At 39.4% G+C, this 144,179-nt stretch overlaps 5 protein-coding genes across 7 annotated transcripts in view; 4 read left to right on the forward strand and 1 right to left on the reverse strand.

Moving 5' to 3' along the window:
• The first annotated feature begins 3,246 nt into the window (after positions 1–3,246).
• Positions 3,247–10,321, forward strand: LOC308094200 (interferon-gamma-inducible GTPase 10-like). 2 transcript variants are annotated; one of them, XM_080440700.1, is made up of 2 exons: positions 3,247–4,012; positions 7,479–10,321. In XM_080440700.1, exons 1-2 carry the CDS (start codon positions 3,442–3,444, stop codon positions 8,126–8,128), a joined length of 1,221 nt encoding a protein of 406 aa, XP_080296826.1. In that variant the 5' UTR covers positions 3,247–3,441; the 3' UTR covers positions 8,129–10,321. The 2 variants fall into 2 exon arrangements, with proteins under 2 accessions (XP_080296826.1, XP_080296827.1); XM_080440701.1 differs by having other exon boundaries at positions 7,575–10,321.
• A 23,972-nt stretch (positions 10,322–34,293) lies between these two features.
• LOC308092854 (interferon-inducible GTPase 1-like) lies at positions 34,294–42,935 on the forward strand (the record flags this gene model as incomplete). Its single annotated transcript, XM_080438952.1, has 5 exons — positions 34,294–34,873; positions 38,076–38,528; positions 39,609–39,668; positions 41,190–41,806; positions 42,825–42,935. The coding sequence occupies 5 exons, from the start codon at positions 34,294–34,296 to the stop codon at positions 42,933–42,935; spliced, it is 1,821 nt and encodes a 606-aa protein (XP_080295078.1).
• A 16,727-nt stretch (positions 42,936–59,662) lies between these two features.
• Positions 59,663–65,006, forward strand: LOC308092855 (interferon-inducible GTPase 5-like; the record flags this gene model as incomplete). Its single annotated transcript, XM_080438953.1, has 3 exons — positions 59,663–60,239; positions 63,319–63,701; positions 64,854–65,006. The coding sequence occupies 3 exons, from the start codon at positions 59,663–59,665 to the stop codon at positions 65,004–65,006; spliced, it is 1,113 nt and encodes a 370-aa protein (XP_080295079.1).
• A 9,955-nt stretch (positions 65,007–74,961) lies between these two features.
• LOC308092856 (interferon-gamma-inducible GTPase 10-like) lies at positions 74,962–118,978 on the forward strand (the record flags this gene model as incomplete). The annotated part of the gene is made up of 3 exons (XM_080438954.1): positions 74,962–75,544; positions 117,304–117,728; positions 118,871–118,978. The coding sequence occupies 3 exons, from the start codon at positions 74,962–74,964 to the stop codon at positions 118,976–118,978; spliced, it is 1,116 nt and encodes a 371-aa protein (XP_080295080.1).
• Positions 118,979–133,833: 14,855 nt separating this feature from the next.
• sema4e (semaphorin 4e) overlaps positions 133,834–144,179 on the reverse strand; it is a 32,037-nt gene continuing 21,691 nt past the window's right edge. The window contains exons 11-16 of one of the 2 annotated variants that reach the window (XR_013933953.1): positions 142,351–142,573; positions 139,441–139,577; positions 138,715–138,872; positions 137,778–137,830; positions 134,902–136,362; positions 133,834–134,871 (exon numbers count right to left, since the gene is read on the reverse strand). Coding sequence is in view for 1 of the 2 variants with exons in the window: in XM_080441164.1 (XP_080297290.1) it covers positions 135,695–136,362; positions 137,778–137,830; positions 138,715–138,872; positions 139,441–139,577; positions 142,351–142,573 (1,239 nt within the window). In the remaining variant the exon portion in view is untranslated. Of the gene's footprint in view, positions 136,363–137,777; positions 137,831–138,714; positions 138,873–139,440; positions 139,578–142,350; positions 142,574–144,179 lie in introns of both variants that reach the window. The other variant, XM_080441164.1, reaches the window with a different exon arrangement.

Genomic DNA, 144,179 nt, shown 5'->3' on the forward strand with positions numbered 1-144,179 from the left:
AAACAAACTTTAAATTTAACATTTTAAGTATTTGCTGATCTTAAACATGTATGATTTAAGTTAAGTTATTTATTCTGATAATCAATGTACAAACTGAAAAACTGGTCAACTCTGTTATACAAATTGGGTCAAATAATAAATAGATAAATAACAATAAATGTAATACAATGTAAAACCTTATCTGTTGTCTCCACATCCATTAATTCATTAATTCAAGATGGTTTTCCCAAAACATAACTTTAAAAATAAATGAAATGATTTGAAATGTCATAGTAAGAATGTTTTGACACAACTTCTAAGTAATTTGTTAACTATAAAACATATCTAATGATATTTTTAAAGCAAATATTGTTGACTTTGATGATAGCATAATTTATATGAATAACAGGAATAACACAAAGTTATACATGAACAAAGCACTGCTGTATGTCCTAACTACCAGATAGTAATAGTTGTAGAGTTTATGAACATGACCTGACCTGACCTGACCTTTAGTATAGCAACATGAGCTAAAAACCACATAGACATCCTGCAGAGATAGAGAGAGAGAGAGAGAGAGAGAGAGAGAGAGAGAGAGAGAGAGAGAGAGGGGGGCGGGGAAATTATCTAAAATGAGTTAAGTGGCGAAAGCAAGTCAGATTTTTATATCTTTTCAGTTGACGCATTTAGAGCCGAGTTTGCCGTGTGGCCACAGTTTCGCCTATTGGACTTTCATCATGCCAACTCCATTCATTTATAATATTATTGACCACATTACATGAACGCATGTCTTACCATCTGACGACGAAGGATACAGTGTGGATGAAATCTAGCTGTGTCCAGAACAGATCCATTCCCCATTACGACGTAGGACAGTGATATATTAACCCAAAAGACAAATTTCCCCTCAGTAATCAATAAGCTCTGGTCCATAATCTATCGGATACCAGCGTTTCACTACCAGTATGCCCTGCTGGATTATTTCCAGCATTATCTTTTTACCTCGGTTCTCCTCCAGAGCCAGAGTTCCATCTGCGTACAACTGCACAAGAAAAATAACACCAAATGAAGCAGCTAAAAACACATGCTTGTCATAAAGAAAATCAATTCATGAGAAGAGAAAAGGGGAGACAGACAAAGATGCGAGCTTACATACTGCTACTGGTGTCTCACCATGTATCTACATGCTAGGTAGTGATATGTTTCACCATGGCCCTCATTTATCAAGCTTGTGCAGACCAAAAAACGTGCGTAAGCCGAGATCACCGCAGTTGTCGGCATTTATCATTCTATTGGGACTTCGACGGCACCCTCAATTCTCACGTCTGGTCTGAGGACGTGTAGGATTTGGATACACCCGTTTGTTCCATCGTAGACATGCGGAGCAGCATCGTCTGACCATTTAACAGGCATCTAAACATATGTATTCACTCCAAATGTATAGCTATAAAACTAGTAAACAATACATGTGAAACAGGCATGTGTAAAGGCATACATCGACTATGTGTCATATGAAATAGAATAATTCCAAGTTTAATTCAATTTGAGCAATTAAAAACAATTTAACATATTTACATATATGTTACAAGTTAGATGCTTAATCATTCAGCCATTTAAACAGTGCTGTATTGGCTCTGTGTTAAGACATAATATGAGTGCATACATGGGAGAGGATTTTGGGGACCGTTTCGCTGGAATATTTTCATGGAGACTGAAGTCTTCATATTGTGGGTTTTGGCCACGGGACCGCAACAGGAGATCGGAGATAGGTAACCAGCCCACCACACACCAGCCTTCATCCGATAATGCTTACACATTCATCAATCACTCCATAATCGTTCAAATTATGATGACAGCCCCAGTTTATCTCTCATAAGCGGTCTCGTGGGTGGCAGAAAACATTATCCGACAAAATTAGAGAGCATGCAAAAGCAGAATGAAGCCACCTTTTGTTTATTTTATATAAGTGTTATTTCGGGATGTGGGTGATGGTCACCCTGACCATCATGACACGCAGCTAGAGCGAGCTCCATGCCACCCGTAAGAAGTAAGCAAGTAAGCTTCTTACTGCCTGATCTGCTGAGCTGGAGAATGGGGTTTGATTCCACTTCAGAGCACTAACACTACAATATCAATAAAAACTACGGAAGTGTTTCGGTACACACATTTCAGCTGAGTTTCTTAATCCAGCTCTCAAATGTATCTTTCAGTCCAAACAGGTTTGTGACTGACCGTGTGTTTAACAATTTTTAGAACTACAGAGACCTGCAGAGATGGTGGCTGCAGAGACGCAAGGCATATACGTTGAAGGTTTCACATCTGTCCTTTCTCATCTCATGATCTACAGCCTTCTCTGTGACCACATCCTCTCCTCTCGTGCTATTCTCTACATTACACCAGACAGAGCTATTAGCTGCAGTTTCATGTACCACCAACACGCACAATCATCAACTTTCACATGTCAAAACAAGATAGCAGAGTTTGTTCCCACGGTGCAGGAAAAGACAATATAGGATTGTTGTCTCTGACTATCCATTTGCAATTTGGTGTTGGGGGAATTTCTCACTTGAACTTGAAGTGGGTCAGTGGGTCCCTACTAGAAAAAATACAGAGGTGCTTGTCCGCCTAGTGCCACGAATGGCGCAATGGCCAAATCAAATATGATAATGATATGATCGGCTATAATGAAAATCCCTGAGTGTATATACACATGTAATACCTCCATTTTTAGTAATTGTGGTGTGTGAAATTAATTTCTGATATTGTTGTGACCATTTTGAGTGATTGAGTAAAAACAGACCTGTGTAATAAGTCTAATTCAACTAATTGACATGTAATTCATTTCTGATATTGTTTTGACCATTAAGGATAATTTTGTCATTGAAATATCAATGTCAATGTCATTTTTCAATAACTTGATTACGATTTTGTTCTTTACTGTCACATTGAGAAATTGTGCATGAGAAATATGACAATTATAAACACTAACGTTACCTGAAGGCACCCTGACCTACACAGTAAATAATAAGTAGTGAAGCTTTTGCATCATTTTATAATATGCAATAATACAATATCACGTACCACCTAGTGATCAATTTTAACCGGACAGACGTGATCACTATGTGCTTTTTCCACTGTATTGTTTGTGGAAACCTGTAGAAACAGCCCGAGATGCTTAAGGCTGTAGGGGGTGGAACCATGAAGGACTGCCCCTCCAGTATGTAAGGAGAAGTGAGACTAGTGTCACTCCAAAAACCTAAAGCAAGCCTCAGAGTGGTTTTCTAGCACATCTTGACTTGAAATAATAACATTGACTGACTTCTGACTTCAGTCGGGTTACTCCTGCACCTCCACAAGGGCCAGAAGGAATTATTTGCCTTCCATCTATTCCTTTTCTTTCTTTATTTTTCAATAGTTTCTTCTTCCTTTTCTTTTTTTTTAAAAATTATTATTATTGTCAAGATGGCTGAAAAAGACTTTAGCAAAATGGATGCGGATGAATTAAAAGACATTCAAGACACCCTGGAGAATCAGTCCATGACCTCAGCAGTGGCCAAGATTCAGGATGACTTAACAAAGCTAGACAATGAGCCGCTGAACATCGCTGTCACAGGGGAGTCAGGCTCTGGAAAGTCAACATTCATCAATGCCTTCCGAGGTTTGGGGCATGAAGAGCCCAACTCTGCCCCAACTGGCTCTGTGGAGACCACCTTAGAGCCGAAAGAATATTCCCACCCTAAATACCCAAATGTGAAATTGTGGGATCTCCCTGGTATTGGTACTCCTACATTCAAAGCAGACCAATACCTTAAGGCTGTTCAATTTGAACGCTATGATTTTTTCATCATTGTCGCAGCAGATCGCTTCAGAGAATGTCATGGTCAGCTGATCAGCAAGATTCAGAAAATGAAAAAGAACTTCTACTTTTTACGCAATAAGATTGATGCCAACATTGCGGCTGAGAGAGAAAGCAAGCCAAACACATTCAACGAGGAAAAGACTCTGGAAACCATCCGAAAAGACTGCATCAAAGGTTTGACTGTTTTACTCTTGTCAATTTCCCTTCAATTACACTAGCACAAGTACACTTAGCGTTTTAAATGCTCTTAATATTTCAAATAGCAATTCAAAATATAGTGCTCTTCCACTTTGCAGGTGTAGATGAACACTATTTATGCGAGAATGATTACAAGAGCATAGAGTGATCAAATAATTATATGATCACAACTTGTTGGGCATTATATGTATATTTACCAAAATAAAAACTCACTTTTAGAAGTATAGAAAATGTATTTATTAATCTATTTTTAAGGTGCCACTTTAGCCCTAATTTATACTTTGGCTATTTAAAAATAGCTGATGTAAAAGCTCACAATGGAAAGCAATTGAACTTGTGTGCCCAAAATAGATATGCCAGGGTTAATATATTCATAATAGTTTTCTTTGTTCCATTTAAATATATATATAATCTCCACAGATTACAACTAAACTGACAGGAGTAAAATTAAGGAACATTGTTCTGATCATATTATTATGATTATTATGATTATTATGATTATTATTATTATTATTATTATTATTATTACCCTTATTATTATTATCTGTTTTATTATTATTATTATTATTATTATTATTACCCGTATTATTATTATTATTATTATTATTATTATTATTATTATTATTATTATTATTATATATTTTTCACAATTCTCCTGAATGAGCTTTAACCACTTAAATACTACAGTATATAGCCTACTATATCCTTGGCTTTTACCTCTACCAAATATCTTTGCCAAAAACAGCAAATCCAAAAGATCACATCACGTTGCGATGAGTTGTACATCTGCATTGTGACTGTTTGTCTCTTATAACATGTCATGCCCAATAGGGACACACCAGGATTCAAGAGGTTAAAGTTATCAAAACAAAGAACATATGTTGAAAATGTTTATAAAGAAAACTAAGATCTCATACAATCTCAAATTACGGGCTTTTATAGCCTATTATCCTCTGATATGCGTGCCTTGAAGTTGATCAGGATGGTTCTCAAGATGCACAAAGGACAACACACATGCACAGACATTTGTGTAATTGATAGAAGGATTTCACTGTCACAATTTGTAAAACTGGCAGACACAAGGGAAGGGGGGGGGGGGGGCGGATGGGAGTAGATAAATGGTACATTTATATAGCGCTTTACATAGATTGTGCATTACATTCACACACACATTCAGACACCGGTGGTGGAGGAAACCATGCAAGGCATAATCCTGCTCATCGGGAGCAATCAGGGGTTCAGCGTCTTGCTCAAGGACTTCTTCAACACTAACTCTGGGGGAGCCCGGGATCGAACTGGGAACCTTACGGTTGCCATCCGGCCGCTCTACCCCTGAGCCACTGCCCCAGATGGTGTTGGTTAGAGCAGGCTAAGGCAGTCAGGGAGACAGGCAGACAGGCAGGTAGGCAGACAGACACACACACACACAGTCAGACAGACAGACAGAGCAGGGGACTGAGGTAGCTGAAGCAAGATAATTAATAAAAAATGTAAAATAAAAAAACACGAAGAACAAAAAATAAAATAAAAAATTGCAGCAATCTCAAAACTGTGGAACTAGGATTTACTATTATCTAAATGTAGAAATGCAGGATATTAATATAGCAAAAAGCAATGGTATGGACCAGTGGTTCTCAAACGTTTTAATATCAAGGACCCCCAGTTTGATAAGCATTAGGCCACAGACCATTTGCTACCAATCTATACTATGAAATCCTAACTCTGAGAGTGTACAAATGGAAAGGGTCCATTTGGTTCGATTTGTATTTTGTACACTCTCAGAGTTACAGTCCTGTAACTCCTCAAGGATCCCTTTGTTTTAGCCAATGTGTCATAAATTAGTGATAGTAAGCTATCACTTAATAGGAGTAAGTTGAAATCCTAATTTTTCAATGTGGCATTATTATCATTTATTTTGGTATTTAAATTTTCATTTACTGTAGATTAATTTGTATTATTTTGCCCTACTTTGACTTGCTCTTCCAGATTTAACTATACTGTTGAGTTATGTTTCTGTTTGCCAATTTAGGCTAATTTCCCTGCAAGTATGTATGTAATAATGTTAAAGAAATGCATAATAACGGACATGTTATTTCTAATTACGCCTTGGCATGTCTTTATTAGACTATAATGTAGGAATTATTGTTCATAATTAGGGTATAACCGTGTTTGTTTCTGTCTAATAATAAACATATTATTTCTAATTACATCTTAGACGGTTTTTAATAAGACTGCAATGAAGGAATTATTGTGCACTTGAGGTCGACACCTACATTGCACCGCCAATCTGACTGATATATATGCCCATATATGGAGATCTCTGTATCAGTCAGTCCTTGTCCATATTTGGAGTTCCCTGATGTCAGCAGTATATGTCCATATATGGGTAGGGTACTATACCCCCCTTTTGTGCCCATATATACCCCCTTTTGTGCCCATATATGGAGTGTGTGGACAACACACTCCATATTTAGATGAGTCAGATATGGTGACATGAGCGTGACGAGGAGGTATGTTGTCATAGTGACGTGGCCGTGGTTTGTTTATCCTTCCTTAAGCCAATTTCAATATTGGATAATTAGGGTATAAGAATAGAATAAAATAGAATAGAATAGAATAGAGAAATGTTATTGGCATCAATAAAATACAACAATAATAAAAACGCCAACATGGATCAAATCACCATCTTGGTCCACTCCAAAACAAAGACAGAACAGTGCAAACAAAAACAGGACTAATGAATACTGTACTATTTTAACAATTAAAACAATAATACAAGGGTGGTTAAGTCCTATTAGAATTGAAATAAGTGTTTACTGTCTAATAAAGAACATATTTCTAGTTATTGTCTAAATAGATGCAAAGTACACCTTGTTATGTCTTATTAGCATACTGTAAATTAGAGTACAACCATTTTGAATCATCGGACTGACGTTTATTGAACGATCAGTGATTTGCCGTGACTTTGCTTAGCATGTTTGTCAAGTCAGTGCTGAAGGCACTGCATCAAGTCAAATAAAAAGTAAGCGTGTTTTGTCTTCCGGTTGGCAAGTCATAGGAAACTAAGCGTTTCACTTATGGTCTGTGAAATTGAAAATAGTATTATGTAATATGCTCTTTTTGAAGAACCTAATTTTCACTGTCGCTACACCCAAAATATCAAATAACAAGTGTGAACCCAATTGAAATTTAAAATAAGAATGATACTGACTTAATGCTCTTTTTGTTTTTTTATTGCTTCGTTTTCCCTGCTGCTACACATAAAATATCAAATAACAAATGTGAACCCATCTAATCGTATATCGAGATATGAACTTTTGTCCATATAGCTAAGCCCTAATATAAAGAGGCCCTAAGATGCAATAGAAGTCTTATAAATGCGTTGAGAAATAATACATCAACAGTTAATTTAAAAAATATTTGGTTTCATTTTATTTTCTAGGGCTTGAAGAAATCAATGCAGCAGGTTCTGGTGTCTTTCTGATCTCCTGCCTTAAGCTTGGTCTCTTCGACTTCAACCTGCTTCATGACGCCATAGAAAAGGAGCTCCCTGAGCAGAAGAGACATGTGCTGCTCCTAGCCCTGCCCAACATTACCATGGAGGTCAACCAGAAGAAGAAAACAGCCCTGGAGAAAAACATCTGGAAGGTGGCTTTGCTGTCCAGTGCTGCGGCTGCAGTACCAATCCCATGCCTCTCATTCACTGTGGATGCGGGCATTTTGCTGACGGAGATAAATAAGTATCGTAAGGCTTTCGGCCTTGATGATGAGAGCCTGCAGAAACTTGCAGAGATATCAAACGTGTCAGTGAAGGAGCTGAAGGCTCAAATGAAATACACACCAGACATGAAGTTTAATGCCACAGGGGTTGCAGCACAACTTATTACTTTCTCAACTTTTGCACTTGTGGAAGAATCTGCTGAGTCTCTAGTCAGGCTGATGATCCCCATCATAGGTTCCGTTATAGCAGCGGGGATGTCCTTTGCCACCACACGCTATTTGTTGAACAAATATCTTGAGGAGATAGCAACTGATGCCCACAATATTCTGATGAAGGCAATGCTGGCTGTCAGAGAGGAAAAACAAACGTAGATAGATTGATCTGATAATAATCAACACTTGCAAATGCACAAATAAAGCTTGTTCATGATTGTAACAACATGAACAACAGTAAACGCTATATGATGAAAAGTACATTAATTGTTAGTTTATTCAGAGGAGCTTTAATAACCTTAAAATTCATATTTTCAACTATATTATTAGGTGCATGGTAAGAGTCTGTCACCACATTATCACTTTTTTATATTTAGTTAATCAGGTGGTCTCATTGAAATGAAAACATCTTTTCCAAGAGAGACCTGGGCCAAGACAGCAGTAAAATACAAAGCTTTCAACTAAATGTAATACATAAACACAGGATAATACTTGCAACAGGGGCACACCAATCATACAATTATATGAATCTTACTGAATTCAAAAGTCATTTTATTATGTGTTTCTTTTGCTTATTGTTTTTTATAAAGCATATTTAATTGTATTGTTGCAATATGCTAGAGCACCGAAGTCCTGACGTCACTGCCAGTAGAGGGCGCTTTCCGCAGGTTCATGACTTTACTTTTTGTATTGATATCCTCATTGGGAAATCTTAGATCGCTTCATATAAGAACTGTGTTCCAAAAATAAACACACCACCCTGGCGTTTTTACTCATATGTATATGAAGCATCGACTGAAGGTGTAAATGTACACATTTACCCAAAGAGTAACACAATATAAACACTAGAAACGAGTCAAACAACCCAAAGACTACATTTCCCATGAACGCGGCTGCTGTGGGGACAGTGATTTCAGACCCGGAAGTAGTAGTTCTTAAGACTTTTAAGGCCATTTTCGGCAGAAACAGGCTGTATCTAATATGAATGAATATCATAAACGATGCAGAGCCAACCCCCTGATAAAAACGCCAGGGTGGTGTGTTTATGTTTGGAACAGTTCTTATAGGACGTGATCTAAGATTCCCAAATGGGGAATTCAACACAAAAAATAAAGCCACAAACTTGTGAAACAGCGCCCTCTAGTGGCAGTGACGTCAGACTTCGGTGCTCTACAAATGCCTTGCCTTGCCTTGCCTTGAAGGGAAAAAGAATATCACTTTTTCAGGAGAGGCTTGAGAGCCTTTAACAAGAGATCAACAAGATGCAAAGTTTTGACAAAATGTGATACTGTAACACTGTATGTAATAAGGGGAACTTTAAATCACTTACACTTGTTGTAGCTTAGTAATTTGACAGGTCAAAATAAGTAATGCACAGACTTGAGTGTACAATGAGTGAATATTTTGATTGTGCAGTATGTTGTTGTAAATTAGGTGAATTGGAAAGTGTATAGATTTACTGGTAAAAGTGTAAATCTGTGGCGCAGGAAATCTACATGATTACCAGCATGTACCTCATAGATGTATCAGCAGACTGGGAAATGATTTCAGAGGGAGAAATCTGGTTGTGTCGGGATGGAGGAGTGTTCGTTTTGTTTAACTCAACATCCTGTAATCTTTAAACAGGTGATGACTATTCTGTCCACCACGGCTCACCAACTCAGACTGTGGATGACTACTCAGTGTGGGTATTCACTCACCTGGTGGCTCACTCAGGCATTACATGCCTCATGATCATCAAGGCCTCACTGTCAGCACTTGTACCTTTTTTTCAAGTGATAAAATATAAAAAGTCATAAGACTTCATACATATCCAGTCATAATTCAGTTGAAAGTTAAAACGAGCACTAGCCCTCTCTCCTTAAATACTGCTTGACTATTATGTTGATGTGACAATTATACTATATACTGCACTAATCTATAATATGTCTTTAAACAATTTACAATTTAGGCATTTAGTAGACATTCTTAATCCAGAGTGATTTACAGTAAGCAAGGACAACACAAGATAATACATCAAATGCATAGGAATAGTAATCTAATAATACAGTAATACATAAGTAAACCAATAATCTAATAATAACTAATACATACAGTACATAAACCAAGAACCTATCATCAGCCTGTACATTGAAACTATACAAACTATAGGACTTCAACCATGACCTGGCATCTGTCTACATAACATGCTATCTATGTTACAACATGACCAATATGGTGGAAATCTATTTCATTCAACTTTCGTTTATATCTGGGTTTTATTTTAACAATGACAAAATGTTTATCCCTTTTTCTGTTGATAATCAATAAAACTTTCTCCAAAAAGAAATGTGAGTTCTCATATCTCACAGTAAAAGGCCTCGGACTGAAAGCCTTCAGTTGTTCAGTTCAGAAATAATGTTGTCAGTTATTAGCCATCAGGCCAAAAGGCATCAAGTCTCAGGTCTCCTACCGAACAACGATGGACAAAATGGCCTCACATGTAATAGTATCTAACACAAGACTGCTGTTAATAAAGTATTCATAAACTTAAAGTCTAATGCCTCTCACACACACATGTGTCATCAAAGTTATCAGTCATCAGATCACTGTGCCCACTACACTCTCAATCTGTGACGGGATCACATATTACAATATTTCACCAGGCCACAATAATACAAAGGCAATATACTGTATATCTACTATTTGAAAAAGCCGATCGATTGATTGGCTATTTTCTAAAACATCTTTAGTGATATTGTGATAGTAATCATTGCTATAGAGTGTTTGTTCAGTAACAGGGGTCTCCCCGTCTCTCGAGCTCTTTAATACAAATGAAATACATTTTCAGCTCGGGATACCATTTTTATCCAATCAGGGGAGAGAACTCACACAGGATATAGAATAAACAAGTGAAATTGGAAGTGATAACACAAAGGAATGAGCAGACACAATTAGAACTGGATCACTACAACATTGAAACAGATCAATCCTGATTGGTTGACACTTTTCCACCCGATTGAAAATAAATGTTCTCTTTATTAAAGAGACATGGAGACTCCTGTTACTGAACTGAACAAACAATCTATAGCAATGATTAAAATGAAACTATAGTGCTTTAACCTTTTAACACAAAACGTGTTGTTTTAACCAAGAAATATCACTATAACGGTTCATGACAGTTTGAATACCGCTTGTATGTATTACTGCTGGAGCTGAAGGAGTATCTTGACAGTGTCAAAGCAGAATGATTAGCCTTTTCCCATAATGAAATCTGTATAGGAGAACCATTCTTTTCCCCTATAAAGTTGTTTTCATTTTGTTTCTGTTTTGCAAAGCGACTTTGAGTATTTAGAAAAGCGCTATGTAAATTGTAAGTATCATTATTATTATTATTATCATTATTATTATCAGATACAAGCTATGCTCCAGATCATGAGGCGGTTGGGATGGAGCTGAGTGGGAGTGCTGTTTAGTGAACGATGACTACGGCCACGATGCCGCCCGGATCCTCCAGGCTGACCTGGCCCGGTCCGGTCTGGGCTGTGTGGCCTACGTGGAGGTGGTGCCCTGGCCCGCTCCGGTCTGGACTGTGTGGCCTACGTGGAGGTGATGCCCTGGCCCGGTCTGGTCTGGGCTGTGTGGCCTACGTGGAGGTGATGCCCTGGCCCGCTCCGGTCTGGGCTGTGTGGCCTACGTGGAGGTGATGCCCTGGCCCGGTCCGGTCTGGGCTGTGTGGCCTACGTGGAGGTGGTGCCCTGGCCCGCTCCGGTCTGGACTGTGTGGCCTACGTGGAGGTGATGCCCTGGCCCGGTCTGGTCTGGGCTGTGTGGCCTACGTGGAGGTGGTGCCCTGGGACGGTGACCCGACCGAACTCCAGAGGATCGTCGCTGTGATGAAGGAATCCACGGCTCGCGTTGTCATTGAGTTCATGTACGGGATCAAAGTGGTCCGTCTGCTGGAGGAGGTTGGGTATGATGCGTAATTATAAGGAATCTGGAATGAGAAGTGAAGACATAAAAATACATATTAATTTAATGTCAAGCATTTTCTATTAAGTGAAATGCAATTTCATCATTCTTTTGTAGGTTCATCAATTTGAGAGTTCAGCCATTTTGTATTTTCTTTGACACTTCCTGTTAGTTCACTTTAATCTCAGTACTCTCTGCACAATAAGCAACCAAATAATTACACCATTCACAAAATTGTTTTATTCTTTTGATAGTGTTATATTGCATTGCAATATAATACCATATTGCATTGCAAGTGCGTTTTCCTTATGCTTCAAGCATAAGCAAAATGCATTGTGCAATAAAGCAAGTCATCTGCATCTGAGGAGTGTGCGGTCCCTTCTTTTGAAGGTAATTTCTTTGTATTTTTATGTGTGTGTATATGTATATATATATATATATATATATATATATATATATATATATATATATATATATATATATATATATATATATTATAATGCTTTTTTTGTATTAACCCTTCCATTGTGTTAGGGTCTTTTTTGACCCGTTTTCAAGTTTAAATGTACCCTTTACATTTCTTTATTGGAACGAGGCTTCATGATATCCTCAGAAATAGCCATTTTAACGCAACAAAATTATTTATCATCATTTTAATTAATTTAGATGGTCTCAAAAAAAAAGTGACACTTGTGGTGTTAGGGTCCGAAACGACCCGGCAAAGAAGTGTGGCTCAATTCACCCCCAAATTGTCAATATTCAATGTTTACATGTTTGAGAGTGAGAGAGACTTGTCCCCAATTAGCATTTGCTATCAGGAGTAAAATAAAGTTTGAGTTTATGAAAAATAAATGACTTTTTACCTTCTAAGCCATACATACGGGTCATTTTGGACCCTAACACCACTAGTGTCACTATTTTGAATAATTTTTAAAATTCTTAAAGTTAAAGGTAGGGTAAGTGATATTTTTTGGTTAAAACAAAAAGTATTTTGTTAAAAGGTTAAAGCACTATATTCTGATAGTAATCATTGCTAGTGTTTGTCCAGTAACAGGAGTCTCCCCGTCTCTCCAGCACTTTAATAAACAGAAAATACATTTTCCGGTAGGTGTCAAAATCTCAGCCAATCAGGAGAAAGTACCCATTTCTAAGCTTCATTTTTATAGTGTTCCAGTTCCAATTTTGCCTGCTCATTTCTTAGTGTCATCACTTCCAATTTCCCTTGTTTAATCTATATCCTGATTGAGTTCTCTATCCTGATTGGATAAAATTGGAAATGAAACTGAAACTGAAACGAAAATGCATATTCTGTTTTATAAAGAGCTGGAGAGACAAGGAGACTCCTTTTACTGAACAAACACACTATAGCAATGAGTACTATCAGAATATAGAGCTATTTAACACTTATTTTAACCAAAGAAAATCACTTACCCTACCTTTAAAAAAAGTATTTTTTGTATTTTATTTTTTTGGAATTGTGTTCTAATTATGATTTTTAATTATTCTATTATAGCTAGATAACATCATTATCCATTGCCTTCATTATAGGAAATTTAATGAGTGGATTTTTACATTTTTATAATAAAAAACAAGATGTATTGAAAGATGAAACCCTAGCCCTAACCCAACATAATATTTTAAAAAGTGTTTACATGGATATGAATGCATTACAAGTCAGCTATGAGGTGGGAGAAAAAAAAGAATGAAAATAATTATTTTTTTGAGTATTTTGGGCTGATTTAAATCACGGGTAAAATTTGACCCGCTAACACCACAAGTGGATGCAGTGTTCTAACACAATGCAAGGGTTAATTGCCTACTTTGCCATACAGTGTCACACACAAGTTGTGAAAATAACCGATCTGTCTAGTGCTTGTAGATCGGCTACTTTAACAATTCAGCTTTTTATAATAATAAACTATGCTTAAGGTTTCTGCCCGATAGCAACGATATACAGTATATATACACACATATAGTTGTTAAAACACAGAACACAATCAATAGGTGGTAAGGCAGAATGTGACAGGTCTGCAGTGGATATCAGACGTGGGCTGGATGAAAGCTCACCTACTCCAGACTCCTCGTTTTATGCCTCACCTCAGAGTCCTGAGTCTGGCCATCCGTCGTGGAGATATAGCAGATCTCAAAGACTTCTTGTTTAAGATACATCCTGACAATGACCCTGACAACAGACACGAAAATACCTTTGTGAGTCTAATTTAGTATTGAAGCTGCTGATTCAAACTGACACAGGGTTTTTAAATATTCACAAGGTATTATATTTATTGTTAAGTCTTCATGGTTTCTTCAGGGATATTTGCACCCCTTCCGTCAGAGTGGCTGGATGCTGGTGGATGGGTGTGTACTAAGAGGACAAGAGGATCTAGGAACAGCAGAAACCACCCTGTTGGAAGTGTCTGACCTCAGGCCAAGGCTGTGTATGCTCTGGCCCATGCCCTCCATTAGGCCTGTGACAAACAGCCAAAAAGGGCTAATTTAGTTTTCGAGATACCCCTCCCGGAGGTAGGACCAAACACAACATAGTTTTTCCTCATCTCTAAGGCCTCCCATACATGAAATGGATTGTTGTATAAAAATATTTTACTGCAAAAGTGGTGAAATTGATTGAAAAGTTATACACCCCAAACTAAAAATAAAGCCTGGCCGTCTGGGGGTTGAGGCATATAAACTCATGTAGATTCACAATGGAAGCTCTGATAGGTAAAACTTGGCATACTTGAAGCCAGGACTTCCTTCTACATTCTAGAAAAGACCAAATGTCAATATATGAATGTAACTAGGAGATACAGTCATTTGAACACATACTTACAATAGAAATGTAAATCTAAAGAAATGTGAAATTGTGTAAAAATAGCTTTAATACTCATGGAGCTATGCCACTAAACGTATAATGGTGTCCCAAATGGGGAGAATATGAAACAGTCCCAATGAAATCTACAGTATCACACCGATTAGTTTTATTTTCAATTCACTTATCAAGGGTGGAAAAATATTAACACATTCACTTAGTGAAGAAGTCCCTAAAATGTATGAAATGTCCCAAACTTGAGAAAATGTGAAATTGTTAAAATGTTTATAAAATGAATGAATGAATGAATGAATGAATCTTTATTTGTCACTCTCTCCATGTACTTACATACATACAGACAATGAAATATCGTTCCCCCTCAGTCACTAGCAGTGTAACATAAAACATCAAGCCTATCTAAAAACATAAAAGACCCAGACTAAAAACAGCATACAACCATAAAAACAGCATAAAACAAACATGTAAAAAACCCAATATGTATTGACGTGCAATTCATCTAAAAAAAAAGCTACCAACACAGCACGTCAGTAGGTATGGTAGGTAAAGTGCCATGGTGCAATCCAGCACAGTCTTAGTAAAGTGCTGCTATGCATTTCAAAAGTGCAATATCACATCTGCACATCATGTCCAGTCCAGCACAGCCGCGTCAGTTTAGGTCAGTAGGCCTGGGGGGGGGGGGGGATTGGCAGGGGGCGCAGTTCATTGACAGTCCTTACTGCACTCGGAAAGAAGCTATTTAGCATCCTGCCTGTTCGAGCTTTAATGCTCCTGTATCTCTTCCCAGAGGGTAGGAGGGCAAACAGGCTATGGGAAGGGTGATGGAGGTCCCTTATAATGCTGGTGGCTTTCCGTACACAGCGCTCTGTGTAGAGCTCCAAGGAGGGAACAGAGGCACCAATGATCCTCCCAGCTGTCTTCACCACCCGGTTCAGCCGATGTTTCTCTTCTGCCTTGCAGCTGCCGAACCAGGAGGTGAAGCTGTAAGTCAGGATGGACTCAATGGTGCCCCTGTAGAAGGTGGTGAGGAGAGGAGTAGGAAGGCCTGCCTTTTTAAGCCTCCAGAGGGGGTATAGCCTCTGCTGGGCCTTCTTGATGATGGCCGTGGTGTTAGTAGTGGAGGTCAGGTCGTCTGCCAGATGAACCCCCAGGAACTTGATGTTATTTACCCTTGCCACAGGGGCGCCACCGATGGTCAGCGGTGGGTGATGGCAGATCCTGGATCTCCTGAAGTCGACCACCATCTCCTTTGTTTTGTCCACATTCAGGGAGAGGTTGTGTGAACTGCACCAAGATGTTAATAGTTCCACCTCCTTCCGGTAGGCAGACTCATCGTTCTTGTTAATGAGTCCCACCACGGTTGTATCATCGGCAAACTTGAGGATGTGATTACTGCCAAATTTGGCAGTGCAGTCGTAGGTCAGCAGACTGAACAGCAGGGGGCTCAAGACACAGCCCTGGGGCGATCCTGTGCTCACTGTGATTGTCCTTGATGTTTGGCTGTCGACCCTGACTCTCTGTTGCCTCTGACACAGGAAGTTGAGGATCCAGGTGCAGGTGCCATAGTCCACATTCAGCGACCGCAGCTTTTCCACTAGCTGTTGTGGAATGATGGTGTTAAATGCTGAGCTGAAGTCGATGAAGAGGAGCCTGGCGTAGGTGTTCTCTTTCTCTAGATGCGACAACGTGAGATGGAGTATAGTTGAGACAGCGTCGTCTGTGGAGCGATTGGCTCTATATGCAAACTGTAGTGGATCGAGTTTTGCAGGGAGGCTGCCCTTGATGTGCTGTAAGACAAGCCGCTCAAAACACTTCATCACTACAGGTGTAAGGGCCACAGGTCGGAAGTCATTTAAACCGGCAGGATTTGACTTTTTTGGCACTGGAACGATGGTCGCGCTCTTGAGGCAAGTGGGCACAACTGCCTGGCTGAGCGAGATATTAAAGATGTCTGAGAAAACATCCTTCAACTCCTCTGCACACTCCTTCACCACACGCCCAGGAATGTTGTCCGGTCCCGCCGCCTTGCGTGGGTTGACGCTGGCGAAGGCCCTTTTTACTCCAGCTGCTGAAAGCTGCAGCACCTGCTCACTGGGGCGTGGTGGGGGCATCTGTGCCTCAATGGTGTTATTAACCTCAAAACGTGCATAAAAGTCATTTAGTCTGTCCGGCAATGAGGGGTCTTTTTGGCCAACCTGCTGGGGAGGGGGCTTATAGTCCGAAAGTGTCTTAAAGCCCTGCCACAAACGCCTGGAGTCCTTGGTGTCCGTGAAGTAGCCATTGAGCTTTTGCCCATACAGCCGCTTCGCTTCCCGGATACCCTTAGTGAGATTTTGTCTCGCCAGACTGAATGCAGCAGTGTCCCCAGATTTAAACGCCACATTTCGGGCTCTCAACAGTGCACAGACCTCTCCGGTCAGCCAAGGTTTCTGATTGGCTCTCTTCCTAATGGTCTTAACCACAGTCACATCATCAATACATTTATTTATGTAGCCAATGAATGAATTTCTGTGTATTCCTCCAGGTTGGTGACATTGTCATATGTTGCTGCCTCCTTAAAAATGTCCCACTGTGTATCTCCAAAACAGTCCTGCAGTGCTGGAATTGCCTCCTGTGGCCACGTTCTGACCTCTTTAAGTGCTGCTCTGCTTTGTTTCACCCTAGATCTATATATGGGCGTGAGCATAACAGCTGAGTGATCAGAAGAGCCAATGTTAGGGATGGGGGCTGCTTTGTAGGCATTTCTGATGTTTGTATACACATGATCTAATGTGTTTTTACCCCTAGTTGCACAGTCAACATGCTGGTAAAATTTTGGTAACACAGACTTGAGACTTGCCTGGTTGAAATCCCCTGCTACTACGAAAAAGGCGTCGGGAAGTGCCGTCTGCTGCTCGTTGATGTCATTGTAAAGTTGGCTCATAGCTTCCTTCACATTAGCCTCTGGCGGTACATAGACTGCGACAATAACGACCGCCGTCAGCTCCCGTGGCAGGTAGAACGGTCGGCACTTAACAGTCATAAGCTCTATATGTGGTGAGCAGTGTGTAGATACCACCCTGGCATCCGGACACCATAAGTTGTTTACATAAACAGCCAGACCACCAGACCGCCTCAGCTTACCAGCCGAGGCTAGCACTCTGTCCGTCCTGTGTAGCGTTAGCCCCTCCAGCTGAATTGCGTCATCCGTTATGTCCTGATCGAGCCAGGTCTCCGTATAAACGGTGGCACAGCAGCTCTCGAGAGCCTGATGTAATCCATTTGGCGCTCAAGAGAACGCACATTTGCCAGCAATATTGTGGGGATAGCCGATCTGTGTGGGTTAGCGATTAGCCTAACTCGCACTCCCGCACGTTTGCCCCGCTTCCGCGTCCTCTCACACCGCTTACGGTGTCTCCTAGTCGGAGCCACTGTGGGCAGGACCCCGGGATTCTCTGTGTCGGCTCCACGCAGCAGTCCCAGCTCGCTCCGCACATTTCGCCAGTGTTCGTCGTCACAAGAGCCCTTGTACTCACAAAGGCCACTGTTATAAATGTCCAAGAGAAACTGACGATCATACATATATTTCCCTTCCCTTACTGTCGATGACACGGACGTACATACAGACGTGGACAAAGACACTGCACAGTAACTAGGAGAGGCCGCTGCAGACGCCGAGGTCGATTGCGCCGCCAAAATATATGCAACTTAAACAATGCAGAGAAAAATGCAGGCCTACAGTAGAACTACTAACAATTATTTAGCAAATCTGGCTGAGGAAAGCCAAGCTCCAACCATTTGATGCTCAAAGTTATCCTCATAACGTCAATTCTGTAGAGTTTATATCATGTAACATATTTGGTTACAGTCAAGTTTTACTACTGTACTACTGCTCTATCTGTATCTTATTGCCTATGGGTTTCTTCATAAACTGACAGGTATCATTGCAAATATTTGAAATGTGAAAAGATGAGAAGGACCTTGCTAAATTAAGTAGCTAATTAGCTAGCTGGAGAGAGACCTAGCTTAAAGGAGTAGTTCACCCAAAAAATTACTCAATTACACACAAAACTGTCATTTTGCGGGTGAACTATTTCTTTAAAGTTCCATTTAGTGTAACAGAGCCTGTCCAGTGGCCTACATTTGCAATAGCAGCACCCTGACTTTGTTTCACCAGAATGGAACAGAGCCTTTATTACTATCACTGGCAACAATATGGTTACTGTAGAGCCTAACAGTAACCTTTTTCTAACTTTTGGGTTAGGGTTTTTACAGAATGTAGTGTGATGAACAAACGTTGGATCCAAATTGTTGTATCATCTGTGGTAAACATTTAAACAAAGTAAAGAAGCAAGATCCATAATGTCAAAAATAAAGGTAGTATATCTTATCATGTATCATGTAGATCAAACAATACCTGCACCACCTCATCAAGAAGACAGAGTAGGGTTCTTACAACATTGTTAACATATGGAAAGATTGTTTCATGTGTGGGAAGGCCAGAACAAGACCAGAACATCTGACAGCTATTATTACTGGTACAGGTAAGAGTACCAGAGACAAGGTCCGTCATGCAGCATCAGAAAGGTTGATGAAGTTGTATATCATCGGTTGCTCTCATACCCGTATCTCATTGTGTATGATGCCAGATATCATAAAGCTGCCTTAAAACACAACATCTTTAAACAAAATGCAGCTGCCAGACGAAAATAAAATAAAACTAGAAAAAGTGCTCCTCGGAGCACAGGTCTCCGCCAGGTCAGGTACGTTATTCTGGCCTCCTGGTGGCGCTATAATAGGCCAATGTGAAAAGGGTGCCAACCGTGCCATTTATTCTTGCAATGACACTGCATTCATGATTTGAGGCATTTTGTTCCAAAACAGGCCAATGTGAGAAGGGTGGCATTTCTTCCTCGGCCTAGTGGGAATGTGCGTGTGAAATTTCACGGAAATCCCAAGCTGTGTGTATACTTTGAGGCTTTTTGTTCAAAACGGACCAATCCTGCAAACTTTGGAAGCCAACCTTAGGCAATGAGGATGGGATATGGGAAATCGGACAGATCCGTGTTGATCACATGACTATAGTGATACTGTGTAGCGATTTACATGACGTTTGGATAAAATTTGTAGGACGGAGTAATATAAAAAAATGGGTTTTGCACAAATCGCCCTCCTGGTATCGCGATAACAGGCCCATGTGAAAGATTTGGGGCAGAGGTTCCTTCAGTTGCCAGGATCTTCATTTTGTGTGTTGGCACATCTCATCTTCTACCTCAGACCTCAGTGTCTTCAGTATGTCATCATAAGTCTTAGTTTAGTGTCATCACTTTAATTATTTTAGAGAGAACATTTTTGTCAGTGACTTCAGTGAGCTTAATAAAGGCTTTGTTATAGATACTGGTCTGCTGTTCTTTTTGCGGGACGCAGGGGGTCTGGCTTACATGAGGCTTTGTACCTGTTTTCTCCATACATGGGCATGGTCACTTTGTCCTTAGGCCCCAGCCATAAAAGTCTGTCCCCCTTTCGTCCATACATGGGCATGTTTTGTACCTGTTTTCTCCATACATGGGCAAAAAACAGGTTTTGGTCACTTTGTCCTTAGGCCCCAGCCATAAAAGTCTGTCCCCCTTTCGTCCATACATGGGCATGTTTTGTACCTGTTTTCTCCATACATGGGCAAAAAACAGGTTTTGGTCACTTTGTCCTTAGGCCCCAGCCATAAAAGTCTGTCCCCCTTTCGTCCATACATGGGCATGTTTTGTACCTGTTTTCTCCATACATGGGCAAAAAACAGGTTTTGGTCACTTTGTCCTTAGGCCCCAGCCATAAAAGTCTGTCCCCCTTTCGTCCATACATGGGCATAGACACAGGCTGACACGTCATGTGAAGTCTGGGTCTGGCAGAACCAGGTCCCCTGGTCTTGTTCTTTTATCATCTGGGAGCTGCTATGTTTCGTTTAGAGATGTAGTGTTTAAGGCAGGTTTTATGATATTTGGCATCATACTCAAAGAGATCTGCATACGAGAGCACCCGATGATGTACAACTTCATCAATCCTTCTGATGCTACATGATGGACCTTGTCTCTGGTACTCTTACCTGTACCAGTCATAATGGTTGTCAGATGTTCTGGTCTTGTACTGGCCTTTCCACAAATGAAACAATCTTTTTGTATGTTAAACAATGTTGTATCAACCCTACTCAGTCTTCTTGAGGAGACTGGTGCAGGTATGCTCTCACTATCAACATTTGCAACTGCTCATTATTGTTGGTCTTACTGGAGTAGTTTGCTCTATCATGATACATGATAAGATATACTACCTTTATTTTGAAGGAAAGTTTATCATCTGTATATGGAGACAGGGTTGTATGAACATCATCATCTCTCTGTTGAGCAACATTATTGAAGGCCTTCTGCTGTGTGCTTTTTGACATTATGGATCTTGTTTCTTTCCTTTTTCAAAATGTTTACCACAGATGATACAAAGATTTGGATCCAATGTTTGTACATCACACTCCATTCCGGTCAAATTTAAAAGATACACTTCAGAATTTGCACAGTATCTATGTTTTACGTACACTACTGTCTGTTAGGCTCTATGTAACCATATTGTTGCCAGTGATACTAATTAAGGCTCTATTCCATTCTTGTGAAACAGAGTCAGGGTTCTGCTATTGTCAATGTTCATGTGTCAATGACATGCTCTGTAACACTAACTGAAACTTTAAGCTAGGACTAGGTCACTCTTCAGCTAGCTTATTAAAGGTAGGGTAAGTGATATTTTTTTGTTTTTTTGTTTGTTAAAAGGTTAAAGTACTATATTCTGATAGTAATCATTGCTACAGAGTGTTTGATCGGTCACAGGGCCTCTCCAGCTCTTTAGTAAACAGAATATAGTACATTTTCAGGCAGGTGACAACATTTGAGCCAATCAGGAGAGAGCACTGTAAATGCATTTTCTGTTTAATAAAGAGCTGGAGACATGGGAGACTCCTTATATATGGACAGGACACTCTATAGTAACGAGTACTATCAGAACATAGACCCATTTTGCAATTATTTGAATAATTGCAAATCACTTACCCTACCTTTTTAACTACTTGATTTGGCAAGGTCCTTCTCATCTTTTCACATTCCAAAATATTTGCAATGATTTACCTGTCAGTTTATGAAGAAGCCCATGTAGGCAATAAGATGGTGGAGCCCAATACTGTAGTATAACTTTACTGTAACCAAATATGTTAAATTGTATAAACTCTACATAACTGAATGACTTGCTGTTATGAGGATAACTTTGAGCATCAAATAAAACTAATCGGTGTGATACTGTAGATTATAGATAGTTTCATGTTTTCCCCATTTGGGACACTATATACGTTTAGTGGCATAGCTCCATGAGTATTAAAGCTACTTTTGCACAATTGGTATTGCTGGATTCAGTAGAACCACACCTTTCCAACAAGACATACTATGTCTTGCTATGACAATCCATGTCAGATTCACTACAAAGTAAAGAAAACATTTCTTTAGATTTATATTTCCGCCTATTGTAAGTATGTGTTCAAATGACTATCTCCTAGTTACATTCAGATATTGACATTTGGTCTTTTCTAGAATGTAGAAGGAAGTCCTGGCTTCAAGTATGCCAAAATGTTTCAAACCTATCAGAGCTTCCATTGTGAATCTACATGAGTTTATATGCCTCAACCCCCAGACGGACAGGCTTTATTTTTTGTTTGGGGTGTATAACTTTATATATCAATTTCACCACTTTTGCAGTAAAATATTTGTATACAACAATCCATTTCATGTATGGGAGGCCTTATAGATGAGGAAAAAACATGTTGGGCCCTATTCACGGGGGAATTTGAACAAACCACTAATTAGGGATTTCGGACTAGGCAAGAGGCGTTTCCCCGCAAAATTCGGTATTCTATGGCACCCCCCTCACCCGCCAAACACCTGAGCTACCCGTTACATTATGCATAGGTGTGGTTTGGGCGTTACAATGATAAAACCAATCACCGTGCCAGAAGCCATTGCCTTTAAGAGAAGACTGCGCTAGCCGTCATCCCGATCCAATATATGCTCTAGCCTATCTACCTGTCTGCACTGTTGCCTGGTCTGATTATTATAAGCCACATTGGGCTTGTTTTCCTTCTTTTTTTTTTTTTTATCCAAATACATTTTTATATTAATTTGTAGCCTATTGTGTTCACAATAAGCTTGTCATATTAGTCAGATCCGGAATAGTATATGAAAGCCATTTAAAATATGTATACTATTGGTACACACTGGCTGCTCCCAAATAATTAATTACATCATGTTGCGACAACGCTCCTACGTGGTACACAGACAAACAGTAGCACATGGGTATAATAAATTGGACAGTTTTAGGAAAGGTCTATAGCCTATGTACTCACGTTGGCTGTTATCGTTCTATTTCCACCGTTCTAATGGATTCCAGGGGTGTGTAAACATCTCTGAAGTTGCTCCATAGTTTCCTCTGAAGTGACGCAGTTAAAGTTAACTTACATCCATATTGTCCCCGTTATCTTTCATCATCCACCTTTGTTCAGTAATCCCGAACAGAGCTAAACTTTAAGTTTACATCAATCAAAGCCTCTCAAACCCAGACACATTGCTGCGATGCGTATGTGCGTCGCCTACCCAAAATAACAGACATACAAGCTATCAACGGCGCTGCGTCATGTCGTGTCGACAGCTACAGATCTGTTATTTTGGACAGCATACAATGAGGCGCGCGCGCGCCACGGAGTAGCCTATCACTAAACCAAAAACATTACATTACGTGGTCAACAACATACTAGACATGTAACTTGCTTGGAGCTTAATGCAGTGGTTCTCAACCTGTGGGTCGAGACCACAATGGAGCACCCAACGCCTGGCGAGCTTGTAGATCTGCTATTTTCACAATATTTATCTGTGGAACCGAGTCAAACAAAATGGGGGGGTCCCCAGTTCAAATATGGTTATTTTGGGGGGTCATGAACGTAGCGTTTACGCGGGGAATATAATAATAATATAGGCTAATATATATAATATAGGCTATAATATAATATTCACCCGCACGTCCCGCAGCATGGGTTTAATGAGACAGCAGCCAAAATGAAAATCACACTATGATCCGATCATCTTATAAAAAATGTAAGTGCTTAAGATTTTAGCCCAAACCCAACGGGACCCGACCCGGCCCGTCGGCACCGGCTGAGCCGGGTGTAAGTTTTTTTTACATCCAAATAAATTCACATATTAATTAATTTGTAGCGTAGGCTATTGTGTTCACAATAAGCAACTTGTCATATTAGTCAGATCCCCAAGAGTATATGAAAGCCATTTAAAATAGTTATATATTCCTACACAGCTGATGCCAAATAATTAATCAACAGGGCAGCGCAACGCTAAAGTAGCCTAGGTCAAATCAATCACTGTCTTGTCATGACGCAGCAGTAGAGAGCTCCCTTTAAAGTTTAAACCATAACATGACATAAATAATGGATCTTCAGAACTTTCTTCATGTCTTTTTCACCTCAAAGTAAATGTTGGATTATTTCTTCAAATTAAAGCACAGGCAGCGGCCAGAAGGTAAGATTTCTCCATTGCAAAAATGATTACGGTTATTCTATGAAACATATATTTCATAGAATAACCATAATCATTTTTAAAATGGTTATGGGGCAGTGTATATATTTATATAGCCCTATTTGCTCCAAGCTGTTTTTTAAATAAAATATAGACTGTTAGGGTAGAATGACTCCTGTTCTTAACGAATTACCAAGATTTAATGAGAAATAAGGCTTCTTTAGAAAAATGACTGACGGGCTGGGTCTAATTTGTCAATTATTAGTCGAGCCAGGCTGAAATATTTAGGGGATATGAAAGCTCTAGTTAGTAGTTTGAAGTGCTCATGTGGCCTTAGAGTTGCTTCTTTTTGTTTTCATAGACCTGCGGACTGCGGTTGCTTATTTCTCTCCAAGGCTGGCAACACGGCTCATGGTCCAACGCACAAAGCCATTGTAGTGTCTGTGTGCACTTGACGGGTGATTTTATAAACCAGCGGGTGCTTCTAGAATCCACTATCCCCCGTCCCCAAGCCGTACCCATGTGTGTCTGTAGAATTGCAATGTGGGGGATATAGCAACAACACGCCCACGGGCACACCTCCACGCGCAAATAACGGCGTCGGCATAATGGTGACGGGTAGAGCAGGTGCTAGAATAACCTATTGGGGCGGCGCAGCTCCATTATCAGGTTAAGGGTAGCGTTGCGGCTGGGAAAACTGGCACAGAATAGAGCGGGTTGTGTTTGGTCCTACCTCCGGGAGGGGTACCCCAATTTTTTGGAGCCATTGTCACTAGCCTACATGCCATGTTGCAGTGTGTGCCAGGAAGAGGGCCTTTCAATGCAGTTTGCAGACAATACAGCCATGGCAGGTGTGATATCAATTCACAGTTTGCCTGTTAATGTTGCACTCAAATTTACATTAATAATGAATTTTGTAAATATGTGATGTATATGTGACATACACAAATGTATAGTCACATTTTTGTTTTATTATGTATGTGTTCTTTGTATTTTTAAGAGCCTTGATGTGTATTGGAATGAGCAGGGAACTTATATTTTAGGAACAGACCCATCCCACTTTTCGCCACAAGGTGGCAAATTCACTTGTGAGACAGGTAGTTTTAGGTGGTCAGGTGACTCCTCCTTCAGATGGACCAAGGTGTATGTAAAGAAGGTAGGGTCATCTACGTCATTTTCGCTATCATGCAATTCCAGCAGGCAGATTCGTCGCACCATGGGAGCCAGACTGCAGCCATGAGTTCAGTGGAATGCATTGGAGTTAATGAGAGCCCAGTGGATCAGCTCATGAACAAAATATATTTCTGAATGACTGAGACCTTTGTAAAGTAATTGCTTCTGGAAAGTAAAAGAAGACATATCACACATTGTTTTCTGCTGTGTTGCTTTTAGTACACAATACTGCCAAGCCAGAAACCAGTGTTGCCATGTCCAAGCGACTTTGGGCTTATTTTTCCGTGAAGTTGCTTGTAAACTTTGGTAGTTGCGGGTTGCGGTTTTAAGGGCTTTTTTCTAAAGTGTAGTTGATTATTTGGACTTGGGCTTCACAATTTTAACATTATTTTAACCAGTGGTTCTCAATTATATGTCATGGACCCTCAAATGAATATGTATTTGTCCCTAACCCCCATCTGAAAATGTTTTGTGCCAGGGAGCCCCGTATCAGATTTGTGTTGTTAGTGTTTAAAAAATCCTCAATATTTCACATTTTATTTCAAGATTATTTTTTTAATAGCAGATCTACAAGCTCACAACGCATTGTGAGCTTGTAGATCGGCTATTTTCAATGTATACAGTAAAGGTTTAAAGTGCTCATAATGGCCTAGTGCAAGTCTTCAACAGGGGTCCGCGACCCCTAGGGGGTCCACGAGGTACTGCAGGGGGTCCGCAAAATTGTTGCTTGATTAGACAAACCTGCCATTATACATATCACCTGCATGTTTTCATGTATGGGAGGGACTGATGAGAAAGTTTATATGGGATGCAAAGAAGCCAAGAGTTAAACTCAAACCCCTGCAACAAGACAAAGACAGAGGAGGTCTGGCATTACCTAATTTAATTCATTTGTGCCTCCCATCCGACGCATGTAAGACTCAGAGTTCCTGTTACTGGTGTTTATAATTCTTTGAAAACAACGTAGAACTGACAATACATACAGAAAAGACAAAAAACAAAACATCAGCTTGGGCATTCTGACATTCACAATAATATACATGACTTTCACATTAAGACTCACAACAATTACTGACCACTTTGCCTGCTTGCACAGGAATGGGGGGGGGGGGGGGGGGGGTCGACTTGGATACTTCAGTCTTTCTGCAAAACCTTTGCTTTTCTCTTCTTTACATTCTTTTATTTCACTTTACTTTCTTCTATTTTACTTAAATTTCTTTCTTTCTGTTAAACTCTCTCCTCCTGCTCTCCCACAGTGGAATGAGAATACTGCTTTCTTCTCCAGCACAACAGGTGTCACAAACATACTTGATTACAAAAAACACAGCTGTAACAAGTGACACCTAATTGGAAACCTCCAACACATAGAACACACTTAGAGCGCCCCCAAGAGACATGTCACTAGAAGGACAAATACACAAAATAAAACAATGACCTGATGCCAGCAGTAACATCATTATTATTACGCAGCACAGTTAAAACCAATTTTAATCTGGATGAATAATAAGATGAGCCCTAAATGGAAGCTCATAGAGTCTAATCTGATTGAACCACTCAGCACCTTGATCTTTGCATCCTATAATAAAATACAGACTAAAACACTCAATCATTCTATATGTTTCACATTTAAAATTTGGAAAACGATATGTAAAATAAGTAAAGTTAAAGAACAAGAAATTACCTGTATGAGAGAAATGTCATGTGACTCAGATTTCACTCCAAATAGTATTGATCATGTTTTTATCATTTGCAAGTGAGGAGTTACTTAAAAGAGAAGCTCAAAATTAGAACTCTTGGAGACCTTCACCCTCTCCTAAGATATATAGTATAATCCCATCAAAGACATGATTACAAAAACACAATTGGACAAGTTTATCAAATTTTTCAGGAAAACAAAATTGAAGATCTAGATCACATAAAGGATAAATGGGATAAATAATTGAAAATAACCATACAAGGAAGTGAGTGGAATCAGAGTTTTAAATACATTTTTAGTCATATAAGATCTCCTTTTTGGCAGGAAAGATGAATATAAGGTATTTCCAAACGCCTCTATCGATATCCAAGTACATGTTAAACTCTAGTTGTTGGAGGGGATGTGGGGAGAATAGGGCGGACCATACCCATATTTTCCTTACATGCCCCACAATACAACACTTTTGGTCTAAAGTTTTACAAATCATAGAACAAATATTTGGAAGAGCTGTTCATTTAGAAAATCACAATATACTTTTGGGAACACGTCCCAAAAGTCTACAGAGGGAAGAACTATATCTTTTTTGGATTTTGAGAATTGCAGCCCTCAAACAAATAAATTCAGTGTAACGATAGTTCATGTAGACACGGAAGGCAGAATGTTTATATACTTCATTCACACTCCCCGGACCCCCCCATTCGCTAACAAGCTTATTCAGTTGTACTCCTTTAAGGCATACGTTCAACCCCTTGTCATTCTCATTTGCTACAAGCTAACTCACTCACGCCCTCATACCCACAGTGCATATCAGGCGGTTCATTTAAGCAGCCTCTGTTCTCTGTTCATTCTATGTGTGTGGCTGTCAGTGCCGGTTGTACAGCTGTAGGTTTTCAAATTCCCTCCACCTCCCCGGCCTCCTCCCTGTGGCTTTTAGTTCATATTGTTATTGGTTGATTCTGTGTATTGTACTGTGGTTCTATGGATATACTATGATTCTGTGTATTGTACTGTGCTTCTATGGATTGTGCTATGATATGTGGTAGTTTAATTAGGCATTGAAGGTTCAATGTTTATGTAAAACTGTATTTATGCTCTGCTCTGGGGTTTGTGATTGAATGATCTGTGACATGTTTGCACAGGAATCTGTAATATCACACGAGCAGAGTCACACCGCCAAACTTGAATGCAATATCATTGCATATATGGTAACGGTTATATGTTAATAAATGGTTAATGGTTTATTACGGTCTGGTTATTTCTGAGCTGAAGTGTCTAAATTAACTAGATGTTGGAAAGGTCTGGAACTACCTAGGGTAGTCAGATGGATGGAAAAAGTGGAAGACATTTATTTTATGGAGAAGGTGACGTATAAAATTTATGGTAAGGACGGTTTGTTTGAAAAGAGATGGGCTCTCTATCTTGCAAATAAACGTAATTTGATTATTTAACCTTAAGGACTATAATGAAGAAAAAAAAGTTTTTTTAAGATTTGTATTTATTTTAACCACCCAAGTATTCAGAACTAAAAAAGAAAATGGAAGACATATTACCAAAATGACACAACAAAGCCTAACACCCCCACCCCCCCTTTTTTTTTTTTTGTGTGTGTTATTTTGTATTGTTTCATTTTTTGGTGTCAAGTTTATTGCTTATGCCTCCTCATAAAGGAGGTTTATGCGAATGCATGGATGAAAATGATCTCTATTGAAATGTCTTAATATAGTTATGCCTTTTATTTTTACTTTATGTATGTAGGTGAAGGGGTTTTACATGCAAAAAAAAAATGGGTCGAAATGTCTGTTGATAACAGAGACATAAAACATGTGAAATGTATTATTACTATTATGGAAGCAAACAGTTAACATGTTTGGACTCAATAAAGTATTTGAAAAAAATTTTTTTTTAAATAATGGCAGTAAAATGGGGGCCAGTGGTTTTCAACCGTTTTCATGCCGGACCCCTACATTGCTGGCTTACTATACTTAAAGGCTATACTTAAAATAATCACACAACTTGTCTTTACTTGAATTACTTTATTTATAGCATGAAAATTAAAACCACCTTAAACAGTGAAGTATCTCCCAGACCGTCATATATGCTAAAATTGATATACATAGGTTTTTACATAGCAGAGTCATTCAATTCAATTTTATTAAAGTGTCAAATCACAACAAGTTGTCTCAAGACACTTTACATGTAGAGAAGAGACCCGACATCCCACCCTGAGCAAGCAATTTTGCGACAGTGGCAACGAAAAACTCCCTCTTAACTGGAAGAAACGTCAGGCAGACCCTAGGCTCTAGGGTGGCGGCCTTCTGCCTCAACCGTGTCGGGGGAAAGAAGAGAGAGAGAGAGGGAGAGACAGACAGAGGAGAGACAGAAAGAGATACAGTGCAAGTAGTAACAATAACACTAGCAGCAAATATAATAGTGTAAGATAGTATATGATAATATAATATAATAAAATAATATAGTACAGCAATAGTGTGTATGCAGTATATAATGGTATAATAAAAGAATGTTAAGATAATATACAGTATAGTGTAGTGGTATAGTGTAATGTAGTAGAAATCCACGGTCGTGCTCCATGGAGAGGCCCGGTCCGCAGTCACAGTATTGAGCCGCAGCTGGGGGTCCATGGACCTGCGACGTGGGAAATAAAAGAAACTCCGGGGAGCAGGTCCCCGGTTGTAGAATTAGTGGCAGGCCTTACTAGAGCGTGAATCCGTACAGGGTTAATTACGATTGTACCAATGGGACACAAACCCACACAACCAAAGGGAGGACGAGAAAAGAGAGGACGAGAGGAGAGAGGAAAAGGAGGGGGGGGGAGAGGATGACTATAGGGTGACTGAGTCTATACACTTTGGCTATAGGCTTTATCATAGAGAAAGGTTTTTAGTCTAGTCTTAAATTTACAGAGTGTGTCTGCTTCACAGACTGAGACTGGGAGAAGGTTCCACAGCTGAGGTGCCTGAAACTTAAATGCTCTACCTCCTGTTCTTTTTTGGGGTTTCTTGGAGCTGTAGGCATTTTTTCATACTGTGGACGCAATGGTGTTCTGGCTGGTTTATAGGGCTCGATGAGTTCTTTGAGATATACTGGTGCCTGTCCATTGAGAGCCTTGTATGTGAGGAGGAGAACTTTAAACTCTATTCTGTATTTAACCGGGAGCCAGTGCAACGAGGCCAATGAAGGAGTGATATGATCTCTTGTTCTGGTTCCTGTCAGTATGCGCGCAGCGGCATTTTGGACTAGCTGCAGGCTTTTTAGGGACTTACTTGGGCAGCCTGATAATAAAGCGTTGCAATAGTCCAGCCTAGAGGTAACAAATGCGTGGACAAGTTTTTCTGCATCATTTTGGGACAGAATGTGCCTAACTTTTGCAATATTACGCAGGTGAAAAAAGGCATTTCTTGAAATTTGTTTTATGTGGGACTGAAAGGACATATCTTGGTCAAACGTGACTCCCAGATTCTTTACAGTGGCCCTGGAGGTCAAGGTAATACCATCTAGGTTAAAATTCTTATCGGCTAGTTTATCTCTGAGGTGCTTAGGGCCAAGTACAATAACTTCAGTTTTGTCCGAGTTGAGGAGGAGGTAATTACGGGTCATCCAACTCTTGATGTCTATAAGACATGCTTGAAGTTTAGCCAGTTGATCTGTTTCATCTGGCTTCATCGATAGATATAATTGTGTATCATCTGCATAACAGTGGAAATTTATAGAGTGTTTCCTAATTATCTCACCTAAAGGAAGCATATATAGAGTAAATAGTATTGGTCCAAGTACAGAGCCTTGTGGGACTCCGTATTTAACCTTTTCGCGTAATGAGGGTGTATCGTTAACGTTTACAAATTGAAATCTGTCAGACAGATAGGACTCAAACCAGTTCAATGCAGCACCCTTAATGCCAACCAAATGCTCTAGCCTCTGTAACAAAATATGGTGATCGATAGTATCAAATGCAGCACTGAGGTCCAACAAAACCAGTACAGAGAGAAGGTTGTTATCGGATGCAATCAGGAGGTCATTTGTGACCTTCACCAATGCCCTCTCAGTGCTATGGTGTGCTCTGAATCCTGACTGAAAAGCTTCAAATAGCTTATTGTTATGTAAAAAGTCACATAACTGCTTGGCGACTGCTTTCTCAAGGATTTTAGAGAGAAATGGAAGGTTCGATATAGGTCTATAGTTAGCCAAAATGCCTGAGTCGAGAGTAGGCTTCTTGAGGAGAGGTTTGATGACAGCTACCTTAAAGTACTGTGGTACGTAGCCCGTCACCAGGGACATATTGATCATATTGAGTAGGGATGCACCAACCGGGGTCAGGACCTCTTTAAGTAATTTAGTTGGGACTGGATCCAAGAGACAGGTCGTTGGTTTGGAAGATGTGATCATTAAAGTGAATTCGGAGAGCTCGACCGGAGAGAAACTGTCCAAATATACACTGTGTCGCACAGCCACTTCTGAGGATACCACATCGGAGGGTGGTCCAGCAGGGGCCGAGAGCAGTAGGTTATCAATACTATCTCTGATAGTATTGATTTTACCATTGAAAAAATTCATGAAATCATTGCTGCTAAGGGATATAGGAATACGCGGATTCATGACTTTTTGTCAATTTGGCTAGAGTGTCAAAAAGGAACCTATGGTTGTTTTTGTTTTCCTCTATTAAAGATGAATAATAGGTGGCTCTGGCATTGCAGAGAGCCTTCCTATATATTTTAAGGCTATTCTGCCAGGCTATACAGGATTCTTTCTGTTTGGTTGAACGCCATATTCTTTCAAGCTTACGTGAAGTTCGCTTGAGGTTTTTAGTTCCAGAGTTATACCATGGGGCTAGCCTCTGTTGCTTTATTACCCTCTTTCTTAAAGGAGCAACAGAGTCAAGCGTTGTCTGAAGGGAGCCTGTGATACTATTAACAAGGTGATCGACCTGAGAGGGGCTATAAGTATAGAGATCTTCAATTGTGTTGGAATATACTGAGTTGATGGCTGATGGTATTGCTTCCTTAAATTTGCCCACAGCACTATCGGATAGATTTCTACCAAATACTTTTTGTCCAATGGTGAGTAATCAATTAATGTAAAATCAAAGGTTATTAAATAGTGGTCGGAGAGGTTCTCATTATATGGGAAGACTATGAGATGTTCAATTTCAATACCATAGACCAAAACAAGGTCGAGGGTATGGTTGAATTTGTGAGTAGGTTTATCTACACACTGAGAGAAACCGATTGACTCAATTAATGTAATAAACGCTTTACTGAGGCTATCGGTTACTACATCCACGTGGATGTTCATGTCGGCAGCCAAAATGATTTTATCAGAGTCTAGGACTAGGCGTGATAGAAACTCTGAGAATTCAGGTAGAAATTCAGTGTAGGGCCCAGGAGGGCGGTACACTGTAACAAATAATAAAGGCTGTAATGATTTCCAGCTTGGGTGCGAAAGAGTGAGAACTAGACTTTCAAACGTTTTGTAAGTCAGCCTGGGTCTGGGGCTGATTATTAAGTTTGAGTTGAAAATGGCTGCAATCTCCAATCTGGCCGGTGTCTCGAGGGATATGAGCATTTGTGTGACTTGGTGGGGTGGCTGTATTTAGACTGACGTATTCTTGCTCACTCAGCCATGTTTCGGTAAGACAAAGTAGATCAAGTTAGTTGTCTGATATGATTTCATTTACCAATACACCTTTAGAGCGTAGAGATCTAATGTTCAGGAGTCCACATTTAATAATTTTGTTTTGTGGCACTACTGCATTAATTTTGATATGTGCCAAGTTTTTATGCACAGCTCCTCGAACCCCTGGTTTCACATACCTAGGGGGTCGAGTAGTTTCAATTGTTCTGATTTGTAGGGTAGGTGGCTGCTCTCATTTCATTCAGAATAACAGCATCCGAAGTGATTGACTTGGAACTTAACCAGCAACTGTTTCTCTGAATTGAAGTGCTTTCTTCAATAAGACACATTCCTCCAAACATCTCAGGATTAGATAGACAATGGACAAAGTTAAACACTCAACAGCTGTGATGTAATCTGATGTTCGTAGCATAAATTACTGTAGGCCACAAACTTATCTAATCATTAGATTTGAACACAGAGCTATTTTTCTTTATAGTATAAACATCCTGGTAAAGATGTTTACAGTAGGTAAGAATAAAAACAGGTTCTCAGTGATTAGGTCTTGGGATCTGTTTGATTAAAGAGGAAGCCTCTCTAGATAGAAAACAGTCAGATTGAAGAGATTATGTTGTTCCTTAAAATTCTTGTTTGTTAACAGACTTATTTGTGTATCCCAAAGGTCAAATTAGCCATTTTGGGGGATAAACAATTACCTCAAGAACAGATATACTATTAGTGTAATATCACTTATATGCCAATATCTCATTGGGCTGATCAGTTGAAACACTTTTAAACCCATAATTTTGTCCCCATAGTTACTGCACTTTGGCTTTGTAGGGCAGTGTTGTTCATTGATATTTCCAAGCAAAGATTGACTTCTCAGGAATGAAAAATTGCCTTTACATCAGAATTTGTTCTGACACCGACCCTGGCCTTACATGAAGGAAAACATTTGGAATGCTCATGAGAACTGATTTTATTTTTAAGCACTACTAACGTTACCTGAAGGCACCCTGACCTACACAGTAAATAATAAGTAGTGAAGCTTTTGCATCATTTTATAATATGTAATAATACAATATCACGTATCACTTAGTGATCAATTTGAACTGGACAGACGTGATCACTATGTGCTTTTTCCACTGTATTGTTTGTGGAAACCAGTAGAAACAGCCCTAGATGCTTAAGGCTGTAGGGGGTGGAACCATGAAGGACTGCCCCTCCAGTAAGGAGAAGTGAGACTGGTACCACTCCAAAAACCTAAAGCAAGCCTCAGAGTTGTTTTCTAGCACATCTTGACTTAACAGAATAACATTGAACCAATCTTCTGTCTCCAGTCTGGTTGCACCTCCACAAGGGCAAAAACTGCAACAATTATTTGCCTTCCATCTATTCCTTTTCGTTCTTTATTATTCAATATAGTTTCTTCTTCCTTTTCTTTTTTTTTCTCCACTATTATTATTGTCAAGATGGCTGAAGAAGCCTTTTGCGTGATTGATGCGGATGAAGTACAAGCCATGACAGACCTGGCAGACCTGCTGGGGAATCAGTCCATGGCCTCAGCAGTGGGCAAGATTCAGGATTACTTAACACAGCTGGACAATGTGCAGCTGAACATCGCTGTCACAGGGGAGTCAGGCTCTGGAAAGTCAACATTCGTCAATGCCTTCCGAGGTTTGGGGGCTGAAGGGCCCAACTCTGCCCCAACTGGCGTTGTGGAGACCACCAAAGAGACGAAAGGATATCCCTGCCCTAAATACCCAAATGTCACATTGTGGGATCTCCCTGGTATTGGTACTCCTTTATTCAAAGCAGACCAATACCTTAAGGCTGTTCAATTTGAACGCTATGATTTCTTCATCATTGTCGCATCGGGACGCTTCAGAGAATGTCATGTTCTGCTGGCCAGTGAGATTCAGAAAATGAAAAAGAAGTTCTACTTTTTACGCAGTCAGATTGATAACAACATTACGAATGAGAAGAGAAGCAAGCCAAAAACATTCAACGAGGAAAAGACACTGGAAGCCATCCGACAAGAATGCATCAAAGGTTTGACTGTTTAACTCTTGTTCTCTTAAATTACACTAGCACGAGTACTCTAATCTTTTCAAATGCTCTTCACATTTCAAATAGCAATTAAAAATATAGTGCTCTTCCACACTTCGCAGGTGTAGAGGAACACTATTTATGCGAGAATGATTACAAGAGCATATTGTGATCAAATCACTATCATATCACAACTTGTTGGGCATTATATGTATATTTATAATTTGCCAAAAATAAAAACTCACTTTTAGAAGTATAGAAAATGTAGTTATTAATCTATTTTTAAGGTGCCACTTTACTTTAGCCCTAATTTATACTTTGGCTATTTTAAAATAGCTGATGTAAAAGCTCATAATAAACATAAACTTGTGAGCCCAAAATAGATATGCCAGGGTTAATATATTCAGATTTGTTTTCTTTGTTCCATTTCTATTTTTTTTTAAATATAATTATAATCTCCACAGATGTCAACTAAACACACAGGAGTAAAATTAAGGAACATCGTTCTGATCATATTATTATTATTATTATTATTATTATTATTGTTCGGCCTGGCGAGAGTATGTTTTCGCCCCTGTCCGTCCGTCCGTGTGTCCGTGTGTGTGTCCGTGTGTCCGTCCGTCATTCTGTCATTTTGTGTACAGCTAATCTCCGGCACCGTTGTCTTGATCGCAGAGAAACTGTACACACACACTCCCTGGGTGCCAGAGCAGAACCTCTGCTCCAAATTTTTCACATGGGCCTTTTATAGCGCCACCAGGAGGCCGATTTGTGCAAAACCCATTTTTGAACAGTACTCCTACAGATTTCGGCCAAAAATCCCCCAAATCGGTACACAGTATCTCTATAGTCATTAAAAGAAACGGCTCATTTCCGATTTTTCATATTCCATCCTGATTGGCAAAAATTGTCTTTCAAAGTTTGCAGGAGTACTCTGTTTCGAACAAAATGCCTCAAATCATGAACACAGCATGCAATTTCCGTGAAATTTTGCACACACATTCCCATTAGGCAGAGGAAAAAATGCAATTTGAAAATGTTAAAATCAGCCTCATGGTGGCGCTGTAACAGGCCGATTCGTGTTTTTACCTATAACTGCACCGATCAGTGTAAAACTTTGTATGCACACTCTCTAGAGGCCATGGAAAAACCTTTGCCCTGCATTTTTCACATTTGCCTTTTATAGCGCCACCAGGAGGCAGACTTATGTAAAACACATTTTTTGATATTAAGCCTTCAGATTTGATCAAAATTTCACGCAAATCGGTACACATGATCTCTATAGTCATGTGATCAAGACGGATCTGTTTGATTTTTCATATTCCATCCTGATTGGCTAACATTGACATGTAATGTTTGCAGGAGTGGCCCGTTTTGAACAAAATGCCACAAATCATGAACGCAGCGTCCGATTGCGCTGAAACCTTGAATGCACATTTGCACTACTTTTAGGAACAAATGCCACCCTTTTAACATTGGCCTGTTATAGCGCCACCAGCAGGTCAAATTTAGCAAAACATTTTTTTTGAACAAAATGCCTCAAATCATACATGCAGTGTCTGATTGCCGTGCACGGCCTAGGAATAAATGGCACCCTTTTCACATTGGCCTATTATAGCGCCACCAGGAGGCCATAATAACCTACCTGACCTGGCGGAGACTTGTGCTCCGAGGAGCACTTTTTCTAGTTATTATTATTATTACCCTTATTATTAATATTATTATTATTATTATTATTATTATTATATATTTTTCACAATTCTCCTGAATGAGTTTTAACCACTTAAAATTATATTCTTCATTGACCGGTGTCAATGAAGTATATCCTTAGCTTTTCCCTACACCAGACTTCAATAAATTGAGTGAAGGGCCACACATTGTACAATTGAATTGAAACTTGAAACTCATAGTGCTGAATTATGTTAAAACTGCATGAATTTGGTAGACATGCCAGACTACTTTACAATTAGGTCCTTTCGCAACAAGAATTTTTAGTTACATAATGTTTTTGTTTTTTTTACAGCTGTACTGTACTGTAGCCTGGTGTAGCTACTCTGACCAGGTTGCAATGAGGTTACAATGAAGAGATTACTTAAATAAAACAATCCACATCAATGCTGTATCAATTATTAAATAAATGTATACAGTATCTTATCTTATCTGATATGCACCACTCCATAGGTCACTGATATAGGCATATTATGTTATAAATATGGACTCAAGGTAGACTGTTTCACTGTTACATTATAAACATAAAACATTTGAGTAAATGCGGATGGAGGAATGCAGGTATATATGTACTCAAATGGTAAATATGAATTACTATTAATTGGAGTCGAGTTAAATTAATTTGTCTCAAAATCATTAAAATATGGCAGCCGGATGTTGAAAATGTTAATAAAGAAAACTAAGATCTCATGCAATCTCAAATTAAGAGTTTTTATAGCCTATTATTTGATTTAGAGATTAGGCTTCTTTTGGTTTGTCCAACTAATATCCCACATCAAATGAGAGCCTCATGTTTCTCATAAGAGTGTCATAATAACCAGAGAACTGAACGAGCTACAAAGATGGGAAATTGTTTTTCAGTAATATTTTTAAGTCAGACCCGTATGCCTCCATCAATTTGAAAGAAAACAAAAATAAACATTGGAGGCCAAAGCATTTTTATAGTTTTGTCCCAATTTGCTGGAAAGTATTATCAATGATAAAAGGTTGTCATTCAATTCATGAATTACTATTAACTAGACCATACCCGTGGGGGGATATGCGCACATTCTTTGGCAACCCGGGAGCCAGCGAAAACAAAAACGCTAATAAACAGCTGACTTATTAGCATACTGTAAATTAGAGTACAACCATTTTGAATCATCGAGATATCAGATATGTAATATGCTATTTTTGACTGTTGCTACACTCAAAATATCAAATAACAAGTGTGAACCCAATTGTAATTCAAAAATAAGAATGATACTGACTTAATGCTGTTCTTTTTTTTATTTTTATTGCTTAGCTTTACTTGCTGCTACACTTAAAATATCAAATAACAAATGTGAACCCATCAAATCATATATTGTATCGTTATTGAGATATTTGCCATGAATATTGAGATATGAACTTTTGTAAATAGTAGTCTTGTAAATGTATTGAGTAATATACATCAACTGTTAATTTAAAAATAATTTGGTTTAATTTGATTTTTTAGGGCTTGAAAAAAACAATGCAGTAGCTCCTGATGTCTTTCTGATCTCCTGCTTTGAGCTTGGTCTCTACGACTTCAACCGGCTTCATGACGCCATAGACAAGGAGCTCCCTAAGCATAAGAGACAATTGCTGCTATTAGCCCTGCCCAACATTACCATGAAGATCCACAAGAAGAAGAAAACAGCCCTGCAGGGAGACATCAGGATGGTGGCTTTCCTGTATGGTATTGTGGCTGCAGTGCCATTTCCAGGCCTCTCAATCGCTGTGGATGTCGGCATTTTGCTGAAGGAGATAAAGAAGTATTATACAGCTTTCGGCCTTGATGATGAGAGCCTGCAGAAACTTGCAGAGATATCAGATGTGTCAGTGATGGAGCTGAAGGCTGAAATGAAATACACACAACACATGAAGTTTACTCTCAAATCGGTTATAGCACAACTTATTACCACCGCAAGTATTGAAGTTGTGGAAAATTCTGCTGAGTATTTATTCAGCCTAGTCCCTTTCATAGGTTCCGGTATAGCAGCGGGAATGTCCTTTTACACCACACGCTCTTTGTTGAACAAATATCTTGATCAGCTGGCAACTGATGCCCACAATGTTCTGATGAGGGCAGTGTCTACCGCAGTGTGAAAATGCTGGCTGTCAGTGAGAAAAACAAACATAGATAGATTGATTGATCTGATTAATCAACACTTGTAAATGCACAAATAAGCTTGTTGTTCATGATTGTAACAACATGAACAGGAAACGCTATATGATGAAAAGCACATTCATTGTTAGTTTATTCGGTTAGGGGGAGCTTCAATAACCTTAAAATACAATTAGGTCCATGGTAAGAGCCTGTCACCACATTATCACTTTTTTACATTTAGTTAAGGTGGTCCCATTGAGATGAAAACATATTTTCCAAGAGAGACCTGGGCCAAGACAGCAGTAAAATGCAAAGCTTTCAACTAAATGTAATACATAAACACAGGATAATACTTGCAACAGGGGCACACCAATCACTTATATGATTCTTACTGAATTCAAAAGTCATTTTCTTTTGCTTAATGTTTTTTGTAAAGCACATTTAATTGTATTGTTGCAATGTGCTATACACATGCCTTGGCTTGCCTTGAAGGGACACAGAATATTACTTTACCAAGAGATCAACAAGATGCAAAGTTTTGAAAAAATGTGATACTCAAAACAATACTGTAACACTGTAGTAAGAGGAACTTTAAATCACATACACATGTTGTAGCTTGAGTAGTTTGACAGGCCAAAATAGGTACTGACTTGAGTGTACAATGAGTGAATATTTTGATTGTGCATAGTATGTTGTTGTAAATGAGGTAAATTGGAAAATGTATAGATTTACTGGTACAAGTGTAAATCTGTGGCACAGGAAATCTACATAATTCACAGCATATGTACCGTATAGATGTATCAACGGACTGGGAAATGATTTCAGAGGGAGAAATCTGGTTGTGTCGGGATGGAGGAGTGTTCGTTTTGTTTAACTCAACATCCTGTAATCTTTAAACAGGTGATGAATATTCTGTCCCACGGCTCACCAACTCAGACTGTGGATGGCTGCTCAGTGTGGGTACTCGCTCACCTGGTGGCTCACTCAGGCATTACATGCCTCATGATCATCAAGGCCTCACTGTCAGGACTATATTCTTTTCAAGTGATGTAAAAATTCATAATACTTCATACATATCCAGTCATAATTCAGTGGAAAGTGAAAAAAACAAGCACTAACTGCCACCTGGGAAATTGACTGATTGGTTAATGCTGATGGGCCAATAGTTCTTGCAATGGCCACACCCATCCAGAACAGACTGATAAATGTATTTGTCTTCTATCTACTTGCTTAAATAGCCTACTGTTGACTCTATTATATGACAAATGGTAAATGGTGCATTTATATAGCGCTTTTATCCAAAGCGCTTTACATTGATTGTGCCATTCACCCACTCACACACACATTCATACACCGATGGCGGAGGAAACCATGCAAGGCACCAACCTGCTCATCGGGAGCAATTAGGGGTTCAGCGTCTTGCTCAAGGACACTTCGACACTAACTCTGGGGGAGCGCCCCAGCCCGGGATCGAACTGGGAACCTTGCGGTTTTCCAGTTCACTCTACCCGGCCACGGGTAGAGACAAATACTGTATATTACTATGCAATATACTGCAATATGGGGGGAATCTATTTTGTTTAACTTTCGTTTATATCTGGGTGTTATTGTAATGATGACAAAATGTTTATCCCTTTTTCTGTTGATAATCAATAAAATTCTCTCCAAAAAGAAATGTGAGTTCTCATTTCTCAGTAAAAGGCATCTCAGGTCTCCTACCGAACGTCAATGGACGAAATGGCCTCACATGGCATACAATAGTATCTAATGCCATTAAATACAATTGTATCTTACACAAAACTGCTGTTAATAAGGTATTCATAAACTCAAAGTCTAATGCCTCTCACACACTGCATGACTTCCAAAGTCATCAGTCATCAGATCACTGTGTCCACTACACAACACTGTCAATCTGTGACGGGATCACATATTACAAGATTTCACCAGGCCACAATAATACAGGCAATATACTGTATATCTACTATTTGAAAAAAGACGATCTACAAGCTTAGGCCGAACAAGCCAGTCAACAACTTTTAAAAAATATTAAAAATGTGCAATATTTTAACAACACAAATCATGAGCCTTGGCATGTCTTATGGGTTCATTAATAGACTATAATGTAGGAATTATTGTGTACAATTAGGGTATAAGTCTGTTTGTTTACTGTCTAAAAGAAGATATTTCTAGTTATTGTCTAATTTGATGCAAAGTATATCTTGTTATGTCTTATTAGCATACTGTAAATTAGAGTACAACCATTTTGAATCATCGAGATATCAGATATGTAATATGCTATTTTTGAAGAATGCCTATTTTTCACTGTTGCTACACTGAAAATATCAAATAACAAGTGTTAACCCATCTAATTGTATATCATATTGTTATCGAGATATTTGGCATGAATATTAAGATATTAACTTTTATAAAGAGGCCCCAAAATTCAATGGTAGTCTTGTAAATATAAACTTTATTTTTTAGGGCTCGAAAAAATGCATGTAGCAGCTCCTGATGCCTTTCTGATCTCCTGCTTTGACCTTGGTCTCTACGACTTCAACCGGCTTCATGACGCCATAGAAAAGGAGCTCCCTGAGCAGAAGAGACATGTACTGCTCCTAGCCCTGCACAACATTACCATGAAGATCCACCAGAAGAAGAAGAAAGCTCTGAAGGCAGACATCTGGAAGGTGGCATTGCTGTCTGGTTTTGTGGCTACAGTGCCATGGCCAGGCCTCTCATTCTCTGTGGATGCGAGCATTTTGTTGAAGGAGATAAAGAAGTATTATACGGTTTTCGGCCTTAATGATGAGAGCCTGCAGAAACTTGCAAAGATATCAGATGTGTCAGTGGAGGAGCTGAAGGCGGAAATGAAATACACAGGACACGTGAAGTTTACTCTCGAATGGGTTATAGCACAACTTAGTACCACTGCACGTGTTTTGGGAGGTAGTGCTGAGTTTCTACTCAGCCTGATCCCTATCATAGGTGACGCTATAGTAGGGGGATTGTCCTTTGCATCCACACGCTATTTGTTGAACAAATGTCTGGACGAGCTGGCAACTGATGCCCACAATGTTCTGATGAAGGCTGCCATGTCAGTGAGAAAAACAAACGTAGATAGATTGATCTGAATAATCATCAATTGTAAATGCACAAATAAAGCTTGTTGTTCATGATCATAACAACATGAACAACAGGAAAACGCAAATGATGAAAAGCACATTAATTGTTTGTTTATTCGGTAGGAGCTTTAATAACCTTGAAATACATACCTTTTAAATATATTATTAGGTGCATGGTAAGAGTCTGTCACCACATTATCACTTTTTTACATTTAGTTAATCAGGTGGTCCCATTGAGATGAAAACAACTTTTCCAAGAGAGACCTGGGCCAAGACAGCAGTAAAATACAAAGCGTTCAACTAAATACAATACATAAACACAGGATAATACTTGCAACAGGGGCACACCAATCACTTATATGATTCTTTCTTACTAAATTCAAAAGTCATTTTATTATGTTTCTTTTGCTCAATGTTTTTTGAGTGAATATTTGGTTGTGCATTGATGGTCCATTGTGGAACCTTGGGCCGTCAACCGTTACTTATAGAGTGTGGAGCACTGAGGTAGTGCTAGTCAGAAGGCAGGCCTTGATAGCCACAGCTTTGATATACTGAATGTAATAGATATGAACTTCAGAATTCTCCAGGCGCTCAACTGAACGCTTGTTTGCATGCAGACTTTGATGTGGAGCGAATTGCCTTCGTGATATATCAGGTCGTATTGTTTTAATATCATTAATTTGCTGTTCTTTTATTCACATATTATAGAGGGAATCTCTCTTGTTTGTCAATAAAGATGCCCTGCTCAGGTGAACGGTAATTTCTGTGTATGTCGTCTATAAACTGGACTTTAGGGTTTTATTGAACCAAGAGTGACAGGACTGCCACGGCACATCAGCATATAGTATGTTGTTGTAAATGAGGTAAATTGGAAAATGTATAGATTTACTGGTAAAAGTGTAAACTGAGGAATTATTTCAGAAGGAGAAATCTGGTCGAGTCGGGATGGAGGAGTGCTCGTTTTGTTTAACTCAACATCCTGTACTTTAAACAGGTGATGACTATTATGTCTACCACCACAGCTCACCAACTCAGACTGTGGATGGCTGCTCAGTGTGGGTACTCGCTCACCTGGTGGCTCACTCAGGCATTACATGCCTCATGATCATCAAGGCCTCACTGTCAGCAATCATACCTTCTTTTCAAGTGATGTAAAAAGTCATACAGTAATAGACTTCATACATATCCAGTCATAATTCAGTCGAAAGTGAAAACGAGCACTCGCCCTCTCTCCTTAAATACTGCTTGATTCTATTATCTTGATGTGACAGTTATACGGTATATTACTGCACTAATCTATAATATGTCTTTAAACAATTTACAATTTAGGCATTTAGCAGACACTCTTAATCCAGAGCGATTTACAGTAAGCAAGGAGAACACAAGATAATACATCAAATGCCTAGGAATAGTAATCTAATAATAGAGTAATACACAAGTAAACCAATAATCTAATAATAACTAATACATATAAACCAAGAACCTATCATCAGCCTGTACATTGAAACTATACACACTATAGGATAACAGGTCAGCAATGACCTGGCATCTGTCTATAACATACTATCTAAGTTACAACAGCACCAATATGGTGGAAATCTATTTTATTCAACTCATATATCATTTATATCTGAGTGTTATCGTAATGATGACAAAATGTTTATCCCTTTTTCTGTTGATAATCAATAAAATTCTCTCCAAAAAGAAATGTGAGTTCTCATTTCTCACAGTAAAAGGCATCTGTCCTCGGACTAAAATCCTTCAGTTGTTCAGTTCAGAAATAATGTTGTCAGTTATTAGCCATCAGGCCAAAAGGCATCAAGGGTCAGGTCTCCTACCGAACAACAATGGACAAAATGGCCTCACATGTAATAGTATCAAACACAAAACTGCCCTAGATGTTTTCCCTTACAGTAAATAAGCACTCAAACTGAAAACTGTTAAAGTATTCATAAAGTCAAAGTCTAATGCTTCACACACACTGCATGTGTCATCAAAGTCACCAGTCATCAGATCACTGTGCCCACTACAGTGCACAACACTCTCAATCTGTGACGGGATCACATATTACAAGATTTCATAATATTTCACCAGGCCACGTATATATACAAAGGCAATATACTGTATATCTACTATTTGAAAAAGCCGATCGACAAGCCCATCAACAACTTGTAGCTATTTTCCAAAACATTTTTTGTGATATTGTAATAGTAATCATTGCTATAGAGTGTTTGTTCAATAACAGGGGTCGGGGTCTCCCCGTCTCTCGAGCTCTTTAATACACATAAAATACATTTCCAGCTCTGGATACCATTTTTATCCAATCAGGAGAAAGAACTCACACAGGATATAGAATAAACAAGTGAAATTGGAAGTGATAACTCAAAGGAATGAGCAGACAACATTGGAACTGGATCACTACAATATTGAAACAGATAAGTCCTGATTGGTTGACATTTTTCCACCCACCTGAAAATAAATGTTCTCTTTATTAAAGAGACATGGAGACCCCTGTTACTGAACAAACAATCTATAGGATTACTATGAAACTATAGTGCTTTAACCTTTTAACAAAACATATCACTTACCCAACCTTTAATGTGGGGGTTCTTGACAGTTTGAATACCGCTTGTATGTATTACTGCTGGAGCTGAAGGAGTATCTCTTGACAGTGTCAAAGCAGAATGATTAGCCTTTTTCCATAATGAAATCTGTATAGGAGAATCACTGATTTACCACTATGTGAATAATCTATCCTAAGCTCTCATCCCTCCATTCTTTATCCAATCTTTTTCCGCTCCCTCAGGTCTGGTGAGGCCAACCTCCTGGTGGTCCCCAAGACAATGAAACTAACCTGGGGTGACAGGGCTTTCTCAGTTGCTGCCCCCTCCCTATAAAACTCACTCCCAGCTCACATCAAAGCTGCCCCCCCCACCCTCACCATGTTTAAAACCACACTCAAAACCCACCTTTTAAGATTCACATTCCCTACCTAAATCAAATCCCCCTTCTCTACCTGTTTGTTTGTTTGTTTTTAACCTTTTAAACCATTCTTTTCCCTAATAAAGTTGTTTTAATTTTTTGTAAAGCGACTTTGAGTATTTAGAAAAGCGCTATGTAAATTGTAAGTATCATTATCATTATTATTATTATTATTATTATTATTATCAGATACAAGCTATGCTCCAGATCATGAGGCGGTTGGGATGGAGCTGAGTGGGAGTGCTGTTTAGTGAACGATGACTACGGCCACGATGCCGCCCGGATCCTCCAGGCTGACCTGGCCCGGTCCGGTCTGGGCTGTGTGGCCTACGTGGAGGTGGTGCCCTGGCCCGCTCCGGTCTGGACTGTGTGGCCTACGTGGAGGTTGTGCCCTGTTCCGGTCCGGTCTAGGCTGTGTGGCCTACGTGGAGGTGGTGCCCTGGGACGGTGACCCGACCGAACTCCAGAGGATCGTCGCTGTGATGAAGGAATCCACGGCTCGCGTTGTCATTGAGTTCATGTACGGGATCAAAGTGGTCCGTCTGCTGGAGGAGGTTGGGTATGATGCATAATTATAAGGAATCTGGAATGAGAAGTGAAGACATAAAAATACATATTAATTTAATGTCAAGCATTTTCTATTAAGTGAAATGCAATTTCATCATTCTTTTGTAGGTTCATCAATTTGAGAGTTCAGCCATTTTGTATTTTCTTTGACACTTCCTAGTTAGTTCACTTTAATCTCAGTACTCTCTGCACAATAAGCAACCAAATAATTACACCATTCACAAAATTGTTTTATTCTTTTGATAGTGTTATATTGCATTGCAATATAATACCATATTGCATTGCAAGTGCGTTTTGCTTATGCTTCAAGCATAAGCAAAATGCATTGTGCAATAAAGCAAGTCATCTGCATCTGAGGAGTGTGCGGTCCCTTCTTTTGAAGGTAATTTCTTTGTATTTTTATGTGTGTGTATATGTATATATATATATATATATATATATATATATATATATATATATATATATATATATATATATATATATATATATATATATATATATATATATATATATATATATATATTGCTTTTTTTGTATTAACCCTTCCATTGTGTTAGGGTCTTTTTTGACCCGTTTTCAAGTTTAAATGTATCCTTTACATTTCTTTATTGGAACGAGGCTTCATGATATCCTCAGAAATAGCCATTTTAACGCAACAAAATTATTTATCATCATTTTAATTAATTTAGATGGTCTCAAAAAAAAAGTGACACTTGTGGTGTTAGGGTCCGAAACGACCCGGCAAAGAAGTGTGGCTCAATTCACCCCCAAATTGTCAATATTCAATGTTTACATGTTTGAGAGTGAGAGAGACTTGTCCCCAATTAGCATTTGCTATCAGGAGTAAAATAAAGTTTGAGTTTATGAAAAATAAATGACTTTTTACCTTCTAAGCCATACGGGTCATTTTGGACCCTAACACCACTAGTGTTAGCCTGGTAAACCCTCCCTCCGGAAATCTAATTTCTATTTGATTCCTGGAGTGAGTCTGGCATGAACCGCCTCTCTGCAATATTGGCTGTGTATGCCAAACGGACGCGCCTATCAGCGTCGTCGCACATCGTTCTGTGATTGACAGCGACAGTTGGCCAATCAGGTGGCGAGTTCGAGTGAGCCCAAAACACGAACGGCAGCCATCTTTTTCTGTGGGCAGTTTTCTCCGCTATTTTTTTACTTCAAAAAGCTCTCTAACTTCTATTTTGAGGCACGGAATTTACTTATAAGATATCGTTTGGATAGAATTGAGTTGTTTAACTTCATATATGTGGTCAATTAATCATGACAAAGCCTATTTAAAAAAAAAAAATTAGAGAACCGGTAGGGGCGGGCAGTGACACCATTGTACCCGAAAAAGGCAACCCATTTTGGGTATGGCTGTCTCAAAAGTCCCGTCGCGTCACATTAAGACTGGTGAACTGCTGATTGGCTGAAGGGGGAAAATTATCATTGGCTGAAGGGGTTGTCAGTCAACGGTATTACTCCCGCCCAACTCCAGCACAGCCAATATTGCAGACAGGCGGATCAGGCCAGACTCACTCCTGAAATTAAATGGAATTGAGATTTCCGGAGGGAGGGTTTACCAGGCTACACTAGTGTCACTATTTTGAATAATTTTTAAAATTCTTAAAGTTAAAGGTAGGGTAAGTGATATTTTTTGGTTAAAACAAAAAGTATTTTGTTAAAAGGTTAAAGCACTATATTCTGATAGTAATCATTGCTAGTGTTTGTCCAGTAACAGGAGTCTCCCCGTCTCTCCAGCACTTTAATAAACAGAAAATACATTTTCCGGTAGGTGTCAAAATCTCAGCCAATCAGGAGAAAGTACCCATTTCTAAGCTTCATTTTTATAGTGTTCCAGTTCCAATTTTGCCTGCTCATTTCTTAGTGTCATCACTTCCAATTTCCCTTGTTTAATCTATATCCTGATTGAGTTCTCTATCCTGATTGGATAAAATTGGAAATGAAACTGAAACTGAAACGAAAATGCATATTCTGTTTTATAAAGAGCTGGAGAGACAAGGAGACTCCTTTTACTGAACAAACACACTATAGCAATGAGTACTATCAGAATATAGAGCTATTTAACACTTATTTTAACCAAAGAAAATCACTTACCCTACCTTTAAAAAAAGTATTTTTTGTATTTTATTTTTTTGGAATTGTGTTCTAATTATGATTTTTAATTATTCTATTATAGCTAGATAACATCATTATCCATTGCCTTCATTATAGGAAATTTAATGAGTGGATTTTTACATTTTTATAATAAAAAACAAGATGTATTGAAAGATGAAACCCTAGCCCTAACCCAACATAATATTTTAAAAAGTGTTTACATGGATATGAATGCATTACAAGTCAGCTATGAGGTGGGAGAAAAAAAAGAATGAAAATAATTATTTTTTGAGTATTTTGGGCTGATTTAAATCACGGGTAAAATTTGACCCGCTAACACCACAAGTGGATGCAGTGTTCTAACACAATGCAAGGGTTAATTGCCTACTTTGCCATACAGTGTCACACACAAGTTGTGAAAATAACCGATCTGTCTAGTGCTTGTAGATCGGCTACTTTAACAATTCAGCTTTTTATAATAATAAACTATGCTTAAGGTTTCTGCCCGATAGCAACGATATACAGTATATATACACATATAGTTGTTAAAACACAGAACACAATCAATAGGTGGTAAGGCAGAATGTGACAGGTCTGCAGTGGATATCAGACGTGGGCTGGATGAAAGCTCACCTACTCCAGACTCCTCGTTTTATGCCTCACCTCAGAGTCCTGAGTCTGGCCATCCGTCGTGGAGATATAGCAGATCTCAAAGACTTCTTGTTTAAGATACATCCTGACAATGACCCTGACAACAGACACGAAAATACATTTGTGAGTCTAATTTAGTATTGAAGCTGCTGATTCAAACTGACACAGGGTTTTTAAATATTCACAAGGTATTATATTTATTGTTAAGTCTTCATGGTTTCTTCAGGGATATTTGCACCCCTTCCGTCAGAGTGGCTGGATGCTGGTGGATGGGTGTGTACTAAGAGGACAAGAGGATCTAGGAACAGCAGAAACCACCCTGTTGGAAGTGTCTGACCTCAGGCCAAGGCTGTGTATGCTCTGGCCCATGCCCTCCATTAGGCCTGTGACAAACAGCCAAAAAGGGCTAATTTAGTTTTCGAGATACCCCTCCCGGAGGTAGGACCAAACACAACATAGTTTTTCCTCATCTCTAAGGCCTCCCATACATGAAATGGATTGTTGTATAAAAATATTTTACTGCAAAAGTGGTGAAATTGATTGAAAAGTTATACACCCCAAACTAAAAATAAAGCCTGGCCGTCTGGGGGTTGAGGCATATAAACTCATGTAGATTCACAATGGAAGCTCTGATAGGTTTAAAACTTGGCATACTTGAAGCCAGGACTTCCTTCTACATTCTAGAAAAGACCAAATGTCAATATCTGAATGTAACTAGGAGATACAGTCATTTGAACACATACTTACAATAGAAATGTAAATCTAAAGAAATGTGAAATTGTGTAAAAATAGCTTTAATACTCATGGAGCTATGCCACTAAACGTATAATGGTGTCCCAAATGGGGAGAATATGAAACAATGAAATCTACAGTATCACACCGATTAGTTTTATTTTCAATTCACTTATCAAGGGTGGAAAAATATTAACACATTCACTTAGTGAAGAAGTCCCTAAAATGTATGAAATGTCCCAAACTTGAGAAAATGTGAAATTGTTAAAATGTTTATAAAATGAATGAATGAATGAATGAATGAATGAATCTTTATTTGTCACTCTCTCCATGTACTTACATACATACAGACAATGAAATATCGTTCCCCCTCAGTCACTAGCAGTGTAACATAAAACATCAAGCCTATCTAAAAACATAAAAGACCCAGACTAAAAACAGCATACAACCATAAAAACAGGATTGGCAGGGGGCGCAGTTCATTGACAGTCCTTACTGCACTCGGAAAGAAGCTATTTAGCATCCTGTCTGTTCGAGCTTTAATGCTCCTGTATCTCTTCCCAGAGGGTAGGAGGGCAAACAGGCTATGGGAAGGGTGATGGAGGTCCCTTATAATGCTGGTGGCTTTCCGTACACAGCGCTCTGTGTAGAGCTCCACCAAGGAGGGAACAGAGGCACCAATGATCCTCCCAGCTGTCTTCACTACCCGGTTCAGCCGATGTTTCTCTTCTGCCTTGCAGCTGCCGAACCAGGAGGTGAAGCTGTAAGTCAGGATGGACTCAATGGTGCCCCTGTAGAAGGTGGTGAGGAGAGGAGTAGGAAGGCCTGCCTTTTTAAGCCTCCAGAGGGGGTATAGCCTCTGCTGGGCCTTCTTGATGATGGCCGTGGTGTTAGTAGTGGAGGTCAGGTCGTCTGCCAGATGAACCCCCAGGAACTTGATGTTATTTACCCTTGCCACAGGGGCGCCACCGATGGTCAGCGGTGGGTGATGGCAGATCCTGGATCTCCTGAAGTCGACCACCATCTCCTTTGTTTTGTCCACATTCAGGGAGAGGTTGTGTGAACTGCACCAAGATGTTAATAGTTCCACCTCCTTCCGGTAGGCAGACTCATCGTTCTTGTTAATGAGTCCCACCACGGTTGTATCATCGGCAAACTTGAGGATGTGATTACTGCCAAATTTGGCAGTGCAGTCGTAGGTCAGCAGACTGAACAGCAGGGGGCTCAAGACACAGCCCTGGGGCGATCCTGTGCTCGCTGTGATTGTCCTTGATGTTTGGCTGTCGACCCTGACTCTCTGTTGCCTCTGACACAGGAAGTTGAGGATCCAGGTGCAGGTGCCATAGTCCACATTCAGCGACCGCAGCTTTTCCACTAGCTGTTGTGGAATGATGGTGTTAAATGCTGAGCTGAAGTCGATGAAGAGGAGCCTGGCGTAGGTGTTCTCTTTCTCTAGATGCGACAACGTGAGATGGAGTATAGTTGAGACAGCGTCGTCTGTGGAGCGATTGGCTCTATATGCAAACTGTAGTGGATCGAGTTTTGCAGGGAGGCTGCCCTTGATGTGCTGTAAGACAAGCCGCTCAAAACACTTCATCACTACAGGTGTAAGGGCCACAGGTCGGAAGTCATTTAAACCGGCAGGATTTGACTTTTTTGGCACTGGAACGATGGTCGCGCTCTTGAGGCAAGTGGGCACAACTGCCTGGCTGAGCGAGATATTAAAGATGTCTGAGAAAACATCCTTCAACTCCTCTGCACACTCCTTCACCACACGCCCAGGAATGTTGTCCGGTCCCGCCGCCTTGCGTGGGTTGACGCTGGCGAAGGCCCTTTTTACTCCAGCTGCTGAAAGCTGCAGCACCTGCTCACTGGGGCGTGGTGGGGGCATCTGTGCCTCAATGGTGTTATTAACCTCAAAACGTGCATAAAAGTCATTTAGTCTGTCCGGCAATGAGGGGTCTTTTTGGCCAACCTGCTGGGGAGGGGGCTTATAGTCCGAAAGTGTCTTAAAGCCCTGCCACAAACGCCTGGAGTCCTTGGTGTCCGTGAAGTAGCCATTGAGCTTTTGCCCATACAGCCGCTTCGCTTCCCGGATACCCTTAGTGAGATTTTGTCTCGCCAGACTGAATGCAGCAGTGTCCCCAGATTTAAACGCCACATTTCGGGCTCTCAACAGTGCACAGACCTCTCCGGTCAGCCAAGGTTTCTGATTGGCTCTCTTCCTAATGGTCTTAACCACAGTCACATCATCAATACATTTATTTATGTAGCCAATGAATGAATTTCTGTGTATTCCTCCAGGTTGGTGACATTGTCATATGTTGCTGCCTCCTTAAAAATGTCCCACTGTGTATCTCCAAAACAGTCCTGCAGTGCTGGAATTGCCTCCTGTGGCCACGTTCTGACCTCTTTAAATGCTGCTCTGCTTTGTTTCACCCTAGGTCTATATATGGGCGTGAGCATAACAGCTGAGTGATCAGAAGAGCCAATGTTAGGGATGGGGGCTGCTTTGTAGGCATTTCTGATGTTTGTATACACATGATCTAATGTGTTTTTACCCCTAGTTGCACAGTCAACATGCTGGTAAAATTTTGGTAACACAGACTTGAGACTTGCCTGGTTGAAATCCCCTGCTACTACGAAAAAGGCGTCGGGAAGTGCCGTCTGCTGCTCGTTGATGTCATTGTAAAGTTGGCTCATAGCTTCCTTCACATTAGCCTCTGGTGGTACATAGACTGCGACAATAACGACCGCCGTCAGCTCCCGTGGCAGGTAGAACGGTCGGCACTTAACAGTCATAAGCTCTATATGTGGTGAGCAGTGTGTAGATACCACCCTGGCATCCTGACACCATAAGTTGTTTACATAAACAGCCAGACCACCAGACCGCCTCAGCTTACCAGCCGAGGCTAGCACTCTGTCCGTCCTGTGTAGCGTTAGCCCCTCCAGCTGAATTGCGTCATCCGTTATGTCCTGATCGAGCCAGGTCTCCGTATAAACGGTGGCACAGCAGTCCCTCCCGCTGCGCTGGGAAGCTCTCGAGAGCCTGATGTAATCCATTTGGCGCTCAAGAGAACGCACATTTGCCAGCAGTATTGTGGGGATAGCCGATCTGTGTGGGTTAGCGATTAGCCTAACTCGCACTCCCGCACGTTTGCCCCGCTTCCGCGTCCTCTCACACCGCTTACGGTGTCTCCTAGTCGGAGCCACTGTGGGCAGGACCCCGGGATTCTCTGTGTCGGCTCCACGCAGCAGTCCCAGCTCGCTCCGCACATTTCGCCAGTGTTCGTCGTCACAAGAGCCCTTGTACTCACAAAGGCCACTGTTATAGAGAAACTGACGATCATACATATATTTCCCTTCCCTTACTGTCGATGACACGGACGTACATACAGACGTGGACAAAGACACTGCACAGTAACTAGGAGAGGCCGCTGCAGACGCCGAGGTCGGTTGCGCCGCCAAAATATATGCAACTTAAACAATGCAGAGAAAAATGCAGGCCTACAGTAGAACTACTAACAATTATTTAGCAAATCTGGCTGAGGAAAGCCAAGCTCCAACCATTTGATGCTCAAAGTTATCCTCATAACGTCAATTCTGTAGAGTTTATATCATGTAACATATTTGGTTACAGTCAAGTTTTACTACTGTACTACTGCTCTATCTGTATCTTATTGCCTATGGGTTTCTTCATAAACTGACAGGTATCATTGCAAATATTTGAAATGTGAAAAGATGAGAAGGACCTTGCTAAATTAAGTAGCTAATTAGCTAGCTGGAGAGAGACCTAGCTTAAAGGAGTAGTTCACCCAAAAAATGACTCAATTACACACAAAACTGTCATTTTGCGGGTGAACTATTTCTTTAAAGTTCCATTTAGTGTAACAGAGCCTGTCCAGTGGCCTACATTTGCAATAGCAGCACCCTGACTTTGTTTCACCAGAATGGAACAGAGCCTTTATTAGTATCACTGGCAACAATATGGTTACTGTAGAGCCTAACAGTAACCTTTTTCTAACTTTTGGGTTAGGGTTTTTACAGAATGTAGTGTGATGAACAAACGTTGGATCCAAATTGTTGTATCATCTGTGGTAAACATTTAAACAAAGTAAAGAAGCAATAATGTCAAAAATAAAGGTAGTATATCTTATCATGTATCATGTAGATCAAACAATACCTGCACCACCTCATCAAGAAGACAGAGTAGGGTTCTTACAACATTGTTAACATATGGAAAGATTGTTTCATGTGTGGGAAGGCCAGAACAAGACCAGAACATCTGACAGCTATTATTACTGGTACAGGTAAGAGTACCAGAGACAAGGTCCGTCATGCAGCATCAGAAAGGTTGATGAAGTTGTATATCATCGGTTGCTCTCATACCCGTATCTCATTGTGTATGATGCCAGATATCATAAAGCTGCCTTAAAACACAACATCTTTAAACAAAATGCAGCTGCCAGACGAAAATAAAATAAAACTAGAAAAAGTGCTCCTCGGAGCACAGGTCTCCGCCAGGTCAGGTACGTTATTCTGGCCTCCTGGTGGCGCTATAATAGGCCAATGTGAAAAGGGTGCCAACCGTGCCATTTATTCTTGCAATGACACTGCATTCATGATTTGAGGCATTTTGTTCCAAAAATGTGTTTTGCTAAATTAGACCTGCTGGTGGCGCTATAACAGGCCAATGTGAGAAGGGTGGCATTTCTTCCTCGGCCTAGTGGGAATGTGCGTGTGAAATTTCACGGAAATCCCAAGCTGTGTGTATACTTTGAGGCTTTTTGTTCAAAACGGACCAATCCTGCAAACTTTGGAAGCCAACCTTAGGCAATGAGGATGGAATATGGGAAATCGGACAGATCCGTGTTGATCACATGACTATAGTGATACTGTGTACCGATTTACATGACGTTTGGATACAATTTGTAGGAGTAATATAAAAAAATGGGTTTTGCACAAATCGGCCTCCTGGTAGCGCTATAACAGGCCCATGTGAAAGATTTGGGGCAGAGGTTCTGAATTGGCATCCAGGGAGTGTGTGTGCACAGTTTCTATCGGAGCTTCCATTGTGAATCTACATGAGTTTATATGCCTCAACCCCCAGACGGACAGGCTTTATTTTTAGTTTGGGTTGTATAACTTTATATATCAATTTCACCACTTTTGCAGTAAAATATTTTTATACAACAATCCATTTCATGTATGGGAGGCCTTATAGATGAGGAAAAATCACACCCTGTGTGAAGTGGGCGGTGTCTTGCTAGCTAATCACAATACTGAATGGAGTCAACCAATCATGTACAAAAAATAAATACATTTATTGAAACACTCTTTATGATGGAAGAAACCATAACTTAAAAAAAACAAATGTATGTTTTTTTTAAAGTTATGGTTTCTTATATAGATGGGTTTCCTGTTAGTAAACATGAGAGGATGATGCGCGCGCAGTGGAGGGAAGAGCCTGTAGAGGGCGCTATTACCCGCAGCAGCTCTGGCCATTGCACATTCATAAAATGAATGGTCTTCACCGGGTTTAATGAAAGTAGATTAAATGATGCAGTTTGTAATATCTTCTTTACTCAATAAAAATGATTTGTTGGAAGTTGGATCTGTTTGTATATAATAGCAGCATTATGCCTATTATGCCTAAAATAGCAGCATTATGCCTATCTAAATCCCGAAAATAACAACAGAGTCAATGGCGCTTCCGGTTCGTTCTACCTCCCGCATGCGCAGATGACGCACTCTGCTCTGTGATGACGTCGCGCGGAAACCCATCTATAGGGCTATGCACATGTGTCATGTGACACTGGCCAATCACAGTCCTGAATAGACTGTGATTGGCCAATCACGGTGCAGGGTTAGGCGGGGTACATTTTTGGCCAATCACAGCGCAGGATTTGTTGTACAAATATCCAAACCTCACTTATAGGGGCGGTTTCACCGCCCAAAAAACATGTTGTGTTTGGTCCTACCTCCGGGAGGGGTACCCCAATTTTTTGGAGCCATTGTCACTAGCCTACATGCCATGTTGCAGTGTGTGCCAGGAAGAGGGCCTTTCAATGCAGTTTGCAGACAATACAGCCATGGCAGGTGTGATATCAATTCACAGTTTACCTGTTAATGTTGCACTCAAATTAACGATAATAATGAATTATGTAAATATGTGATGTATATGTGACATACACAAATGTATAGTCACATTTTTGTTTTATTATGTATGTGTTCTTTGTATTTTTAAGAGTCTTGATGTGTATTGGAATGAGCAGGGAACTTATATTTTAGGAACAGACCCTTCCCACTTTTCGCCACAAGGTGGCAAATTCGCCTGTGAGACAGGTAGTTTTAGGTGGTCAGGTGACTCCTTCTTCAGATGGACCAAGGTGTATGTAAAGAAGGTAGGGTCATCTACGTCATTTTCGCTATCATGCAATTCCAGCAGGCAGATTCGTCGCACCATGGGAGCCAGACTGCAGCCATGAGTTCAGTGGAATGCATTGGAGTTAATGAGAGCCCAGTGGATCAGCTCATGAACAAAATATATTTCTGAATGACTGAGACCTTTGTAAAGTAATTGCTTCTGGAAAGTAAAAGAAGACATATCACACATTGTTTTCTGCTGTGTTGCTTTTCGATGTGTCCACTGTATTTAAGTTTATTGAGCTATCTAAAGAGCACAAAGTACACAATACTGCCAAGCCAGAAACCAGTGTTGCCAGTGTTGCCATGTCCAAGCGACTTTGGGCTTATTTTTCCGTGAAGTTGCTTGTAAACTTTGGTAGTTGCGGGTTGCGGTTTTATGGGCTTTTTTCTAAAGTGTAGTTGATTATTTGGACTTGGGCTTCACAATTTTAACATTATTTTAACCAGTGGTTCTCAATTATATGTCATGGACCCTCAAATGAATATGTATTTGTCCCTAACCCCCATCTGAAAATGTTTTGTGCCAGGGAGCCCCGTATCAGATTTGTGTTGTTAGTGTTTCAAAAATCCTCAATATTTCACATTTTACTTAAAGATTTTTTTTTAAATAGCAGATCTACAAGCTCACAACGCATTGTGAGCTTGTATCGGCTATTTTCAATGTATACAGTAAAGGTTTAAAGTGCTCATAATGGCCTAGTGCAAGTCTTCAACAGGGGTCCGCGACCCCTAGGGGGTCCACGAGGTACTGCAGGGGGTCCGCAAAATTGTTGCTTGATTAGACAAACCTGCCATTATACATATCACCTGCATGTTTTCATGTATGGGAGGGACTGATGAGAAAGTTTATATGGGATGCAAAGAAGCCAAGAGTTAAACTCAAAACCCTGCAACAAGACAAAGACAGAGGAGGTCTGGCGTTACCTAATTTAATTCATTATTATTACGCAGCACAGTTAAAACCCATTTTAATCTGGATGAATAATAAGATGAGCCCTAAATGGAAGCTCATAGAGTCTAATCTGGTTGAACCACTCAGCACCTTGCATCCTATAATAAAATACAGACTAAAACACTCAATCATTCTATATGTAATACATTTAAAATTTGGAAAACGATATGAAAAATAAGTAAAGTTAAAGAACAAGAAATTACCTGTATGAGAGAAATGTCATGTGACTCAGATTTCACTCCAAATAGTATTTATCATGTTTTTAAGATATCGGAAGGGAAAGGTCTCAGAAGATTCTATCAAATGTATAATGAAGAAGGGGTGGTCTCTTTTGAAAATTTAGCAGATCAATATGATCTTCCAAGTCATCATTTTTATCGATATTTGCAAGTGAGGAGTTACTTAAAAGAGAAGCTCAAAATTAGAACTCTTGGAGACCTTCACCCTCTCCTAAGATATATAGTATAATCCCGTCAAAGACATGATTACAAAAACACAATTGGACAAGTTTATCAAATTTTTCAGGAAAACAAAATTGAAGATCTAGATCACATAAAGGATAAATGGGATAAAGAATTGAAAATAACCATACAAGGAAGTGAGTGGAATCAGAGTTTTAAAGACATTTTTAATCATATAAGATCTCCTTTTTGGCAGGAATACGCCTGGAAGATGAATATAAGGTATTTCCAAACGCCTCTATCGGTATCCAAGTACACGTTAAACTCTAGTTGTTGGAGGGGATGTGGGGAGAATAGGGCGGACCATACCCATATTTTCCTTACATGCCCCACAATACAACACTTTTGGTCTAAAGTTTTACAAATCATAGAACAAATATTTGGAAGAGCTGTTAATTTAGAAAATCACAATATACTTTTGGGAACACGTCCCAAAAGTCTACAGAGGGAAGAACTACAGTAGGCCTATATATTTTTTGGATTTTGAGAATTACAGCCCTCAAACAAATAACTAGATGTTGGAAAGGTCTGGAACTACCTAGGGTAGTCAGATGGATGGAAAAAGTGGAAGACATTTATTTTATGGAGAAGGTGACGTATAAAATTAATGGTAAGGACGGTTTGTTTGAAAAGAGATGGGCTCTCTATCTTGCAAATAAACGTAATTTGATTATTTAACCTTAAGGACAATAATGGGAAAAAAATGGGATTTTTTTTTTTTTTTTTAAGATTTGTATTTATTTTAACCACCCAAGTATTCAGAACTAAAAAAGAAAATGGAAGACATATTACCAAAATGACACAACAAAGCCTAACACCCCCACCCCCCCTTTTTTTTTTTTTTTTGTGTGTTATTTTTTATTGTTTCATTTTTTGGTGTCAAGTTTATTGCTTATGCCTCCTCATAAAGGAGGTTTATGCGAATGCATCGATGAAAATGATCTCTATTGAAATGTCTTAATATAGTTATGCCTTTTATTTTTACTTTATGTATGTAGGTGAAGGGGTTTTACATGCCAAAAAAAAATGGGTCGAAATGTCTGTTGATAACAGAGACATAAAACATGTGAAATGTATTATTACTATTATGGAAGCAAACAGTTAACATGTTTGGACTCAATAAAGTATTTGAAAAAAAAAAATCATTTAAAATAATGGCAGTAAAATGGGGGCCAGTGGTTTTCAACCGTTTTCATGCCAAGGACCCCTACATTGCTGGCTTACTATACTTAAAGGCTATACTTAAAATAATCACACAACTTGTCTTTACTTGAATTACTTTATTTATAGCATGAAAATTAAAACCACCTTAAACAGTGAAGTGTCTCCCAGACCGTCATATATGCTAAAATTGATATACATAGGTTTTTACATAGCAGAGTCATTTCATTCAGAATAACAGCATCCGAAGTGATTGACTTGGAACTTAACCAGCAACTTTTTCTCTGAATTGAAGTGCTTTCTTCAATAAGACACATTCCTCCAAACATCTCAGGATTAGATAGACAATGGACAAAGTTAAACACTCAACAGCTGTGATGTAATCTGATGTTCGTAGCATAAATTACTGTAGGCCAAAAACTTATCTAATCATTAGATTTGAACACAGAGCTATTTTTCTTTATAGTATAAACATCCTGGTAAAGATGTTTACAGTAGGTAAGATAAAACAGGTTCTCAGTGATTAGGTCTTGGGATCTGTTTGATTAAAGAGGAAGCCTCTCTAGATAGAAAACAGTCAGATTGAAGAGATTATGTTGTTCCTTAAAATTCTTGTTTGTTAACTGTTGTATATTTATATAAATGTATTTTTACACTCCTTTTAAAGCTCAGGACATACTGAACACGAATTATTAAAGAATATTCTATTTTAGGTTGTAGTTTGGCCACAGGAACATAAACTGTAGTGTCAGAAGTTACCTTCATGCAAATGTGTGTGATAAGCCTAGCAAGACTCGCTGTGCGCTCGGCCGGAGCGGATCAGCTCCACTTTTTGTGAATACTCCTGAAGTTAATAAAATAAAAGACTCAGAGAATAATATCCATCGGATCATCTCGTTCCTTCTGTGCTGCACTTGTGTGTGTACACAAAAACGGTTCAAAGGTATGTAAAGTCATTGTGTGTTGTACTACGTTTTTGGATACACCGACTTATTTGTGTATCCCAAAGGTCAAATTAGCCATTTTGGGGGATAAACAATTACCTCAAGAACAGATATACTATTAGTGTAATATCACTTATATGCCAATATCTCATTGGGCTGATCAGTTGAAACTCTTTTAAACCCATTATTTTGTCCCCGTAGTTAATGCACTTTGGCTTTGTAGGGCAGTGTTGTTCATTGATATTTCCAAGCAAAGATTGACTTCTCAGGAATGAAAAATTGCCTTTACATCAGAATTTGTTCTGACACCGACCCTGGCCTTACATGAAGGAAAACATTTGGAATGCTCATGAGAGCTGATTTTATTTTTAAGCACTAACGTTACCTGAAGGCACCCTGACCTACACAGTAAATAATAAGTAGTGAAGCTTTTGCATAATTTTATAATATGTAATAATACAATATCACGTATCACTTAGTGATCAATTTGAACTGGACAGACGTGATCACTATGTGCTTTTTCCACTGTATTGTTTGTGGAAACCAGTAGAAACAGCCCTAGATGCTTAAGGCTGTAGGGGGTGGAACCATGAAGGACTGCCCCTCCAGTATGTAAGGAGAAGTGAGACTGGTACCACTCCAAAAACCTAAAGCAAGCCTCAGAGTTGTTTTCTAGCACATCTTGACTTAACAGAATAACATTGAACCAATCTTCTGTCTCCAGTCTGGTTGCACCTCCACAAGGGCAAAAACTGCAACAATTATTTGCCTTCCATCTATTCCTTTTCGTTCTTTATTATTCAATATAGTTTCTTCTTCCTTTTCTTTTTTTGTCAAGATGGCTGAAGAAGCCTTTTGCGTGATTGATGCGGATGAAGTACAAGCCATGACAGACGCCCTGCTGGGGAATCAGTCCATGGCCTCAGCAGTGGGCAAGATTCAGGATTACTTAACACAGCTGGACAATGTGCATCTGAACATCGCTGTCACAGGGGAGTCAGGCTCTGGAATGTCAACATTCGTCAATGCCTTCCGAGGTTTGGGGGATGAAGGGCCCAACTCTGCCCCAACTGGCGTTGTGGAGACCGCCAAAGTGCCGAAAGCATATCGCTACCCTGGATACTCAAATGTCAAATTGTGGGATCTCCCTGGTATTGGAACCCCTGCATTCAAAGCAGACCAATACCTTGTTAATGTTGACTTTGAACGCTATGACTTTTTCATCATTGTCGCATCGGGACGCTTCAGAGAATGTCATGTTCTGCTGGCCAGTGAGATTCAGAAAATGAAAAAGAACTTCTACTTTTTACGCAATAAGATTGATAACGACATTGCGGAATGTCGTTATCAGAAGAGAAAGAAAACATTCACCGTGGAAAAGACACTGGAAGCCATCCGACAAGAATGCATCAAAGGTTTGACTGTTTAACTCTTGTTCTCTTAAATTACACTAGCACAAGTACTCTTATTTACTACTCTTACTTTTCAAATGCTCTTCACATTTCAAATATCAATTAAAAATATAGTGCTCTTCCACACTTCGCAGGTGTAGAGGAACACTATTTATGCGAGAATGATTACAAGAGCATATTGTGATCAAATCACTATCATATCACAACTTGTTGGGCATTATATGTATATTTATAATTTGCCAAAAATAAAAACTCACTTTTAGAAGTATAGAAAATGTAGTTATTAATCTATTTTTAAGGTGCCACTTTACTTTAGCCCTAATTTATACTTTGGCTATTTTAAAATAGCTGATGTAAAAGCTCATAATAAACATAAACTTGTGAGCCCAAAATAGATATGCCAGGGTTAATATATTCAGATTTGTTTTCTTTGTTCCATTTCTATTTTTTTTTAAATATAATTATAATCTCCACAGATGTCAACTAAACACACAGGAGTAAAATTAAGGAACATCGTTCTGATCATATTATTATTATTATTATTATTATTATTATTGTTCGGCCTGGCGAGAGTATGTTTTCGCCCCTGTCCGTCCGTCCGTGTGTCCGTGTGTGTGTCCGTGTGTCCGTCCGTCATTCTGTCATTTTGTGTACAGCTAATCTCCGGCACCGTTGTCTTGATCGCAGAGAAACTGTACACACACACTCCCTGGGTGCCAGAGCAGAACCTCTGCTCCAAATTCTTCACATGGGCCTTTTATAGCGCCACCAGGAGGCCGATTTGTGCAAAACCCATTTTTGAACAGTACTCCTACAGATTTCGGCCAAAAATCCCCCAAATCGGTACACAGTATCTCTATAGTCATTAAAAGAAACGGCTCATTTCCGATTTTTCATATTCCATCCTGATTGGCAAAAATTGTCTTTCAAAGTTTGCAGGAGTACTCTGTTTCGAACAAAATGCCTCAAATCATGAACACAGCATGCAATTTCCGTGAAATTTTGCACACACATTCCCATTAGGCAGAGGAAAAAATGCAATTTGAAAATGTTAAAATCAGCCTCATGGTGGCGCTGTAACAGGCCGATTCGTGTTTTTACCTATAACTGCACCGATCAGTGTAAAACTTTGTATGCACACTCTCTAGAGGCCATGGAAAAACCTTTGCCCTGCATTTTTCACATTTGCCTTTTATAGCGCCACCAGGAGGCAGACTTATGTAAAACACATTTTTTGATATTAAGCCTTCAGATTTGATCAAAATTTCACGCAAATCGGTACACATGATCTCTATAGTCATGTGATCAAGACGGATCTGTTTGATTTTTCATATTCCATCCTGATTGGCTAACATTGACATGTAATGTTTGCAGGAGTGGCCCGTTTTGAACAAAATGCCACAAATCATGAACGCAGCGTCCGATTGCGCTGAAACCTTGAATGCACATTTGCACTACTTTTAGGAACAAATGCCACCCTTTTAACATTGGCCTGTTATAGCGCCACCAGCAGGTCAAATTTAGCAAAACATTTTTTTTGAACAAAATGCCTCAAATCATACATGCAGTGTCTGATTGCCGTGCACGGCCTAGGAATAAATGGCACCCTTTTCACATTGGCCTATTATAGCGCCACCAGGAGGCCATAATAACCTACCTGACCTGGCGGAGACTTGTGCTCCGAGGAGCACTTTTTCTAGTTATTATTATTATTACCCTTATTATTAATATTATTATTATTATTATTATTATTATTATTATATATTTTTCACAATTCTCCTGAATGAGTTTTAACCACTTAAAATTATATTAGTATATCCTTAGCTTTTCCCTACACCAGACTTCAATAAATTGAGTGAAGGGCCACACATTGTACAATTGAATTGAAACTTGAAACTCATAGTGCTGAATTATGTTAAAACTGCATGAATTTGGTAGACATGCCAGACTACTTTACAATTAGGTCCTTTCGCAACAAGAATTTTTAGTTACATAATGTTTTTGTTTTTTTTACAGCTGTACTGTACTGTAGCCTGGTGTAGCTACTCTGACCAGGTTGCAATGAGGTTACAATGAAGAGATTACTTAAATAAAACAATCCACATCAATGCTGTATCAATTATTAAATAAATGTATACAGTATCTTATCTTATCTGATATGCACCACTCCATAGGTCACTGATATAGGCATATTATGTTATAAATATGGACTCAAGGTAGACTGTTTCACTGTTACATTATAAACATAAAACATTTGAGTAAATGCGGATGGAGGAATGCAGGTATATATGTACTCAAATGGTAAATATGAATTACTATTAATTGGAGTCGAGTTAAATTAATTTGTCTCAAAATCATTAAAATATGGCAGCCGGATGTTGAAAATGTTAATAAAGAAAACTAAGATCTCATGCAATCTCAAATTAAGAGTTTTTATAGCCTATTATTTGATTTAGAGATTAGGCTTCTTTTGGTTTGTCCAACTAATATCCCACATCAAATGAGAGCCTCATGTTTCTCATAAGAGTGTCATAATAACCAGAGAACTGAACGAGCTACAAAGATGGGAAATTGTTTTTCAGTAATATTTTTAAGTCAGACCCGTATGCCTCCATCAATTTGAAAGAAAACAAAAATAATCATTGGAGGCCAAAGCATTTTTATAGTTTTGTCCCAATTTGATGGAAAGTATTATCAATGATAAAAGGTTGTCATTCAATTCATGAATTACTATTAACTAGACCATACCCGTGGGGGGATATGCGCACATTCTTTGGCAACCCGGGAGCCAGCGAAAAAAAAACGCTAATAAACAGCTGACTTATTAGCATACTGTAAATTAGAGTACAACCATTTTGAATCATCGAGATATCAGATATGCTTATTATTGCTTAGCTTTACTTGCTGCTACACTTAAAATATCAAATAACAAATGTGAACCCATCAAATCATATATTGTATCGTTATTGAGACATTTGCCATGAATATTGAGAACTTTTGTAAATAGTAGTCTTGTAAATGTATTGAGTAATATACATCAACTGTTAATTTAAAAATAATTTGGTTTAATTTGATTTTTTAGGGCTTGAAAATAACAATGCAGTAGCTCCTGATGTCTTTCTGATCTCCTGCTTTGAGCTTGGTCTCTACGACTTCAACCGGCTTCATGACGCCATAGACAAGGAGCTCCCTAAGCATAAGAGACAATTGCTGCTATTAGCCCTGCCCAACATTACCATGAAGATCCACCAGAAGAAGAAAACAGCCCTGCAGGCAGACATCTGGAAGGTGGCTTTGCTGTCTGGTATTGTGGCTGCAGTGCCAGTTCGAGGCCTCTCAATCGCTGTGGATGTCGGCATTTTGCTGAAGGAGATAAAGATGTATTATACAGCTTTCGGCCTTGATGATGAGAGCCTGCAGAAACTTGCAGAGATATCAACTGTGTCAATGGAGGTGCTGAAGGCTGTAATGAAATACACACAACACATGAAGTTTACTCTCAAATCGGTTATAGCACAACTTATTACCACCGCAAGTTTTGAAGTTGTGGAAAATTCTATCCTAGTCCCTTTCATAGGTTCCGGTATAGCAGCGGGAATGTCCTTTTACACCACACGCTCTTTGTTGAACAAATATCTTGATCAGCTGTCAACTGATGCCCACAATGTTCTGATGAAGGCACTGCAGTGTGAAAATGCTGGCTGTCAGTGAGAAAAACAAACATAGATAGATTGATTGATCTGATTAATCAACACTTGTAAATGCACAAATAAGCTTGTTGTTCATGATTGTAACAACATGAACAACAGGAAACGCTATATGATGAAAAGCACATTCATTGTTAGTTTATTCTGTTAGGGGGAGCTTCATAACCTTAAAATACAAATTTTTAACTCTATTATTAGGTGCATGGTAAGAGCCTGTCACCAAATTATCGCTTTTTTACATTTAGTTAATAAGGTGGTCCCATTGAGATGAAAACATATTTTCCAAGAGAGACCTGGGCCAAGAAAGCAGTAAAATGCAAAGCTTTCAACTAAATGTAATACACAAACACAGGATAATACTTGCAACAGGGGCACACCAATCACTTATGATTCTTACTGAATTCAATTTTATTATGTTTCTTTTGCTTAATGTTTTTCGAAAAGCACATTTAATTGTATGCAATGTGCTATACAGATGCCTTGGCTTGCCTTGAAGGGATACAGAATATTACTTTACCAAGAGATCAACAAGATGCAAAGTTTTGAAAAAATGTGATACTCAAAACAATACTGTAACACTGTAATAAGAGGAACTTGAAATCACATACACTTGTTGTAGCTTGAGTAGTTTGACAGGCCAAAATAGGTACTGCACAGACTTGAGTGTACAATGAGTGAATATTTTGATTGTGCATAGTATGTTGTTGTAAATGAGGTAAATTGGAAAATGTATAGATTTACTGGTACAAGTGTAAATCTGTGGCACAGGAAATCTACATAATTCACAGCATTATGTACCGTATAGATGTATCAACGGACTGGGAAATTATTTCAGAGGGAGAAATCTGGTTGTGTCGGGATGGAGGAGTGCTCGTTTTGTTTAACTCAACATCCTGTAATCTTTAAACAGGTGATGACTATTCTGTCCACCACGGCTCACCAACTCAGACTGTGGATGGCTGCTCAGTGTGGGTACTCGCTCACCTGGTGGCTTTCAGGCATTACATGCCTCATGATCATCAAGGCCTCACTGTCAGGACTATATTCTTTTCAAGTGATGTAAAGAGTCATAATACTTCATACATAGCCAGCCATAATTCAGTGGAAAGTGAAAAAAACAAGCACTAACTGCCACCTGGGAAATTGACTGATTGGTTAATGCTGATGGGCCAATAGTTCTCGCAATGGCCACACCCATCCAGAACAGACTGATAAATGTATTTTTCTTCTATCTACTTGCTTAAATAGCCTACTGTTGACTCTATTATATGACAAATGGTAAATGGTGCATTTATATAGCGCTTTTATCCAAAGCGCTTTACATTGATTGTGCCATTCACCCACTCACACACACATTCATACACCGATGGCGGAGGAAACCATGCAAGGCACCAACCTGCTCATCGGGAGCAATTAGGGGTTCAGCGTCTTGCTCAAGGACACTTCGACACTAACTCTGGGGGAGCGCCCCAGCCCGGGATCGAACTGGGAACCTTGCGGTTTTCCAGTTCACTCTACCCGGCCACGGGTAGAGACAAATACTGTATATTACTATGCAATATACTGCAATATGGTGGGAATCTATTTTGTTTAACTTTCTCTTATATCTGGGTGTTATTGTAATGATGACAAAATGTTTTCTTTTTTCTGTTAATAATCAATAAAATGCTCTCCAAAAAGAAATGTGAGTTCTCATTTCTCAGTAAAAGGCATCTCAGGTCTCCTACCGAACGTCAATGGACAAAATGGCCTCACATGGCATACAATAGTATCAAATGCCATTAAATACAATAGTATCTTACACAAAACTGCTGTTAATAAGGTATTCATAAACTCAAAGTCTAATGCCTCACACACACTGCATGACTTCCAAAGTCATCAGTCATCAGATCACTGTGTCCACTACGCAACACTGTCAATCTGTGACGGGATCACATATTACAAGATTTCACCAGGCCACGATATACAGAGGCAATATACTGTATATCTACTATTTGAAAAAAGACGATCTACAAGCTTAGGCCGAACAAGCCAGTCAACAACTTTAAAAAAAAAAAAAAAAGTGCAATATTTTAACAACACAAATCATGAGCCTTGGCATGTCTTATGGGTTCATTATTAGACTAATGTAGGAATTATTGTGTACAATTAGGGTTTAAGTCTGTTTGTTTACTGTCTAATAAAGAAGATATTTCTAGTTATTGTCAAATTTGATGCAAAGTACATCTTGTTATGTCTTATTAGCATACTGTAAATTAGAGTACAACCATTTTGAATCATCGAGATATCAGATATGTAATATGCTATTTTTGAAGAATGCCTATTTTTCACTGTTGCTACACTGAAAATATGAAATAACAAGTGTGAACCCAATTGTAATTCAAAATAAGAATGATACTGACTTAATGATGTTCTTGTTTTTTTGATTGCTTAGTTTTCCCTGCTGCTATACACTTAAAATATCAAATAACAAATGTTAACCCATCTAATTGTATATCATATTGTTATCGAGGTATTTGGCATGAATATTAAGATATTAACTTTTATAAAGAGGCCCCAAAATTCAATGGTAGTCTTGTAAATATAAATTTATTTTTTTAGGGCTCGAAAAAATGCATGTAGCAGCTCCTGATGTCTTTCTGATCTCCTGCTTTGACCTTGGTCTCTACGACTTCAACCGGCTTCATGACGCCATAGAAAAGGAGCTCCCTAAGCAGAAGAGACATGTACTGCTCCTAGCCCTGCACAACATTACCATGAAGATCCACCAGAAGAAGAAGAAAGCTCTGAAGGCAGACATCTGGAAGGTGGCATTGCTGTCTGGTTTTGTGGCTACAGTGCCATGGTCAGGCCTCTCATTCTCTTTTTTTTTTTATCCCGCGATTTTGTAACCCTATTTTTTACACCCAGTGCCAATTGTCTATGTAATCCTGGGCACTACCTTCCCTCTGCCAACCTAGGGAGACCAGGGCCGAGCTCATGCCTCCTTCAATGCATGAGAGCCAACTGACCTTCTTTTCACCTGACAGGGGAGAGTTTCCCTGGTTGGACGTAGCGCGTGGAAGGAACACGTTATTCCAACCAGTTCCCTTCCCCTCCATCAGGCGCCCCGGCTGGCCAGGGGGAGGCAGTATAGTGACCAGGATTACTGCATGTTTTTGTGAGGGTACCTACCCTAGGAGACACGTGGAGAACATGCAAACTCCACACAGAACCGTGTGGAGTGAGAGGCCTCTCATTCTCTGTGGATGCGAGCATTTTGTTGAAGGAGATAAAGAAGTATTATACGGTTTTCGGCCTTAATGATGAGAGCCTGCAGAAACTTGCAAAGATATCAGATGTGTCAGTGGAGGAGCTGAAGGCGGAAATGAAATACACAGGACATGTGAAGTTTACTCTCGAATGGGTTATAGCACAACTTAGTACCACTGCACGTGTTTTGGGAGGTACTGCTGAGTTTCTACTCAGCCTGATCCCTATCATAGGTTCCGCTATAGTAGGGGGATTGTCCTTTGCATCCACACGCTATTTGTTGAACAAATGTCTGGACGAGCTGACAACTGATGCCCACAATGTTCTGATGAAGGCTGCAATGCCTGCCGCATTGTGAAAATGCTGTCTGTCAGTGAGAAAAACAAACGTAGATAGATTGATCTGAATAATCAACAATTGTAAATGCAAAAATAAAGCTTGTTGTTCATGATCATAACAACATGAACAACAGGAAAACGCAAATGATGAAAAGCACATTAATTGTTTGTTTATTCGGTAGGAGCTTTAATAACCTTGAAATACATACTTTTTAAATATATTATTAGGTGCATGGTAAGAGTCTGTCACCACATTATCACTTTTTTACATTTAGTTAATCAGGTGGTCCCATTGAGATGAAAACAACTTTTCCAAGAGAGACCTGGGCCAAGACAGCAGTAAAATACAAAGCTTTCAACTAAATACAATACATAAACACAGGATAATACTTGCAACAGGGGCACACCAATATATGATTCTTTCTAACTAAATTCAAAAGTCATTTTATTATGTTTCTTTTGCTCAATGTTTTTTGAGTGAATATTTGGTTGTGCATTGATGGTCCATTGTGGAACCTTGGGCCGTCAACCGTTACTTTATAGAGTGTGGAGCACTGAGGTAGTGCTCTAGTCAGAAGGCAGGCCTTGATAGCCACAGCTTTGATATACTGAATGTAATAGATATGAACTTCAGAATTCTCCAGGCGCTCAACTGAACGCTTGTTTGCATGCAGACTTTGATGTGGAGCGAATTGCCTTCGTGATATCAGGTCGTATTGTTTAAATATCATTAATTTGCTGTTCTTTTATTCACATATTATAGAGGGAATCTCTCTTGTTTGTCAATAAAGATGCCTTGCTCAGATGAACGGTAATTTCTGTGTATGTCGTCTATAAACTGGACTTTAGGGTTTTATTGAACCAAGAGTGACAGGACTGCCACGGCACATCAGCATATAGTATGTTGTTGTAAATGAGATAAATTGGAAAATGTATAGATTTACTGGTAAAAGTGTAAACTGAGGAATTATTTCAGAAGGAGAAATCTGGTCGAGTCGGGATGGAGGAGTGCTCGTTTTGTTTAACTCAACATCCTGAACTTTAAACAGGTGATGACTATTATGTCCACCACCACAGCTCACCAACTCAGACTGTGGATGGCTGCTCAGTGTGGGCACTCGCTCACCTGGTGGCTCACTCAGGCATTACATGCCTCATGATCATCAAGGCCTCACTGTCAGCAATCGTACCTTCTTTTCAAGTGATGTAAAAAGTCATACAGTAATAGACTTCATACATATCCAGTCATAATTCAGTCGAAAGTGAAAACGAGCACTCGCCCTCTCTCCTTAAATACTGCTTGATTCTATTATCTTGATGTGACAGTTATACTGTATATTACTGCACTAATCTATTATGTCTTTAAACAATTTACAATTTAGGCATTTAGCAGACACTCTTAATCCAGAGCGATTTACAGTAAGCAAGGAGAACACAAGATAATACATCAAATGCATACTGTAGGAATAGTAATCTAATAATAGAGAAATACATAAGTAAACCAATAATCTAATATTAACTAATACATATAAACCAAGAACCTATCAGCCTGTACATTGAAACTATACACACTATAGGATGCCAGGTCAACAATGACCTGGCATCTATAACATGCTATCTAAGTTACAACAGGACCAATATGGTGGAAATCTATTTTATTCAACTTTTGTTTATATCTGGGTGTTATTGTAATGATGACAAAATGTTTATCCCTTTTTCTGTTGACAATAAATAAAATTCTATCCAAAAAGAAATGTGAGTTCTCATTTATCACAGTAAAAGGCATAATTTCCTTGGACTAAAATCCTTCAGTTGTTCAGGTCAGAAATAATGTTGTCAGTTATTAGCCATCAGGCCAAAAGGCATCAAGTCTCAGGTCTCCTACCGAACAACGATGGACAAAATGTCCTCACATGTAATAGTATCTAACACAAGACTGCTGTTAATAAAGTATTCATAAACTTAAAGTCTAATGCCTCACACACACTGCATGTGTCATCAAAGTCATCAGTCATCAGATCACTTTGCCCACTACACAACATTCTCAATCTGTGACGGGATCACATATTACAAGATTTCACCAGGCCACAATAATACAAAGGCAATATACTGTATATCTACTATTCGAAAAAGCAGATCGACAAGCCCATCAACAACTTGTAGATTGGCTATTTTCTAAAACATCTTTAGTGATATTGTGATAGTAATCATTACTATAGAGTGTTTGTTCAGTAACAGGGGTCTCCCCGTCTCTCGAGCTCTTTAATACAAATGAAATACATTTTCAGCTCGGGATACCAATTCTATCCAATCAGGGGAGAGAACTCACACAGGATAAAGAATAAACAAGTGATAACTCAAAGGAATGAGCAGACACAATTGGAACTGGATCACTACAACATTGAAACAGATAAATCCTGATTGGCTGATATTTTTTGACCCACCTGAAACTAAATGTTCTCTTTATTAAAGAGACATGGAGACCCCTGTTACTGAACTGAACAAACAATCTATAGCAATGATTACTATGAAACTATAGTGCTTTAACCTTTTTAACACAAAACGTGTTGTTTTAACCAAAAAATATCACTAATACCCAACCTTTAATGTGGGGGTTCTTGACAGTTTGAATACGCTTGTATGTATTACTGCTGGAGCTGAAGGTGTATCTTGACAGTGTCAAAGCAGAATGATTAGATTTTTTCCACAATGAAATCTGTATAGGAGAATCACTAATTTACCACTATGTGAATAATCTATCCTAAACTATCATCCCTCCATTCTTTATCCAATCTTTATCCGCTCCCTCAGGTCTGGTGATGACAACCTCCTGGTGGTCCCCAAGACAAAGAAACTAACCTGGGGTGACAGGGCTTTCTCAGTTGCCGCCCCCTCCCTATAAAACTCACTCCCAGCTCACATCAAAGCTGCCCCCCCCACCCTAGCCACGTTTAAAACCACACTCAAAACCCACCTTTTAAGATTCACATTCCCTACCTAAATCAAATCCCCCTTCTCTACCTGTTTGTTTGTTTTGAACCTTTTTATTAAATAGGCTTTCACTATTTTGAATTAAAAAAAAATCATAATAATCAAATGGACATAATAGGGTCTCTGCCCGATAGCAACGATATTAAAAAACGGCCTTAAAAACTCACCTTTCGGGAGGCAAAAAGAGGAGGTAGTACCACTTTCCCGTTAGACGACCCCCCCCCCCCCCATTTTTTGTACATATGTGAATTTTATTTTTTTTATTTTCTTTATGCATCTTTGTTTTGTTTGTACATATAGTTATTTTCAGTGTATTTTGTGTTGATATTTGAACTGTTTGGTTGCTACTATATATGTCTATGAACTGAATATCAAGGACCTCAATGGAAACAAGACCGCAAGGACTTTTTTGGACGGACCTTTTAGACAAAGTATTATAAATGTAATTGTGATGTTTACATTTTTTGCCTAATAAAATATTCAATCAATCAATCAATACAGTATATATACATATAGTTGTTAAAACACAGAACACAATCAATAGGTGGTAAGGCAGAATGTGACAGGTCTGCAGTGGATATCAGACGTGGGCTGGATGAAATCTCATTTACTCGTTTTATGCCTCACCTCAGAGTCCTGAGTCTGGCCATCCATCGTGGAGAGATAGCAGATCTCAAAGACTTCTTGTTAAAAATACATCCTGACAATGACCCTGACAACAGACATGACAATACATACCTCTGTATTTAAGCTGCTGATTCAAACTGACACAGGGTTTTTAAATATTCACAAGGTATTATATTTATTGTGAAGTCTTCATGGTGTTTCTTCAGGTAAATTTGCACCCCTTCCGTCAGAGTGGCTGGATGCTGGTGGATGGGTGTGTACTAAGAGGACAAGAGGACATAGGAACAGCAGAAACCACCCTGTCTGACCTCAGGCCAGAGTATAATACTGTTTATTACACAGCTTGGATGAATGCTTGATTCTGATCGGAAAAATTATTATTATTTCTTGATAATGACCGATGAGCTCTATAACGGACCGCTGTCTAATCAAAGGCTCAGAACACCTGCTCATGTCAACCTGCGCTGCTTGGTTTTATGCTTTATCCAACATGACAGCCATGTAAACAAACAAACAATGTCATTTACAACTAAACGTTGCTCTCAAATATGTTTTTGAAAACATTTGAAGTGAGAAGTGGGCTCCCGGAGAGACAACAAACTTTCTCTTTGGGTCTCCAGCTCAAAAGTTCGGGAACCACCACACAAACTGACTGAGCCACCAGGCACCATCAACCACGCAGTTTTTTTTAACAAAATAATTTCATAAATAAAAGCAAAAAAATAAAACTCACATGTAGCCAGTCAGGAAATGTCCCTCCTAGGCTACTGTGGAGATAGACATGCCACAGCCCCTCCCACTTCCTGTTTTCCAAATTGTTTGGTTCACTATAAAATCCACACTGTGCAGTCGCTTCTCCCTCTTCGATCCCTGTTGTAGCAGGTTGCCTCTGCTCGGTGCAATGCCCCGGGTAGGTGTATATTGTAGATAATAGGTAAAAGTACATGTATGTTTTACCTGCTTGAGGCTGACCCTTTGTTTGTCACACTTTAGGCCCTGCTCCATAGTGACTCTGCTCTCCTGTGTTGTGCCTTCCACATGGGTTGTGTTCAATAGTCAGACAGAGGTAATTGTCAATATTTTGTTTGTATATAGTAGATCTGTTTTACAGTGTATTGTGTATCATTTGTTTCTTTTGTAGACACTGACTGCCACTGCTGTTTTGTTATGTTTGGGTTTTGTTTTATATTTATTTCAGTTATTTTACTATTATTTCCCCCAAGAACTATTTAAGCTCTTATATTAATACTGTTTTTATACTCAATTACTGTGAATAATAACCTTTTCTTCTCTGTTTCCGAGTGCTACAGGATTGGTGGAGCAAGTGGCCCTCTGGACGGGTTAGGTGGCTAGGCTCACAGCGGTGCCCCCCCCCCCCCCCCCCCCCCCTATTGGTATTTTGCACTCAACCTCCTTTGCATGCTTTTGCTTTAATGTATTGAATGCCTTAGCTTCTCATCTTAGGGTGTGTAGGACACCTAGTCGTGCTAGGCCATAATTACCCTCCCTTCCTTGTGGCTACAGCCTACCATCCTGTGGTACTCCCTTTTCCCTTTTCTTATTGCAGTTTTTAGTAGTGTATCAAGTATATAGTATAGAGTATATAGTGTCCATTTTTAAATGATCTTTAAACCATTCTATACAATAAAGTACAATATAATTATTGATGAATTGTTGAATAAAAACTATTGTAATCTTGGGGGAAAATCCTTGTCGCAGTCCCATTTATTGTCACATGTGTATTAAGAATCTGTTCAGTTTTGAGTATTTAAATTGTCTGTATAAATTAAAACTTCTAAACCAAACCCGGGCCACGGCCCGGTTACATTCTGGCGTAGTCGGCAATGACACAGGGACTGTTTAGATGGGCTTATGTGACAAGGATTTATACATTTTTATTTAGTACATTTTTTTTGGTGGGATTAAAACAAAACAGCAGTGTGCACGTCGAAGAACTGGATGAGCCCCAGTGCTTCCTTACATTATCCCTCCCAACCAAGTTGAAGTGCTCCCATTAACCGTGCTGCATTGACTCTTCCTCGTGAACTTCAAGATTACATTGCTGGCTTACTATACTTAAAGGCTATACTTAAAATAATCACACAACTTGTCTTTACTTGAATTACTTTATTTATAGCATGAAAATTAAAACCACCTTAAACAGTGAAGTATCTCCCAGACCGTCATATATGCTAAAATTGATATACATAGGTTTTTACATAGCGGAGTCATTTCATTCAGAATAACAGCATCCGAAGTGATTGACTTGGAACTTAACCAGCAACTGTTTCTCTGAATTGAAGTGCTTTCTTCAATAAGACACATTCCTCCAAACATCTCAGGATTAGACAGACAATGGACAAAGTTAAACACTCAACAGCTGTGATGTAATCTGATGTTCGTAGCATAAATTACTGTAGGCCACGAACTGATCTAATCATTAGATTTGAACACAGAGCTATTTTTCTTTATAGTATAAACATCCTGGTAAAGATGTTTACAGTAGGTAATAAAAACAGGTTCTCAGTGATTAGGTCTTGGGATCTGTTTGATTAAAGAGGAAGCCTCTCTAGATAGAAAACAGTCAGTTGAAGAGATTATGTTGTTCCTTAAAATTCTTGTTTGTTAACTGTTGTATATTTATATAAATGTATGCATTTTTACACTCCTTTTAAAGCTCAGGACATACTGAACACTAATTATTAAAGAATATTCCATTTTAGGTTATAGTTTGGCCACAGGAACATAAACTGTAGTGTCAGAAGTTACCTTCATGCAAATGTGTGTGATAAGCCTAGCAAGACTCGCTGTGCGCTCGGCCGGAGCGGATCAGCTCCACTTTTTGTGAATACTCCTGAAGTTAATAAAATAAAAGACTCGGAGAATAATATCCATCGGATCATCTCGTTCCTTCTGTGCTGCACTTGTGTGTGTACACAAAAACGGTTCAAAGGTATGCAAAGTCATTGTGTGTTGTACTACGTTTTTGGATACACCGACTTATTTGTGTATCCCAAAGGTCAAATTAGCCATTTTGGGGGATAAACAATTACCTCAAGAACAGATATACTATTAGTGTAATATCACTTATATGCCAATATCTCATTGGGCTGATCAGTTGAAACTCTTTTAAACCCATTATTTTGTCCCCGTAGTTAATGCACTTTGGCTTTGTAGGGCAGTGTTGTTCATTGATATTTCCAAGCAAAGATTGACTTCTCAGGAATGAAAAATTGCCTTTACATCAGAATTTGTTCTGACACCGACCCTGGCCTTACATGAAGGAAAACATTTGGAATGCTCATGAGAGCTGATTTTATTTTTAAGCACTAACGTTACCTGAAGGCACCCTGACCTACACAGTAAATAATAAGTAGTGAAGCTTTTGCATAATTTTATAATATGTAATAATACAATATCACGTATCACTTAGTGATCAATTTGAACTGGACAGACGTGATCACTATGTGCTTTTTCCACTGTATTGTTTGTGGAAACCAGTAGAAACAGCCCTAGATGCTTAAGGCTGTAGGGGGTGGAACCATGAAGGACTGCCCCTCCAGTATGTAAGGAGAAGTGAGACTGGTACCACTCCAAAAACCTAAAGCAAGCCTCAGAGTTGTTTTCTAGCACATCTTGACTTAACAGAATAACATTGAACCAATCTTCTGTCTCCAGTCTGGTTGCACCTCCACAAGGGCAAAAACTGCAACAATTATTTGCCTTCCATCTATTCCTTTTCGTTCTTTATTATTCAATATAGTTTCTTCTTCCTTTTCTTTTTTTTCCTCCACTATTATTATTGTCAAGATGGCTGAAGAAGCCTTTTGCGTGATTGATGCGGAATCATGGCTTGAAGTACAAGCCATGACAGACGCCCTGCTGGGGAATCAGTCCATGGCCTCAGCAGTGGGCAAGATTCAGGATTACTTAACACAGCTGGACAATGTGCAGCTGAACATCGCTGTCACAGGGGAGTCAGGCTCTGGAAAGTCGACATTCATCAATGTCTTCCGAGGTTTGGGGCATGAAGACGACGACTCTGCCAAAACTGGCGTTGTGGAAACCACCAAAGAGCCGAAAGAATATTCCTACCCTAAATACCCAAATGTGAAATTGTGGGATCTCCCTGGTATTGGAACCCCTGAATTCAAAGCAGAAAAATACCTCGTTGATATTGACTTTCAACGCTATGACTTTTTCATCATTGTCGCATCAGATCGCTTCAAGGAATGTCATGTTCAGCTGGGCAGCGAGATTCAGAAAAGGCAAAAGAAGTTCTACTTTTTACGCAACAAGATTGATACCAACATCGATGCTGAGAAGAAAACCAAGCCAAAAACGTTCGACGAGGAAAAGATACTAGAAGCCATCCGACAAGACTGCATCAGAGGTTTGACTGTTTTACTCTTGTCAATTTCCCTTAAATTAAATTAATGAGGACAAGTTAGCTTATCATTTCAAATAGCAATTCAAAATATAGTGCTCTTCCACTTCACAGGTGTAGAGGAACACTATTTATGCGAGAATGATTACAAGAGCATATTGTGATCAAATCACTATCATATCACAACTTGTTGGGCATTATATGTATATTTATAATTTGCCAAAAATAAAAACTCACTTTTAGAAGTATAGAAAATGTAGTTATTAATCTATTTTTAAGGTGCCACTTTACTTTAGCCCTAATTTATACTTTGGCTATTTTAAAATAGCTGATGTAAAAGCTCATAATAAACATAAACTTGTGAGCCCAAAATAGATATGCCAGGGTTAATATATTCAGATTTGTTTTCTTTGTTCCATTTCTATTTTTTTTTAAATATAATTATAATCTCCACAGATGTCAACTAAACACACAGGAGTAAAATTAAGGAACATCGTTCTGATCATATTATTATTATTATTATTATTATTATTATTATTGTTCGGCCTGGCGAGAGTATGTTTTCGCCCCTGTCCGTCCGTCCGTGTGTCCGTGTGTGTGTCCGTGTGTCCGTCCGTCATTCTGTCATTTTGTGTACAGCTAATCTCCGGCACCGTTGTCTTGATCGCAGAGAAACTGTACACACACACTCCCTGGGTGCCAGAGCAGAACCTCTGCTCCAAATTTTTCACATGGGCCTTTTATAGCGCCACCAGGAGGCCGATTTGTGCAAAACCCATTTTTGAACAGTACTCCTACAGATTTCGGCCAAAAATCCCCCAAATCGGTACACAGTATCTCTATAGTCATTAAAAGAAACGGCTCATTTCCGATTTTTCATATTCCATCCTGATTGGCAAAAATTGTCTTTCAAAGTTTGCAGGAGTACTCTGTTTCGAACAAAATGCCTCAAATCATGAACACAGCATGCAATTTCCGTGAAATTTTGCACACACATTCCCATTAGGCAGAGGAAAAAATGCAATTTGAAAATGTTAAAATCAGCCTCATGGTGGCGCTGTAACAGGCCGATTCGTGTTTTTACCTATAACTGCACCGATCAGTGTAAAACTTTGTATGCACACTCTCTAGAGGCCATGGAAAAACCTTTGCCCTGCATTTTTCACATTTGCCTTTTATAGCGCCACCAGGAGGCAGACTTATGTAAAACACATTTTTTGATATTAAGCCTTCAGATTTGATCAAAATTTCACGCAAATCGGTACACATGATCTCTATAGTCATGTGATCAAGACGGATCTGTTTGATTTTTCATATTCCATCCTGATTGGCTAACATTGACATGTAATGTTTGCAGGAGTGGCCCGTTTTGAACAAAATGCCACAAATCATGAACGCAGCGTCCGATTGCGCTGAAACCTTGAATGCACATTTGCACTACTTTTAGGAACAAATGCCACCCTTTTAACATTGGCCTGTTATAGCGCCACCAGCAGGTCAAATTTAGCAAAACATTTTTTTTGAACAAAATGCCTCAAATCATACATGCAGTGTCTGATTGCCGTGCACGGCCTAGGAATAAATGGCACCCTTTTCACATTGGCCTATTATAGCGCCACCAGGAGGCCATAATAACCTACCTGACCTGGCGGAGACTTGTGCTCCGAGGAGCACTTTTTCTAGTTATTATTATTATTACCCTTATTATTAATATTATTATTATTATTATTATTATTATTATTATATATTTTTCACAATTCTCCTGAATGAGTTTTAACCACTTAAAATTATATTCTTCATTGACCGGTGTCAATGAAGTATATCCTTAGCTTTTCCCTACACCAGACTTCAATAAATTGAGTGAAGGGCCACACATTGTACAATTGAATTGAAACTTGAAACTCATAGTGCTGAATTATGTTAAAACTGCATGAATTTGGTAGACATGCCAGACTACTTTACAATTAGGTCCTTTCGCAACAAGAATTTTTAGTTACATAATGTTTTTGTTTTTTTTACAGCTGTACTGTACTGTAGCCTGGTGTAGCTACTCTGACCAGGTTGCAATGAGGTTACAATGAAGAGATTACTTAAATAAAACAATCCACATCAATGCTGTATCAATTATTAAATAAATGTATACAGTATCTTATCTTATCTGATATGCACCACTCCATAGGTCACTGATATAGGCATATTATGTTATAAATATGGACTCAAGGTAGACTGTTTCACTGTTACATTATAAACATAAAACATTTGAGTAAATGCGGATGGAGGAATGCAGGTATATATGTACTCAAATGGTAAATATGAATTACTATTAATTGGAGTCGAGTTAAATTAATTTGTCTCAAAATCATTAAAATATGGCAGCCGGATGTTGAAAATGTTAATAAAGAAAACTAAGATCTCATGCAATCTCAAATTAAGAGTTTTTATAGCCTATTATTTGATTTAGAGATTAGGCTTCTTTTGGTTTGTCCAACTAATATCCCACATCAAATGAGAGCCTCATGTTTCTCATAAGAGTGTCATAATAACCAGAGAACTGAACGAGCTACAAAGATGGGAAATTGTTTTTCAGTAATATTTTTAAGTCAGACCCGTATGCCTCCATCAATTTGAAAGAAAACAAAAATAAACATTGGAGGCCAAAGCATTTTTATAGTTTTGTCCCAATTTGCTGGAAAGTATTATCAATGATAAAAGGTTGTCATTCAATTCATGAATTACTATTAACTAGACCATACCCGTGGGGGGATATGCGCACATTCTTTGGCAACCCGGGAGCCAGCGAAAACAAAAACGCTAATAAACAGCTGACTTATTAGCATACTGTAAATTAGAGTACAACCATTTTGAATCATCGAGATATTATGTAATATGCTATTTTTGACTGTTGCTACACTCAAAATATCAAATAACAAGTGTGAACCCAATTGTAATTCAAAATAAGAATGATACTGACTTAATGCTGTTCTTTTTTTTATTTTTATTGCTTAGCTTTACTTGCTGCTACACTTAAAATATCAAATAACAAATGTGAACCCATCAAATCATATATTGTATCGTTATTGAGATATTTGCCATGAATATTGAGATATGAACTTTTGTAAATAGTAGTCTTGTAAATGTATTGAGTAATATACATCAACTGTTAATTTAAAAATAATTTGGTTTAATTTGATTTTTTAGGGCTTGAAAAAAACAATGCAGTAGCTCCTGATGTCTTTCTGATCTCCTGCTTTGAGCTTGGTCTCTACGACTTCAACCGGCTTCATGACGCCATAGACAAGGAGCTCCCTAAGCATAAGAGACAATTGCTGCTATTAGCCCTGCCCAACATTACCATGAAGATCCACAAGAAGAAGAAAACAGCCCTGCAGGCAGACATCTGGATGGTGGCTTTCCTGTCTGGTATTGTGGATGCAGTGCCAGTTCCAGGCCTCGCAATCGCTGTGGATGTCAGCATTTTGCTGAAGGAGATAAAGAAGTATTATACAGCTTTCGGCCTTGATGATGAGAGCCTGCAGAAACTTGCAGAGATATCAGATGTGTCAGTGATGGAGCTGAAGGCTGCAATGAAATACACACAACACATGAAGTTTACTCTCAAATCGGTTATAGCACAACTTATTACCACCGCAAGTTTTGAAGTTGTATTTATTCAGTATTTATTCAGCCTAGTCCCTTTCATAGGTTCCGGTATAGCAGCGGGAATGTCCTTTTACACCACACGCTCTTTGTTGAACAAATATCTTCATCAGCTGGCAACTGATGCCCACAATGTTCTGATGAAGGCAGTGTCTACCGCAGTGTGAAAATGCTGGCTGTCAGTGAGAAAAACAAACATAGATAGATTGATTGATCTGATTAATCAACACTTGTAAATGCACAAATAAGCTTGTTGTTCATGATTGTAACAACATGAACAGGAAACGCTATATGATGAAAAGCACATTCATTGTTAGTTTATTCGGTTAGGGGGAGCTTCAATAACCTTAAAATACAATTAGGTCCATGGTAAGAGCCTGTCACCACATTATCACTTTTTTACATTTAGTTAAGGTGGTCCCATTGAGATGAAAACATATTTTCCAAGAGAGACCTGGGCCAAGACAGCAGTAAAATGCAAAGCTTTCAACTAAATGTAATACATAAACACAGGATAATACTTGCAACAGGGGCACACCAATCACTTATATGATTCTTACTGAATTCAAAAGTCATTTTCTTTTGCTTAATGTTTTTTGTAAAGCACATTTAATTGTATTGTTGCAATGTGCTATACACATGCCTTGGCTTGCCTTGAAGGGACACAGAATATTACTTTACCAAGAGATCAACAAGATGCAAAGTTTTGAAAAAATGTGATACTCAAAACAATACTGTAACACTGTAGTAAGAGGAACTTTAAATCACATACACATGTTGTAGCTTGAGTAGTTTGACAGGCCAAAATAGGTACTGACTTGAGTGTACAATGAGTGAATATTTTGATTGTGCATAGTATGTTGTTGTAAATGAGGTAAATTGGAAAATGTATAGATTTACTGGTACAAGTGTAAATCTGTGGCACAGGAAATCTACATAATTCACAGCATATGTACCGTATAGATGTATCAACGGACTGGGAAATGATTTCAGAGGGAGAAATCTGGTTGTGTCGGGATGGAGGAGTGTTCGTTTTGTTTAACTCAACATCCTGTAATCTTTAAACAGGTGATGAATATTCTGTCCCACGGCTCACCAACTCAGACTGTGGATGGCTGCTCAGTGTGGGTACTCGCTCACCTGGTGGCTCACTCAGGCATTACATGCCTCATGATCATCAAGGCCTCACTGTCAGGACTATATTCTTTTCAAGTGATGTAAAAATTCATAATACTTCATACATATCCAGTCATAATTCAGTGGAAAGTGAAAAAAACAAGCACTAACTGCCACCTGGGAAATTGACTGATTGGTTAATGCTGATGGGCCAATAGTTCTTGCAATGGCCACACCCATCCAGAACAGACTGATAAATGTATTTGTCTTCTATCTACTTGCTTAAATAGCCTACTGTTGACTCTATTATATGACAAATGGTAAATGGTGCATTTATATAGCGCTTTTATCCAAAGCGCTTTACATTGATTGTGCCATTCACCCACTCACACACACATTCATACACCGATGGCGGAGGAAACCATGCAAGGCACCAACCTGCTCATCGGGAGCAATTAGGGGTTCAGCGTCTTGCTCAAGGACACTTCGACACTAACTCTGGGGGAGCGCCCCAGCCCGGGATCGAACTGGGAACCTTGCGGTTTTCCAGTTCACTCTACCCGGCCACGGGTAGAGACAAATACTGTATATTACTATGCAATATACTGCAATATGGGGGGAATCTATTTTGTTTAACTTTCGTTTATATCTGGGTGTTATTGTAATGATGACAAAATGTTTATCCCTTTTTCTGTTGATAATCAATAAAATTCTCTCCAAAAAGAAATGTGAGTTCTCATTTCTCAGTAAAAGGCATCTCAGGTCTCCTACCGAACGTCAATGGTCGAAATGGCCTCACATGGCATACAATAGTATCTAATGCCATTAAATACAATTGTATCTTACACAAAACTGCTGTTAATAAGGTATTCATAAACTCAAAGTCTAATGCCTCTCACACACTGCATGACTTCCAAAGTCATCAGTCATCAGATCACTGTGTCCACTACACAACACTGTCAATCTGTGACGGGATCACATATTACAAGATTTCACCAGGCCACAATAATACAGGCAATATACTGTATATCTACTATTTGAAAAAAGACGATCTACAAGCTTAGGCCGAACAAGCCAGTCAACAACTTTTAAAAAATATTAAAAATGTGCAATATTTTAACAACACAAATCATGAGCCTTGGCATGTCTTATGGGTTCATTAATAGACTATAATGTAGGAATTATTGTGTACAATTAGGGTATAAGTCTGTTTGTTTACTGTCTAAAAGAAGATATTTCTAGTTATTGTCTAATTTGATGCAAAGTATATCTTGTTATGTCTTATTAGCATACTGTAAATTAGAGTACAACCATTTTGAATCATCGAGATATCAGATATGTAATATGCTATTTTTGAAGAATGCCTATTTTTCACTGTTGCTACACTGAAAATATCAAATAACAAGTGTTAACCCATCTAATTGTATATCATATTGTTATCGAGATATTTGGCATGAATATTAAGATATTAACTTTTATAAAGAGGCCCCAAAATTCAATGGTAGTCTTGTAAATATAAACTTTATTTTTTAGGGCTCGAAAAAATGCATGTAGCAGCTCCTGATGCCTTTCTGATCTCCTGCTTTGACCTTGGTCTCTACGACTTCAACCGGCTTCATGACGCCATAGAAAAGGAGCTCCCTGAGCAGAAGAGACATGTACTGCTCCTAGCCCTGCACAACATTACCATGAAGATCCACCAGAAGAAGAAGAAAGCTCTGAAGGCAGACATCTGGAAGGTGGCATTGCTGTCTGGTTTTGTGGCTACAGTGCCATGGCCAGGCCTCTCATTCTCTGTGGATGCGAGCATTTTGTTGAAGGAGATAAAGAAGTATTATACGGTTTTCGGCCTTAATGATGAGAGCCTGCAGAAACTTGCAAAGATATCAGATGTGTCAGTGGAGGAGCTGAAGGCGGAAATGAAATACACAGGACACGTGAAGTTTACTCTCGAATGGGTTATAGCACAACTTAGTACCACTGCACGTGTTTTGGGAGGTAGTGCTGAGTTTCTACTCAGCCTGATCCCTATCATAGGTGACGCTATAGTAGGGGGATTGTCCTTTGCATCCACACGCTATTTGTTGAACAAATGTCTGGACGAGCTGGCAACTGATGCCCACAATGTTCTGATGAAGGCTGCCATGTCAGTGAGAAAAACAAACGTAGATAGATTGATCTGAATAATCATCAATTGTAAATGCACAAATAAAGCTTGTTGTTCATGATCATAACAACATGAACAACAGGAAAACGCAAATGATGAAAAGCACATTAATTGTTTGTTTATTCGGTAGGAGCTTTAATAACCTTGAAATACATACCTTTTAAATATATTATTAGGTGCATGGTAAGAGTCTGTCACCACATTATCACTTTTTTACATTTAGTTAATCAGGTGGTCCCATTGAGATGAAAACAACTTTTCCAAGAGAGACCTGGGCCAAGACAGCAGTAAAATACAAAGCGTTCAACTAAATACAATACATAAACACAGGATAATACTTGCAACAGGGGCACACCAATCACTTATATGATTCTTTCTTACTAAATTCAAAAGTCATTTTATTATGTTTCTTTTGCTCAATGTTTTTTGAGTGAATATTTGGTTGTGCATTGATGGTCCATTGTGGAACCTTGGGCCGTCAACCGTTACTTATAGAGTGTGGAGCACTGAGGTAGTGCTAGTCAGAAGGCAGGCCTTGATAGCCACAGCTTTGATATACTGAATGTAATAGATATGAACTTCAGAATTCTCCAGGCGCTCAACTGAACGCTTGTTTGCATGCAGACTTTGATGTGGAGCGAATTGCCTTCGTGATATATCAGGTCGTATTGTTTTAATATCATTAATTTGCTGTTCTTTTATTCACATATTATAGAGGGAATCTCTCTTGTTTGTCAATAAAGATGCCCTGCTCAGGTGAACGGTAATTTCTGTGTATGTCGTCTATAAACTGGACTTTAGGGTTTTATTGAACCAAGAGTGACAGGACTGCCACGGCACATCAGCATATAGTATGTTGTTGTAAATGAGGTAAATTGGAAAATGTATAGATTTACTGGTAAAAGTGTAAACTGAGGAATTATTTCAGAAGGAGAAATCTGGTCGAGTCGGGATGGAGGAGTGCTCGTTTTGTTTAACTCAACATCCTGTACTTTAAACAGGTGATGACTATTATGTCTACCACCACAGCTCACCAACTCAGACTGTGGATGGCTGCTCAGTGTGGGTACTCGCTCACCTGGTGGCTCACTCAGGCATTACATGCCTCATGATCATCAAGGCCTCACTGTCAGCAATCATACCTTCTTTTCAAGTGATGTAAAAAGTCATACAGTAATAGACTTCATACATATCCAGTCATAATTCAGTCGAAAGTGAAAACGAGCACTCGCCCTCTCTCCTTAAATACTGCTTGATTCTATTATCTTGATGTGACAGTTATACGGTATATTACTGCACTAATCTATAATATGTCTTTAAACAATTTACAATTTAGGCATTTAGCAGACACTCTTAATCCAGAGCGATTTACAGTAAGCAAGGAGAACACAAGATAATACATCAAATGCCTAGGAATAGTAATCTAATAATAGAGTAATACACAAGTAAACCAATAATCTAATAATAACTAATACATATAAACCAAGAACCTATCATCAGCCTGTACATTGAAACTATACACACTATAGGATAACAGGTCAGCAATGACCTGGCATCTGTCTATAACATACTATCTAAGTTACAACAGCACCAATATGGTGGAAATCTATTTTATTCAACTCATATATCATTTATATCTGAGTGTTATCGTAATGATGACAAAATGTTTATCCCTTTTTCTGTTGATAATCAATAAAATTCTCTCCAAAAAGAAATGTGAGTTCTCATTTCTCACAGTAAAAGGCATCTGTCCTCGGACTAAAATCCTTCAGTTGTTCAGTTCAGAAATAATGTTGTCAGTTATTAGCCATCAGGCCAAAAGGCATCAAGGGTCAGGTCTCCTACCGAACAACAATGGACAAAATGGCCTCACATGTAATAGTATCAAACACAAAACTGCCCTAGATGTTTTCCCTTACAGTAAATAAGCACTCAAACTGAAAACTGTTAAAGTATTCATAAAGTCAAAGTCTAATGCTTCACACACACTGCATGTGTCATCAAAGTCACCAGTCATCAGATCACTGTGCCCACTACAGTGCACAACACTCTCAATCTGTGACGGGATCACATATTACAAGATTTCATAATATTTCACCAGGCCACGTATATATACAAAGGCAATATACTGTATATCTACTATTTGAAAAAGCCGATCGACAAGCCCATCAACAACTTGTAGCTATTTTCCAAAACATTTTTTGTGATATTGTAATAGTAATCATTGCTATAGAGTGTTTGTTCAATAACAGGGGTCGGGGTCTCCCCGTCTCTCGAGCTCTTTAATACACATAAAATACATTTCCAGCTCTGGATACCATTTTTATCCAATCAGGAGAAAGAACTCACACAGGATATAGAATAAACAAGTGAAATTGGAAGTGATAACTCAAAGGAATGAGCAGACAACATTGGAACTGGATCACTACAATATTGAAACAGATAAGTCCTGATTGGTTGACATTTTTCCACCCACCTGAAAATAAATGTTCTCTTTATTAAAGAGACATGGAGACCCCTGTTACTGAACAAACAATCTATAGGATTACTATGAAACTATAGTGCTTTAACCTTTTAACAAAACATATCACTTACCCAACCTTTAATGTGGGGGTTCTTGACAGTTTGAATACCGCTTGTATGTATTACTGCTGGAGCTGAAGGAGTATCTCTTGACAGTGTCAAAGCAGAATGATTAGCCTTTTTCCATAATGAAATCTGTATAGGAGAATCACTGATTTACCACTATGTGAATAATCTATCCTAAGCTCTCATCCCTCCATTCTTTATCCAATCTTTTTCCGCTCCCTCAGGTCTGGTGAGGCCAACCTCCTGGTGGTCCCCAAGACAATGAAACTAACCTGGGGTGACAGGGCTTTCTCAGTTGCTGCCCCCTCCCTATAAAACTCACTCCCAGCTCACATCAAAGCTGCCCCCCCCACCCTCACCATGTTTAAAACCACACTCAAAACCCACCTTTTAAGATTCACATTCCCTACCTAAATCAAATCCCCCTTCTCTACCTGTTTGTTTGTTTGTTTTTAACCTTTTAAACCATTCTTTTCCCTAATAAAGTTGTTTTAATTTTTTGTAAAGCGACTTTGAGTATTTAGAAAAGCGCTATGTAAATTGTAAGTATCATTATCATTATTATTATTATTATTATTATTATTATCAGATACAAGCTATGCTCCAGATCATGAGGCGGTTGGGATGGAGCTGAGTGGGAGTGCTGTTTAGTGAACGATGACTACGGCCACGATGCCGCCCGGATCCTCCAGGCTGACCTGGCCCGGTCCGGTCTGGGCTGTGTGGCCTACGTGGAGGTGGTGCCCTGGCCCGCTCCGGTCTGGACTGTGTGGCCTACGTGGAGGTTGTGCCCTGTTCCGGTCCGGTCTAGGCTGTGTGGCCTACGTGGAGGTGGTGCCCTGGGACGGTGACCCGACCGAACTCCAGAGGATCGTCGCTGTGATGAAGGAATCCACGGCTCGCGTTGTCATTGAGTTCATGTACGGGATCAAAGTGGTCCGTCTGCTGGAGGAGGTTGGGTATGATGCATAATTATAAGGAATCTGGAATGAGAAGTGAAGACATAAAAATACATATTAATTTAATGTCAAGCATTTTCTATTAAGTGAAATGCAATTTCATCATTCTTTTGTAGGTTCATCAATTTGAGAGTTCAGCCATTTTGTATTTTCTTTGACACTTCCTAGTTAGTTCACTTTAATCTCAGTACTCTCTGCACAATAAGCAACCAAATAATTACACCATTCACAAAATTGTTTTATTCTTTTGATAGTGTTATATTGCATTGCAATATAATACCATATTGCATTGCAAGTGCGTTTTGCTTATGCTTCAAGCATAAGCAAAATGCATTGTGCAATAAAGCAAGTCATCTGCATCTGAGGAGTGTGCGGTCCCTTCTTTTGAAGGTAATTTCTTTGTATTTTTATGTGTGTGTATATGTATATATATATATATATATAATATATATATATATATATATATATATATATATATATATATATATATATATATATATATATATATATATATATATATTATAATGCTTTTTTTGTATTAACCCTTCCATTGTGTTAGGGTCTTTTTTGACCCGTTTTCAAGTTTAAATGTATCCTTTACATTTCTTTATTGGAACGAGGCTTCATGATATCCTCAGAAATAGCCATTTTAACGCAACAAAATTATTTATCATCATTTTAATTAATTTAGATGGTCTCAAAAAAAAAGTGACACTTGTGGTGTTAGGGTCCGAAACGACCCGGCAAAGAAGTGTGGCTCAATTCACCCCCAAATTGTCAATATTCAATGTTTACATGTTTGAGAGTGAGAGAGACTTGTCCCCAATTAGCATTTGCTATCAGGAGTAAAATAAAGTTTGAGTTTATGAAAAATAAATGACTTTTTACCTTCTAAGCCATACGGGTCATTTTGGACCCTAACACCACTAGTGTTAGCCTGGTAAACCCTCCCTCCGGAAATCTAATTTCTATTTGATTCCTGGAGTGAGTCTGGCATGAACCGCCTCTCTGCAATATTGGCTGTGTATGCCAAACGGACGCGCCTATCAGCGTCGTCGCACATCGTTCTGTGATTGACAGCGACAGTTGGCCAATCAGGTGGCGAGTTCGAGTGAGCCCAAAACACGAACGGCAGCCATCTTTTTCTGTGGGCAGTTTTCTCCGCTATTTTTTTACTTCAAAAAGCTCTCTAACTTCTATTTTGAGGCACGGAATTTACTTATAAGATATCGTTTGGATAGAATTGAGTTGTTTAACTTCATATATGTGGTCAATTAATCATGACAAAGCCTATTTAAAAAAAAAAAATTAGAGAACCGGTAGGGGCGGGCAGTGACACCATTGTACCCGAAAAAGGCAACCCATTTTGGGTATGGCTGTCTCAAAAGTCCCGTCGCGTCACATTAAGACTGGTGAACTGCTGATTGGCTGAAGGGGGAAAATTATCATTGGCTGAAGGGGTTGTCAGTCAACGGTATTACTCCCGCCCAACTCCAGCACAGCCAATATTGCAGACAGGCGGATCAGGCCAGACTCACTCCTGAAATTAAATGGAATTGAGATTTCCGGAGGGAGGGTTTACCAGGCTACACTAGTGTCACTATTTTGAATAATTTTTAAAATTCTTAAAGTTAAAGGTAGGGTAAGTGATATTTTTTGGTTAAAACAAAAAGTATTTTGTTAAAAGGTTAAAGCACTATATTCTGATAGTAATCATTGCTAGTGTTTGTCCAGTAACAGGAGTCTCCCCGTCTCTCCAGCACTTTAATAAACAGAAAATACATTTTCCGGTAGGTGTCAAAATCTCAGCCAATCAGGAGAAAGTACCCATTTCTAAGCTTCATTTTTATAGTGTTCCAGTTCCAATTTTGCCTGCTCATTTCTTAGTGTCATCACTTCCAATTTCCCTTGTTTAATCTATATCCTGATTGAGTTCTCTATCCTGATTGGATAAAATTGGAAATGAAACTGAAACTGAAACGAAAATGCATATTCTGTTTTATAAAGAGCTGGAGAGACAAGGAGACTCCTTTTACTGAACAAACACACTATAGCAATGAGTACTATCAGAATATAGAGCTATTTAACACTTATTTTAACCAAAGAAAATCACTTACCCTACCTTTAAAAAAAGTATTTTTTGTATTTTATTTTTTTGGAATTGTGTTCTAATTATGATTTTTAATTATTCTATTATAGCTAGATAACATCATTATCCATTGCCTTCATTATAGGAAATTTAATGAGTGGATTTTTACATTTTTATAATAAAAAACAAGATGTATTGAAAGATGAAACCCTAGCCCTAACCCAACATAATATTTTAAAAAGTGTTTACATGGATATGAATGCATTACAAGTCAGCTATGAGGTGGGAGAAAAAAAAGAATGAAAATAATTATTTTTTGAGTATTTTGGGCTGATTTAAATCACGGGTAAAATTTGACCCGCTAACACCACAAGTGGATGCAGTGTTCTAACACAATGCAAGGGTTAATTGCCTACTTTGCCATACAGTGTCACACACAAGTTGTGAAAATAACCGATCTGTCTAGTGCTTGTAGATCGGCTACTTTAACAATTCAGCTTTTTATAATAATAAACTATGCTTAAGGTTTCTGCCCGATAGCAACGATATACAGTATATATACACATATAGTTGTTAAAACACAGAACACAATCAATAGGTGGTAAGGCAGAATGTGACAGGTCTGCAGTGGATATCAGACGTGGGCTGGATGAAAGCTCACCTACTCCAGACTCCTCGTTTTATGCCTCACCTCAGAGTCCTGAGTCTGGCCATCCGTCGTGGAGATATAGCAGATCTCAAAGACTTCTTGTTTAAGATACATCCTGACAATGACCCTGACAACAGACACGAAAATACATTTGTGAGTCTAATTTAGTATTGAAGCTGCTGATTCAAACTGACACAGGGTTTTTAAATATTCACAAGGTATTATATTTATTGTTAAGTCTTCATGGTTTCTTCAGGGATATTTGCACCCCTTCCGTCAGAGTGGCTGGATGCTGGTGGATGGGTGTGTACTAAGAGGACAAGAGGATCTAGGAACAGCAGAAACCACCCTGTTGGAAGTGTCTGACCTCAGGCCAAGGCTGTGTATGCTCTGGCCCATGCCCTCCATTAGGCCTGTGACAAACAGCCAAAAAGGGCTAATTTAGTTTTCGAGATACCCCTCCCGGAGGTAGGACCAAACACAACATAGTTTTTCCTCATCTCTAAGGCCTCCCATACATGAAATGGATTGTTGTATAAAAATATTTTACTGCAAAAGTGGTGAAATTGATTGAAAAGTTATACACCCCAAACTAAAAATAAAGCCTGGCCGTCTGGGGGTTGAGGCATATAAACTCATGTAGATTCACAATGGAAGCTCTGATAGGTTTAAAACTTGGCATACTTGAAGCCAGGACTTCCTTCTACATTCTAGAAAAGACCAAATGTCAATATCTGAATGTAACTAGGAGATACAGTCATTTGAACACATACTTACAATAGAAATGTAAATCTAAAGAAATGTGAAATTGTGTAAAAATAGCTTTAATACTCATGGAGCTATGCCACTAAACGTATAATGGTGTCCCAAATGGGGAGAATATGAAACAATGAAATCTACAGTATCACACCGATTAGTTTTATTTTCAATTCACTTATCAAGGGTGGAAAAATATTAACACATTCACTTAGTGAAGAAGTCCCTAAAATGTATGAAATGTCCCAAACTTGAGAAAATGTGAAATTGTTAAAATGTTTATAAAATGAATGAATGAATGAATGAATGAATGAATCTTTATTTGTCACTCTCTCCATGTACTTACATACATACAGACAATGAAATATCGTTCCCCCTCAGTCACTAGCAGTGTAACATAAAACATCAAGCCTATCTAAAAACATAAAAGACCCAGACTAAAAACAGCATACAACCATAAAAACAGGATTGGCAGGGGGCGCAGTTCATTGACAGTCCTTACTGCACTCGGAAAGAAGCTATTTAGCATCCTGTCTGTTCGAGCTTTAATGCTCCTGTATCTCTTCCCAGAGGGTAGGAGGGCAAACAGGCTATGGGAAGGGTGATGGAGGTCCCTTATAATGCTGGTGGCTTTCCGTACACAGCGCTCTGTGTAGAGCTCCACCAAGGAGGGAACAGAGGCACCAATGATCCTCCCAGCTGTCTTCACTACCCGGTTCAGCCGATGTTTCTCTTCTGCCTTGCAGCTGCCGAACCAGGAGGTGAAGCTGTAAGTCAGGATGGACTCAATGGTGCCCCTGTAGAAGGTGGTGAGGAGAGGAGTAGGAAGGCCTGCCTTTTTAAGCCTCCAGAGGGGGTATAGCCTCTGCTGGGCCTTCTTGATGATGGCCGTGGTGTTAGTAGTGGAGGTCAGGTCGTCTGCCAGATGAACCCCCAGGAACTTGATGTTATTTACCCTTGCCACAGGGGCGCCACCGATGGTCAGCGGTGGGTGATGGCAGATCCTGGATCTCCTGAAGTCGACCACCATCTCCTTTGTTTTGTCCACATTCAGGGAGAGGTTGTGTGAACTGCACCAAGATGTTAATAGTTCCACCTCCTTCCGGTAGGCAGACTCATCGTTCTTGTTAATGAGTCCCACCACGGTTGTATCATCGGCAAACTTGAGGATGTGATTACTGCCAAATTTGGCAGTGCAGTCGTAGGTCAGCAGACTGAACAGCAGGGGGCTCAAGACACAGCCCTGGGGCGATCCTGTGCTCGCTGTGATTGTCCTTGATGTTTGGCTGTCGACCCTGACTCTCTGTTGCCTCTGACACAGGAAGTTGAGGATCCAGGTGCAGGTGCCATAGTCCACATTCAGCGACCGCAGCTTTTCCACTAGCTGTTGTGGAATGATGGTGTTAAATGCTGAGCTGAAGTCGATGAAGAGGAGCCTGGCGTAGGTGTTCTCTTTCTCTAGATGCGACAACGTGAGATGGAGTATAGTTGAGACAGCGTCGTCTGTGGAGCGATTGGCTCTATATGCAAACTGTAGTGGATCGAGTTTTGCAGGGAGGCTGCCCTTGATGTGCTGTAAGACAAGCCGCTCAAAACACTTCATCACTACAGGTGTAAGGGCCACAGGTCGGAAGTCATTTAAACCGGCAGGATTTGACTTTTTTGGCACTGGAACGATGGTCGCGCTCTTGAGGCAAGTGGGCACAACTGCCTGGCTGAGCGAGATATTAAAGATGTCTGAGAAAACATCCTTCAACTCCTCTGCACACTCCTTCACCACACGCCCAGGAATGTTGTCCGGTCCCGCCGCCTTGCGTGGGTTGACGCTGGCGAAGGCCCTTTTTACTCCAGCTGCTGAAAGCTGCAGCACCTGCTCACTGGGGCGTGGTGGGGGCATCTGTGCCTCAATGGTGTTATTAACCTCAAAACGTGCATAAAAGTCATTTAGTCTGTCCGGCAATGAGGGGTCTTTTTGGCCAACCTGCTGGGGAGGGGGCTTATAGTCCGAAAGTGTCTTAAAGCCCTACCACAAACGCCTGGAGTCCTTGGTGTCCGTGAAGTAGCCATTGAGCTTTTGCCCATACAGCCGCTTCGCTTCCCGGATACCCTTAGTGAGATTTTGTCTCGCCAGACTGAATGCAGCAGTGTCCCCAGATTTAAACGCCACATTTCGGGCTCTCAACAGTGCACAGACCTCTCCGGTCAGCCAAGGTTTCTGATTGGCTCTCTTCCTAATGGTCTTAACCACAGTCACATCATCAATACATTTATTTATGTAGCCAATGAATGAATTTCTGTGTATTCCTCCAGGTTGGTGACATTGTCATATGTTGCTGCCTCCTTAAAAATGTCCCACTGTGTATCTCCAAAACAGTCCTGCAGTGCTGGAATTGCCTCCTGTGGCCACGTTCTGACCTCTTTAAATGCTGCTCTGCTTTGTTTCACCCTAGGTCTATATATGGGCGTGAGCATAACAGCTGAGTGATCAGAAGAGCCAATGTTAGGGATGGGGGCTGCTTTGTAGGCATTTCTGATGTTTGTATACACATGATCTAATGTGTTTTTACCCCTAGTTGCACAGTCAACATGCTGGTAAAATTTTGGTAACACAGACTTGAGACTTGCCTGGTTGAAATCCCCTGCTACTACGAAAAAGGCGTCGGGAAGTGCCGTCTGCTGCTCGTTGATGTCATTGTAAAGTTGGCTCATAGCTTCCTTCACATTAGCCTCTGGTGGTACATAGACTGCGACAATAACGACCGCCGTCAGCTCCCGTGGCAGGTAGAACGGTCGGCACTTAACAGTCATAAGCTCTATATGTGGTGAGCAGTGTGTAGATACCACCCTGGCATCCTGACACCATAAGTTGTTTACATAAACAGCCAGACCACCAGACCGCCTCAGCTTACCAGCCGAGGCTAGCACTCTGTCCGTCCTGTGTAGCGTTAGCCCCTCCAGCTGAATTGCGTCATCCGTTATGTCCTGATCAAGCCAGGTCTCCGTATAAACGGTGGCACAGCAGTCCCTCCCGCTGCGCTGGGAAGCTCTCGAGAGCCTGATGTAATCCATTTGGCGCTCAAGAGAACGCACATTTGCCAGCAGTATTGTGGGGATAGCCGATCTGTGTGGGTTAGCGATTAGCCTAACTCGCACTCCCGCACGTTTGCCCCGCTTCCGCGTCCTCTCACACCGCTTACGGTGTCTCCTAGTCGGAGCCACTGTGGGCAGGACCCCGGGATTCTCTGTGTCGGCTCCACGCAGCAGTCCCAGCTCGCTCCGCACATTTCGCCAGTGTTCGTCGTCACAAGAGCCCTTGTACTCACAAAGGCCACTGTTATAGAGAAACTGACGATCATACATATATTTCCCTTCCCTTACTGTCGATGACACGGACGTACATACAGACGTGGACAAAGACACTGCACAGTAACTAGGAGAGGCCGCTGCAGACGCCGAGGTCGGTTGCGCCGCCAAAATATATGCAACTTAAACAATGCAGAGAAAAATGCAGGCCTACAGTAGAACTACTAACAATTATTTAGCAAATCTGGCTGAGGAAAGCCAAGCTCCAACCATTTGATGCTCAAAGTTATCCTCATAACGTCAATTCTGTAGAGTTTATATCATGTAACATATTTGGTTACAGTCAAGTTTTACTACTGTACTACTGCTCTATCTGTATCTTATTGCCTATGGGTTTCTTCATAAACTGACAGGTATCATTGCAAATATTTGAAATGTGAAAAGATGAGAAGGACCTTGCTAAATTAAGTAGCTAATTAGCTAGCTGGAGAGAGACCTAGCTTAAAGGAGTAGTTCACCCAAAAAATGACTCAATTACACACAAAACTGTCATTTTGCGGGTGAACTATTTCTTTAAAGTTCCATTTAGTGTAACAGAGCCTGTCCAGTGGCCTACATTTGCAATAGCAGCACCCTGACTTTGTTTCACCAGAATGGAACAGAGCCTTTATTAGTATCACTGGCAACAATATGGTTACTGTAGAGCCTAACAGTAACCTTTTTCTAACTTTTGGGTTAGGGTTTTTACAGAATGTAGTGTGATGAACAAACGTTGGATCCAAATTGTTGTATCATCTGTGGTAAACATTTAAACAAAGTAAAGAAGCAATAATGTCAAAAATAAAGGTAGTATATCTTATCATGTATCATGTAGATCAAACAATACCTGCACCACCTCATCAAGAAGACAGAGTAGGGTTCTTACAACATTGTTAACATATGGAAAGATTGTTTCATGTGTGGGAAGGCCAGAACAAGACCAGAACATCTGACAGCTATTATTACTGGTACAGGTAAGAGTACCAGAGACAAGGTCCGTCATGCAGCATCAGAAAGGTTGATGAAGTTGTATATCATCGGTTGCTCTCATACCCGTATCTCATTGTGTATGATGCCAGATATCATAAAGCTGCCTTAAAACACAACATCTTTAAACAAAATGCAGCTGCCAGACGAAAATAAAATAAAACTAGAAAAAGTGCTCCTCGGAGCACAGGTCTCCGCCAGGTCAGGTACGTTATTCTGGCCTCCTGGTGGCGCTATAATAGGCCAATGTGAAAAGGGTGCCAACCGTGCCATTTATTCTTGCAATGACACTGCATTCATGATTTGAGGCATTTTGTTCCAAAAATGTGTTTTGCTAAATTAGACCTGCTGGTGGCGCTATAACAGGCCAATGTGAGAAGGGTGGCATTTCTTCCTCGGCCTAGTGGGAATGTGCGTGTGAAATTTCACGGAAATCCCAAGCTGTGTGTATACTTTGAGGCTTTTTGTTCAAAACGGACCAATCCTGCAAACTTTGGAAGCCAACCTTAGGCAATGAGGATGGAATATGGGAAATCGGACAGATCCGTGTTGATCACATGACTATAGTGATACTGTGTACCGATTTACATGACGTTTGGATACAATTTGTAGGAGTAATATAAAAAAATGGGTTTTGCACAAATCGGCCTCCTGGTAGCGCTATAACAGGCCCATGTGAAAGATTTGGGGCAGAGGTTCTGAATTGGCATCCAGGGAGTGTGTGTGCACAGTTTCTATCGGAGCTTCCATTGTGAATCTACATGAGTTTATATGCCTCAACCCCCAGACGGACAGGCTTTATTTTTAGTTTGGGTTGTATAACTTTATATATCAATTTCACCACTTTTGCAGTAAAATATTTTTATACAACAATCCATTTCATGTATGGGAGGCCTTATAGATGAGGAAAAATCACACCCTGTGTGAAGTGGGCGGTGTCTTGCTAGCTAATCACAATACTGAATGGAGTCAACCAATCATGTACAAAAAATAAATACATTTATTGAAACACTCTTTATGATGGAAGAAACCATAACTTAAAAAAAACAAATGTATGTTTTTTTTAAAGTTATGGTTTCTTATATAGGGCTATGCACATGTGTCATGTGACACTGGCCAATCACAGTCCTGAATAGACTGTGATTGGCCAATCACGGTGCAGGGTTAGGCGGGGTACATTTTTGGCCAATCACAGCGCAGGATTTGTTGTACAAATATCCAAACCTCACTTATAGGGGCGGTTTCACCGCCCAAAAAACATGTTGTGTTTGGTCCTACCTCCGGGAGGGGTACCCCAATTTTTTGGAGCCATTGTCACTAGCCTACATGCCATGTTGCAGTGTGTGCCAGGAAGAGGGCCTTTCAATGCAGTTTGCAGACAATACAGCCATGGCAGGTGTGATATCAATTCACAGTTTACCTGTTAATGTTGCACTCAAATTAACGATAATAATGAATTATGTAAATATGTGATGTATATGTGACATACACAAATGTATAGTCACATTTTTGTTTTATTATGTATGTGTTCTTTGTATTTTTAAGAGTCTTGATGTGTATTGGAATGAGCAGGGAACTTATATTTTAGGAACAGACCCTTCCCACTTTTTGCCACAAGGTGGCAAATTCGCCTGTGAGACAGGTAGTTTTAGGTGGTCAGGTGACTCCTTCTTCAGATGGACCAAGGTGTATGTAAAGAAGGTAGGGTCATCTACGTCATTTTCGCTATCATGCAATTCCAGCAGGCAGATTCGTCGCACCATGGGAGCCAGACTGCAGCCATGAGTTCAGTGGAATGCATTGGAGTTAATGAGAGCCCAGTGGATCAGCTCATGAACAAAATATATTTCTGAATGACTGAGACCTTTGTAAAGTAATTGCTTCTGGAAAGTAAAAGAAGACATATCACACATTGTTTTCTGCTGTGTTGCTTTTCGATGTGTCCACTGTATTTAAGTTTATTGAGCTATCTAAAGAGCACAAAGTACACAATACTGCCAAGCCAGAAACCAGTGTTGCCAGTGTTGCCATGTCCAAGCGACTTTGGGCTTATTTTTCCGTGAAGTTGCTTGTAAACTTTGGTAGTTGCGGGTTGCGGTTTTATGGGCTTTTTTCTAAAGTGTAGTTGATTATTTGGACTTGGGCTTCACAATTTTAACATTATTTTAACCAGTGGTTCTCAATTATATGTCATGGACCCTCAAATGAATATGTATTTGTCCCTAACCCCCATCTGAAAATGTTTTGTGCCAGGGAGCCCCGTATCAGATTTGTGTTGTTAGTGTTTCAAAAATCCTCAATATTTCACATTTTACTTAAAGATTTTTTTTAAAATAGCAGATCTACAAGCTCACAACGCATTGTGAGCTTGTATCGGCTATTTTCAATGTATACAGTAAAGGTTTAAAGTGCTCATAATGGCCTAGTGCAAGTCTTCAACAGGGGTCCGCGACCCCTAGGGGGTCCACGAGGTACTGCAGGGGGTCCGCAAAATTGTTGCTTGATTAGACAAACCTGCCATTATACATATCACCTGCATGTTTTCATGTATGGGAGGGACTGATGAGAAAGTTTATATGGGATGCAAAGAAGCCAAGAGTTAAACTCAAAACCCTGCAACAAGACAAAGACAGAGGAGGTCTGGCGTTACCTAATTTAATTCATTATTATTACGCAGCACAGTTAAAACCCATTTTAATCTGGATGAATAATAAGATGAGCCCTAAATGGAAGCTCATAGAGTCTAATCTGGTTGAACCACTCAGCACCTTGCATCCTATAATAAAATACAGACTAAAACACTCAATCATTCTATATGTAATACATTTAAAATTTGGAAAACGATATGAAAAATAAGTAAAGTTAAAGAACAAGAAATTACCTGTATGAGAGAAATGTCATGTGACTCAGATTTCACTCCAAATAGTATTTATCATGTTTTTAAGATATCGGAAGGGAAAGGTCTCAGAAGATTCTATCAAATGTATAATGAAGAAGGGGTGGTCTCTTTTGAAAATTTAGCAGATCAATATGATCTTCCAAGTCATCATTTTTATCGATATTTGCAAGTGAGGAGTTACTTAAAAGAGAAGCTCAAAATTAGAACTCTTGGAGACCTTCACCCTCTCCTAAGATATATAGTATAATCCCGTCAAAGACATGATTACAAAAACACAATTGGACAAGTTTATCAAAATTTTCAGGAAAACAAAATTGAAGATCTAGATCACATAAAGGATAAATGGGATAAAGAATTGAAAATAACCATACAAGGAAGTGAGTGGAATCAGAGTTTTAAAGACATTTTTAATCATATAAGATCTCCTTTTTGGCAGGAATACGCCTGGAAGATGAATATAAGGTATTTCCAAACGCCTCTATCGGTATCCAAGTACACGTTAAACTCTAGTTGTTGGAGGGGATGTGGGGAGAATAGGGCGGACCATACCCATATTTTCCTTACATGCCCCACAATACAACACTTTTGGTCTAAAGTTTTACAAATCATAGAACAAATATTTGGAAGAGCTGTTAATTTAGAAAATCACAATATACTTTTGGGAACACGTCCCAAAAGTCTACAGAGGGAAGAACTACAGTAGGCCTATATATTTTTTGGATTTTGAGAATTACAGCCCTCAAACAAATAACTAGATGTTGGAAAGGTCTGGAACTACCTAGGGTAGTCAGATGGATGGAAAAAGTGGAAGACATTTATTTTATGGAGAAGGTGACGTATAAAATTAATGGTAAGGACGGTTTGTTTGAAAAGAGATGGGCTCTCTATCTTGCAAATAAACGTAATTTGATTATTTAACCTTAAGGACAATAATGGGAAAAAAATGGGATTTTTTTTTTTTTTTTTAAGATTTGTATTTATTTTAACCACCCAAGTATTCAGAACTAAAAAAGAAAATGGAAGACATATTACCAAAATGACACAACAAAGCCTAACACCCCCACCCCCCCTTTTTTTTTTTTTTTTGTGTGTTATTTTTTATTGTTTCATTTTTTGGTGTCAAGTTTATTGCTTATGCCTCCTCATAAAGGAGGTTTATGCGAATGCATCGATGAAAATGATCTCTATTGAAATGTCTTAATATAGTTATGCCTTTTATTTTTACTTTATGTATGTAGGTGAAGGGGTTTTACATGCCAAAAAAAAATGGGTCGAAATGTCTGTTGATAACAGAGACATAAAACATGTGAAATGTATTATTACTATTATGGAAGCAAACAGTTAACATGTTTGGACTCAATAAAGTATTTGAAAAAAAAAAATCATTTAAAATAATGGCAGTAAAATGGGGGCCAGTGGTTTTCAACCGTTTTCATGCCAAGGACCCCTACATTGCTGGCTTACTATACTTAAAGGCTATACTTAAAATAATCACACAACTTGTCTTTACTTGAATTACTTTATTTATAGCATGAAAATTAAAACCACCTTAAACAGTGAAGTGTCTCCCAGACCGTCATATATGCTAAAATTGATATACATAGGTTTTTACATAGCAGAGTCATTTCATTCAGAATAACAGCATCCGAAGTGATTGACTTGGAACTTAACCAGCAACTTTTTCTCTGAATTGAAGTGCTTTCTTCAATAAGACACATTCCTCCAAACATCTCAGGATTAGATAGACAATGGACAAAGTTAAACACTCAACAGCTGTGATGTAATCTGATGTTCGTAGCATAAATTACTGTAGGCCAAAAACTTATCTAATCATTAGATTTGAACACAGAGCTATTTTTCTTTATAGTATAAACATCCTGGTAAAGATGTTTACAGTAGGTAAGATAAAACAGGTTCTCAGTGATTAGGTCTTGGGATCTGTTTGATTAAAGAGGAAGCCTCTCTAGATAGAAAACAGTCAGATTGAAGAGATTATGTTGTTCCTTAAAATTCTTGTTTGTTAACTGTTGTATATTTATATAAATGTATTTTTACACTCCTTTTAAAGCTCAGGACATACTGAACACGAATTATTAAAGAATATTCTATTTTAGGTTGTAGTTTGGCCACAGGAACATAAACTGTAGTGTCAGAAGTTACCTTCATGCAAATGTGTGTGATAAGCCTAGCAAGACTCGCTGTGCGCTCGGCCGGAGCGGATCAGCTCCACTTTTTGTGAATACTCCTGAAGTTAATAAAATAAAAGACTCGGAGAATAATATCCATCGGATCATCTCGTTCCTTCTGTGCTGCACTTGTGTGTGTACACAAAAACGGTTCAAAGGTATGCAAAGTCATTGTGTGTTGTACTACGTTTTTGGATACACCGACTTATTTGTGTATCCCAAAGGTCAAATTAGCCATTTTGGGGGATAAACAATTACCTCAAGAACAGATATACTATTAGTGTAATATCACTTATATGCCAATATCTCATTGGGCTGATCAGTTGAAACTCTTTTAAACCCATTATTTTGTCCCCGTAGTTAATGCACTTTGGCTTTGTAGGGCAGTGTTGTTCATTGATATTTCCAAGCAAAGATTGACTTCTCAGGAATGAAAAATTGCCTTTACATCAGAATTTGTTCTGACACCGACCCTGGCCTTACATGAAGGAAAACATTTGGAATGCTCATGAGAGCTGATTTTATTTTTAAGCACTAACGTTACCTGAAGGCACCCTGACCTACACAGTAAATAATAAGTAGTGAAGCTTTTGCATAATTTTATAATATGTAATAATACAATATCACGTATCACTTAGTGATCAATTTGAACTGGACAGACGTGATCACTATGTGCTTTTTCCACTGTATTGTTTGTGGAAACCAGTAGAAACAGCCCTAGATGCTTAAGGCTGTAGGGGGTGGAACCATGAAGGACTGCCCCTCCAGTATGTAAGGAGAAGTGAGACTGGTACCACTCCAAAAACCTAAAGCAAGCCTCAGAGTTGTTTTCTAGCACATCTTGACTTAACAGAATAACATTGAACCAATCTTCTGTCTCCAGTCTGGTTGCACCTCCACAAGGGCAAAAACTGCAACAATTATTTGCCTTCCATCTATTCCTTTTCGTTCTTTATTATTCAATATAGTTTCTTCTTCCTTTTCTTTTTTTTCCTCCACTATTATTATTGTCAAGATGGCTGAAGAAGCCTTTTGCGTGATTGATGCGGATGAAGTACAAGCCATGACAGACGCCCTGCTGGGGAATCAGTCCATGGCCTCAGCAGTGGGCAAGATTCAGGATTACTTAACACAGCTGGACAATGTGCAGCTGAACATCGCTGTCACAGGGGAGTCAGGCTCTGGAAAGTCAACATTCGTCAATGCCTTCCGAGGTTTGGGGGATGAAGGGCCCAACTCTGCCCCAACTGGCGTTGTGGAGACCACCAAAGAGCCGAAAGCATATCGCTACCCTGGATACTCAAATGTCAAATTGTGGGATCTCCCTGGTATTGGAACCCCTGCATTCAAAGCAGACCAATACCTTGTTGATGTTGACTTTGAACGCTATGACTTTTTCATCATTGTCGCATCGGGACGCTTCAGAGAATGTCATGTTCTGCTGGCCAGTGAGATTCAGAAAATGAAAAAGAACTCCTACTTTTTACGCAATAAGATTGATAACAACATTGCGGCTGAGAAGAGAAAGAAAACATTCACCGTGGAAAAGACACTGGAAGCCATCCGACAAGAATGCATCAAAGGTTTGACTGTTTAACTCTTGTTCTCTTAAATTACACTAGCACAAGTAATCTTATTTACTACTCTTACTTTTCATTTTCAATATAGTGCTCTTCCACACTTCGCAGGTGTAGAGGAACACTATTTATGCGAGAATGATTACAAGAGCGTATTGTGATCAAATCACTATCAGATCACAACTTGTTGGGCATTATATGTATATTTATAATTTGCCAAAAATAAAAACTCACTTTTAGAAGTATAGAAAATGTAGTTATTAATCTATTTTTAAGGTGCCACTTTACTTTAGCCCTAATTTATACTTTGGCTATTTTAAAATAGCTGATGAAAAAGCTCATAATGGAAAGCAATTCAACTTGTGAGCCCAAAATAGATATGCCAGGGTTAATATATTCAGATTTGTTTTCTTTGTTCCATTTCTATTTTTTTTTAAATATAATTATAATCTCCACAGATGTCAACTAAACACACAGGAGTAAAATTAAGGAACATCGTTCTGATCATATTATTATTACTATTATTATTATTATTGTCTCCGCCAGGCCGAAAGGCATGGCGAGAGTATGTTTTCGCCCCTGTCCGTCCGTCCGTGTGTCCGTGTGTGTGTCCGTGTGTCCGTCCGTCATTCTGTCATTTTGTGTACAGCTAATCTCCGGCACCGTTGTCTTGATCGCAGAGAAACTGTACACACACACTCCCTGGGTGCCAGAGCAGAACCTCTGCTCCAAATTTTTCACATGGGCCTTTTATAGCGCCACCAGGAGGCCGATTTGTGCAAAACCCATTTTTGAACAGTACTCCTACAGATTTCGGCCAAAAATCCCCCAAATCGGTACACAGTATCTCTATAGTCATTAAAAGAAACGGCTCATTTCCGATTTTTCATATTCCATCCTGATTGGCAAAAATTGTCTTTCAAAGTTTGCAGGAGTACTCTGTTTCGAACAAAATGCCTCAAATCATGAACACAGCATGCAATTTCCGTGAAATTTTGCACACACATTCCCATTAGGCAGAGGAAAAAATGCTATTTGAAAATGTTCAAATCAGCCTCATGGTGGCGCTGTAACAGGCCGATTCGTGTTTTTACCTATAACTGCACCGATCAGTGTAAAACTTTGTATGCACACTCTCTAGAGGCCATGGAAAAACCTTTGCCCTGCATTTTTCACATTTGCCTTTTATAGCGCCACCAGGAGGCAGACTTATGTAAAACACATTTTTTGATATTAAGCCTTCAGATTTGATCAAAATTTCACGCAAATCGGTACACATGATCTCTATAGTCATGTGATCAAGACGGATCTGTTTGATTTTTCATATTCCATCCTGATTGGCTAACATTGACATGTAATGTTTGCAGGAGTGGCCCGTTTTGAACAAAATGCCACAAATCATGAACGCAGCGTCCGATTGCGCTGAAACCTTGAATGCACATTTGCACTACTTTTAGGAACAAATGCCACCCTTTTAACATTGGCCTGTTATAGCGCCACCAGCAGGTCAAATTTAGCAAAACAATTTTTTTGAACAAAATGCCTCAAATCATACATGCAGTGTCTGATTGCCGTGCACGGCCTAGGAATAAATGGCACCCTTTTCACATTGGCCTATTATAGCGCCACCAGGAGGCCATAATAACCTACCTGACCTGGCGGAGACTTGTGCTCCGAGGAGCACTTTTTCTAGTTATTATTATTATTACCCTTATTATTAATATTATTATTATTATTATTATTATTATTATTATTATTATTATTATTATTATTATTATTATTATTATTATTATATATTTTTCACAATTCTCTTGAATGAGTTTTAACCACTTAAAATTATATTCTTCATTGACCGGTGTCAATAAAGTATATCCTTAGCTTTTCCCTACACCAGACTTCAATAAATTGAGTGAAGGGCCACACATTGTACAATTGAATTGAAACTTGAAACTCATAGTGCTGAATTATGTTAAAACTGCATGAATTTGGTAGACATGCCAGACTACTTTACAATTAGGTCCTTTCGCAACAAGAATTTTTAGTTACATAATGTTTTTGTTTTTTTTACAGCTGTACTGTACTGTAGCCTGGTGTAGCTACTCTGACCAGGTTGCAATGAGGTTACAATGAAGAGATTACTTAAATAGAACAATCCACATCAATGCTGTATCAATTATTAAATAAATGTATACAGTATCTTATCTTATCTGATATGCACCACTCCATAGGTCACTGATATAGGCATATTATGTTATAAATATGGACTCAAGGTAGACTGTTTCACTGTTACATTATAAACATAAAACATTTGAGTAAATGCGGATGGAGGAATGCAGGTATATATGTACTCAAATGGTAAATATGAATTACTATTAATTGGAGTCGAGTTAAATTAATTTGTCTCAAAATCATTAAAATATGGCAGCCGGATGTTGAAAATGTTAATAAAGAAAACTAAGATCTCATGCAATCTCAAATTAAGAGTTTTTATAGCCTATTATTTGATTTAGAGATTAGGCTTCTTTTGGTTTGTCCAACTAATATCCCACATCAAATGAGAGCCTCATGTTTCTCATAAGAGTGTCATAATAACCAGAGAACTGAACGAGCTACAAAGATGGGAAATTGTTTTTCAGTAATATTTTTAAGTCAGACCCGTATGCCTCCATCAATTTGAAAGAAAACAAAAATAAACATTGGAGGCCAAAGCATTTTTATAGTTTTGTCCCAATTTGCTGGAAAGTATTATCAATGATAAAAGGTTGTCATTCAATTCATGAATTACTATTAACTAGACCATACCCGTGGGGGGATATGCGCACATTCTTTGGCAACCCGGGAGCCAGCGAAAACAAAAACGCTAATAAACAGCTGACTTATTAGCATACTGTAAATTAGAGTACAACCATTTTGAATCATTGAGATATTATGTAATATGCTATTTTTGACTGTTGCTACACTCAAAATATCAAATAACAAGTGTGAACCCAATTGTAATTCAAAATAAGAATGATACTGACTTAATGCTGTTCTTTTTTATTTATTTTATTGCTTAGCTTTCCCTGCTGCTACACTTAAAATATCAAATAACAAATGTGAACCCATCAAATCATATATTGTATCGTTATTGAGATATTTGCCATGAATATTGAGATATGAACTTTTGTAAATAGTAGTCTTGTAAATGTATTGAGTAATATACATCAACTGTTAATTTAAAAATAATTTGGTTTAATTTGATTTTTTAGGGCTTGAAAAAAACAATGCAGTAGCTCCTGATGTCTTTCTGATCTCCTGCTTTGAGCTTGGTCACTACGACTTCAACCTGCTTCATGACGCCATAGACAAGGAGCTCCCTAAGCATAAGAGACAATTGCTGCTAATGGCCCTGCCCAACATTACCATGAAGATCAACAAGAAGAAGAAAACAGCCCTGCAGGCAGACATCTGGAAGGTGGCTTTGCTGTCTGGTATTATGGCTGCATTGCCAGTTCGGGGCCTCTCAATCGCTGTGGATGTCGGCATTTTGCTGAAGGAGATAAAGAAGTATTATACAGCTTTCGGCCTTGATGATGAGAGCCTGCAGGAACTTGCAGAGATATCAACTGTGTCAGTGGAGGTGCTGAAGGCTGTAATGAAATACACACAACACATGACGTTTACTCTCAATTCGGTTATAGCACAACTTATTACCACCGCAAGTTTTGAAGTTGTGGAAAATTCTGTCCTAGTCCCTTTCATAGGTTCCGGTATAGCAGCGGGAATGTCCTTTTACACCACACGCTCTTTGTTGAACAAATGTCTTGATCAGCTGTCAACTGATGCCCACAATGTTCTGATGAAGGCACTGCAGTGTGAAAATGCTGGCTGTCAGTGAGAAAAACAAACATAGATAGATTGATTGATCTGATTAATCAACACTTGTAAATGCACAAATAAGCTTGTTGTTCATGATTGTAACAACATGAACAACAGGAAACGCTATATGATGAAAAGCACATTCATTGTTAGTTTATTCGGTTAGGGGGAGCTTCATAACCTTAAAATACAAATTTTTAACTCTATTATTAGGTGCATGGTAAGAGCCTGTCACCAAATTATCGCTTTTTTACATTTAGTTAATAAGGTGGTCCCATTGAGATGAAAACATATTTTCCAAGAGAGACCTGGGCCAAGAAAGCAGTAAAATGCAAAGCTTTCAACTAAATGTAATACACAAACACAGGATAATACTTGCAACAGGGGCACACCAATCACTTATGATTCTTACTGAATTCAATTTTATTATGTTTCTTTTGCTTAATGTTTTTCGAAAAGCACATTTAATTGTATGCAATGTGCTATACAGATGCCTTGGCTTGCCTTGAAGGGATACAGAATATTACTTTACCAAGAGATCAACAAGATGCAAAGTTTTGAAAAAATGTGATACTCAAAACAATACTGTAACACTGTAATAAGAGGAACTTGAAATCACATACACTTGTTGTAGCTTGAGTAGTTTGACAGGCCAAAATATGTACTGCACAGACTTGAGTGTACAATGAGTGAATATTTTGATTGTGCATAGTATGTTGTTGTAAATGAGGTAAATTGGAAAATGTATAGATTTACTGGTACAAGTGTAAATCTGTGGCACAGGAAATCTACATAATTCACAGCATTATGTACCGTATAGATGTATCAACGGACTGGGAAATTATTTCAGAGGGAGAAATCTGGTTGTGTCGGGATGGAGGAGTGCTCGTTTTGTTTAACTCAACATCCTGTAATCTTTAAACAGGTGATGACTATTCTGTCCACCACGGCTCACCAACTCAGACTGTGGATGGCTGCTCAGTGTGGGTACTCGCTCACCTGGTGGCTTTCAGGCATTACATGCCTCATGATCATCAAGGCCTCACTGTCAGGACTATATTCTTTTCAAGTGATGTAAAGAGTCATAAGACTTCATACATAGCCAGCCATAATTCAGTGGAAAGTGAAAAAAACAAGCACTAACTGCCACCTGGGAAATTGACTGATTGGTTAATGCTGATGGGCCAATAGTTCTCGCAATGGCCACACCCATCCAGAACAGACTGATAAATGTATTTTTCTTCTATCTACTTGCTTAAATAGCCTACTGTTGACTCTATTATATGACAAATGGTAAATGGTGCATTTATATAGCGCTTTTATCCAAAGCGCTTTACATTGATTGTGCCATTCACCCATTCACACACACATTCATACAACACCGATGGCGGAGGAAACCATGCAAGGCACCAACCTGCTCATCGGGAGCAATTAGGGGTTCAGCGTCTTGCTTAAGGACACTTCGACACTAACTCTGGGGGAGCGCCCCAGCCCGGGATCGAACTGGGAACCTTGCGGTTTTCCAGTTCACTCTACCCGGCCACGGGTAGAGACAAATACTGTATATTACTATGCAATATACTGCAATATGGTGGGAATCTATTTTGTTTAACTTTCTCTTATATCTGGGTGTTATTGTAATGATGACAAAATGTTTTCTTTTTTCTGTTAATAATCAATAAAATGCTCTCCAAAAAGAAATGTGAGTTCTCATTTCTCAGTAAAAGGCATCTCAGGTCTCCTACCGAACGTCAATGGACAAAATGGCCTCACATGGCATACAATAGTATCAAATGCCATTAAATACAATAGTATCTTACACAAAACTGCTGTTAATAAGGTATTCATAAACTCAAAGTCTAATGCCTCACACACACTGCATGACTTCCAAAGTCATCAGTCATCAGATCACTGTGTCCACTACGCAACACTGTCAATCTGTGACGGGATCACATATCCCGTCACAGATTGAGAGACATGTACTGCTCCTAGCCCTGCACAACATTACCATGAAGATCCACCAGAAGAAGAAGAAAGCTCTGAAGGCAGACATCTGGAAGGTGGCATTGCTGTCTGGTTTTGTGGCTACAGTGCCATGGTCAGGCCTCTCATTCTCTTTTTTTTTTTATCCCGCGATTTTGTAACCCTATTTTTTACACCCAGTGCCAATTGTCTATGTAATCCTGGGCACTACCTTCCCTCTGCCAACCTAGGGAGACCAGGGCCGAGCTCATGCCTCCTTCAATGCATGAGAGCCAACTGACCTTCTTTTCACCTGACAGGGGAGAGTTTCCCTGGTTGGACGTAGCGCGTGGAAGGAACACGTTATTCCAACCAGTTCCCTTCCCCTCCATCAGGCGCCCCGGCTGGCCAGGGGGAGGCAGTATAGTGACCAGGATTACTGCATGTTTTTGTGAGGGTACCTACCCTAGGAGACACGTGGAGAACATGCAAACTCCACACAGAACCGTGTGGAGTGAGAGGCCTCTCATTCTCTGTGGATGCGAGCATTTTGTTGAAGGAGATAAAGAAGTATTATACGGTTTTCGGCCTTAATGATGAGAGCCTGCAGAAACTTGCAAAGATATCAGATGTGTCAGTGGAGGAGCTGAAGGCGGAAATGAAATACACAGGACATGTGAAGTTTACTCTCGAATGGGTTATAGCACAACTTAGTACCACTGCACGTGTTTTGGGAGGTACTGCTGAGTTTCTACTCAGCCTGATCCCTATCATAGGTTCCGCTATAGTAGGGGGATTGTCCTTTGCATCCACACGCTATTTGTTGAACAAATGTCTGGACGAGCTGACAACTGATGCCCACAATGTTCTGATGAAGGCTGCAATGCCTACCGCATTGTGAAAATGCTGTCTGTCAGTGAGAAAAACAAACGTAGATAGATTGATCTGAATAATCAACAATTGTAAATGCAAAAATAAAGCTTGTTGTTCATGATCATAACAACATGAACAACAGGAAAACGCAAATGATGAAAAGCACATTAATTGTTTGTTTATTCGGTAGGAGCTTTAATAACCTTGAAATACATACTTTTTAAATATATTATTAGGTGCATGGTAAGAGTCTGTCACCACATTATCACTTTTTTACATTTAGTTAATCAGGTGGTCCCATTGAGATGAAAACAACTTTTCCAAGAGAGACCTGGGCCAAGACAGCAGTAAAATACAAAGCTTTCAACTAAATACAATACATAAACACAGGATCATACTTGCAACAGGGGCACACCAATATATGATTCTTTCTAACTAAATTCAAAAGTCATTTTATTATGTTTCTTTTGCTCAATGTTTTTTGAGTGAATATTTGGTTGTGCATTGATGGTCCATTGTGGAACCTTGGGCCGTCAACCGTTACTTTATAGAGTGTGGAGCACTGAGGTAGTGCTCTAGTCAGAAGGCAGGCCTTGATAGCCACAGCTTTGATATACTGAATGTAATAGATATGAACTTCAGAATTCTCCAGGCGCTCAACTGAACGCTTGTTTGCATGCAGACTTTGATGTGGAGCGAATTGCCTTCGTGATATCAGGTCGTATTGTTTAAATATCATTAATTTGCTGTTCTTTTATTCACATATTATAGAGGGAATCTCTCTTGTTTGTCAATAAAGATGCCTTGCTCAGATGAACGGTAATTTCTGTGTATGTCGTCTATAAACTGGACTTTAGGGTTTTATTGAACCAAGAGTGACAGGACTGCCACGGCACATCAGCATATAGTATGTTGTTGTAAATGAGATAAATTGGAAAATGTATAGATTTACTGGTAAAAGTGTAAACTGAGGAATTATTTCAGAAGGAGAAATCTGGTCGAGTCGGGATGGAGGAGTGCTCGTTTTGTTTAACTCAACATCCTGTACTTTAAACAGGTGATGACTATTATGTCCACCACCACAGCTCACCAACTCAGACTGTGGATGGCTGCTCAGTGTGGGCACTCGCTCACCTGGTGGCTCACTCAGGCATTACATGCCTCATGATCATCAAGGCCTCACTGTCAGCAATCGTACCTTCTTTTCAAGTGATGTAAAAAGTCATAACAGTAATAGACTTCATACATATCCAGTCATAATTCAGTCGAAAGTGAAAACGAGCACTCGCCCTCTCTCCTTAAATACTGCTTGATTCTATTATCTTGATGTGACAGTTATACTGTATCTATTATGTCTTTAAACAATTTACAATTTAGGCATTTAGCAGACACTCTTAATCCAGAGCGATTTACAGTAAGCAAGGAGAACACAAGATAATACATCAAATGCATACTGTAGGAATAGTAATCTAATAATAGAGAAATACATAAGTAAACCAATAATCTAATATTAACTAATACATATAAACCAAGAACCTATCAGCCTGTACATTGAAACTATACACACTATAGGATGCCAGGTCAACAATGACCTGGCATCTATAACATGCTATCTAAGTTACAACAGGACCAATATGGTGGAAATCTATTTTATTCAACTTTTGTTTATATCTGGGTGTTATTGTAATGATGACAAAATGTTTATCCCTTTTTCTGTTGACAATAAATAAAATTCTATCCAAAAAGAAATGTGAGTTCTCATTTATCACAGTAAAAGGCATAATTTCCTTGGACTAAAATCCTTCAGTTGTTCAGGTCAGAAATAATGTTGTCAGTTATTAGCCATCAGGCCAAAAGGCATCAAGTCTCAGGTCTCCTACCGAACAACGATGGACAAAATGTCCTCACATGTAATAGTATCTAACACAAGACTGCTGTTAATAAAGTATTCATAAACTTAAAGTCTAATGCCTCACACACACTGCATGTGTCATCAAAGTCATCAGTCATCAGATCACTTTGCCCACTACACAACATTCTCAATCTGTGACGGGATCACATATTACAAGATTTCACCAGGCCACAATAATACAAAGGCAATATACTGTATATCTACTATTCGAAAAAGCAGATCGACAAGCCCATCAACAACTTGTAGATTGGCTATTTTCTAAAACATCTTTAGTGATATTGTGATAGTAATCATTACTATAGAGTGTTTGTTCAGTAACAGGGATCTCCCCGTCTCTCGAGCTCTTTAATACAAATGAAATACATTTTCAGCTCGGGATACCAATTCTATCCAATCAGGGGAGAGAACTCACACAGGATAAAGAATAAACAAGTGATAACTCAAAGGAATGAGCAGACACAATTGGAACTGGATCACTACAACATTGAAACAGATAAATCCTGATTGGCTGATATTTTTTGACCCACCTGAAACTAAATGTTCTCTTTATTAAAGAGACATGGAGACCCCTGTTACTGAACTGAACAAACAATCTATAGCAATGATTACTATGAAACTATAGTGCTTTAACCTTTTTAACACAAAACGTGTTGTTTTAACCAAAAAATATCACTAATACCCAACCTTTAATGTGGGGGTTCTTGACAGTTTGAATACGCTTGTATGTATTACTGCTGGAGCTGAAGGTGTATCTTGACAGTGTCAAAGCAGAATGATTAGATTTTTTCCACAATGAAATCTGTATAGGAGAATCACTGATTTACCACTATGTGAATAATCTATCCTAAACTCTCATCCCTCCATTCTTTATCCAATCTTTATCCGCTCCCTCAGGTCTGGTGATGCCAACCTCCTGGTGGTCCCCAAGACAAAGAAACTAACCTGGGGTGACAGGGCTTTCTCAGTTGCTGCCCCCTCCCTATAAAACTCACTCCCAGCTCACATCAAAGCTGACCCCCACCCTCACCATGTTTAAAACCACACTCAAAACCCACCTTTTAAGATTCACATTCCCTACCTAAATCAAATCCCCCTTCTCTACCTGTTTGTTTGTTTTGAACCTTTTTATTAAATAGGCTTTCACTATTTTGAATTAAAAAAAAATCATAATAATCAAATGGACATAATAGGGTCTCTGCCCGATAGCAACGATATTAAAAAACGGCCTTAAAAACTCACCTTTCGGGAGGCAAAAAGAGGAGGTAGTACCACTTTCCCGTTAGACGACCCCCCCCCCCCCCCATTTTTTGTACATATGTGTTTTTTTTTTCTTTTTTTTTCTTTATGCATCTTTGTTTTGTTTGTACATATAGTTATTTTCAGTGTATTTTGTGTTGATATTTGAACTGTTTGGTTGCTACTATATATGTCTATGAACTGAATATCAAGGACCTCAATGGAAACAAGACCGCAAGGACTTTTTTGGACGGACCTTTTAGACAAAGTATTATAAATGTAATTGTGATGTTTACATTTTTTGCCTAATAAAATATTCAATCAATCAATCAATACAGTATATATACATATAGTTGTTAAAACACAGAACACAATCAATAGGTGGTAAGGCAGAATGTGACAGGTCTGCAGTGGATATCAGACGTGGGCTGGATGAAATCTCATTTACTCGTTTTATGCCTCACCTCAGAGTCCTGAGTCTGGCCATCCGTCGTGGAGAGATAGCAGATCTCAAAGACTTCTTGTTAAAAATACATCCTGACAATGACCCTGACAACAGACATGACAATACATACCTCTGTATTTAAGCTGCTGATTCAAACTGACACAGGGTTTTTAAATATTCACAAGGTATTATATTTATTGTGAAGTCTTCATGGTGTTTCTTCAGGTAAATTTGCACCCCTTCCGTCAGAGTGGCTGGATGCTGGTGGATGGGTGTGTACTAAGAGGACAAGAGGACATAGGAACAGCAGAAACCACCCTGTTGGAAGTGTCTGACCTCAGGCCAGAGTATAATACTGTTTATTACACAGCTTGGATGAATGCTTGATTCTGATCGGTAAATTATTATTATTTCTTGATAATGACCGATGAGCTCTATAACGGACCGCTGTCTAATCAAAGGCTCAGAACACCTGCTCATGTCAACCTGCGCTGCTTGGTTTTATGCTTTATCCAACATGACAGCCATGTAAACAAACAAACAATGTCATTTACAAATAAACGTTGCTCTCAAATATGTTTTTGAAAACATTTGAAGTGAGAAGTGGGCTCCCGGAGAGACAACAAACTTTCTCTTTGGGTCTCCAGCTCAAAAGTTCGGGAACCACCACACAAACTGACTGAGCCACCAGGCACCATCAACCACGCAGTTTTTTTTAACAAAATAATTTCATAAATAAAAGCAAAAAAATAAAACTCACATGTAGCCAGTCAGGAAATGTCCCTCCTAGGCTACTGTGGAGATAGACATGCCACAGCCCCTCCCACTTCCTGTTTTCCAAATTGTTTGGTTCACTATAAAATCCACACTGTGCAGTCGCTTCTCCCTCTTCGATCCCTGTTGTAGCAGGTTGCCTCTGCTCGGTGCATATTGTAGATAATAGGTGAAAGTACATACTATGTTTTACCTGCTTGAGGCTGACCCTTTGTTTGTCACACTTTAGGCCCTGCTCCATAGTGACTCTGCTCTCCTGTGTTGTGCCTTCCACATGGGTTGTGTTCAATAGTCAGACAGAGGTAATTGTCAATATTTTGTTTGTATATAGTAGATCTGTTTTACAGTGTATTGTGTATCATTTGTTTCTTTTGTAGACACTGACTGCCACTGCTGTTTTGTTATGTTTGGGTTTTGTTTTATAATTATTTCAGTTATTTTACTATTTCCCCCAAGAACTATTTAAGCTCTTATATTAATACTGTTTTTATACTCAATTACTGTGAATAATAACCTTTTCTTCTCTGTTTCCGAGTGCTACAGGATTGGTGGAGCAAGTGGCCCTCTGGACGGGTTAGGTGGCTAGGCTCACAGCGGTGCCCCCCCCCCCCTTATTGGAATTTTGCACTCAACCTCCTTTGCATGCTTTTGCTTTAATGTATTGAATGCCTTAGCTTCTCATCTTAGGGTGTGTAGGACACCTAGTCGTGCTAGGCCATAATTACCCTCCCTTCCTTGTGGCTACAGCCTACCATCCTGTGGTACTCCCTTTTCCCTTTTCTTATTGCAGTTTTTAGTAGTGTATCAAGTATAGATTATATAGTGTCTATTTTTAAATGATCTTTAAACCATTCTATACAATAAAGTACTTTTAATTATTGATGAATTGTTGAATAAAAACTATTGTAATCTTGGGGGGAAATCCTTGTCGCAGTCCAATTTATTGTCACATGTGTATTAAGAATCTGTTCAGTTTTTAGTATTTAAAGTGTCTGTATAAATTAAAACTTCTAAACCAAACCCGGGCCACGGCCCGGTTACATTCTGGCGTAGTCGGCAGTGACACAGGGACTGTTAGATGGGCTTATGTGACAAGGATTTATACATTTTTATTTAGTACATTTTTTTTTGGTGGGATTAAAACAACAGCAGTGTGCACATCGAAGAACTGGATGAGCCCCAGTGCTTCCTTACATTATCCCTCCCAACCAAGTTGAAGTGCTCCCATTAACCGTGCTGCATTGACTCTTCCTCGTTCATGCCATGGCCGGTGAACTTCAAGATTACATTGCTGGCTTACTATACTTAAAGGCTATACTTAAAATAATCACACAACTTGTCTTTACTTGAATTACTTTATTTATAGCATGAAAATTAAAACCACCTTAAACAGTGAAGTATCTCCCAGACCGTCATATATGCTAAAATTGATATACAAAGGTTTTTACATAGAGTCATTTCATTCAGAATAACAGCATCCGAAGTGATTGACTTGGAACTTAACCAGCAACTGTTTCTCTGAATTGAAGTGCTTTCTTCAATAAGACACATTCCTCCAAACATCAAAGGATTAGATAGACAATGGACAAAGTTAAACACTCAACAGCTGTGATGTAATCTGATGTTCGTAGCATAAATTACTGTAGGCCACGAACTGATCTAATCATTAGATTTGAACACGGAGCAATTTTTCTTTATAGTATAAACATCCTGGTAAAGATGTTTACAGTAGGTAATAAAAACAGGTTCTCAGTGATTAGGTCTTGGGATCTGTTTGATTAAAGAGGAAGCCTCTCTAGATAGAAAACAGTCAGATTGAAGAGATTATGATGTTCCTTAAAATTCTTGTTTGTTAACTGTTGTATATTTATATAAATGTATTTTTACACTCCTTTTAAAGCTCAGGACATACTGAACACGAATTATTAAAGAATATTCCATTTTAGGTTGTAGTTTGGCCACAGGAACATAAACTGTAGTGTCAGAAGTTACCTTCATGCAAATGTGTGTGATAAGCCTAGCAAGACTCGCTGTGCGCTCGGCCGGAGCGGATCAGCTCCACTTTTTGTGAATACTCCTGAAGTTAATAAAATAAAAGACTTGGAGAATAATATCCATCGGATCATCTCGTTCCTTCTGTGCTGCACTTGTGTGTGTACACAAACGGTTCAAAGGTATGCAAAGTCTGTGTGTGTTGTACTACGTTTTTGGATACACCGACTTATTTGTGTATCCCAAAGGTCAAATTAGCCATTTTGGGGGATAAACAATTACCTCAAAAACAGATATACATTAGTGTAATATCACTTATACAGTATGCCAATATCTCATTGGGCTGATCAGTTGAAACACTTTTAAACCCATAATTTTGTCCCCATAGTTACTGCACTTTGGCTTTGTAGGGCAGTGTTGTTCATTGATATTTCCAAGCAAAGATTGACTTCTCAGGAATGAAAAATTGCCTTTACGTCAGAATTTGTTCTGACACCGACCCTGGCCTTACATGAAGGAAAACATTTGGAATGGTCATGAGAGCTGATTTTATTTTTAAGCTCTAACGTTACCTGAAGGCACCCTGACCTACACAGTAAATAATAAGCAGTGAAGCTTTTGCATAATTTTATAATATGTAATAATACAATATCACGTATCACTTAGTGATCAATTTGAACTGGACAGACGTGATCACTATGTGCTTTTTCCACTGTATTGTTTGTGGAAACCAGTAGAAACAGCCCTAGATGCTTAAGGCTGTAGGGGGTGGAACCATGAAGGACTGCCCCTCCAGTATGTAAGGAGAAGTGAGACTGGTACCACTCCAAAAACCTAAAGCAAGCCTCAGAGTTGTTTTCTAGCACATCTTGACTTAACAGAATAACATTGAACCAATCTTCTGTCTCCAGTCTGGTTGCACCTCCACAAGGGCAAAAACGGCAACAATTATTTGCCTTCCATCTATTCCTTTTCGTTCTTTATTATTCAATATAGTTTCTTCTTCCTTTTCTTTTTTTTTCTCCACTATTATTATTGTCAAGATGGCTGAAGAAGCCTTTTGCGTGATTGATGAGGATGAAGTACAAGCCTTGACAGACGCCCTGCTGGGGAATCAGTCCATGGCCTCAGCAGTGGGCAAGATTCAGGATTACTTAACACAGCTGGACAATGTGCAGCTGAACATCGCTGTCACAGGGGAGTCAGGCTCTGGAAAGTCAACATTCGTCAATGCCTTCCGAGGTTTGGGGGATGAAGGGCCCAACTCTGCCCCAACTGGCGTTGTGGAGACCACCAAAGAGACGAAAGGATATCCCTGCCCTAAATACCCAAATGTCACATTGTGGGATCTCCCTGGTATTGGTTCAGATGAATTCAAAGCAGAAGAATACCTTGTTGATGTTGAATTTAAACGCTATGATTTCTTCATCATTGTCGCATCGGGACGCTTCAGAGAATGTCATGTTCTGCTGGCCAGTGAGATTCAGAAAATGAAAAAGAACTTCTACTTTTTACGCAATAAGATTGATAACAACATTGCGGCTGAGAAGAGAAAGAAAACATTCACCGTGGAAAAGACACTGGAAGCCATCCGACAAGAATGCATCAAAGGTTTGACTGTTTAACTCTTGTTCTCTTAAATTACACTAGCACAAGTACTCTTATTTACTACTCTTACTTTTCATTTTCATTTTCATTTCATTTCAAATATCAATTAAAAATATAGTGCTCTTCCACACTTCGCAGGTGTAGAGGAACACTATTTATGCGAGAATGATTACAAGAGCATATTGTGATCAAATCACTATCAGATCACAACTTGTTGGGCATTATATGTATATTTATAATTTGCCAAAAATAAAAACTCACTTTTAGAAGTATAGAAAATGTAGTTATTAATCTATTTTAAGGTGCCACTTTACTTTAGCCCTAATTTATACTTTGGCTATTTTAAAATAGCTGATGTAAAAGCTCATAATGGAAAGCAATTCAACTTGTGAGCCCAAAATAGATATGCCAGGGTTAATATATTCAGATTTGTTTTCTTTGTTCCATTTCTATTTTTTTTTTAAATATAATTGTAATCTCCACAGATTTCAACTAAACACACAGGAGTAAAATTAAGGAACATCGTTCTGATCATATTATTATTATTATTATTATTATTATTATTATTATTACCCTTATTATTATTATTATTATTATTATTATTATTATTATTATTATTATTATTATTATTATTATTATTATTATTATACATTTTTCACAATTCTCCTGAATGAGTTTTAACCACTTAAAATTATATTCTTCATTGACCGGTGTCAATGCAGTATATCCTTAGCTTTTCCCTACACCAGACTTCAATAAAGTGAGTGAAGGGCCACACATTGTACAATTGAATTGAAACTTGAAACTCATAGTGCTGAATTATGTTAAAACTGCATAAATTTGGTAGACATGCCAGACTACTTTACAATTAGGTCCTTTCTCAACAAGATTTTTTAGTTACATAATGTTTTTTTGTTTTTTTTTTACAGCTGTACTGTACTGTAGCCTGGTGTAGGCCTACTCTGACCAGGTTGCAATGAGGTTACAATGAAGAGATTACTTAAATAAAACAATCCACATCAATGCCGTATCAATTATTAAATAAATGTATACAGTATCTTATCTTATCTGATATGCACCACTCCATAGGTCACTGATACAACACATTGTAGGCATATTATGTTATAAATAAGGTAGACTGTTTCACTGTTACATTATAAACATAAAACATTTGAGTAAATGCGGATGGAGGAATGCAGGTATATATGTACTCAAATGGTAAATATGAATTACTATTAATTGGAGTCGAGTTAAATTAATTTGTCTCAAAATCATTAAAATATGGCAGCCGGATGTTGAAAATGTTAATAAAGAAAACTAAGATCTCATGCAATCTCAAATTAAGAGTTTTTATAGCCTATTATTTGATTTAGAGATTAGGCTTCTTTTGGTTTGTCCAACTAATATCCCACATCAAATGAGAGCCTCATGTTTCTCATAAGAGTGTCATAATAACCAGAGAACTGAACGAGCTACAAAGATGGGAAATTGTTTTTCAGTAATATTTTTAAGTCAGACCCGTATGCCTCCATCAATTTGAAAGAAAACAAAAATAATCATTGGAGGCCAAAGCATTTTTATAGTTTTGTCCCAATTTGATGGAAAGTATTATCAATGATAAAAGGTTGTCATTCAATTCATGAATTACTATTAACTAGACCATACCCGTGGGGGGATATGCGCACATTCTTTGGCAACCCGGGAGCCAGCGAAAACAAAAACGCTAATAAACAGCTGACTTATTAGCATACTGTAAATTAGAGTACAACCATTTTGAATCATCGAGATATCAGATATGTAATATGCTATTTTTGATTGTTGCTACACTCAAAATATCAAATAACAAGTGTGAACCCAATTGTAATTCAAAATAAGAATGATACTGACTTAATGCTGTTCTTGTTTTGTTTTTTTATTGCTTAGCTTTCCTTGCTGCTACACTTAAAATATCAAATAACAAATGTGAACCCATCAAATCATATATTGTATCGTTATTGAGATATTTGCCATGAATATTGAGATATGAACTTTTGTAAAGGGGCCCTAAAATTCAATAGTAGTCTTGTAAATGTATTGAGTAATATACATCAACTGTTAATTTAAAAATAATTTGGTTTAATTTGATTTTTTAGGGCTTGAAAAAAACAATGTAGCAGCTCCTGATGTCTTTCTGATCTCCTGCTTTGAGCTTGGTCACTACGACTTCAACCTGCTTCATGACGCCATAGAAAAGGAGCTCCCTAAGCAGAAGAGACATGTACTGCTCCTAACCCTGCCCAACATTACCATGAAGATCCACGAGAAGAAGAAAACAGCCCTGCAGGCAGACATCTGGAAGGTGGCTTTGCTGTCTGGCATTGTGGCTACAGTGCCAGTTCCAGGCCTCCCATTCACTGTGGATGTCGGCATTTTGCTGAAGGAGATAAAGAAGTATTATACAGCTTTCGGCCTTGATGATGAGAGCCTGCAGAAACTTGCAGAGATATCAACTGTGTCAGTGGAGGAGCTGAAGGCTGTAATGAAATACACACAACACATGAAGTTTACTATCAAATCGGTTATAGCACAACTTATTACCACCACAAGTTTTGAAGTTGTGCAATGTTATGCTGAGTACTATATATTCAGCCTAGTCCCTATCATAGGTTCCAGTATGTCCTTTGCCACCACACACTATTTGTTGAAAAAATATCTTGAGGAGCTGGCAACTGATGCCAAAAATGTTCTGATGAAGGCATTGTCAGTGTGAAAATGCTGGCTGTCAGTGAGAAAAACAAATGTAGATAGATTGATCTGAATAATCATCACTTGTAAATGCATGATTGTATGAACAACAGGAAACGCTATGATGAAAACCCCATTAATTGTTTGTTTATTCAGTTAGGAGGAGCTTTAATAACCAGTTAAAATACATATTATTCGGTGCATGGTAAGAGTCTGTCACCACTTTATCACTTTTTTTATTTAGTTAATGAGGTGGTCCCATTGAGATGAAAACATATTGTCCAAGAGAGACCTGGAACAAGACAGCAGTAAAATACAAAGCTTTCAACTAAATGTAATACATAAACACAGGATAATACTTGCAACAGGGGCACACCAATCATACACATGATTCTTACTAAATTCAGAAGTCATTTTATCATGTTTCTTTTGCTTAATGTTTTTTGTAAAGCACATTTAATTGAATTTCTGCAATATGCTATACATATGTCTTGTCTTGTCTTGTCTTGCCTTGCCTTGCCTTGCCTTGCCTTGAAGGGATAAAGAATATCACTTTTTCAGGAGAGGCTTGAGAGACCTTTACCAAGAGATCAACAAGATGCAAAGTTTTGACAAAATGTGATACTCAGAACAATACTGTAACACTGTAATAACAGGAACTTTAAATCACCTACACTTGTTGTAGCTTGACTAACTTGACAGGCCAAAATAGGTACTGTACAGACTTGAGTGTACAATGAGTGTATATTTTGATTGTGCATAGTATGTTGTTGTAAATTAGATAAATTGAAACATTTATAGATTTACTGGTAAAAGTGTAAATCTGTGGCGCAGGAAATCTACATGATTCCCAGCGTATGTACCGTATAGATGTATCAGCGGACTGAGAAATTATTTCAGAGGGAGAAATCTGGTCTTGTGGGGATGGAGGAGTGTTCGTTTTGTTTAACTCAACATCCTGTAATCTTTAAACAGGTGATGAATATTCTGTCCACCACGGCTCACCAACTCAGACTGTGGATGGCTGCTCAGTGTGGGTACTCACTCACCTGGTGGCTCACTCAGGCATTACATGCCTCATGAACATGAAGGCCTCACTGTCAGCACTCGTACCCTCTTTTCAAGTGATGTAAAAAGTCATAAGACTTCATACATATCCAGTCATAATTCAGTTGAAAGTGAAAAAAACAGCACTCGCCCTCTCTCCAACCCATCCAATCTAGCACTAACTGCCACCTGGGAAATTGACTGATTGGTGCTGATGGGCCAATAGGCCTTGTAATGGCCACAGCCATCCAGAACAGACTGATATGTGTCTTTGTCTTCTATCTATTGCTAAAATACTGTTGACTCTAGTTTGTGACGATTATACTGTATATTACTGCACTAATCAATAATATGTCTGCAGGACAATATGGTGGACATCTATTGTAATGATGACAAAATGTTTATCCCCTTTTCTGTTGATAATCAATAAAATTCTCTCCAAAAAGAAATGTGAGTTCTCATTTCTCACAGTAAAAGGCATCTGTCCTTGGACTAATAGCCTTCAGTTGTTCAGTTCAGAAATAATGTTGTCAGTTATTAGCCCATCAGGCCAAAAGGCATCAAGTCTCAGGTCTCCTACCGAACAACGATGGAGAAATGTCCTCACATGTAATAGTATCTAACACAAAACTGCTGTTAATAAAGTATTCATAAACTTAAAGTCTAATGCTTCACACACACTGCATGTGTCATCATCAGTCATCAGATAACTGTGCCCACTACACAACACTCTCAATCTGTGACGGAATCACATATTACAAAATTTCACCAGGCCACGATATACAAAGGCAATATACAGTACTGTATATCTACTATTTGAAAGAGCCGATCGACAAGCCCATCAACAACTTGTAGATTGGCTATTTTCCAAAACATATTTAGTGATATTGTGATAGTAATCATTACTATAGAGTGTTCAGTAACAGGGATCTCCCCGTCTCTCGAGCTCTTTAATACAAATGAAATACATTTTCAGCTCGGGATACCAATTCTATCCAATCAGGAGAGAGAACTCACACAGGATATAGAATAAACAAGTGAAATTTGAAGTGATAACTCAAAGGAATGAGCAGACACAATTGGAACTGGATCACTACAACATTGAAACAGATAAATCCTGATTGGTTGACATTTTTCCACCCACCTGAAAATAAATGTTAAGAAGGCCTTTGTCAGAGGACCTGAGGGATCTCACATTGTCCTTAGGGGGCAGTAGGTCCGAAATATAAGGTGGGGCGGGGCCTGGGGCCAGCCCGTGTAATGCTTTATAAGTAGTTAAGATAATTTTAAAATCTATTCTGGACCTAATTGGTAGCCAGTGCAGTGCGGCTAACACCGGAGTTATGTGTGCTCTGCGGTTGGTGTTAGTGAGGATTCTGGCTGCCGTATTCTGTACAAGTTGAAGTCGGGATAATGATGAACGGCTTTAACCTTTTAACAAAACATATCACTTACCCAACCTTTAATGTGGGGGTTCTTGACAGTTTTAATACCGCTTGTATGTATCACTGCTGGAGCTGAAGGAGTATCTTGACAGTGTCAAAGCAGAATGATTAGCCTTTTTTCCATAATGAAATTTGTATAGGAGAATCACTGATTTACCACTATGTGAATAATCTATCCTAAGCTCTCATCCCTCCATTCTTTATTCAAAATGTATGTACAGTAATGCTCCCTCAGGTCTGGTGATGCCAACCTCCTGGTGGTCCCCAAGACCAAGAAACTAACCTGGGGTGACAGGGCTTTCTCAGTTGCCGCCCCCTCCCTATAAAACTCACTCCCAGCTCACATCAAAGCTGCCCCCCCCACCCTAGCCACGTTTAAAACCACACTCAAAACCCACCTTTTAAGATTCACATTCCCTACCTAAATCAAATCCGCCTTCTCTACCTGTTTGTTTGTTTGTTTTGAACCTTTTTAACCATTCTTTTCCCTAATAAAGTTGTTTTCATTTTGTTTCTGTTTTGTAAAGCGACTTTGAGTAGGCCTATTTAGAAAAGCGCTGTGTAAATTGTAAGTATAATTATTATTATAATTATTATTATCAGATACAAGCTATGCTCCAGATCATGAGGCGGTTGGGATGGAGCTGGGTGGGAGTGCTGTTTAGTGACTTTGACTACGGCCACAATGCCGCCCGGATCCTCCAGGCTGACCTGGCCCGCTCCGGTCTGGGCTATGTGGCCTACGTGGAGGTGATGCCCTGGCCCGGTCTGGTCTGGGCTGTGTGGCCTACGTGGAGGTGGTGCCCTGGGACGGTGACCCGGCCGAACTCCAGAGGATCGTCGCTGTGATGAAGGAATCCACGGCTCGCGTTGTCATTGAGTTCATGTACGGGATCAAAGTGGTCCGTCTGCTGGAGGAGGTTGTGTATGATGCATAATTATAAGGAATCTGGAATGAGTTACATTGAAGTGAAGACATAAAAATATATATTAATTTAATGTCAAGCATTTTTTATTAAGTGAAATGCAATTTCATCATTCTTTTGTAGGTTCATCAATTTGAAAGTTCAGCCATTTTGTATTTTCTTTGACACTTCCTAGTTAGTTCACTTTAATCTCAGTACTTCTCTGCACAATAAGCAACCAAATAATCACACCATTCACGAAATTGTTTTATTATTTTAATAGTGTTATATTGCATTGAAATATAATACCATATTGCATTGCAAGTGCGTTTTGCTTATGCTTCAAGCATGAGCAAAACGCATTGTGCAATAAAGCAAGTCATCTGCATCTGAGGAGTGTGGTGTGGTCCCTTCTTTTGAAAGTAATTTCTTTGTATTTTTATGTGTGTATATATGTATATAATGCTTTTTTTAATTAATTGCATACTTTGCCATACAGTGTCACACACCAGTTGTGAAAATAGCCAATCTACGAGCTTGTAGATCGGCTACTTTCACAATTTCGATTTTTTAAATTATATAATAATTCAATTCAATTCAATTCAAATTCAAACAACTTTATTTTCCTTTCGGAACTTCGTTTGTGGTTAAAAAGACAAACATACATATAGTCAATACATATATACCTATGTCACAATAAAAGAAAGTACAAAGTACATTTAAAACTACTTCTTAAAAGCATGATAAAACTTAAAAGCATGATAAAAATCACACCCTGTGTGAAGTGGGCGGTGTCTTGCTAGCTAATCACAATACTGAATGGAGTCAACCAATCATGTACAAAAGATAAATACATTTATTGAAACACTCTTTATGTATCACTAGCCAATCACAGCATGTGTCTTGCTAGCTAATCACAATACTGAATGGAGTCAACCAATCATGTACAAAAGATACATTTTTATTTATTCATATATTAATATATTATTTTATATATTCATTTATTGAAACACTCTTTATGATGGATGAAACCATAACTTAAAAAAAACAAATTTATTGTTTTTTTTAAAGTTATGGTTTCTTATATAGGGCTATGCACATGTGTCTTGTGACACTGGCCAATCACAGTCCTGAATAGACTGTGATTGGCCAATCACGGTGCAGGGTTAGGCGGGGTCATTTTTGGCCAATCACAGCGCAGGATTTGTTGTACAAATATCCAAACCTCACTTATAGGGGCGGTTTCACCGCCCAAAAAATATATTATATTGCAACCTATGTGTTAGCGTGTACACTACTAGCGTCCATCAGGTGGAATAGTCCAACGTGCTTGAGGGAGGGAGGAAGGGGGGGGGGGCTCCACCAGACCTAGATGTTCAGCAGTCTGATGGAGGTAGGTACAAAGCTATCTGAGCCCCTTTTTGTGAGTTTCGAAGCTCTGTAACGACGGCCTGAGGGCATCAGTTTGTAGTGAGTGTGAAGAGTGTGTGTATTGTCCTCAACTATTTGAGAGGCCTTCTTTACTGTCCGTTTCTTGTGGATGCTGCTGAGTGGCTCCTGGTCCTTCCCAATGATCTTGCCACTGATCTTAACAACTCTGTCGAGAGGTTTCCGGTTGATGACCCGCATCACACCAAACCATGATGTGATGTTGAAGGTCATGATGGATTCCACAAAGGACTTGTAGAAAGCCTGCAGGATTGATGGTCGGACCTGAAGCTTCCTCATCTTCCTCAGGAAGAACAATCGTTGTTATTTACTTAGAGTAAATATTCTCTGCGTTGGTCTTAAAATCGAGCTTGTGGTCGATGGTGGTGCCAAGATATTTATACTAATAAACTACGCTTAAGGTTTCTGCCCGATAGCAACGATATACAGTATATATACATATAGTTGTTAAAACACAGAACACAATCAATAGGTGGTAAGGCAGAATGTGACAGGTCTGCAGTGGATATCAGACGTGGGCTGGATGAAAGCTCATCTAGTCCAGACTCCTTGTTTTATGCCTCATCTCAGAGTCCTGAGTCTGGCCATCCGTCGTGGAGAGATAGCAGATCTCAAAGACTTCTTGTTAAAAATACATCCTGACAATGACCCTGACAACAGACACGAAAATACCTTTGTGAGTCTAATTTCGTATTTAAGCTGCTGATTCAAACTGACACAGGGTTTTTAAATATTCACAAGGTATTATGTTAAGTCTTCATGGTGTTTCTTCAGGTAAATTTGCACCCCTTCAGTCAGAGTAGCTGGATGCTGGCGGATGAGTGTGTACTGGACAAGAGGACATAGGAACAGCAGAAACCACCCTGTTGGAAGTGTCTGACCTCAGGCCAAGGCTGTGTAGGCTCTGGCCCATGGCCTCCATGACATGTTGTAGCAGTGTGTGCCAGGAAGAGGGCCTTTCAATGCAGTTTGCAGACAATACAGCCATGGCAGGTGTAATATCAATTCACAGTTTACCTGTTATTGTTGCACTCAAATTTACAATAATAATGAATTATGTAAATATGTGATGTATATGTGACATACACAAATGTATAGTCACATTTTTGTTTTATTATGTATGTGTTCTTTGTATTTTTAAGAGCCTTAATGTGTACTGGAATGAGCAGGGAACTTATATTTTAGGAACAGACCTATCCCACTTTTCGCCACAAGGTGGCAAATTTGCCTGTGAGACAGGTAGTTTTAGGTGGTCAGGTGACTCTTTCTTCAGATGGACAAGGAAGAGAGAAAAGACAACTAAATGAAGTATTAGAACATTAAACATGTTCAATATGAGCCCTTTGTAATATAAAACAAAGCTTGTCTTGGTTTTATGCCAGAAATGTGGTGATTTTGTATTAGTTTGTTGAGTGTAGTTGAATCTAGGTCTAAGCAGTCAGATTCATGGCAGCCATTACTGCTGCTCACACATGTGTCCTGTAGTGCAGTGGTTTTCAACCTTTTTCGTGTCAAGGACCCCCAAATTGACACATATTAGCCCACGGACCCCCATTTGAAAAGATATGCCTGGGACTCAACCATTTTGATTACTGGGGGGGTCCCAATCTACACTGTATCATCAGCATTAGTGTTCATTTAACTCTGCTATTAGATCTGCTATTTTCACTAGTTTGGGCTCCCGGAGAGACGACAAACTTTCTCTTTTGGGTCTCGAGCTCAAAAGTTCGGGAACCACCGCACGAACTGACATTTTCCAAAATAATTTCATGAATAAAAGAAAAGAAAATAAAAAAGAAATTCAATAAATAAAACTCAATAAAAGCAAAAAACATTTGTGTTTTGAAAATGACAATAAAGATGATTGAGCTTTTCCTTTTCCGTGTGTGAATTGAATTGTGTGTGTGTGTGTGTGTGTGTGTGTGTGTGTGTGTTGCCACAATCCAGTAGAAATACAGAATACAGTTAGTCCTGCATTCAAAATGTGAATTTGAGCAGGAGTACAAAAGCATTTAAATATACTTCAAGTACCATAACATCTCTGTCGGGTGGAAACCTCATACTGTTGCTTTTCAGGATTCAAATTCAAAAACGCCAAAAGTGGCAGATCTACAAGCTCAAAATGCATCGCCATCTTTTGAGCTTGTAGATCTGCTACTTTTGATACGTTTGTGTGACGCTGTATGATCAAGCAGGGCGTTAATTTAATCACAAACATTTTAAATATGGAGATAAGAGGTCTGACAGTGACGATGAGTAGAGGTACTCAGGCGGCAGGCCCAGATCTGGCCCTATTTGCTCCCTAGGCCAGTGGTTCTCAAACTTTTTCATGTCAAGGACCCCCAAAATGATAGGTATTTCTATTTGGCCGCAGACCCCCATCTCACAATATTTTATTCCAGGGACCCCCCCAGAAGCAAAGATTTGAGTTACAAATGTTCGCTTAAAAATATATATATATTCAAAGATTTGCGCAAATTTCCAGACTTTTCAAAAATAGCAGATCTACAAGCACATAGCTATGAGCTTGTATATCTGCCATTTTTGAATGATAAAGTATAAAAGATGAGTATTAAAGCGGTTTAAATAATTGTGATGCTATATTAACTCATTTTGCTGGGGACCCCCTGGTACCCCCCCACGGACCCCTGGGGGTCCTCGGACTCCACTTTGAGAACCAAGGCCCTAGGCAAGCTTTCTCTGTCGCGCCCCCCCCCCCCCCCATCTTTTTATGTGGCTAACCTCCTGAACCCCAGCCTCGATATTCTGGGGGGAACATGAGCCATTTTTGGCTCATGTCGATCTACAAGCTCACAAAAAAATATATATTTTGAGATTGACAGCTGTCACAATTTCACGATTATGTGTCTTGCCACCGTGACTCTGTGACAGTCGTCAATCTCATTCACCTGACTTCTTATTTTGAGGGCAAAAAAAGAGGGCGTCCGCGACCCCTAGGGGGTCCTCAGAGTTACTCCAGGGGGTCCGCCAAATCTTTGTGTGATAAGATTTTTTTTTTTTACCGTAACCACTTGAACGCCTTTTCTGAGGATGACTTTAGCCCAAAATAGCAGATCTACAAGCTCACAACGCCTCGCAGCGCGAGGCGTTGTGAGCTTGTAGATCGGCTATTTTTGGCAAAGAGGTTTAGGTGTAGAGGGAAAAAAGAGCAGACCAAGTAAACAAAAAAAGTTTAATCTGAAACACAATTTTATACAATATAGAGGGGGTCCCTGCTTCATCTCTCTCTCAGCTATAGGGGGTCCTTGGCCTGAAAACGTTGAAGACCCCTGCTGTATAGGCAATGCTGATTTAGCTGAGACAATAAATGAGCACAAATGAGTGAAGGACCTACAGTGTGAGACAAAAAGGGATGAGAGGAAATATAAACAACAATAAAATATTTGATTTGACACATTAACTTGCATTTCAAATGCAGTATAGCCTACAAATACAAGTAAGAGAGGTGAGCCTATTCTATTCTATGAACTTAATGAACACTTCCACTTGTATTTATTCATTTTGTCCACATGAGGGCGACAAAGACTGCTGAATAAAACAAATCAGAGGAGTCAGATCTTTGCAAGTGCTCAGTAGATAGGGTCTATTTGTTCAATGGATTTAGATGAAGGTTGTGTGTTTGCCCCATGCTGTTAGTTAGTTAGTTAGTTAGAAGAACATAGAACAGTCATTAATATCAAGAGCCATGTTGATGATCTTTGACCAATGGAATTGCTGGCGGTGAACGTTCATTTCTGCTTTTCAACTTCTGAAACAATCATTGAATTCACTGCAGGCCAGGCTGGCTGCCCCCCCCCCATAAGATGGTCAGTGATACTGTAGATACAATGGAAGGTTTTGGGACCTAAAAAAAAAAACACTTTCACCTAGAAACTCCATTCACAGTTCAAAAATGCCACCTTACTGTGGACATGCATCCTTGAGATGTTTTACTTTGAAATGATTTGTAGTTTTTGAAATATTTAACTTTAAGCGCCCAATGCATTGTCAATGGCAATGGACATTTAAACTGGGGAAAAAGTACAAACTTTGGCAGGCTACCAGTCCTACTACAGTGAAAAACACACAAGTGAACAGTCTATGTAACAACCACTGTGGTGTAGTGGTTTAGATAAAGGGCATGCAGCCAGAAGGTTCCCAGTTCAAATCCAGTCAGAATATTATCCCAACTCTTTCCTGGCACTTTTACCTTTATCTAATCTTTCAGAAAACACCACAACAGTGAACAGAGCAGGTAAGAACCACTCTGGTGCAGTGGATTAGATAAAAGGACTTGTAACCGGAAGTTTCCCGGTTCAAACCGGGAACTGGGACATTCTTCCAACTTTTACCTGACTCTTGCACCTTTATCTACTCTTTCACTGAAAAACGTGCAAGAGACCCGCAAAAGTATGAACCATGGTGGAGCAGTGGTTGAGATACAGGCCTTGCACACAGAAGGACCTGAATTCAAAACCAGCAAGGACATCCTTCCAACTTTTACCTGGGGCTTTTACCTTTATCTAATCTTTCAAAGAAGAGCATGCAAGTGAACAGAAGAAGTATGAACTGTTGTGGTGCAGTGGTTTAGATACAGGGCTTGTAACCAGAAGGTTCCCAGTTCAAATCCAGCCAGAATGTTTAAAAAAAAAACATTCTGGCTGGCAGCCTGCTAAAGTACAAACTTTAGCAGGCTGCCAGTCCTACAGTTAACAACATGAACATTTTATGGAAGAACCACTGTGGTGCAGTGGATTAGATACAGGACTTTTAACCAGGAGTTTCCCGGTTCAAATCCAACTAGGACATTCTTCCAACTTTTACCTGACTCTTGAGATTCTTTCTTTGAAATCATTTGTAGTTTGTGAGAAGCGCCCAATGCATTGTCAATGCGGCAATGGACATTTAAAGGGAAACGAGTACAGGCTACTAATCCTACATATTTACCGCTAGTAACCCCATTCATACTTTAAAATGTTCATCTTACTGTGGACATGTTTGCCTTAAAATGTATCTTTGAAATGTTTAATAGTATTAGAATTGTACTCCTTTAAAAGTTCAGAGATTTATAATGGAGGTCGATGGACGAATTTGGGACCTCAAAAAAACACTTTCACCTAGAAACTCCATTCACAGTTCAAAAATTCCACCTTACTGTGGACATGCATGCTTGAGATTTTTTCTTTGAAATAATTTGTAGTTTGGGAGATATTTAACTTTAAGCGCCCATGCATTGTCAATGCGGCAATGGACATTTAAAGGGAAACGAGTACAGGCTACTAATCCTACATATTTACCGCTAGTAACCCCATTCATACTTTAAAATGTTCATCTTACTGTGGACATGTTTGCCTGAAAAGGAATCTTTGAAATGTTTAATAGTTTTAGAATTGTACTCCTTTAAAAGTTCAGAGATTTATAATGGAGGTCGATGGACGAATTTGGGACCTAAAAAAAACACTTTCACCTAGAAACTCCATTCACAGTTCAAAAATTCCACCTTACTGTGGACATGCATGCTTGAGATTTTTTATTTGAAATCATTTGTAGTTTGGGAGATATTTAACTTTAAGCGCCCAATGCATTGTCAATGCGGCAATGGACATTTAAAGGGAAACGAGTACAGGCTACTAATCCTACATATTTACCGCTAGTAACCCCATTCATACTTTAAAATGTTCATCTTACTGTGGACATGTTTGCCTGAAAAGGAATCTTTTAAATGTTTAATAGTTTTAGAATTGTACTCCTTTAAAAGTTCAGAGATTTATAATGGAGGTCGATGGACGAATTTGGGACCTCAAAAAAACACTTTCACCTAGAAACTCCATTCACAGTTCAAAAATGCCACCTTACTGTGGACATGCATGCTTGAGATTTTTTCTTTGAAATAATTTGTAGTTTGGGAGATATTTAACTTTAAGCGCCCAATGCATTGTCAATGCGGCAATGGACATTTAAAGGGAAACGAGTACAGGCTACTAATCCTACATATTTACCGCTAGTAACCCCATTCATACTTTAAAATGTTCATCTTACTGTGGACATGTTTGCCTGAAAAGGAATCTTTGAAATGTTTAATAGTTTTAGAATTGTACTCCTTTAAAAGTTCAGAGATTTATAATGGAGGTCGATGGACGAATTTGGGACCTCAAAAAAACACTTTCACCTAGAAACTCCATTCAAAGTTCAAAAATTCCACCTTACTGTGGACATGCATGCTTGAGATTTCTTCTTTGAAATCATTTGTAGTTTGGGAGATATTTAACTTTAAGCGCCCAATGCATTGTCAATGCGGCAATGGACATTTAAAGGGAAACGAGTACAGGCTACTAATCCTACATATTTACCGCTAGTAACCCCATTCATACTTTAAAATGTTCATCTTACTGTGGACATGTTTGCCTGAAAAGGAATCTTTGAAATGTTTAATAGTTTTAGAATTGTACTCCTTTAAAAGTTCAGAGATTTATAATGGAGGTCGATGGACGAATTTGGGACCTCAAAAAAACACTTTCACCTAGAAACTCCATTCACAGTTCAAAAATGCCACCTTACTGTGGACATGCATGCTTGAGATTTTTTCTTTGAAATCATTTGTAGTTTGGGAGATATTTAACTTTAAGCGCCCAATGCATTGTCAATGCGGCAATGGACATTTAAAGGGAAACGAGTACAGGCTACTAATCCTACATATTTACCGCTAGTAACCCCATTCATACTTTAAAATGTTCATCTTACTGTGGACATGTTTGCCTTAAAATGTATCTTTGAAATGTTTAATAGTATTAGAATTGTACTCCTTTAAAAGTTCAGAGATTTATAATGGAGGTCGATGGACGAATTTGGGACCTCAAAAAAACACTTTCACCTAGAAACTCCATTCACAGTTAAAAAATGCCACCTTACTGTGGACATGCATGCTTGAGATTTTTTCTTTGAAATAATTTGTAGTTTGGGAGATATTTAACTTTAAGCGCCCAATGCATTGTCAATGCGGCAATGGACATTTAAAGGGAAACGAGTACAGGCTACTAATCCTACATATTTACCGCTAGTAACCCCATTCATACTTTAAAATGTTCATCTTACTGTGGACATGTTTGCCTGAAAAGGAATCTTTGAAATGTTTAATAGTTTTAAAATTGTACTCCTTTAAAAGTTCAGAGATTTATAATGGAGGTCGATGGACGAATTTGGGACCTCAAAAAAACACTTTCACCTAGAAACTCCATTCACAGTTCAAAAATGCCACCTTACTGTGGACATGCATGCTTGAGATTTTTTCTTTGAAATCATTTGTAGTTTGGGAGATATTTAACTTTAAGCGCCCAATGCATTGTCAATGCGGCAATGGACATTTAAAGGGAAACGAGTACAGGCTACTAATCCTACATATTTACCGCTAGTAACCCCATTCATACTTTCAAATGTTCATCTTACTCTGGACATGTTTGCCTGAAAAGGAATCTTTGAAATGTTTAATAGTTTTAGAATTGTACTCGTTTAAAAGTTCAGAGATTTATAATGGAGGTCGATGGACGAATTTGGGACCTCAAAAAAACACTTTCACCTAGAAACTCCATTCACAGTTAAAAAATTCCACCTTACTGTGGACATGCATGCTTGAAATTTTTTCTTTGAAATCATTTGTAGTTTGGGAGATATTTAACTTTAAGCGCCCAATGCATTGTCAATGCGGCAAGGGACATTTAATGGGAAACGAGTACAGGCTACTAATCCTACATATTTACCGCTAGTAACCCCATTCATACTTTAAAATGTTCATCTTACTGTGGACATGTTTGCCTGAAAAGGAATCTTTGAAATGTTTAATAGTTTTAGAATTGTACTCGTTTAAAAGTTCAGAGATTTATAATGGAGGTCGATGGACGAATTTGGGACCTCAAAAAAACACTTTCACCTAGAAACTCCATTCACAGTTCAAAAATTCCACCTTACTGTGGACATGCATGCTTGAGATATTTTCTTTGAAATCATTTGTAGTTTGGGAGATATTTAACTTTAAGCGCCCAATGCATTGTCAATGCGGCAATGGACATTTAAAGGGAAACGAGTACAGGCTACTAATCCTACATATTTACCGCTAGTAACCCCATTCATACTTTAAAATGTTCATCTTACTCTGGACATGTTTGCCTGAAAAGGAATCTTTGAAATGTTTAATAGTTTTAGAATTGTACTCCTTTAAAAGTTCAGAGATTTATAATGGAGGTCGATGGACTAATTTGGGACCTCAAAAAAACACTTTCACCTAGAAACTCCATTCACAGTTAAAAAATTCCACCTTACTGTGGACATGCATGCTTGAAATTTTTTCTTTGAAATCATTTGTAGTTTGGGAGATATTTAACTTTAAGCGCCCAATGCATTGTCAATGCGGCAATGGACATTTAAAGGGAAACGAGTACAGGCTAATAATCCTACAGACTTACTGCTAGTAACCCCATTCATACTTTAAAATGTTCATCTTACTGTGGACATGTTTGCCTGAAAAGGAATCTTTGAAATATTTAATAGTTTTAGAATTGTACTCCTTTAAAAGTTCAGAGATTTATAATGGAGGTCCATGGACGAATTTGGGACCTCAAAAAAATACTTTCACGTAGAAACTCCATTCACAGTTCAAAAATTCCACCTTACTGTGGACATGAATGCGTGAGATTTTTTCTTTGAAATCATTTGTAGTTTGGGAGATATTTAACTTTAAGCGCCCAATGCATTGTCAATGCGGCAATGGACATTTAAAGGGAAACGAGTACAGGCTACTAATCCTACATATTTACCGCTAGTAACCCCATTCATACTTTAAAATGTTCATCTTACTCTGGACATGTTTGCCTGAAAAGGAATCTTTGAAATGTTTAATACTTTTAGAATTGTACTCCTTTAAAAGTTCAGAGATTTATAATGGAGGTCGATGGACGAATTTGGGACCTCAAAAAAACACTTTCACCTAGAAACTCCATTCACAGTTAAAAAAATCCACCTTACTGTGGACATGCATGCTTGAGATTTTTTCTTTGAAATCATTTGTAGTTTGGGAGATATTTAACTTTAAGCGCCCAATGCATTGTCAATGCGGCAATGGACATTTAAAGGGAAACGAGTACAGGCTACTAATCCTACAGACTTACTGCTAGTAACCCCATTCATACTTTAAAATGTTCCTCTTACTGTGGACATGTTTGCCTGAAAAGGAATCTTTGAAATGTTTCATAGTTTTAGAATTGTACTCCTTTGAAAGTTCAGAGATTTATAATGGAGGTCGATGGACGAATTTGGGACCTCAAAAAAACACTTTCACCTAGAAACTCCATTCACAGTTCAAAAATTCCACCTTACTGTGGATATGCATCCTTGAGATGTTTTACTTTGAAATGATTTGTAGTTTTTGAAATATTTAACTTTAAGCGCCCAATGCATTGTCAATGGCAATGGCCATTTAAAGGCAAAATGGTAGGTAGGCTGGAGGGGCTTCTTGTCAGCACCAGCCAAGAACACAGGAGTCTATCCCTGTTACAATGCACTACTAGACTGCAGGGAGGCAGATCGCTCATTGCCAGTGCCAGGGTTCGATCGCATGACCTTCCTGTTCCGAGTCAAGAGCTCTTCCGACTGACTACCCAGACATAAGAAACATTGTACATTGACATTCCATGAACGTGATGGGTCATTCCCCCCAAATAATTAAAGGCACTTGGCTCATGCACTTTACTAAAACATAAAATATTTAAAATATTTAAAAGTAGGCCAGCATTGAACTCTAGGAGAACTGGGATTTAGTAGTTATGTAGAGAGATGCCAGGTCATTTGTAGACCTGGCTTCCTATAGTGTGTATAGTTTCAATGTACAGATTACTGTAATATTATACTGATGATAGGTTCTTGGTTTACCTATGATTCTAGATTACTATTTCTATGCATTTGATGTAACCTCATGTTTTCCTTGCTTACTGCAAATCGCTCTGGATTAAGAGTGTCTGCTAAATGCCTAAATTGTAAATTGTAAGCCCCCCCGGGGCTTTTTGTGTTATCCTTTCATCATAACCTTTGACTGTACTACCTGTACAGTTAACAAACCTGTTAATAAAGTATTCAATCAATCAATCAGTCAGTCAAAAACAGTTGAATTCAGTGAGGTTACAAGATTTTGAGTTTTGACAGTAGATCTCTTCCGGAAGCGTTTTATGTAATGCTTGCAAGCAGATCCCATTCATCTGCACAGTGTTGTGTTGTGTTGTTCACACATTCTTGACGAGTCACATCTTGCCCCATAAACCAGTCAGGCGTGTCGGCCTGTATGTACATACTGTTGAAACATCACAAGGGATTAGGTGGGAAATGCATTTTAATACAGTGACAAGACTTCACAGACAACCTCCACAGTGCATTGGAATTGGACACTGGTATTTTGGGCATTCAAGACTTAAGAAAAACTCAAACAAAAATATTGCAATTTAAAAATACCCGATTTACAAGTTTTCCACGCAACACGTGTACAACAAAGTATAAAATGGGCTTATGTGGTCTTGGGGGAAAAAAAGGGGCTCCAGTTATATGAAGGTAAACTCCATCTTGCAATGTAAATCACATGTATACAGAACCGGTGGAGAACAGACAGCCAAACTTAACACCTGTTTTAAGACAATGAGAACAGAAATCAACAATATGTACAGCAGAAATCATATTATATTGGTGGTGTGTGATTATTATAGCAACATTTTGGTGCATTAAAGGTAAGGTGGGTGACATTTCATGGTTAAAATATGTGTTAAATAGCTCTGTATTGTGATAGTACTCATTGCTACAGAGTGTTTGTTCAGTAACAGGAGTCTCCATGTCTCTCCAGCTCTTTAGTGAACAGAAAAATACATTTTCGGGTCAGGATACCAATGTTATCCAATAAGGAGAGAAAGCTCACACAGGATAAAAAAAAGTGAAATAAAAAAGAAGAAAAGAAACACTATAAAATGTAAGCTGATACATGGGAACCCTCTCTCCTGATTGGCTGAAATTAGCCACCCGCCTGAAAATGTATTTCACCTGAAAATGTATTTTCTGTTTCTTAAAGAGCTGGAGAGACAGGGACTCCCCTGTTACTGAACAAACACTCTATAGCAGTGAGTACTATCAGAATATAGAGCTTTAATCTTTTCACAAAACACATTTTGGTTTAACCAAAAAATACCACTTACCGTACCTTTAAGTCTATAAAAAGGCCAGTATTTTCAAAAGAGAAATTTAACACGAATAGCTGTATTATTATTATCTTTTTAATCATTCCCCAGTATCCTGTGCAGTTTCCACACGTTGAGCAAATGAGGTATTGTTATTTTCACTCGTTCCTTTTTCCAACACAAAGAAACTAAAAACAGTGAATCCACTGGATCACCTGGTCCAGAAGGTCAGTGAATCCACTGGGTCACCTGGTCCAGAAGGTCAGTGAATCCACTGGATCACCTGGTCCAGAAGGTCAGTGTATCCACTGGATCACCTGGTCCAGAAGGTCAGTGAATCCACTGGGTCACCTGGTCCAGAAGGTCAGTGAATCCACTGGATCACCTGGTCCAGAAGGTCAGTGAATCCACTGGGTCACCTGGTCCAGAAGAGCCCTCAGGGCTCCTTGAGGGGTTCCCAAATGGACCCTTATAACAGGTCTGTAACTCTGAGAGTGTACAAATGGAACCAAATGGACCTTAACCCATTCGCGTCTCTGTCATTTTAGATTTCCTTGGCTATTCAAAAATAGCAGATATACAAGCTCATAGCACGGCACCGAGTGCCGCGCTATGAGCTTGTAGATCTGCTTTTTTTTTATTATTGTGAAAATGAGTGCAAATCTTTGAATATATGATTTTTTTAAGCAAACGTTTGTAACTCAAATCTTTGCATCATGGGGGGTACCTGGAACAAAATATTTTACAAATGTTCGCTTTAAAAAAATATATATTTGAATATATATAACAAAATATATTTAAATATATATAAAATATATTTTCACGATTTAAAAAAATGTGCAGATCTACAAGCTCTGTGCCGCGCTATGAGCTTGTAGATCTGCTATTTTTGAATAGCCAAAGAAATCTAACATGACAGAGATGTGTTCCTGGATTGAATGGGTTAACAGGTCTGTAACTCTAAGTTACAAACTCTTTCACTGCCAAGGACGAGTAAACTCGTCAATTGGCACTTGGTCCACAGTGCCAAACACGAGTTTGGCGATTAGTTGGGGGTTTTCAGTGGTTTTCCCACAAGATGGCGCTGTTCGCTACCCTATGAATGATGCTTTCTACTGCCAGATGACGGCAGACCCGGAATTGACGTCATTTAAAAAAAATAAAAGCTTGTTTACTTCCTGTTTATTTCCTGTGGGAAAATGGCTATATCTCCGCTCCTCTTGCTTTATGGCAAAAACAAGGCACATTCAACTGGCCACAGCTATGCGATGGATTACCGCGAGCGGATTTCCGAGACTCCCGAGACCTGCGTGCGTGTAACGAGGCGATCTCCGTGCGGACAGCGATCACGGAAAATATTCCATGATCTTTCAAAGCTAGGTAAAAAACACTCGTTTTCACTGGCACTGGGGTGACACTATTAACTCTTAAGGTCCTTACACACCGGCGAATGTGCGAATATACGCAAAATTCGGACTCGTTCCGAATAATTAAAAGACGCCTTTTCGCTTCGCTTTTCCGCTTTTTCGCGCCATGTACGCTTGCATTGACTTTATAAGGTTTTAAAAAAAAACGCCCCGGTGTGTAAGGACCTTTACTCTGGCAGTTAAGGGTCCATTTGGTTCCATTTGTACACTCTCAAGAGTTATGAGGGTCTTGAGAACCAATGTCCTGAGGTAATTCTGACTGTTCAGTCATTTCTATCAACAGTTCACAGAAAACCCCCTAAAAATAAGACGTGCGTGTTTTCTTTTAGGTTTCGGACTCCTCATCGATGTACTGCAGCTCTCCAGTGTTGTGGTTGTTGTTACTACTGCAGTTCTCCGCTCCGGACACCAGGGGCTTGCTCTCCGCCGCCAAGGCCTGCGTCGCCGCCGTCGTCGCCGCCGTCGCCGCCGTCGCCCCCTGCTGGGCCTCCGGCTCTCGCGCCGCCGCTCCCTGGCCGTCCGTCGTCGTCGCCGTCGGCCTGGCGGCCCCCGCCTTGCCCTGCCCCCCCCCGCGGCGGCTCCACGGCAGCGGCAGGTGCCCCTCGTAGAAGTTCCACGCCAGCAGGGCGGCGAGGAAGATCACCAGGAGCCCCACGGCCGCCTGCAGCCCGGCCACGGACGGCCCGTCCCGCTGGGCCTGGGGCAGGAGGCCGCGGCTGCCCCCCGCCGTCACGATTAGCTTGTACTGGGCCACGGTGGCGGTGTAGGGGACCTTGTTGGAGAGCTCCACCGACAGGCAGCGGTACAGGCCCTCGTCCGCCGCTGTGGCGTTGAGGATGAGGAGGCCGTCTCGCAGGAGCTGCAGGCGGCCGGTGGGCGCCAGGGCGTCGCCGTCGCGCTGCCAGCTCGTCTTGGCCAGGCTGGAGGGCGGCAGGCAGCGGAGCTTGGCGTTGCCGTCGGGCCAGACCGACCAATCCACGGTCTTCACAGGGTCTGATGGGAGTAACAAAAGAAATCACAGTTTGTATTTTTGCTGTCGGGAAGGAACCTTGTATCGCCATATTTGTGTGTGTGTTTTTTTTTTTTCATAAATTGATGCCCTGCTGCGCACAAGAGCGTCGCACAAAACTAGTGAAAATAACAGATCTACAAGCTCACAACGCAGACATGAGCTTATAGATCTGCTATTTATGGGAAGATTTTGAAAGTCAAAGTTAAAGGTTTAATGACATTCACTTTTACACCACATTCAAAGTCTTTGTCCTGGTCCTTCAAAAGTGTACAAAAAGTTTTAAGTGAAAATTCCATTCCAGTGATCCATGGCAGGTGTTTTTCTCTCACATTTCTAAAGCCTTTTCAACTGCAATGAAAAAAGAAATCTTTGCCTGCGGGTGTCGCTGGTGAGGGATTTTGCCTGTCAATCATCGCCTCTGCTCCGCCCCCCCCAAAGGAAAGGATAGGGGAGGGGAGGGGCGAGGAGGAGAGTGGGCGGGATTAATCGACTGTGACCTCACTGTCGAAGGGCCAAGCTCAGATTACTTTTCAGCCTAATTATTCAGAAAACCCCAGACCACAGAAAATCCACTGAATGTTCTAAGTTCAGTTTTTTTGGGTGTAATTGAGGTCATAAAACCCCAAATAAAACAATGAAAATAAAAAAAGTGAAAATGAATGTCATGATACCTTTAAGTCTGTCTGTGGTAATTTTTTTCCATCTCCCGAAAAGCAATGGGTTTGGACAAACAAGGTTTCCAGTGACGATATCCAGATAGATTCACATTTAAACCTGTCATTAACATGTTTCATATCCAGATAGAATCATATCCAGATAGATTTACATTTGTGAATCAGCGGTATACTCTGAAAAATAAATTGCTCCCTTTCATTTCCTCCAGAAAAATGGCAAACGCCCAGGAGGAGATTGTGTTCTCATGTCACATGACGTTTATTTGTTCTGTTGCTCATTAGTAACACTATCCTACCTGGCTTTCTGCCTACCGTGTGTTTGTAGAGCATGTACTAAGTTGGTGTGTTTACTGTTCTTTACGTCATTTTTGTTTACAAGACGGAGACTCGTTGAGTTTAGATGTCATTATTAATGTAGCCAGACGTGTTTCTTAACCACATTCAGATGTGGTTTGGGTGATCATATCTTCAATGTGGTGTGGGAGCATTTATTATGCGATTTAGCAGATTACAGCTGTAGATTGTAGATTGTAGATGATCAGATTACAACCTGCTCACCCAGGCCAGGACGTATGGTTATGGCAGGTGTAAACAGGACCAGAGGTCTGTGGGAACTTACTATATGCATTACATTTAATTGAACACACTTCCTAAAGCCTGTGTTATACTTACAGTATGTACTAATGATTCATATTAATTAATACTTCAGGTGTCATACTCACCAGACTCTGGGCACAAAGAGGCATCTCCCTCTTTCACACTCTGGAGCAGTTCACTACCGGAGAGAGAAGAGGAGGAAAGGAGAGGAGGGAAGGAGAGGTGGGAAGGAGAGGAGGGAAGGAGAGGTGGGAAGGAGAGGTGGGAAGGAGAGGTGGGAAGGAGAGGTGGGAAGCGTCAGTCTAAACAATATAATATAAATTAAAGAAATCTGCACATTGAAACTATAGGATGCCAGGTCAACAAATGAACCTTAATATCTGTCTAAATAACATGCTATCTAAATTACATGTTTAACCTTTGCATAAGACTGCATGGTCGTCAAGGCTAGGTCAAGTGCATGTTAGAGAGGCAGGGGCTGACATTTCTAAACGGAAACTTTAAAACCAATTTGACATTATTCATTTTAAAAAAATTTAAGAGAATGATACCCGTCACGAAAAGAATAACTCCACATTTGAGCACGTTATCTACAACCTTGCCCTGATCATGACTCATGAGGCAGAGTCACACTGACGAAAAACAATCTTTGCAAGCACCACACCCCAAAAAACTCCCTCTGATCGATCACAATTCAGGGGGCATTTGCATTACTTTCACCATATAAAAAGCTGCATTCACGGTCTGGAGAGGGCACTATTTACAGATGGGTAAAAGGGCAGGGGCTCAAGCCCCCTTTGATGTCTATGTGTGCACGACACGTGCCTGGTCAAGTGCTAAGGGCTACGGTGGAGTCTGAAGAGGTGTGAGTCTTCAGATTATGGCGGAAAAGAGGGAGTGAATCTGTCGTTCACTCCCACTAACTGCAATGTGGGAGTTTGTTCCAGTTTGGGAGCCAGGAGGGAGAAGAGTCTGGGACGTGTGGAGCCTTGTCCCAGGTGTTTAAGGGAAGGTTCAGACAGATTCCCTGTGTAGATGTGTTATGTGTTGCAGGAAGCCTACCTCTGTGAGTCAGTCAGGGCGACACATTTAGCCGTGGTTTTGTCCCAACCACAGTACGGGTCTCTGGCCAGGACACAGTCCACACAGGACCCTGACCTCCCACAGCTGGCCAGAGGCATCTGGACCGCTCCGTACTCTGACCCAGCATACAGCTGACCCTGTGAACACACACACGCACACACACACACACACGCATGCGCACGCACACGCACACGCACACGCACACGCGCACACACACACACACACACACACACACACACACGCAGTTAGAGGCGCAGTAAACATAAACATTGTGTAAAGTAATAAAGTCATGAGTTGATTGGTTTAAAGATGGTGTATAAAGTGATTATATTTATTTTTGTTAAAATAAGTGTTAAATAACTCTATATTCCAATTAGTAATCATTGTTATAGAGTGTGTGTTCAGTAACAGGGGTCTCCCTGTCTGTGTATAAAATGTATAAACTGGAACACTATAAATGTGTTGAGTGAGGTTCTCTCTCTTCATGGGATCCTGACCTGATCTGTTTTATTAAAGAGCTGGAGAGATGGGGAGAGCCCTGTTACTGAACAAACACTCTGAAACTTTGTACTTCCATGTACTGCTGTTCTCATGTCTTACTAAATAAAGTACATCAATCAAACAAACAATGATTGCTATCACAATATAGAACTTTTTTCTGACACCACCTTTAACAGGACATGGATGTGCACAGCTTTGCGTTACCGTGGTGTTGGAGAAACGGAGGACTTTGATTGGCTCGTCAGTCTGGAAGAGTTTGACCTCCTCGATGATGAACATCTCTCGTGGTGCAGTCATCGACTCGTCATATAAGTTCACCGCTTTCACTATGGTTCCATGTTCTACAGGAGAACCCAGAGTATACAACATTAACAATATGGTTCCATGTTCTGCAGGAGAACCCAAAGAATACAACATTAACACTATGGTTCCATGTTCTTCAGGAGAACCCAAAGAATACAACATTAACACTATGGTTCCATGTTCTGCAGGAGAACCCAAAGAATACAACATTAACACTATGGTTCCATGTTCTTCAGGAGAACACAAAGAACACAACATTAACACTATGGTTCCATGTTCTACAGGAGAACCCAAAGAATACAACATTAACACTATGGTTCCATGTTCTACAGGAGAACCCAGAGTATACAACATTAACACTATGGTTCCATGTTCTTCAGGAGAACACAAAGAACACAACATTAACACTATGGTTCCATGTTCTACAGGAGAACCCAAAGAATACAACATTAACACTATGGTTCCATGTTCTTCAGGAGAACACAAAGAATACAACATTAACACTATGGTTCCATGTTCTACAGGAGAACCCAAAGAATACAACATTAACACTATGGTTCCATGTTCTATAGGAGAACACAAAGAATACAACATTAACACTATGGTTACATGCTCTACAGGAGAACCCACAGAATACAACATTAACACTATGGTTCCATGTTCTATAGGAGAACCCAAATAATACAACATTAACACTATGGTTCCATGTTGTTGTAAACTGACACAATGCAATGACTGTTCATCTGCTGCGATGTCTCCTGCCCCCATGGAGCATAATGTTCATTTTACATGTTCCTTGAGACAGGAGGCATCATGGTGGCTGACAGTATCTGAAGGTGTTAGAGATGCCGACTCTTTGGACATTTTTAAATCTAGGCTAAAAACCCATATTTTTTTCCTTGCATTACGGTTCCCCTAGTTCATATATGGGCAAATGGCGGCCCGGGGGCCACATGCGGCCCCCACCTTCACTTAATGCGGCCTGCAGGTTTATATCGGAACACTGATATATTATTGATTTCAGCTGTTACAATTCCAAACATGCAAACATGACCCACTTTAATTACTTCAGTCTATATTAGTAGCTTAATGACTAGTATTAAAATGCAATTGTCTTTTTTATGTCCAATGTATTTGTATTTAGGTTCATAAAGTTAACATAAGTATAACTAAATGCATTTGAAGTTAAATCAAAATGTTACTTTTCAGGATTCCAACTCAAAAATAGCAAAAGAAAATCTGGATTCCAATTCAAAAATAGCAAAAGTAGCCGATCTACAAGCTCAAAACGCGTCGCAGTGCGTCGCGTTTTGAGCTTGTAGATCGGCTACTTTTGCTACTTTTGTGTGACATAGAATGGCGAAGTACGGCATTAATTTACGAAAAAAGTTCTAATACGGAGATAAGAGTTGTCTGCCTGACAGTATATGCAATGTGGCCCTCTGGAGTGAGTGTGGAAATATAGTTGCCCTCTCCATCATCAAAGTTGCCCAGCCCTGCCCTAGTTGTATTGATTTCATTGTTATGTCCACCTCTTCTTAGCCTGTGGTTATAAAGACTGCATTTTTGTTTTGCTGATCTGTAAATTTTTCAGCTGTGCACTGCCGCATGGAGATTGTTTGACCATACGTTCTGGCACATTTTACTGTGTATTCTGTGTATACGACTTGTTGTGAAGTGTACAGAGACCCCTTGGGGTGATGTTGCACATATAAATAAATACAACTGAAACTGAACTGAAGGTGTCTAAACACCTACCTGCAGATCTAGCACATTCTGTACTTGACCTTTTGCCCTAGATGTCAGTCAAAAGTCTGTACCTGTACGTGCTGAACCAAGCGACAGACCCTAATGTGAAACCCACCCACCCAACCACAAGTGTGTACGTGCTGAACTAAGCGACAGATCCTAATGTGAAACCAACCCACCTACCCAGTGACAGGAAGAGTGCCGTGCACTCGAGACTAGACATGAACAGTGGTGGAAAAAGTACTCACATTTTTACTTAAGTAAAAGTATCAATACTGCAATGTAGAAATACTTTGTTACAAGTAAAAGTCTGGAATTAACGCATTGTGAGCTTGTAGATCTGCTATTTTCAAAAGATTGTACATAGCAACAGGGGTTCCTGTTGCTATGTACAGTATATAGCAACATACATTTGTTGTAATTTTTGAATAAATATTTGAAGTTTTTCAGAAAACTTTTGGATTCGGATTTGGAAGGCGTTTTTAGAATCGACCTCAGGTCTAAATTGGTTAAGTACATTTTGATACCAATAGTTTTGTACTTTTAATCAAGTACATTTTGAATCCCGGACTTTTACTTGTAACAGAGTATTTCTACATTGCAGTATTGATACTTTTACTTAAGTAAGGAATGTTAGCACTTTTACCACCACTGCTATGAACATAACATGGTACTAATACATATACACACCTGTTCCTATGAACATAACATGGTACTAATACATATACACACCTGTTCCTATGAACATAACGTGGTACTAATACATATACACACCTGTTCCTATGAACTTAACATGGTACTAATACATATACACACCTGTTCCTATGAACATAACATGGTACATATACATATACACACCTGTTCCTATGAACATAACGTGGTACTAATACATATACACACCTGTTCCTATGAACATAACATGGTACTAATACATATACACACCTGTTCCTATGAACATAACATGGTACTATACTGTATACACACCTGTTCCTATGAACATAACATGGTTCTATACATATACACACCTGTTCCTATGAACATAACGTGGTAATATATACACACCTGTTCCTATGAACATAACGTGGTACTTGTCTCCGTCCGCAGCCTGCACTTGGTTCACTATGATGCGCGTGAACGCAGCTCCCCTCCGCACCAGCAGGGGCTTCTCTCCTATTGGCTGGACCGCCTGGTCCATCAGGGGTTTGTCTCTGATGAACTGCAGGGTCCGATCGGGAAGGTCCAGGGTCCGGTTGATGCCCTGCTTACGAGCCTCGGCGTCTATGCACTGAAAGAGGAACAGGAGACACGTGACACGTCATTATCCTTTCACGTTTATATTTTTATTTAGTTTTGATTATGTTTTCAAGTTCAGTTTCCTTCAAATAGGCTCCATGCACAGCTGCCGTTCAAATGAACCTAGCGTCTGTCTAAATAACATGTTATCTAAATTACATTTTTAACCTTTGCATAAGACTGCATGGTCGTCAAGGCTAGGTCAAGGTGCTATGGTGGAGTCTGAAGAGGTGAGTCTTCAGATTACAGCGGAAAAGTGAGAGTGAATCTGCAGTTCTAAAGGTGGTTACACACCGGCGAATATGCGAATATACGCAAAATTCGGACTCGTTCCGAATAATTAAAAGACGCTTTTTTCGCTCCGCGAAACTGGTGTGGAAGCTTGCATTGACTTTATAAGGTTTAAAAAAAAAACGTAATATTCGCATGAAAAGAATCGCCCCGGTGTGTAAGGACCTTAAGTGCAATGGGGAGCTAGTTCCACAGAGCCAGAAAGGGGGAAGTCTGGGACGTGTGGAGCGTTGTCCCGGATGTTTTAGGGAAGGTTCAGACAGCTTCCCTGTTAATAATAATAATAATAATGTTTATTGTCCCCAAGGGAAAAATTGTCTTCACAAGGTCTGTTCATTAAAACAACATAACAACAAAAACAACATATCACAAAGACAAAAACACGAGGTCCCCACTGTACACAGGAAACCCTCCTATGGACGGGGCAGTTGGTTTAATGCCGTGATGGCTGAGGGGACAAAACTCCTGCTAAAACGAACCTTTTTCCACTTTAAGGTTCTGTAAATCCACGGTGAGGCCTTTGGGAGGACCATTCAAGTAAGACGCAAGGGAGCCTGCAGTACCACCACGGGTCATGGTGGTCATTGCAGTACCATCACGGGCCAAGACACCATCACACCAAAATGAAATGTTTGGAGCAGGGGAGTCTGGTGCAACGCTCAGGTCCTGGACCTGGTGAGACGAAGGAGGAGCCCGGCCAGGAGTCAACCCACAGAGCCTAGTCCCTCCACGTGCCAGAGCCTCCCCGAGTCCCGGCAGAGTATTTCCGGAGAAGCGGACTGAGTGGCCCTGTCTTGCCCTATAGGACTGACCGTGGGTAGCTACTGGGACGTAAGTCGAGGCTTGATCAACCTTGGCTGGGTCACCTGGGGGAGGGTGTATGTTGCGAGACCCGAAACATCCTATGACCCCAGGCTACAACACTGATGATACGTCCCAGGTGCATCCATGTGATGTTTTTCGTTATAGTTATTCTATTTATAGTGGCTCATAGGAATTTATAGACTACGTGACAACCAGGAATAGACTGGTGACCACCGGAGAGTCGGGTGACAGCCGGAATCTAGACGGCATCCGGGAGCAGTTTGGGTTGGCGCCCCAGTCTGTGTCTTCCGTGAGGAAGAAGCCCAACAAATCCACGGTGAGGCCTTTGGGAGGACCATTCAAGTAAGACGCAAGGGAGCCTGCAGTACCACCACGGGTCATGGTGGTCATTGCAGTACCATCACGGGCCAAGACACCATCACACCAAAATGAAATGTTTGGAGCAGGGGAGTCTGGTGCAACGCTCAGGTCCTGGACCTGGT

This window comes from Gymnoscopelus braueri, assembly GCF_963280865.1.
Source record: "Gymnoscopelus braueri genome assembly, chromosome: 10".
Classification (NCBI taxonomy): domain Eukaryota; kingdom Metazoa; phylum Chordata; class Actinopteri; order Myctophiformes; family Myctophidae; genus Gymnoscopelus; species Gymnoscopelus braueri.

Excerpts from the sequence above, each read along its gene's own strand:
- LOC308094200 (XM_080440700.1), top strand. The coding sequence starts at position 3,442 with ATGGCTGAAAAAGACTTTAGCAAAATGGATGCGGATGAATTAAAAGAC. Across the intron at positions 4,013-7,478 it reads CCGAAAAGACTGCATCAAAG|GGCTTGAAGAAATCAATGCA; the intron begins GTTTGACTGTTT and ends TTTATTTTCTAG.